Below are 142864 nucleotides of genomic sequence, written 5' to 3' on the forward strand. Positions count from 1 at the left end.
TGCATATGATAAAATGAAAGATGAATTCAGAGTGATCAGTCGGTTCATTTCTACAGCGCCTAGGTTTATGATCTACACAGATGACAAGTCAACAGTCCTTGGACTGGATGGCCTACCTCGAAGAAACGGAATTTTTGTGGGTGAGCCATTAACCTCAATCCCGGTGTCAGAGACCTTAATCTGTGCACAATAGATAAAAGGTGAAAAATGCAAAGAGTAAAACTATTTAATAAGCCAAACACACACACACACACACACACACTCACACACACACACACACACACACACACACACACACACACACACACAGGAGTGTCACATTGTTTAAACACTCTCTTAAAGATTTTTTTTAAAAACAGGGAGAAATTAAATAGTAACATTTACCGTGTTTTGGTTCACAGTCATTTTCACAGTTTTAAAACACGTTTTAGTGGCAGTTTGTCCACATTTCCCAATCTCTCCCTCTACTCTTGCACCAGTGTCTGCATCCTGTAAAAATAACACAGGGCAGGAGGTACGACACAGTTACACAAAAACAATTCCCATAAAGAAGAGAGATAGCAAGTTGTTCTGTTTGAGTAACGAACTGGTATCTGACACATTCTCGGCTGTTCTGTGATCCATCACGAATAGTTTTCTATTTTGAAAAGGTATTTTAATGGGAGTTCTAAGGAGACTGACCTGAGCAAAAACATAGGTGCAGTCTCCATGGAAGGTGTATTCTTTGCCATCAAAAGTGGTGAAATGAGCTCCGCCCACAACAGAGCAGATTCCAGGGCAATCCAAAGCTATGCAGCTCCAGCGTGCTCCTTGACACACACTGACAAACAATACAGATTGGATTCATTAAAAAGTAGCAACCACACGTTTGTATGACTGTGTGTGTGTGTGTGTGTGTGATTTTCTGTGTGTGTGTGTATGTGTGTGTGTGTGTGCGTGTGTGTGTGTGTGTATGTGTGTGTGTATGTGTGTGTGTGTGTGTGCGTGTGTGTGTGTGTGTGTGTGTGTGTGTGTGTGCGCGCGCGTGTGTGTGTGTGTGTGTGCGTGTGTGTGCGTGTGTGTGTGTGTGCGTGCGTGCGTGTGTGTGTGTGTATGTGTTTGTGTGTGTGATTTTCTGTGTGTGTGTGTATGTGTGTGTGTGTGTGCGTGTGTGTATGTGTGTGTGTGTGTGTGCGTGTGTGTGTGTGTGTGTGTGTGTGTGTGCGCGTGTGTGTGTGTGTGTGTGTGTATGTGTGTATGTGTGTTCGTGTGTGTGTGTATGTGTGTGCGTGTGTGTGCGTGTGTGTGTGTGTGTGCGTGTGTGTGTGTGAAGTCTGAGATGGTGCTTTAAGTGATACTTTTACAGATTGTGTTTTGTTAAAAACTGTCAGATGATTCTGAGGTCTTTACCATTTTTGGCAGTTAGCTGTAAAAGACTCTCCGGCCTGATAGGTTTTGTTATTGTGGACACATGGACACTCGTCCACTGGAATACATCCAGTCTGTTTGATGTCGTCAAACACAGTACCTATGAAGACAGAGACCATTAAGAGTATTTGAGTACATGATAATAAACAATCATTTTCATATAACTGTGTATAATGTGTTTGACTCATTTAAACTATCAGCAAAACCACCAAGCTTGTGACTTTAATCTAAAATTAAACTTGGTTGAGCACTTGAAAAGGTGCCCTTAGAAACAACAATAGAGGAAGTAATTATTTTAAGTAATGTTTAACAATGGAGGTAGTAATATTATAAAACAATGGAGGAAGCAGTTATTTAAGTAATATTAAACAATGGAGGAAGTGATTGCTAGATTATGTGGTGGAATTCTCCAGGATACATCCTGCTGGAAAAAACCCTTGCTTTTTTTCTTTTTCTTTTTTTTGTGTCATTTGCTAATAACATTTCCTCCTTATTTATAAGACAATGAGTGGTTACCATGGGGACAGAAGCAGCCATCAGTGCAATGCTCTTCACACACTTTTGGGTCTGGGTTGGAACACGTATCCTCACACGGCATCCCACACTCAGCATACTCCTTGTTCATTGGGCATTGCTTCTCTGTCCAACAAAAAACCACATAAAACAGCAAATACCTATTTAGTACAGTGCAAAAACAACCTTGTACTGTAAGCATGTTTTGAATGTTAATTTTGTTTGACAGTGGCAGGTTTAGAAAAGATTTACAAAAGAAGACTTTTAGAATGAGGGCTAGATAATAATACAGCCAAGTAACAAAGTCATCTCCCGCCCAAAGATACGTACTGCAGAAAGACTCCGACCTCCATGTCTGTGGGGTGCCATATGCATGCACACACTGGCGGGAGAACTCAGTCACCGTGTTACACAGACATGCCTCCTGGCTCCCCTTGCACTGACACTTGTCTCTCAGACACGCCTCCACAAACGGCTCCATGGGCAGCAGATCCTGACAGTTACTGAACGCTGACCTCGCAAACAGCGCCTCACACTCCCGAGTCTGTGAAAGGAGCAGACAGGGTTTGTAGATATGGCTGCACTGTAGAAGTAGTGTTAAGTAGTGGCTGTGGTGGGTTGCAGTGAGGTAGGCTAGGTATGGCCCCGTGGTGGTTCCTACCTGATTTTGACATTCTGTGTGAGTCTCCAGCTCCAAGCTCTCACAGTTCTCAGACAGCTTATGCTTGTAGGCGTACTCGGCAGGTTTAAGTCTCTCCCCTTAAGGGAACACATGCAAGTCAAAATCTGCACACAACTCATCAAGGTTGGTAATATTTCTGTGTCTACAGTCGTTCACAACCCACATAAAATATTCTCTCTTTCTCTTAGAGAGAGAGAGAGATAGAGAGACTGAGAGAGAGATTGTGATTGTTTACCATTTTCAATGAACTCATTGTAAACTGAGATGCCGTTGAAATCTCCACACAAACCGCACGTCTGGTTTTTGAACTTTGTGGGAAGCTCAATCTATGGACCACAGTTGTTACAGAAACATAAAATTTATCGGTTATTAATTATATTGACAACATAGTAAATATACTGAACGGTTTATCAATTAGAGATTATCCTTAGAAAGTTATCGGACATGCCCATGACGTGACTGCTAGTTTGTGGTACCATATTTTTCAACCATTTCAGCCATTCTTGTGACTTATTCTCATTTTATTATATAGTTATGTTCTAAGCCACAAACAGGGATGTCTTTCTGCTTGTGCGATGGAGGTCATGCGTAGTATTTCCACACAGATATTGGAGGTGTCTGAGGGTTTTTTTTTTCAATGCTCAGAACTGTTAAAAGCCTTATTATTCCATTAAAAGCCTTATTATGTACTGATCATGTCTTTGAGTCAGGTCTGATGGAAGTGCTGCTTATGGTACAATCATGGTTTTAATAGGAGGGCTCAAGTTGTCTTACCAAGAGAGCGTCATCCTGATTCCAGAAGATCACTGGCCCTGATCCCTGTTTGTCTGATATCTTGATATAAGAAAAACTGTCCACAATTCGAATTCCGTTTTGGCTGTAAGGCAGAGTCACTCTGTGTGCAAAGGACAGACATGAACCGGTTTAAATCCCATTTTTATTGCTAATATAAGATAATATATTCAGTGTATACCTGGTGTATTCAGTCTCTACCTGTTTCTGTTATATCCTCATATCTCTGGCTGTTTTTCAAATGAGGACTGACCATGACATTACAATTCATGTGTAGATGGGACAGACACAGTGAATTTTGACTTGTTAAAATGATTTGAGACACCTGATATGAAGCAATAAAGCCGACAGCACCAACACCCTTTATTTGCCACTTTTGAGGTGCTGCATGCTGCACATTCATCTTTAGCCAGGGTCTTAAGACCTACACAGGAGGAAAACCTAACCCTTTATCAGTTAGCAAATTCTAAATATCCCCTAAATACCTCAAACAAAAACTTCAATCACTTTATCTACATATCTGGACAAGCATGGCTATTATGGAGAAAAGTTCGTGAATATGTCCTTAGATCACTTCGGTACCACTGAAACTAAAGGCTGTTTATGTCTATTTTACAATGGGGCCACTGGTCACAACTTTTCGTCCAATCACAATTTTCTCTACAGCATCAGAACACTCACTTAGTGTTGTCCACTATAATGGAGCCATTGTGGAGTATGATGACGGTTCCCATCAAGCTCATGGTGACGGTGTCGATCTTAGGGACACCATCCACATAGCTCCTCTGCATGTGGACTACAAATTCTTCATGGCTGGAATCACAGAGCCGTGTAAGCACGTAGTTACAGGTGGATGGATGCTGGAAGTAATCTCCATCAAACGTCTTAAAGTGGAAGTTTCCCCATGTACTGCAGATCTGACCATTATGTGCTTGGGGTGGAGCTAGAGATGGAATGGGAACATTATTAAATGATTATAATATTATATGACATGCACAATGCATTGTTTACTGCTAATATTAGAGTGTAAGACTAAATCAGTGTTCATTTGTAAATGCCTTAGATGTTTACCTGCATCCAGTGATAGTTGGTTCTCATACAATGGTGACCAGAAAGTAACTGAGGGATGCAGAGAAAAGAGAAAGACATTTCAGATGTTGGCAAAAATAATATGGGATATCTCACTAAATTTAAGTTCAAAACAGAGAACTCTCAGAACTCTCAAGATTGTGTCTTAAATACCATATTATTCTTTTTCTTAATTACTTTATCAGAGGTCTAATCAATGTAATCAATCTGACATGTTGGGGGGCTAACATGTTGGGGGCAGCGGTGGCCTAAAGGATAGAGAAACGGGCTTGGGACCAAAAGGTCGCCGGTTCGATCCCCTGGACTGGAAAAATGTGGGTGGGGAACCAAGGTACCTAATCCCCAAGTGCTCCCTGTGGAGCTGTGTGGCTGCCTACTGCTCCAGGGGTGTGTGTGTGTGTGTGTGTGTGTGTGTGTGTGTGTGTGTGTGTGTGAGTTCACTACTTAGATGGGTTAAATTGCAGAGGCTGAATTTCCCACTGGGATTAATGAAGTATCTAAAGTTAAATTAAAAGTTCCCTTAATCAAATAACAATAAATTGTTACAATCTTGCTCCATTACCACTAAAGCATAAAAAATACAAACCTGTTTGTGATGATGGCAGTCCAATTAGAAATACAGCCAAAATTAGCATCCATAAAGGAGTCATCTCGTTGGTCTCCATGGTGACCAGGCTGATGTTGAATGTGGTGTAGACTCTTTCTCAGTGTTCTGTTCACACCTGGCTCTGGCTTTATATACAGTCAGTGGTCAGGGTGATAAAAGGGTGGAGTACGTTACTTAAGCAGGAAAGGGTTGCAGTTGATGGATGTTTGACTTTCTGTATAAAAAAAAAAAAAAAAAAAACCCACATGTATCATTTTTCATACTTAAAAATGTCTTCATACCTGTCGTTTTACTCCTTTACTCCTCCATCATAGCATCAATGCAATGACACTGGAAATGATGTGATACCCACAGATTTGCCCCTTACACATTTAACAATTTAGTGATGCCCCCCCCCCCCCCCTAAATATTTGTTATCTGTGGCATTTGATTCTATTCATTAGATCTCACACTGGGGGAGTTCTCACTTGTTGCCATGACTGCTATGCCAGTCAAAGACAGTACTGTGAGCAGACCATAATCTTGTGAAAGATGAAGAAAAACCCACTTGTACCGTTAACTATACCTCAACCCTATTACCATGTGATTTCAATTACAAAACAATACGTCAGTAATTTACCTGCTATTGTTCCTCCATTTAACTTTTATTTGTCATCAAAATTGTGATGATCTTCCCAAGAATTTTAGAAAAAAAATTCTAGATGTAAAAGATCCCTTCCTAAAAACGATTCAGAAGCTTTGAGTAACTGAACAGAGTCAGGGCCAAATTAAACAAAAATGGAAAAACAATATGGACAAGCCCCAAATCAAATAAAGTAATGAAAATATATTTGACTGTGTCTCTGTACGACTGTCTGACCCTATATGCCACGTTTCTTTGAAGAACACACAGTACAACAATGACAATTCATGTCATTTGTCAAGACAGTGCTCAATCATGAAAAATGATTGTATACTCAACTCAAAAGGAATACACAGATGAACACAGAACAAACAGTTTTAATTTTTTGTATTTGAAAATGTTCCAAAATGGAAAACAAACCAAACCAAACCAAAGCAAAGCTGAACAAAACAAAACTAAACTAACTAATTAACTAACTAAATGAGTAAATAAATAAATGATAAAATCATCTGGTAATTAGTTACTTAAATGTGGCATCACGAGTTTCATGTCTACGGTTTAGGCTGACCAGTTTTTTCCATGAATATTCCACAAATTGTTGAGCTACATGAAGAATTTCCTTGACAATTCAGAACCCACCTACCCCCCTAAGCCTAACCCCCCTTCCTTAAAAAAAAAACCAAAAAAAAACCTTGTCTTATCTATGTTTGTCTAAGAATTCCAGGGCGCAATACGAAGGAGTAAATTGACGCTCAGTCTTTTTAGCCATGTATGCTTATGAGGTATTAGGAATCTGACTGATGCACTGATTGTGAGTCGCTTTGACTAAAAGCGTCTGCTAAATGCTACATTGTAAATTGTAAATTGTACAATTTAATCCTCCTTCGTTTTCACCATGAAATGAAATAATAAAACTTCAACAAAAAAAACCCCACCAGGAAACAAAGAAACTGGAACCGAGACCAGTGAATGTGTATGAGAGTGTTGCTCCATGAAAACTGTGCAGAAAGCTGAAGAACACTGTATGTGAAGTGCTGAACAATTGGTGCAATCACAGTGTGTCAACAGTTGCGTTAAAATGTAAGCGAACATTTACAGAGACTAAATATCTTACAAACACATGAAGTGACTGGACATTCTTCAGGACCATTTTGGTAGTCACGCCAAATATTGAAATGTCAAGTGAACAACTGAAAAACTAAAATGGATTTCCTGCGTTTAGTGTTCTGATGATTTAAAATGACATAAAATTCAAATGAATTGATCCTGCTCAGACAGGGAGAGCTGTGAAATTTTACATAATGCTATGTCTATCCTGGCATAGAGGATAACAAAGAGCGTATGTAATGTTTATTTATTCAATCATGATTATTACTCAGTTATGTCCTGTTAAAACTGTCAGTTTCAAATACATCCTAGGCCAATCCAAATGCATATTTTCTATCTGATCACAATCAAAAATTTCATCTCCCTTTTTGTTCTTCTTGTTTCAAAAAAATTATGAGCTGTGAGATGGCATAGTTCTAAGGAAATTCAGCAGGTGTGACTCCATTCGGTGCTATATTTAGGAGGGGGTGGGGTATGTGTATCTGTGTGAGTATGTAAGGCACACAAAGCCATAAACCACAGATGTCCTCCACCTCCCTGCTATTGTTCCTCCATATAACTTTTATTTGTCATCAAAATTGTGATGATCTTCCCAAGAATTTTAGAAAAAAAATTCTAGATGTAAAAGATCCCTTCCTAAAAACGATTCAGAAGCTTTGAGTAACTGAGCAGAGTCAGGGCCAAATTAAACAAAAATGGAAAAACAATATGGACAAGCCCCAAATCAAATAAAGTAATGAAAATATATTTGACTGTGTCTCTGTACGCCTGTCTGACCCTATATCCCACGTTTCTTTGAAGAACACACAGTTCAACAATGACAATTCATGTCATTTGTCAAGACAGTGCTCAATCATGAAAAATGATTGTATACTCAACTCAAAAGGAATACACAGATGAACACAGAACAAACAGTTTTAATTTTTTGTATTTGAAAATGTTCCAAAATGGAAAACAAACCAAAGCAAACCAAAGCAAAGCTGAACAAAACAAAACTAAACTAACTAATTAACTAACTAAATGAGTTAATAAATAAATGATAAAATCATCTGGTAATTAGTTACTTAAATGTGGCATCACGAGTTTCATGTCTACGGTTTAGGCTGACCAGTTTTTTCCATGAATATTCCACAAATTGTTGAGCTACATGAAGAATTTCCTTGACAATTCAGAACCCACCTACCCCCCTAAGCCTAACCCCCCTTCCTTAAAAAAAAACAACAAAAAAACCCCTTGTCTTATCTATGTTTGTCTAAGAATTCCAGGGCGCAATACGAAGGAGTAAATTGACGCTCAGTCTTTTTAGCCATGTATGCTTATGAGGTATTAGGAATCTGACTGATGCACTGATTGTGAGTCGCTTTGACTAAAAGCGTCTGCTAAATGCTACATTGTAAATTGTAAATTGTACAATTTAATCCTCCTTCGTTTTCACCATGAAATGAAATAATAAAACTTCAACAAAAAAAACCCCACCAGGAAACAAAGAAACTGGAACCGAGACCAGTGTATGTGTATGAGAGTGTTGCCCCATGAAAACTGTGCAGAAAGCTGAAGAACACTGTATGTGAAGTGCTGAACAATTGGTGCAATCACAGTGTGTCAACGGTTGAGTTAAAATGTAAGCGAACATTTACAGAGACTAAATATCTTACAAACACATGAAGTGACTGGACATTCTTCAGGACCATTTTGGTAGTCACGCCACATATTGAAATGTCAAGTGAACAACTGAAAAACTAAAATGGATTTCCTGCGTTTAGTGTTCTGATGATTTAAAATGACATGAAATTCAAATGAATTGATCCTGCTCAGACAGGGAGAGCTGTGAAATTTTACATAATGCTATGTCTATCCTGGCATAGAGGATAACAAAGAGCGTATGTAATGTTTATTTATTCAATCATGATTATTACTCAGTTATGTCCTGTTAAAACTGTCAGTTTCAAATACATCCTAGGCCAATCCAAATGCATATTTTCTATCTGATCACAATCAAAAATTTCATCTCCCTTTTTGTTCTTCTTGTTTCAAACAAATTATGAGCTGTGAGATGGCATAGTTCTAAGGAAATTCAGCAGGTGTGACTCCATTCGGTGCTATATTTAGGAGGGGGTGGGGTATGTGTATCTGTGTGAGTATGTAAGGCACACAAAGCCATAAACCACAGATGTCCTCCACCTCCCTGCTATTGTTCCTCCATATAACTTTTATTTGTCACCAAAATTGTGATGATCTTCCCAAGAATTTTAGAAAAAAAATTCTAGATGTAAAAGATCCCTTCCTAAAAACGATTCAGAAGCTTTGAGTAACTGAACAGAGTCAGGGCCAAATTAAACAAAAATGGAAAAACAATATGGACAAGCCCCAAATCAAATAAAGTAATGTAAATATATTTGACTGTGTCTCTGTACGCCTGTCTGACCCTATATGCCACGTTTCTTTGAAGAACACACAGTACAACAATGACAATTCATGTCATTTGTCAAGACAGTGCTCAATCATGAAAAATGATTGTATACTCAACTCAAAAGGAATACACAGATGAACACAGAACAAACAGTTTTAATTTTTTGTATTTGAAAATGTTCCAAAATGGAAAACAAACCAAAGCAAACCAAAGCAAAGCTGAACAAAACAAAACTAAACTAACTAATTAACTAACTAAATGAGTAAATAAATAAATGATAAAATCATCTGGTAATTAGTTACTTAAATGTGGCATCACGAGTTTCATGTCTACGGTTTAGGCTGACCAGTTTTTTCCATGAATATTCCACAAATTGTTGAGCTACATGAAGAATTTCCTTGACAATTCAGAACCCACCTACCCCCCTAAGCCTAACCCCCCTTCCTTAAAAAAAACAAACAAAAAAAACCCCTTGTCTTATCTATGTTTGTCTAAGAATTCCAGGGCGCAATACGAAGGAGTAAATTGACACTCAGTCTTTTTAGCCATGTATGCTTATGAGGTATTAGGAATCTGACTGATGCAGTGATTGTGAGTCGCTTTGACTAAAAGCGTCTGCTAAATGCTACATTGTAAATTGTAAATTGTACAATTTAATCCTCCTTCGTTTTCACCATGAAATGAAATAATAAAACTTCAACAAAAAAAACCCCACCAGGAAACAAAGAAACTGGAACCGAGACCAGTGAATGTGTATGAGAGTGTTGCTCCATGAAAACTGTGCAGAAAGCTGAAGAACACTGTATGTGAAGTGCTGAACAATTGGTGCAGTCACAGTGTGTCAACGGTTGAGTTAAAATGTAAGCGAACATTTACAGAGACTAAATATCTTACAAACACATGAAGTGACTGGACATTCTTCAGGACCATTTTGGTAGTCACGCCACATATTGAAATGTCAAGTGAACAACTGAAAAACTAAAATGGATTTCCTGCGTTTAGTGTTCTGATGATTTAAAATGACATGAAATTCAAATGAATTGATCCTGCTCAGACAGGGAGAGCTGTGAAATTTTACATAATGCTATGTCTATCCTGGCATAGAGGATAACAAAGAGCGTATGTAATGTTTATTTATTCAATCATGATTATTACTCAGTTATGTCCTGTTAAAACTGTCAGTTTCAAATACATCCTAGGCCAATCCAAATGCATATTTTCTATCTGATCACAATCAAAAATTTCATCTCCCTTTTTGTTCTTCTTGTTTCAAACAAATTATGAGCTGTGAGATGGCATAGTTCTAAGGAAATTCAGCAGGTGTGACTCCATTCGGTGCTATATTTAGGAGGGGGTGGGGTATGTGTATCTGTGTGAGTATGTAAGGCACACAAAGCCATAAACCACAGATGTCCTCCACCTCCCTGTCACGCTACCGTTGCTCACTCCTTAGTGAACATCATCTGATTAGGCCGTGTTTCCTGGTCTGGGCCTGTGTGACACGAAATTACATCCAAAAAATTTCCAGATCCCCATGAAGCCTCCATGAAATCCACATAAGTACGTTTCTTTGGAGACTGGCAATACAGCACACAAAATTATGTCCATCTTGTTATAGAATTTATTTCCTGAAATTCCTTTTCATCAGTGTTGGACCAAATTACTATTTACTCAAACTGGGATGTAAGATTAACACTACTAAATAATTTAAATACAGTTTCTAACTAAAGTTAAACAGTCAACACCCTTAGTCAGTATAAGACTCATCCCTTCCACACAAGGAAAAATAAAGTGGTAGGAATAGAGTCCATAGAGTTTATAGGAATTGCAGTTGTTTTTATCCTCACATGTTTACCTCCTGTCCCCAAAATGAACTGAAACGTGCAAGCGTAACATTTTTTTGGCTGCTGGATTCCAATCCTATCCCCCGAGAATCCAGATTCATGCATTTCATGCACGAGGCTTGCTTAATTCTAGCCAAGATTGAGTTTACTTTGTCTTTTGTGTAGTATGCTACTTGAGACAAGACTGATACGAATGTTAAAGTAGGGTTGTTTTTTTTAAAATTTTGGCTACACCAACGACATTACTATAGCATATAACTAGTCCACACACTGATTGTAACTGCTGATTTTTAACTGCTACACTGCTGTGTGTTTGTTTTATAAGAACTTGACACGGACTCTCGGAAAATGTATCAACATTTGGGAAAGACTGTAATTGCACAGTTGAGGTTATATAGATCTATTTTACATGGAGTGTAACTTTCTTTTTATACTAAGTGTAACCACACATGTTAGCACAGCATTACATCTTTTACAGAATAATATCTTTTTGGCATTTGTTGTTACATTCTCTTTCAACATAATGATTACACAATGCCAGATCACAAATGCAGTCTGAATATTCTATTAAAGATATATAAATGTGTTCAGCTCCATCTCATATAAACTATAACTTAATGATCTGAGTTGTTCACATAAAGGTCACTGATGCAAATATGTTAAGTCTGAGACATGCTTTGTAGTTCTGGATTTCTATTCTTCCTAAGTCAAAGACATTTTTATAATCAAACATTAATCGGAAAGGTAAACTGCATATTGAATTTCTATCTGACCACAATCAAAAATTTCATCACCCTTAAAGTTTTCCCTTTTTGTTCTTCTTGTTTCAAAAAAAGTTGTGAGCTGTGAGATGGCATAGTTCTAAGGAAATTCAGCAGGTGTGAGTCCATTAGGCGCTACATTTAGGAGGGGGGTGGGGTATGTGTATCTGTGTGAGTATGTAAGGCACACAAAGCCATAAACCACAGATGTCCTCCACCTCCCTGTCACGCTACCGTTGCTCACTCCTTAGTGAACATCATCTGATTAGGCCGTGTTTCCTGGTCTGGGCCTGTGTGACACGAAATTACATCCAAAAAATTTCCAGATCCCCATGAAGCCTCCATGAAATCCACATAAGTACGTTTCTTTGGAGACTGGCAATACAGCACACAAAATTATGTCCATCTTGTTATAGAATTTATTTCCTGAAATTCCTTTTCATCAGTGTTGGACCAAATTACTATTTACTCAAACTGGGATGTAAGATTAACACTACTAAATAATTTAAATACAGTTTCTAACTAAAGTTAAACAGTCAACACCCTTAGTCAGTACAAGACTCATCCCTTCGACACAAGGAAAAATAAAGTGGTAGGAATAGAGTCCATAGAGTTTTTAGGAATTGCAGTTGTTTTTATCCTCACATGTTTACCTCCTGTCCCCAAAATGAACTGAAACGTGCAAGCGTAACATTTTTTTGGCTGCTGGATTCCAATCTTATCCCCCGAGAATCCAGATTCATGCATTTCATGCACGAGGCTTGCTTAATTCTAGCCAAGATTGAGTTTACTTTGTCTTTTGTGTAGTACGCTACTTGAGTCAAGACTGATACCAATGTTAAAGTAGGGTTTTTTTTTTTTAATTTTGGCTACACCAACGACATTACTATATCATATAACTAGTCCACACACTGATTGTAACTGCTGATTTTTTAACTGCTACACTGCTGTGTGTTTGTTTTATAAGAACTTGACACGGACTCTCGGAAAATGTATCAACATTTGGGAAAGACTGTAATTGCACAGTTGAGGTTATATAAATCTATTTTACATGGAGAGTAACTTTCTTTTTAAACTAAGTGTAACCACACATGTCAGCACAGCATTACATCCTTTACAGAATAATATCTTTTTGGCATTTGTTGTTACATTCTCTTTCAACATAATGATTACACAATGCCAGATCACAAATGCAGTCTGAATATTCTATTAAAGATATATAAATGTGTTCAGCTCCATCTCATATAAACTATAACTTAATGATCTGAGTTGTTCACATAAAGGTCACTGATGCAAATATGTTAAGTCTGAGACATGCTTTGTAGTTCTGGATTTCTATTCTTCCTAAGTCAAAGACATTTGCATAATCAAAATCAAAAATATTGAATTTACACAGTCATCCTGATCTGATTAAACTGACAGATAAGATTCTTGATTATCTCATGTCTCACAGTAAACAAACTCATTGAATGCCAGTTTTCATAATCAAATACCACACTATTAGCAACATTAAGATGAATTACATTTGGCCCTATTTTCACATTGTGTAGCTATACACAGGAATATTGTAATTCCTTGGATATTTGCTGCTACTTTCAATTTTCTTGAACTGCACAAATAGTATATTATTAGAACACACTGCAAATTCACAGATTCACTGTCCAAGTCAAAGTATAATAGTACTACTACTACTACTTCTACAATTACTATGACTACTAATAATAATCAAGTTCATATGGGGCCTGTCCAAAGCCAGAGAATGCTTGACAGATTAGAGGTTTAAATTTGTACATAAAAATCATTAGAATTTGTGATGCTATGTTTTGAAAAATGTGTTGTTTTCTCAAGCTTTAATTCTTTTAATTGAATACAGTGAAAGCGTAAAAACAAACAAACAAAACAAAACAAAACATTGAACCAATGAATTGCAGGGCAGTTTCACCTGCTGAGTCTTCGTGCCCAGGTCACCAGTCATAAAGACCAAGGATCTTTGGTCTTCAGTATCTTTTAGGATTGTTTCCATACCCTTTCCATACAGCACCCTACCAGTCAGCGTTGCTTCAGTGAAAGTGACTATTACTATGAAATAAACATTTGAACTTGGCGAATATTGTGAAATCAGTAGTTGGTGAGTAAACTGTAAGTTGCAAAATATTTGAAGTCCATCATGAATCCTTTTCTTGTTGGGATTCAATCTTTACCATTCAAGAGCAGTTCAGGGTGCAGAAAAGATTGATTTGAGATTTAAGACTTCCCTTCACTTGAATGGAAGCCTAACTCCTCCTCCTCAGACTCCTCATTTCAAGCAAAAAGCCTCAAGGGCACAGTTTTCCTGCAATCTAACCAATGAAACAAAAGGGACTGAATGAGCAATGCAACCCAATTGGCTGAACCACTTAAAACTGAGTCTATCAGGGATAAGACTATAGGCTTCTTCATGTTATTGTCAAATTCAGCCAGAAGGTGCAAGCAAACTCACGACAGACAAAACTCGGTTGAACTTTAAAACATAAATCGGTACCACTTTACAATAAGACTACCCTTATGAAGGATTCATAAATGGCTCACAATTAGGTTTTTAATTAGGTTGTAAACACTTTATGAATGATTAACATACAATTATAAACAAGTTATAACACAGTTTTTATACATCGATGTGGGCTCACTATTCGGCAAGATCAAGTTACTGCTGCACTCTTCATCTATCTATTCTGTTAAATCTCAGATCTTGCTAGTTGCTTAGCTTACTTTATGTTGTCCCTTTATTAGTCAGCATGTTAAACTGTTAGCTGCATCTCATTTTTATGACCATTTATTTATTAGTTACTAACATTTATAACTGCCAAAAGGGAACCTTATTGTAAAATGTAAAGCACATCACTATCTATAAATGAATTACCAACATCTGTAACTGTCAAAAGGGAGCCTTATTGTAGAGTGTAAAACATATCACCATCTATTGATGAATTATTAACATTTATAACTGGAAAAAGGGAGCCTTACTGTAAAGTGTAAACCACATCACCATCTACAAATGAATTAGTAACATTTATAACTGCCAAAAGGGAACCTTATTTTAAAGTGTAAAACACATCACCTATTACACTAACTCTAACCTATTTCCTCTAACAGTCTGTTTGAAATATTTCAGTCAGGCCTCAGGTGTTTTCACTCTACTGAAACTGTGCTTACTAGAGTAACTAATGATCTTTTATTAGCCATGGATGCTGGTGCTACTTCTGTTCTTATTCTGCTTGATCTGAGTGCAGCATTTGACATGGTCGATCACACTATATTGTTAAAGTGTCTAGAAAACCAAATTGGCATTCGTGGCCGGCTGCTCTCTTGGTTTAAATCTTATCTCTCTGAGAGAAAGCAGTGTGTCCACTATAATAATGTGACCTCTGAATACCACAAGCTTAACTAAGGTGTTCCTCAGGGATCAGTCCTTGGCCCTCTTCTATTCTCTATTTACATGCTCCCTTTGGGTGACATTATTCATAGTTACAACATTAACCTCCATTATTATGCTGATGATACTCAGATTTTCTTACCTATCCAGCATAATGACCACTCTGAATTGGCTAACCTTGAGGCGTGTCTTTGTGCTATTAAGGGTTGGATGTCTTCAAATTTCCTGATGCTCAACGCAGGCAAGACTGAAATGCTGGTCACTGGTCCCCCTACGCATAAGCATCTTTTTAGTGATCTTACCCTGAATTTTGACAACTGCATCATCTCTCAAAACTCTTCAGCTAAAAACCTTGGTGTGAATTTTGACCCTAGTCTCTCGCTTGTCACTCATATCAAGAACACAACCAAAACTGCCTTCATCACCTCCGTAACATTGCTAAAATTAGGCCCTTTCTAAGTAAGGCTGATGCAGAAACCATTGTTCACGCATTTGTCACGTCTTGCCTCGATCACTGCAATGTTCTTTACTCTGGCCTGCCTGCCTCTAATACCAATATTTTTCAGCTGGTCCAGACTGCTGCTAGAATTCTGACTAGAAGGAAGAAGTTTGATCACATTAGCCCTGTCCTGGCTTCCCTTCATTGGCTCCCAATTCATGCAATGGAGATTTTAAGGTCCTCTTATTAACATATAAAATTTTACACGGGCTTGTGCCTTCCTACCTGTCTGACTTCATTACACCCTATAACCCACCTCGCACCCTGCGCTCTCAAGATTCTGGATTATTAGTCATTCCAAGAGTTAAAAAGAAGTCCGCTGGCAGCCGAGCCTTTTCCTACTGCTCTCCCTTCCTCTGGAATGGTTTACCTAAAGAAGTTAGAGAGGCAAACTCTCACAACACCTTTAAAACAAAACTAAAGACTTATCTATATTCTCGAACTTTTGCATTATATAATTTTGATTTGACTTTGTTATAGACATGTAAAGCCCTTTGAGACTATAAATAGTGATATTGGGCTCTAAATAAATATTATTATTATTATTATTATTATTATTATTATTATTATTATTATTACTAATGAATTGCTGAGTTTTCTTTAGAGTGATGACATAGCACAAACCAGGAAGTAACATACTTAACATGTACATCACTCACGCAGACAATTACATTTATGGTACACAGATAACATTAAACTATCACAAGAATTAACAACACAACACAAAGACTACATGATGAACAATACACATACACTTCTACTAGCCACAATTGGAAAATAACTAAACAATAACAAACTGGGGTTAAACAACAGTCCATCTCCCTAAGGCCATCTCCCAGACATCCATCACAATGTACCACTTTAATGTGATAACATATGTCATATCAAAACCTGTGATAATAATGAGGATGGCTGCTGATAGCATGCTGAAAATCTTGAGGTAAACAATATTGCCAAAGCCCTAGCGTATGAATCTGGTAATTTGATATTATAATTTGATATACCAAATGAGACTTTTTGACTATTAAGATATGCTAATAGGAGTTAAATGCTAGTAACTTATTAACAAATATCTGATGGGGCTGACAGGTATAAATGCTGGCTGATGGAGAAGACAAAGTAAGCTAAGTAACCAATGAGATCGGAGGCTTAACAGTACAAATAAATGTGGGATCACTATTTTGCAAGCAACAGGTGACTTTTGCACTTTTTGTCTAACATTTTATTACAGCTTAGTAATAATTTATAAAGTTCTTACAACCTAATTAATAAACTAAGTATAAACCAGTCACAAACCCTTTGTAAGGGTAGTCTTATTGTAAAGTTATGTCTTATTGTAAAGGGTAGTCTTATTGTACCCATAAATCATTTGCATTAAGGTATTCGCCAACATATGCTCAGTTGGCTTGATTGTTCATGTCCCAAAACTTTCTCTTGAAAAGCTATTAAACTGATCCAAATAATAAAGACCATTATTACATGGACCCAAATAAAATAGACCACCATGCATACAGCTTTATACAACTTTCAGACTGGCTGAGAATAAATGTAGCTGCAGTCGTAAAATTTACAGCCATTTAAATTGGGCTTTAGCAAATAGGTAGCAACATCCTTCCTTTCCTCTTCCTTCTTCCACTCCAGGATTCACTCTGCCTCTTATAACACTCGCAAACTCTTCTCTACTTCCTCCTCCCTCTTCTCCCCTCCTCCTCCCTCATCCCTATCTTTGAGAAGAAGGTCAAAGACATCTGCAGCTTCTTCCCCCCATCCCTTCCCACCCTGGATCCTGAACCCTCCGTCCCGCCCACTACCTTTTCCTCCTTCTCCCCTCTATCTGACCCTGAAGTTCTTCTACTAATAAAATCCCACCGTCCAATTACCTGTCATCTTAATCCCATCCCCTCCTCTCTCTTTCAGGCCATCTCTGAGGGTATTCTGCCCTTCATTGCCTCCTCGATCATCAGTTCCGTGTCTACTGGTACAGTTCCCTCTGCCCTGAAGAGGCTATGGGTCAAGCCACTGCTTAAGAAGCCTGCTCTAAACCCAGCTGAAGTTAGAGGATTCACACTCCACACTGGGGTCCCACAAGGTTCCGTACTTGGTCCACTCCTTTTCTCTCTTTACACTAGATCACTCAGACAAATTATCTCTATCCACGGCCTTTCTTACCACTGCTACACTGATGACACACAGCTGTTCTTCTCCTTCTTCCCCTCCAACTCTCAGGTCCAGCCGCGCATTGCAGCCTACGTAGCTGACATCGCCTCCTGGATGTCAGCTAACCATCTCAAGCTCAACCTGGAGAAAATGGACCCTCTCTTTTTTCCTTCTAAGAGCTCCCCAACAATCAATGCTTTGATCACCATTGAGGGTTCTGTGGTGTCCTCCTCCAGAGCAGCCTAAAACCTTGGCATTACCCTTGACAACCGGATGAACTACTCTAGCCACATTGTGACAGTCACTTGATCCTGCGGATTCCTCCATCAGGAGGATCCGCCCCTTCCTCACGCAACAAGCTACCCAGCTCCTCGTCCAAGCACTTGTCATCTCCTGCATCGTCTACTACAACACCTTACGGGCTGGCTTACCGGCCTGCACCATCAGGCCGCTTCAGCTGGTTCAGAATGCTGCTTTACGCTTGGTATTCAACCTCCCAAAACTCTCTCATGTCACTCCGCTTCTTACTGCACTCCACTGGCTTCCGGTAGCAGCCCACATCCAGTTCAAGACACTGATGCTGGCCTACCAGGCTACAAGAGGCTCCTCCCCATCCTACCTTCAGTCTCTGGTAACTCCTTACATCTCAGCCAGAGCTCTCTGCTCTACTACCTCTGGTCAGCTGGTGGTCTCCTCACTTAGGAAACCAGGCAGCCGTTCTTCTCGACCACGCCTCCTCTCTGCCATTGCTCTGTGGCGGTGGAACGACCCTCCTCACTCAGTCAGGACTGTGGAATCTCTTGCAATCTTCCGCAGGAAACTGAAAACCCACCTTTTCAGAACCCACCTGTCCTCCACTCCCTTTCTATGTCACAAAAAAAATTGTACTAACCTTGTCCCTATGTCACAAGTCTTGTTTTTTATCGTTTACTGTCACAGATTTCCAGGAGCGTGATACTGAGGGTAATTAATCTACAGTCTTATTGTCATCTTTGCTTATGGGGCAATGTGATCTGATTGATGGACTTATTATAAGTCGCTTTGGTTAAAAGTGTCTGCTAAATGCCAAAATTGTAATTGTAAACTTCACTAACAGCAGCTAACGGTTTTCCTTGTGTAATCTGGCCTTCAGTGTCTGAGTAAAATCCTGCTCAGCCAGGTGTTAATCCATTTCAATATCCCAAAACTAAATATATTAGTTCGCCTGCACCCAATGGGTAGTTGGGGGAGGGGGGGGGGGGTAAAGTGCCTTGACCAAGGGCACTTCACCCATGAATGTTGTGTGAAGGGAAAGCTCACCCACTCCCCATACTTTTCCTGCCGGTCCCAGGAATTAAACTGGCAAGCCTCTGGTCGTAAGCCCACATCTCTAACCATTAGACCATGGCTGCCTTTTACATTGGACCAGTGCCTTAGCATAGTAAAATACACATCAGCCTACATACCAGGAAATTCTATTCAGTGTGCCCAAGAATTCTGTCCCATTAAGTTAAAACATTTTAAATATCTCTTTTAATAATAACTGACCCAATATGTTTCGTTACAGACAAAGCACCTTCCAAGTTTTGGTAGTATCACTCCAAAGGATATAATAAGCAGGATCATGGGATAGATTATAACTGATGAAAAGGCCACAAGGAGCTGTTTTGCAGAGTCTCTCTTGGTTTTTTTTATAGTCAAATGTTATGAATAAACAGCAGATATTCTTGAAACCACATTTCCATCATTTTATGATTTACATGAGAGGGAAAATCCTGATTGGGAAAACCCTGAAAGAAAAGCTAAATGTTCCTCTGGAGGTAACTTCAAGGTCACATTAGTATTCAGCCTAATATTCCCAGTGAACCCTTAAATAGAACTTGTCAATTCCATTGACACATACAGCAACATTAAAAAAATGATTTTTTGTCTGTAGATAGCATCAAAGGACTGTTGTCTTCTGTGAATATCTTTTTGGGATTTTTAAATGACTTATGTTTCAACTGTTTTTTATTTATCAAGTAGCTTTACCTTAGAATGGAATTATACAATTTGATCTTTCACTGACATCTACATTTGTCTTGGTGCCACTCCATTTAGTGAATGTAGAGACAATGTAAACATGTCACTAAAAAACAGAAGTCACACAGACATGTAACTGCAGTAAATAGATGTATCTTTTATACTAAACATCCACTTTTTGAATGAGGTCTGTGTTCTTAAAATATGGAGGTAATTGTCAGCAAAGGGAAAAAAACCCATGAAGATGAGCAATAATACACGGAGTCCTTTAAGATTATTTTCAGTTTTTCTTTCCACTGGGTCAGATGAAGTTTTAAAAACGTAAAAACACTATATTTATGCTCTTGCTGAAATAATGTTTAATTTGTTCTTTTAGTTCAATGATTTTCAAAGCAATTACATTTCACTGAAAAGTGACTATATGTAAACAGTAATCATATGGGTAGCATAAAGGCATGAAGAGGAAAAAATGTTAGATTATGAAAAACAGTTTGATCATAGAGTAACAGTCACCATCTGTCAACTAAGAAAAATACTTAATCACATTGTTTCCTGTATTACAATCTGATTACTAGATGCGTTTATTCTTAAAAATGTAAACAGCGCTCCAGACTTGATTCTGAACTAGTTGAGATACAGTTAGGGGAAAGGCTGAATAAGCGCTTGAGCAGAAACTGAGCGGGAAGCAATTTTTAGCCAACATGTTTGAAGTCTTCGCACTCTGTGACATGACAGTCACACTCTTCTATGTAGTCGTAGCTGTGATTAATCGTTGTCCCGTTAGCGCACGTCATCTCCACCTGCTTCTTACTGGTCCTGAGCTCACGACAGCAGGAGCATTTATGCATCACTCTATTAGCCTCCATGGAGTACCTTCAGAGGGACACAGTGGATTAGAGGAAGGAAATCCGTTTACAGTATCAGCTCCATCTTACTGAAATATCCTAGACTATGAGCAGAGAAACCTTCCTCATAAAGAGATGAACTGCATGCAGACCTTTGCTCTAAAGCCTTCTACAAACATGAAGGTCTTTGGACTCCTCAGAAATATCGTGTGGCTCTCTGGAAAGAGTGTTCTCTATAGGGTGTGGTAAGGTTAGTGTGTGGCTATGTCTATCAGTAATTAAATAGTTTTGACATCTTAAGTCTACAGCAGCAAAGATTCTTACATGGAGTAGGTGTCACAGTATCCTGTGCATGAGGCTATCTCCACTTCTCTTGTGGAGTTGCAGTCATTGACCCGTAGGTAGCTTGTTGTCTTGTCAGCAGCACAAGTTGAAACTTTGCATGCTTTACAACACCCATCTTTATCCGTTGTCACTATCCCCTGTTGAGGTGAGAGACAGATTTTGAATTTTGTGTTTTTATAATGACAACAATAAAGACAGCAGACAGCTCGAGATACTGCTGTTGTTTTTTTTTTGTTTGGTTTTTTTTTGGTTGTTAGAAACAACAAACAGTTATATTGTCTCGTGTCACAAATTCTTTGAGTTCCAATTTGAGCTTTGATATCCCAAAGAAGAACAGTTTCCAACCCACAGACAACACACACTGACTCCTGTGTTTTTGTCTCTCAGCAACAGGGCAACACCATTCACCATAGGTTGTTGCATGATAAATGCCTTAGCCAAACAATAGCAGTCCTTTTTTAATTCATGATAGACTGCCACACATCAAGATCTGTGTGTTTGGCACAAGATTTGGAGATGAAGAAAGTGTTCTTAGGGACTACTCACATTTTGGCAGTTTTCAAGGTCAATATCTGGACAGGAGGGAATGATCTCAGTCACAATAAAGGTATCGTCATCTTTAGTGCAGTTGTATTTTGTGCAGTTATCGTCTGGGGGCGACCAGGTCTGGTCAACCTAAAGATGTCATAGAAAACACAAAATCAAAAAAGAGTGATGAACTTATTCTATTTCTCATAAATAAGTGGTATGATGTAAAGAAATAGGACAGTTTCTTATGACACAGCTCACCTCAAGTATGTGTGTGACATTGTTTAATTTGAACACACAGCTTGTCTGCACACATTCTCCACAACACTCTCCAGATACTTCCATGTATGTGTAGCCCTGAACAAAAAACAGGATGTATGTGCTGATTCTGATGCAAAATTGACAAAAAGCACAAAACACATAACATATTCAAAATGTACAATACCTCGTTGCAAGTTTCGTGACAGGATTCTTGTTTGCAAGTAACTTTATGCAGTCCACTCTCTGTCTTCTCAGTCAGGCTACAAATGCACGTCTCACATAAGTCACCGGGAACAGTCCTTCCAGGCTACAGAGAGCAAGAGAATCAAACAAGGTCAACAAACCCCATTATGTATGAAAAACATCGGGTAATTTGACCTTTTCTACATCCGTTTTGAGACTAAAGTCAGTCAACCGTATAACTTTGAATTGACACAGTAATGTTCTCTCTCTGTACTGAGTAACAAGAAGTCATAAAAACTCACTTCATATTCGACACCATTGTGCACGCACACATGCTTTGGCGCTGACAGAGGAGAAAGTGATAAAATCATTAAACATCTGACAGGTACATAAGGTTAGACAAGCCAAGGCCAAAAGACACAGAACACAGTTTTACCAGAACATAAAATTTTGTGGGAACTGATTTTAAATGTATACTGTAAGGGAATAAATGGGTAAAGGTGGAATTTGGAAATGGAAGGTAAATCAGGGACTCACTGCAGTTATAGGTTTGACAGCAATCCCCCTCAAGTTTGTGTACAGAAAGTTGAAAGCCGGGTTGGCATGTGAAATCGCTGATATTTCTGCAGAGACTCTCATCACACACTTGAGAGATGGGAGACATGAAAAAGAGACAGTTGTATTAACTTTAGAAAATGATTTTTTTGTAAGTGCTCTTTTAATACCGTGTCTTTTTTTGTTTTATATTTGGATGAATGATTAATGATGACAGTGGTGATTAATGTATAAACTACTTCACAAGTCAACAGTCAGTAAGGTGGAAGAAGAAACGATCTATTCATCTTTAAAACATGTCACATGCTCAAAGGGTATTTGGATTGATATTTGAGATAGATGATTTGCCCTACAATATTATCTGGAATATAACCAACTGAGAGAGAAATCTGTCTCACATATCTTGCTCTATCTATAGAATGACATGTGCTATTGGTTCAGTTCTGGGATGGATCTTTAATTTTAATGCCCTTTATTCATTTATCCATTGCTGTGGTTATTCCTGCATTAATGAATTCATTCATGCATCCATCCATCCATCCATCCATCCATCCATTCATATATTGTTTTGTTATTTGTATGGATTCTGAATATCACACTGACTCACCACACTTGGGACAACAGTCCTCTGTCACAATCTTTTGTCCCTCTTCACAAGCTTGTATGGTAGGACAGGAGACTGGGGTACATACTTTAAACATAGAGCTATTTCTGCACTCGCACACATTACAGCCTTCCCTCCACGTTGTATTGGGCTGTCCAAAACAAACAAACAAACACACTCATATTTATGAGACACATTGGAGTTAATCAAAACACAAGGACAATCAATATGCACTGGTTTTAGTGTCTTACCTCTACACGTATGCCCATATCATTAGTGCAACCTAATGGGTGAAAATAATGGAAAAATGTTTTGAAAAATGATTATATATTTATTATTATTATTATTATTATTATTATTATTATTATTATTATTTGTAATAGTTGTAGTGTTAACGGTAGTATTGAGTAGACCTGATTAAACATTATGCTTTAATGTCATGGGGCACTTCATTGTTAATTTAAAAAGTGTTTCAAATCTTTGTAAGCTACTGATTCTTTACATAAAATAAGAACTCACAGGTTGATACACATTTCTGTGTGTAAGGGTCTTGGAGCATTGTTCCTTCAGGGCAAAAACATCCTTCGATCTTCTCTTCTTCGTCAATGGCCAAATTTTCATTGTATCTATTTAAAAAAGCCCAGTGCAACACCGTTTAGGATTAATCAAACAGTTTTAGTTTTAGTTTTAGTTTCAGTTTCAAACAGTGACACGCCATGAATACACGCTGAGCAAATAATTTTTCAGACATCACATTATTTTAAATTGAACCAATGTTCAAGTTGTACTTCATCCCACTGTAGCATTAATCTTTATAGATTTTGCCCATATTTGTTTACATTTTCCACTAAAAAGTGCCATTTAAAGGAAAATGAATTCTGGATTGGTTTTGATAGTTTTTCACACGTTTCTGTTACCTTTCATTGCAGGTCTGTTCCACTTTACGCCCACATTCCTTGTACACTTTGCCCTCTGGACATTTAACATCTGTTTAATAAAGGCAGATATTAAATAAGAGTCCAGTAACAACAACTGATGGCACTAAATGAAATTAATAGTGTAGTCAAGTAAATTGCTCAAAAGACAGTACATGCTTACCACAAAGCCCCTTTGTTGAATTTCTCCATTCAACACAAATGGACTCTGATGTACACAGTGCTGCATACGTCTCTAAACTAGAACAGCCTACTTCACCTTTGCATGTACGGGACACATCAAATTCACAGGATTCATATATAGCATCAGGTGATATTAACTCGTGGCACGGTTCAAAGACCCTGCAGTCAAGAAAGGACACAGTGAAGATAATTCAGTAAAGCTTACAAGTAAATTTAGGCTAATTTGATTAATCAGCCTAAGAGTATAACTAATGCAGAAAATGTATTATTGTAAGAAAGAATAATTTAAGTAGAGAAAAAATGAAGCAAGAATTAAGTATAACACATCAGAAAATAAACACATGAATTTGATTGTGTATCTGTGTATCTATGCTTCAGCTAAGGATCTGCTCCACACACAAACATTTTGTATGGGATAAAATGACCAAAACTTGGTGACTGACACTATACTAAAAGTGTCGAGAGACAAGTCTGTATGTAAGAGGGATGTGGACAATGGATTCATATTAGAAATTTGAGATTCCTTTTGACAGAAGTCAGTATAACTGTTGCTTATTTTCAGTATAACTGTTAAAGTGTGCACTTTCATCACTGAGTAATGAATGACATATGCATAGTTCTCTGCCTCACCTGCTCTTTATGATTTTGCATATTTCAACAGTGTCTGGATGGCAGGGAGTAGCAGTAATAGTGGTAGGGGGTGTTACTGTTGAGGTAGGTGTCAGACATTCTGGGTCATAAACTGTCCAGTTCTTTGCTGCATTGGGACAAGGACGGATTTCTCCACTGCGAAGTCTGCACTCCTTTTCTGTACTGTTGTCACAGACACCTGATGAAAAAAATTAAGAGCAAAGAAGCTTAAAAACAAAAACAGAAAAAAAAAACCCTAAAAAAAATAAGCTGACTTAATGGACGGGTGCAACGGGTGCATCTATATCCTTTGTTTTTACAATCATCTGATACCCAGGAAGTCACTGTTTGATGGACCACTAATGATCTCTTTTCTAGACTTACCACAGTGTCCCTCTGTATTCCCATGGAATAGAGAGTACGGCAAGACCACAGAAAACTGCATCTTTCTGAATGCCACCTCAGCTCCGATTTCTGGGATGTTCATGAAAGTCCAAATGCTGGAAGTTGTGATGGTGAAGTCATCATTTGAGATGGTAGGGGTCATCAACACACCATTTATGTATACCTATTAAAAACAAGTGAATGAACACAGTGGTATATAGTGGTTCAGTGTCTGAAAAATGTCAATTATCAACTATGGGAAAAAACAATAATGACTTTGCAATTCTTTGCACACGCATTTCATTGAGTGACACAAGAAAACATGAACAAACAAACCTGGGGCCCAGTGTGAGTATGGCTTACATGCAGAATTCTCATTGGCATGCAATTGAAAATGAAAACAAAACATGAAGATACTTACCCTATTTTTCTTCTCTTCATAAGATAGTTTGACTACGTGAGACTTATAATATACAGTCAAAAACTGTGGACAAGAAACTTGATCAGCACAATAGTAGTTCCTGATGTGAACACTGAAGTTGTACTTTGGAATGATTTCTTGAACCAACACGTAGGTACAGTCTCTCAGGAAAGTATAATAGAGTCCATCAAATGTCGCATAATGTGGGTCTCCATATCCATAGCACTTGCCTAAATTATTCAAAGAAAAAAGAAAAAAAAAATCATCATCGAAATATACCCCTATGAAAATTCAAAACAATCAGTATTCCAGCAGTATAAGTTCTGAAAGCAGTTTTGTATATTTTCAATGGGATGTTTCAACTTACATTGACACTCATACTTATAACAGCAATTTTTTTCATCGTATACTTCCACTGGTGGAAATCTGTTTGTACAAATGGGCTTCTCTGCTTGCGGACAAGGTATCTGGTGAATATAAACACAACCGGAATGATGAAATTGTTGCATAAATGAATGAAGTTCATTTACAAATCTGATTGTTGGTGAAATTTGTTTGAAGTGATAATGTTACCTTGTGGGTCGGATGGGGTTGACAGGGAGTAGTTGTGGTAGGAGATTCCGTGGTTGTAGTCGGAGTCTCTGTTGTTGTCGTAGTGGTGATGGTTGTTGTTGTTGGTGGTGGTGTAGTTGGGGTTTCGGTAGCTGTAGTAGTGGTAGTGGTTGTTGTGGTTGGTGTCTCTGTTGTTGTTGGGCTTACAGTGGATGTTGTTGATGTAGTGGTTGTAGTTGGAGTTTCTGTTGTCGTTGTAGTGGTGGTGGTTGTTGTTGTGGTTGGTGTCTCTGTTGTTGTTGGACTTACAGTTGATGTTGTAGGTGTGGTTGGAGTTTCTGTTGTTGTGGTAGTGGTTGTAGTGGTGGTGGTGGTTGTGATTGGGGTTGTGCTTCCTGTTGTTGTTGTTGTGGTTGGTGTAGTTGGGGTTTCTGTAGATGTAGTGGTGGTGGTAGTGGTTGTGGTTGTTGTTGTTGTTGTTGGTGGAGTAGTTGGGGTTTCGGTAGTTGTAGTGGTGGTAGTGGTTGTTGTGGTTGGTGTCTCTGTTGTTGTTGGGCTTACAGTGGATGTTGTTGATGTAGTGGTTGTGGTTGAAGTTTCTGTTGTTGTCATAGTGGTGTTGGTGGTTGTTGTTGTGGTTGGTGTCTCTGTTGTTGTTGGGCTTACAGTTGATGTTGTTGATGTAGTACTGGTTGTTGTTGTTGTTGTTGTTGTTGTAGTGCTGGTGGTTGTTGTTATTGGGGTTGTGCTTCCTGTTGATGTTGTTGTTGTTGGTGTAGTTGGGGTTTCTGTAGATGTAGTGGTGGTGGTTGTTGTTGTTGTGGTTGGTGTCTCTGTTGTTGTTGGTGTTTCTGTAGTTGTGGTGGTGGTTGTAGTTATTGTGGTTGGTGTCTCTGTTGTTGTTGGGCTTACAGTTGATGTTGTTGATGTAGTGGTTGTGGTTGGAGTTTCTGTTGTTGTCGTAGTGGTGGTGGTAGTTGTTGTGGTTGGTGTCTCTGTTGTTGTTGGGCTTACAGTTGATGTTGTTGGTGTGGTTGGAGTTTCTGTTGTCGTAGTGGTCGTAGTGGTGGTGGTGGTTGTGGTTGTGATTGGGGTTGTGCTTCCTGTTGTTGTTGTGGTTGGTGGTGGTGTTGTGGGAGTTTCTGTTGTTGTCGTAGTGGTGGTGGTAGTTGTTGTGGTTGGTGTCTCTGTTGTTGTTGGGCTTACAGTTGATGTTGTTGATGTAGTAGTGGTCGTTGTTGTTGTTGTAGTGCTGGTGGTTGTTGTGATTGGGGTTGTGCTTCCTGTTGTTGTGGTTGGTGGTGGTGTCTCTGTTGTTGTTGGGCTTACAGTTGATGTTGTTGATGTAGTGGTTGAGGTAGGAGATTCTGTGGTTGGGGTTGGGGTTCCTGTTGTTGTTGTCGTAGTGGTGATGGTTGTTGTTGTGGTTGGTGTCTCCGTAGTAGTTGTGGTAGGAGATTCTGTGGTTGTAGTGGTGGTGATGCACGTATTCTCACAGCATAGAACCTGTATTTCATAATTGAAACACTGTGGTACAATCGTTTGATCTTGATTCTTACAAACCAGACCAACGGACACATCGCACTCAACATTTTGACCTGTCTCGTTGTATGGTTCCTTATTGTCTTTCCTCCTGCATTGAATGTTTACAGGGTTCCCGCAAGGAATTTGCCCAGACTCCACTAGATCTGTAATACGCTCAAAATCTCCTCCATTAGTGGCATTAGGATAGGTGTTGCTAACCCACTCTGACCATGTACACTTGTACGTGCATGGATTCGGAGATATGGTTGTTGTGCTTCCTGTTGTTGTTGGTGTTGTAGTTGGTGTTTCAGTAGTTGTAGTAGTGGTAGTGGTTGTTGTGGTTGTGGTAGGAGATGTTGTGGTTGGGCTTACAGTGGATGTTGTTGATGTAGTGGTTGTGGTAGGAGATGTTGTGGTTGGGCTTACAGTGGATGTTGTTGATGTAGTGGTTGTGGTAGGAGATTCTGTGGTTGTGGTTGGGGTTTCTGTTGTTGTCGTCGTAGTGGTGATGGTTGTTGTTGTGGTTGGAGTCTCCGTAGTAGTTGTGGTAGGAGATTCTGTGGTTGTAGTGGTGGTGATACACGTATTCTCACAGCATAGAACCTGTATTTCATAATTGAAACACTGTGGTACAATCGTTTGATCTTGATTCTTACAAACCAGACCAACGGACACATCGCACTCAACATTTTGACCCGTCTCGTTGTATGGTTCCTTATTGTCTTTCCTCCTGCATTGAATGTTTACAGGGTTCCCGCAAGGAATTTGCCCAGACTCCACTAGATCTGTAATACGCTCAAAATCTCCTCCATTAGTGGCATTAGGATAGGTGTTGCTAACCCACTCTGACCATGTACACTTGTACGTGCATGGATTCGGAGATATGGTTGTTGTGCTTCCTGTTGTTGTTGGTGTTGTTGGTGTTGTTGTTGGGGTTTCAGTAGTTGTAGTAGTGGTAGTGGTTGTTGTGGTTGTGGTAGGAGATGTTGTGGTTGGGCTTACAGTGGATGTTGTTGATGTAGTGGTTGTGGTAGGAGATGTTGTGGTTGGGCTTACGGTGGATGTTGTTGATGTAGTGGTTGTGGTAGGAGATTCTGTGGTTGTGGTTGGGGTTTCTGTTGTTGTTGTCGTAGTGGTGATGGTTGTTGTTGTGGTTGGAGTCTCCGTAGTAGTTGTGGTAGGAGATTCTGTGGTTGTAGTGGTGGTGATGCACGTATTCTCACAGCATAGAACCTGTATTTCATAATTGAAACACTGTGGTACAATCGTTTGATCTTGATTCTTACAAACCAGACCAACGGACACATCGCACTCAACATTTTGACCTGTCTCGTTGTATGGTTCCTTATTGTCTTTCCTCCTGCATTGAATGTTTACAGGGTTCCCGCAAGGAATTTGCCCAGACTCCACTAGATCTGTAATACGCTCAAAATCTCCTCCAGTAGTGGCATTAGGATAGGTGTTGCTAACCCACTCTGACCATATACACTTGTACGTGCATGGATTCGGAGATATGGTTGTTGTGCTTCCTGTTGTTGTTGGTGTTGTAGTTGGGGTTTCAGTAGTTGTAGTAGTGGTAGTGGTTGTTGTGGTTGTGGTAGGAGATGTTGTGGTTGGGCTTACAGTGGATGTTGTTGATGTAGTGGTTGTGGTAGGAGATGTTGTGGTTGGGGTTGGGGTTTCTGTTGTTGTTGTCGTAGTGGTGATGGTTGTTGTTGTGGTTGGTGTCTCCGTAGTAGTTGTGGTAGGAGATTCTGTGGTTGTAGTGGTGGTGATGCACGTATTCTCACAGCATAGAACCTGTATTTCATAATTGAAACACTGTGGTACAATCGTTTGATCTTGATTCTTACAAACCAGACCAACGGACACATCGCACTCAACATTTTGACCTGTCTCGTTGTATGGTTCCTTATTGTCTTTCCTCCTGCATTGAATGTTTACAGGGTTCCCGCAAGGAATTTGCCCAGACTCCACTAGATCTGTAATACGCTCAAAATCTCCTCCATTAGTGGCATTAGGATAGGTGTTGCTAACCCACTCTGACCATATACACTTGTACGTGCATGGATTCGGAGATATGGTTGTTGTGCTTCCTGTTGTTGTTGGTGTTGTTGGTGTTGGGGTTTCAGTAGTTGTAGTAGTGGTAGTGGTTGTTGTGGTTGTGGTAGGAGATGTTGTGGTTGGGCTTACAGTGGATGTTGTTGATGTAGTAGTTGTGGTAGGAGATGTTGTGGTTGGGCTTACAGTGGATGTTGCTGATGTAGTGGTTGTGGTAGGAGATTCTGTGGTTGTGGTTGGGGTTTCTGTTGTTGTTGTCGTAGTGGTGATGGTTGTTGTTGTGATTGGTGTCTCTGTTGTTGTTGGGCTTACAGTCGATGTTGTAGGTGTAGTGGTTGTGGTTGGAGTTTCTGTTGTTGTTGTAGTGGTGGTGGTAGTTGTTGTGGTTGGTGTCTCTGTTGTTGTTGGGCTTACAGTTGATGTTGTAGGTGTGGTTGGAGTTTCTGTTGTCGTAGTGGTCGTAGTGGTGGTGGTGGTTGTGGTTGTTATTGGGGTTGTGCTTCCTGTTGTTGTTGTGGTTGGTGGTGGTGTTGTTGGAGTTTCTGTTGTTTTCGTAGTGGTGGTGGTAGTTGTTGTGGTTGGTGTCTCTGTTGTTGTTGGGCTTACAGTTGATGTTGTTGATGTAGTAGTGGTCGTTGTTGTTGTTGTAGTGCTGGTGGTTGTTGTGATTGGGGTTGTGCTTCCTGTTGTTGTGGTTGGCGCTGGCGTCTCTGTTGTTGTTGGGCTTACAGTTGATGTTGTTGATGTAGTGGTTGAGGTAGGAGATTCTGTGGTTGGGGTTGGGGTTTCTGTTGTTGTTGTCGTAGTGGTGATGGTTGTTGTTGTGGTTGGTGTCTCCGTAGTAGTTGTGGTAGGAGATTCTGTGGTTGTAGTGGTGGTGATGCACGTATTCTCACAGCATAGAACCTGTATTTCATAATTGAAACACTGTGGTACAATCGTTTGATCTTGATTGTTACAAACCAGACCAACGGACACATCGCACTCAACATTTTGACCCGTCTCGTTGTATGGTTCCTTATTGTCTTTCCTCCTGCATTGAATGTTTACAGGGTTCCCGCAAGGAATTTGCCCAGACTCCACTAGATCTGTAATACGCTCAAAATCTCCTCCATTAGTGGCATTAGGATAGGTGTTGCTAACCCACTCTGACCATGTACACTTGTACGTGCATGGATTCGGAGATATGGTTGTTGTGCTTCCTGTTGTTGTTGGTGTTGTTGGTGTTGTAGTTGGGGTTTCAGTAGTTGTAGTAGTAGTAGTGGTTGTTGTGGTTGTGGTAGGAGATGTTGTGGTTGGGCTTACAGTGGATGTTGTTGATGTAGTGGTTGTGGTAGGAGATGTTGTGGTTGGGCTTACAGTGGATGTTGTTGATGTAGTGGTTGTGGTAGGAGATTCTGTGGTTGGGGTTGGGGTTTCTGTTGTTGTTGTCGTAGTGGTGATGGTTGTTGTTGTGGTTGGAGTCTCCGTAGTAGTTGTGGTAGGAGATTCTGTGGTTGTAGTGGTGGTGATGCACGTATTCTCACAGCATAGAACCTGTATTTCATAATTGAAACACTGTGGTACAATCGTTTGATCTTGATTGTTACAAACCAGACCAACGGACACATCGCACTCAACATTTTGACCTGTCTCGCTGTATGGTTCCTTATTGTCTTTCCTCCTGCATTGAATGTTTACAGGGTTCCCGCAAGGAATTTGCCCAGACTCCACTAGATCTGTAATACGCTCAAAATCTCCTCCATTAGTGGCATTAGGATAGGTGTTGCTAACCCACTCTGACCATATACACTTGTACGTGCATGGATTCGGAGATATGGTTGTTGTGCTTCCTGTTGTTGTTGGTGTTGTTGGTGTTGGGGTTTCAGTAGTTGTAGTAGTGGTAGTGGTTGTTGTGGTTGGGGTTTCTGTTGTTGTTGTCGTAGTGGGGATGGTTGTTGTGGTTGGTGTCTCTGTTGTTGTCGGGCTAACAGTGGATGTTGTTGATGTAGTAGTTGTGGTAGGAGATTCTGTGGTTGTAGTAGTGGTGGTGGTTGTGGTTGTTGTAGTGGTTGTTGTCGTCGGCGTCGTTGTAGTTGTTGGGGTTGTTGTAGGTGGTGGTGTGGGACAGGCTGAAAGTATTTTATTGATGAGCATATGATTAATTTGTGGCTCTTTAACTCGATGTACACTGAGTTAAATCACTTTAACAGAGTAAATCACAAGGGTTGTTATATTCTGATGTTGTCTTTTTTTTTTTTTTTTTTTTTGAAGTTGGTCACTTGGCAGTGTTTAGCTAACTACAGCAATTAATGCATAAATCAATTTAACATAGGTTTAAATACTTTTTTACCTTTTTATGCTGCTTGTCCACATTGTAAAAGTGGACATATACATCCTGTTTTATAGTGGTAAATATTAACATGAGCTGTTTGATTTAAACCTTAAGTGTTACAAATAGATTCTAATTAAATGGACATGCTTGCAGTGTGAAAAATATCAGAATATGTATGAATTAAAAATTATACCTTGCATGTGGTAATATTTATGGTAATATTCTGATTTTATTAAAATCGGTAATATTCTGATTTTATTAAAATCAGAATAGGGTAATCCATATATTGAGTAATGCTGACCTTCAACACACGTTAAATTCCTCTCATCTAGATAAGGCTTTTCAGGAGGGCACACCGGAAAGCATCCTACAAAGATACAAATACGGGCAAATACACCCACAGAGAAGGATTAATGAGCAAAAAAAGTTGTGAGAAACCTTTGCCACAAGCAATTTTTTCCCCTGGATTTCATAACAAAATGCAGAAGCATTGTTTTATTCCATAATTCTTTGAAAGACGTTCCATGTAAACTACTAAACTTTCTGAGTAATAACCACACGTGGTTTGACCACTTAAATTCTCTTTCAGAAAATGTGAGCAGCCCAAAATAATTTCAGAATGAAGCAAAGAGATGTTTAGCATTTGCAGTGCTTACCTTCCACATGTGGGATCAGACTGTTGCATTGTCCGGTGGGGTTTGCACAGGTTTTTAAGCATTTAGGTCCACAGGCTTTGTAGTGCCATTCGCATTCACCGGGTGGATTATAGTAGTCACAGAACAGAGCTGTCCAAAAATAATTACAACAGTACTTTAACACACAAACATCACTTAACAAAAATGTACTACGGCCATGTAATGATGCTCTGTAGTAAGGCTGCTTCTCCGTAGGTGCCCAGTGCCCAAAAACAACTTGGCAACACCTTCCTTAAAGGGATTTTTAATGATCTCTTTTGACATCAGCAAATGAGTCGTCATTTGAGTAGTTCACTTAAAGTCCTTAATTTTCCAGTCTATGGCTATGCAATGACAGAAACTATGGAGCAAAATGAAAACTTCTGAAATTTCAGCCTGATCTTCAGAGTCAATCAGATCTTCTAGTCTTAGATCTTCAGAATAACTATAATGGGCTCATATTTGTTAATAACCTGTAAAGTACCAGCCAAAGTAATTTTATAAGCAAGAAAGTTGTGTGGAGCTTCCAGCTTAAGACTTACGGCAGATCTTAGGGGTTCTCCAAGAAATACAGACTCCCTTATCACTGCAGGCTGCAGCGTAGGCAGCTACAGCAGAGCAGAAACATTCACAGTCTCCACCCGTGTCACACGCACATGTGTCTCTAACACAGGCATCGTAATATGGTCCATGGTCCACCTGTTGGAGATAGAGATGATGTGGTGTACTCCATTTGACACACGGTCAACTTCATTTGACGCTGTGTAGGAATATACAGGTGCATGTACACCCTTTTTATACCCTTGTATGGGTAAAGCACCCATGCATGTAATGGATGAATGTTTAGCTCTAAATATAAGCAAAGGTGAAAGTCTAACAAGACAGGGAGGAGTTTACTGAGTCAGAGCATAAAGATGACACATGTGCTGATTGGCACACACCAATTTGTGGCAGGTGCTGAACACTGAGCTCTTGAGGATGCTGCACTGTCTGGTGGCCCAGGAATGCCTGTGAGGTCTAGAGCTGCAGGGGTCGCCCAGGCTGATGGCTTTGGGGCAACTGGCGGAGGTGCTCCAACTGTTCCCAAAATCCAGTGTGTCCACCACACACTCCCCACTTCGTGTGACAAAGTCATTTCTTGCATTCCCATCATAGTTGCCACACAGTCCACACAATTTGTTCTGAAATAAATCCAAGTTAAAAGGACAGCTGATCTAATAATACCTCAGTGAACATTGTTCAAAAGCTCTGAGTCCATTTATAATTATGAACAAACTTTTAAAAAATACTCCCCTTGACACATCTTTTTTTGTTAGCAGATTTTCCTCCTACCTTGAATGTGGATGCAAGTTTGACCCTCAGGCTTGTCTTCTTGTCCCACATGAGAATCAGCCCGTTTTCTGACTCAATCACCAGATATATGCCAAGAACATGGACCTTGTAGGGAATCTTTTCACTGTTTTCACGCTTGAATACTTTGATGTCTTCATCTGATAAAACGATCTCTTCTCCCTGAGTATCAAAAGAGAATACATCACAAGTTTATAAATACAACCCTTAATAAAGGAATGTGTATAACAACCAGACAATCAGTCAGTCAATAAATCTATCTATCTATCTATCTATCTATCTATCTATCTATCTATCTATCTATCTATCTATCTATCTATCTATCTATCTATCTATCTATCTATCTCTTTCTCTATCTATCTCTCTATCTATCTCTCTATCTCTCTATCTATCTCTCTATCTATCCAACAAACCGTATATTACTGCAGACCTGGACTGTGATTATTTGAGATGGTTCTGAGCTTGGAAGATAAGACAAAATGACAATGCCACAGCATAAATGATGAAAATCAGTGATTGCGTTAAACTAATTAATGAACTACAGCTTGGCTGAACAAATGTGAATCAAGTACCATATTATCTCATAGACAGTATATCCATTTAAGCAAATATGAATGTATTTAATCACTTGGTCTGGGACAACTATGATGTTTCTTTTTGTGAGTGACTAGACTGGAAAGGTATCCTCACCCCAAGGAACAGCTTAATGGCCTTGGAACAGGTAGTACCAGTCGTTCCGCAGGGAATGTTCTCCGTGATGATGCGGAAAGAGCCGTCCATGCTTCCATTGCAGAAATCCTAAGGGAATTTATTGGGTTTAATGTATTTACATATATCTGTATATTTAGATATCTCTATATCTTTTTGCTGAGCACTCACAGCAAGACCCACATATAAATGAGGAAATAGTTCCTGCAGGCGGTGCAGGAAAATTAAGTTCAAGGAAACCTATCAAGTTTCTGTTGCGTAGAAATTCTTAGACAAAGAAGCGTGATGTTTCATTTCATGCTTTAGCCTTTTTGCAAAATAGTAAACTCTCCTTGGCATGCAACAAATACAGGGATTTTAGTGATTTGTTACGAAGCAGGATGAGGATGTAGGATCAACAGTAAATATAAGATCATGATGTTTATCGAGTCATAAGTTTTTACACAATCTTTCATATTGTCTAACAGGCATTGAGGCAGCTTCTGTGTATGCAGATATTTTGGTGTGGTCTTTGTAGAAAAGACAATTTTAAATCAGACCAGCCCGGTTATATATTAAAAGTGCAGAAAGGAATTAAGGGTCAAAAACAATATGTAAATGTACCGTCTTTCATTGGCTTTGCCTAACACATTCCTGCACTGCATTGGCTAGGCAGTAAAAAACAATGACAATGGAATCAAATAACGACTCTGTGTTTGTTGGAAAACACCTCATACAGACATACCTGTGAGAGGGTGTATTCACAGTCTCCATTGAAAAAGTATCTCTGTCCATCAAAAGTGATATAATGGCCATCACCGTAAATGGTACATGTTTCTGGACACTCATAAGCTGTGCATTCCCATTTCCTGTTTCTGCAAGTACTAGCAGAATCAACAGAAAAAATTAAGCAATTTTAGTAAAACGTTTAGTAATAACATTAACTGTGCCCTGCTGTTCAATCAGCGAGGATGCAGAAAACCAGTCTACTTCATGCTCTCAGTTTAAATTGTGTAACAGATAGAGTACTCACCAGGTGTTGCAGTCCACTGTCGCAACGTGTCCATGGTTGTATAAGTTTCCGTTATGGACGCAGGGACAGAACTCCTCTTCCACACACCCTCCTTTCCCATTAGAGAGCAGGCCATCTGGACACGCACACCCAGAGACACACTCCAAATTGTCCTGCAGCACAAAGTCAAAAGCAAACATGTTTAATGAATGTTAGTTCTCAACAAGTTTTACAGAAGGTTTATCTGGAACACCTTTGTATTTATCCACAGTTGCTCCAAAAAAAACAAAATTCCATCCATCCGTCCATCTATCCATCCATCCATCCATCCATCCTTCCAACATCCCTCCTGGCCAACATTACATGTATGACTTACACAGTCAGTTATGTTCATGGTCTGGCAGCTCCTCTGGCACTCTATGCCTTTGCCTCCAGGTCCTGAGTTTGAGCAGTTGATATAAACCATGGGAGGACTGCAGACTACACACACACACACACACACACACACAAAATCGATCAGTGAGTGTTCCATACATCTTGGAAATATTTTATTCATAATGTGAGAGAATGTTACCATGATGATCTAGTTATGCAAATACAGGAGTTTACACCTTCTTTAAGAGCAAAGGCACGTGCAAACAAGTAAAAGAAACAACATATACAAAGTACAAACATCAGTGGAGTGACATTAAAAATGGTTTTTATACTGACTTTCAGGCTGTCCTCCACTGCAATGCAGATTTCCATTACGACATATGCTTGAGAGAGAGAGAAAGAGGTGAGGGAGAGAGAGAGAGAGAAGTTTAGAGTTGGACAGAAGAATAGTAACCTTTTGGGACACAACTAGCTCACAGTCTTGTAGAGTTTATTGGGAAAGCCATTTCAAGTGACTGCCATCAGTTAAAAATGTGTCAACAGAGAACCATTTATTCAGGTCTCATGTAAATCAATGCAATAATTTCTTTCAGCCAAAAGAAAGGTCAAAATAAGCAAAGCTAATCTCAAAGTGTATTAAGTTGCACCATCAAGGAGGACAACAACAACAACAAAACAAACACACACACATGGATTCATTTCATAGAGTGTTCTTACCATTTGGCTCCATCGGGTCTTGAGAGATGATTGTTTGCCTGCACGTAGTTGTTGTTGTAGTCATAGTAACAGGGACACTCTGGGGCAGTCACACATTTATCCTCATGGTTGAGATAAGTTCCTGGTTCACAGCCACAGCCATCCACAGGCAGGTGCTGCACCTGGCAGGTGTAGTCTTTCATACTTAGAGACTGACATGTCCGGTTACAGCTGATCATGTTGTAGGAATACACCATGTTATTGGGACACTTGCTAGATGCATCTGAAAACACACACACACACACACACACACACACAAACAAACAAAAAGAAAAAATGAAAACAAGAACTTGCTCATTAATGCTTTACTTGTCATAAGTTTAATGCTCTAATCTCCCCATTAACATTTTGTAAAGGTGTTATTAAATATCTGCACTTTTTGGTGATTTCAAAATTTGTGCTACTGAATTGCTTAATTTATCAGAACACTTAAGTGTTGAAAAATTGTTGCGACAGCAAACCAGTTCAGGAGTTTATTTACTGAATTTCTTTTCTGTGAAAAACGGAAATGTTATATATATATATATTCCATGTGTTTTAGCAGTGAGGTCTCTGTGTTGTGAATGGGATCTTACCACAGATGGAGTTTCTCCAGTTCTCAAGCAGCACACCTTTAGCAGCGCAGGCCTGGACGTAACTGGACAGAGCTGCACACAGGCACTTGTCACGGTTCTCACAGTTACAGGTGTCATACACACATCTCTGGGGAGCAGAAGAATATACAACATGAAAACAGCTATGCAGATTTTACACTGTTTAGACCTGCACAACTGTGTATAGGCTTTCCTGAGACAAATGTAAAAAGAAAATGAAAAGCCCCCAACACATCCTACACAGTGACATTTCTTCCACAGTTATCCACTCTACTGGACAATTCAAAATGAAAGTTTAGCACTGAAATAAGATAATTATATACAATACTGATTATGTCTGTTGTATTTTTTATGTACATAAATGTTAAGTATTACCTTTTCATATTCTGCTGGGCTGACTGCAGTGTGACATGGTGAAAAAGGCCCATTTTTCTTTGTTAGCACTGAACAAGATTCCTTGGCATATGCCCCTAGAAAACAAAATAAAAGCACACATTCTACCAGTCTGGAAAGGCGGGGGTGATATTTTTAGCCGCTGTTTGCTGGAGGAGGGGGGCATCAGAACAAGGGATTCACAGAGGCGGGGCTAACTCATCAGGAAAGCTAGCTCTGTCATTGGGCTCTGTTTGGACTGGCTGGGGAAAAGTGGTGGAAGAACGGTGGGTGACCAATTTAAGGGCGAACGTCAGTAATGCTGACCACCCTACCCCACACCACGCCACAGTGACCAAGCTGCACCGCTCCAGTAAAACACTGCTCCCTACTGGCTATGGTGTGCATTGGGCTGTATTTTGTGTATAGAGTACGCTGCATGGTATTTATTATATGGTGCGTGTTTATTGTTTGTTTTCATTTATTCGCACCTCTCTCCATCTCCACCTGCTCATGCTGCAGATGCATGAAGTTCTTATCTTATCTTTTCTTTTCTTATCTTATCTTATCACAAACAAGCATCGGATGTGACATCGGATTACCACAGCTAAATGTCCAGTGGCGTATCGTGAAAAGTAAGAGAGCACGTGAGTAGATCTGTAGCGTACCGTTCTCAATGTTCAAACTGCAGGGATCCAGCTGTGTTTGTACCACATTAGAACAGGTGTCTAAGGTTTTCCACGCGTTGGCAAAAGTCACAGCCGTGCCCTCGGTTATGCCCGACTCTGTTTTAAAGTCGTCCACTTCAGCATCGTTAAAGTTGCCACACAGACCTGGAATGGATTCGTGAGTTAGTTACACATCACTATCAGTACCCAGTAAATGGCAAAGTAGTAGAACAAACATAAACCAACCAACCAATCAACCAAACAAAAAACCCAAAAATATTTCAGCACAATCAGTACCCAGTAAATGGCAAAGTAGTAGAACAAACATAAACCAACCAACCAATCAACCAAACAAAAAACCCAAAAATATTTCAGCACAATCAGTGTATTATTACTGCATCATTCTGCACTCTCTCTGCATGTTCATAAAAGTAGAAACAGTATTCTAGCACCAGCACCCAGGGCCAGCACTATAGAGTGCAAGGGATACAGACACACCTGGGCCCAGTCTTAAGGGGGCCCCGAAAATAAAACTATATCGCATGAATCATGGCCTTATTTTGTTCTCAACACTTTCACCATTTGACATCGCTGACAGGGTAATGTGACTCATCTGCCTCTATTCATGCAGCTATAACTTTTAAAACAGTCTTTGGTGCCACCTGTTGGCAACCTTGCACAAATTTCAACATTAAATTCTTCTAGGTTTTTCTAGATTGTTTCTGACCCATATAGTCTGTGGTTCATGTATGTTTGCCATTAAAGTGACATAAAATCAAAAATATATTTTTGTTAATGACAACTTAATGAATTTCGGCTCTGGAGGCTCTCCATGTCACTGTAAGCTTTCAGTCCTAAATCAAGACAGACCTGTGACAGACAACGTTTGTCTAGGCATTATGGGTGTAACGCACCGCTCAGCTGGCCTTTGCTCTTGTGACTGGCCACTATGTACACCTGCATGATCGGATCCAGCTGGACCTCCAGACGGAGACTCGGGGTGTTGACTACTATGAAGAACGTGGAGGGTTTGAAGATGGTGACGTAATCTGTGAGGACAGTAAAATCAAGAGGAGTTTTGTGAGGAGCAGAACTAAAACACACAAAACCCTCTGCCATATAGGACTGTGCTCATAAGAGGCCAACAGACAAGAGGTGAGAAGTTAAACACTGACTTAAGACCAGACCAGCTGCGTTTAAACAGATCCACAGATGCTTGTCTACCAGTTGCATATGATACAATGAGAGATGAATTCTCAAAAATACAAGATTTTCATCATCTTGTGCCACGTTCATGTGGTGCTATTTTGGAACGTTGCTGGCCTTGACTAATGCTTAAAAGGAATAAATTGTGCCCTTCAGCATGCATGTCTTGTGGATCTACACTGCTCTCTTTGTGAATTAGATGCTTAAATCATAGTCTGGATGTGTTTTTACTGGAAAAGGATTTATTGATTGATCAGAGTGATCAGTCAGTTCGTTTCTACAGTGCCTAGGTTTATGATCTACACAGATGACAAGTCAACAGTCCTTCGCCTACCTCGAAGAAACGGAATTTTTATGGGTGAGCCATTAACCTCCACAATCCCGGTGTCAGAGACCTTAATCTGTGCACAACAGATAAAAGGTGAAAAATACAAAGATTAAAACTATTTAATAAGCCAACCCCCCCCCCCCCCACACACACACACACAGGAGTGTCACATTGTTTAAATACTCTTTGAAAGATTTTTTTTTAAAAACAGGGAGAAATTAAATAGTGACATTTACCGTGTTTTGGTTCACAGTCATTTTCACAGTTTTAAGACATGTTTTGGTGGCAGTTTGTCCACATTTCCCAATCTCTCCCTCTACTCTTGCACCAGTGTCTGCATCCTGTAAAAATAGGGCAGAAGGTATGACACCGTTACACAAAAACAATTCCCATAAAGAAGAGAGATAGCAGGTTGTTCTGTTTCTGACGCATTCTCTGCTGTTGTGAGATCCATTTTTGCACTGTCAAATCACGAATAGTTTTCCATTTTGAAAAATTATTTTAATGGGAGTTCTAAGGAGACTGACCTGAGCAAAGACATAGGTGCAGTCTCCATGGAAGGTGTATTCTTTGCCATCAAAAGTGGTGAAATGAGCTCCGCCCACAACAGAGCAGATTCCAGGGCAAACCAAAGCTGTGCAGCTCCAGCGTGCTCCTTGACACACACTGACAAACAATACAGATTGGATTCATTAAAAAGTAGCAACCACACGTTTGTATGACTGTGTGTGTGTGTGGGTGTGTATGTGTGTGTGTGTGTGTGTGTGTGTGTGTATGTGTGTGTATGTGTGTTCGTGTGTGTGCGTGTGTGTGTATATGTGTGTGTGTGTGTGTGTGTGTGCGTGTGTGAAGTCTGAGATGGTGCTTTAAGTGATACTTTTACAGATTGTGTTTTGTTAAAAACTGTCAGATGATTCTGAGGTCTTTACCATTTTTGGCAGTTAGCTGTAAAAGACTCTCCGGCCTGATAGGTTTTGTTATTGTGGACACATGGACACTCGTCCACTGGAATACATCCAGTCTGTTTGATGTCGTCAAACACAGTACCTATGAAGACAGGGACCATTAAGAGTATTTGAGTACATGATAATAAACAATCATTTTCATATAACTGTGTATAATGTGTTTGACTCATTTAAACTATCAGCAAAACCACCAAGCTTGTGACTTTAATCTAAAATTAAACTTGGTTGAGCACTTGAAAAGGTGCCCTTAGAAACAGCAATAGAGGAAGTAATTATTTTAAGTAATGTTTAACAAAGGAGGTAATAATATTATAAAACAATGGAGGAAGCAGTTATTTAAGTAATATTAAACAATGGAGGAAGTGATTGCTAGATTATGTGGTGGAATTCTCCAGGATACATCCTGCTGGAAAAACCCTTGCTTTTTCTCTTTTTCTTTTTTTTTGCGTCATTTGCTAATAACATTTCCTCCTTATTTATAAGACAATGAATGGTTACCATGGGGACAGAAACAGCCATCAGTGCAATGCTCTTCACACACTTTTGGGTCTGGGTTGGAACACGTATCCTCACACGGCATCCCACACTCAGCATACTCCTTGTTCATTGGGCATTGCTTCTCTGTCCCACAAAAAACCACATAAAACAGCAAATAACTATTTAGTACAGTGCAAAAACAACCTTGTACTGTTATGTTTTGAATGTTAATTTCGTTTGACAGTGGCAGGTTTAGAAAAGATTTACAAAAGAAGATATGGATCCATGGCAGACTTTTTGAATGAGGGCTTCAGATGATAATACAGCCAAGCAACAAAGTCATCTCCCGCCCAAAGATACGTACTGCAGAAAGACTCCGACCTCCATGTCTGTGGGGTGCCATATGCATGCACACACTGGCGGGAGAACTCAGTCACCGTGTTACACAGACATGCCTCCTGGCTCCCGTTGCACTGACACTTGTCTCTCAGACACGCCTCAACAAACAGCTCCACAGGCACCAGATCCTCACAATTACTGAACGCTGACCTCGCAAACAGCGCCTCACACTCCCGAGTCTGTGAAAGGAGCAGACAGGGTTTGTAGATATGGCTGCACTGTAGAAGTAGTGTTAAGTAGTGGCTGTGGAGGGTTGCAGTGAGGTAGGCTAGGTATGGCCCCGTGGTGGTTCCTACCTGATTTTGACATTCTGTGTGAGTCTCCAGCTCCAAGCTCTCACAGTTCTCAGACAGCTTATGCTTGTAGGCGTACTCGGCAGGTTTAAGTCTCTCCCCTTAAGGGAACACATGCAAGTCAAAATCTGCACACAACTCATCAAGGTTGGTAATATTTCTGTGTCTACAGTCGTTCACAACCCACATAAAATATTCTCTCTTTCTCTTAGAGAGAGAGAGAGAGATAGAGAGACTGAGAGAGAGATTGTGATTGTTTACCATTTTCAATGAACTCATTGTAAACTGAGATGCCGTTGAAGTCGCCACACAAACCGCACGTCTGGTTTTTGAACTTTGTGGGAAGCTCAATCTATGGACCACAGTTGTTACAGAAACATAAAATTTATCTGTTATTAATTATATTGACAACATAGTAAATATACTGAACGGTTTATCAATTAGAGATTATCCTTAGAAAGTTATCGGACATGCCCATGACGTGACTGCTAGTTTGTGGTACCATATTTTTAAGCATTTCAGCCGTTCTTGTGACTTGTGCTCATTTTATTATATAGTTATGTACTAAGTAACAAACAGGGATGTCTTTCTGCTTGTGCAATGGAGGTCATGCGTAGTATTTCCGCGCAGGTATTGGAGGTGTCTGAGGGTTTTTTTTTTCAATGCTCAGAACCGTTTTCCATTATAAGCCTTTTTATGTACTGATCATGTCTTTGAGTCAGGTCTGATGGAAGTGCTGCTTATGGTGTAATCATGGTTTTAATAGGAGGGCTCAAGTTGTCTTACCAAGAGAGCGTCATCCTGATTCCAGAAGATCACCGGCCCTGATCCCTGTTTGTCTGATATCTTGATGTAAGAAAAACTGTCCACAATTCGAATTCCGTTTTGGCTGTAAGGCAGAGTCACTCTGTGCGCAAAGGACAGACATGAACCGGTTTAAATCCCATTTTTATTGCTAATATAAGATGACATATTCAGTGTCTACCTGGTGTATTCAGTCTATACCTGTTTCTGTTATATCCTCATATCTCTGGCTGTTTTTCAAATGAGGACTGACCATGACATTACAATTCATGTGTAGATGGGACAGACACAGTGAATTTCGACTTGTTAAAATGATTTGAGACACCTGATATGAAGCAATAAAGCCGACAGCACCAACACCCTTTATTTGCCACTTCTGAGGTGCTGCATGCTGCACATTCATCTTTAGCCAGGGTCTTAAGACCCACACAGGAAGAAAACCCAACCCTTTATCAATCAGCAAATTCTAAATACCCCCTAAATACCTCAAACAAAAACTTCAATCACTTTATCTACATATCTGGACAAGCATGGCTATTATGGAGAAAAGTTCGTGAATATGTCCTTAGATCACTTCAATACCACTGAAACTAAAGGCTGTCTATGTTTTTTTATAATGGGGCCACTGGCCACAACTTTTCATCCAATCACAATTTTCTCTACAGCATCAGAACACTCACTTAGTGTTGTCCACTGTAATGGAGCCATTGTGGAGTATGATGATGGTTCCCATCAAGCTCATGGTGACGGTGTCGATCTTAGGGACACCATCCACATAGCTCCTCTGCATGTGGACTACAAATTCTTCATGGCTGGAATCACAGAGCCGTGTAAGCACGTAGTTACAGGTGGATGGATGCTGGAAGTAATCTCCATCAAACGTCTTAAAGTGGAAGTTTCCCCATGTACTGCAGATCTGACCATTATGTGCTTGGGGTGAAGCTAGAGATGCAATGTGTTAAATAACATTATTAAATGATTATAATATTATATGACATGCACAATGCATTGTTTACTGCTAATATTAGAGTGTAAGACTAAATCAGTGTTCATTTGTAAATGCCTTAGATGTTTACCTGCATCCAGTGATAGTTGATTCTCATACAATGGTGACCAGAAAGTAACTGAAGGATACAGAGAAAAGAGAAAGACATGTTGGCAAAAATAATATGGGATATCTCACTAAATTCAAGTTCAAACACAGAGAACTCTCGGAACTCTCAAGATTGTGTCTTAAGTACCATATTATTCTTTTTCTTAAATACTCTGCTGGATCTCAGCCACTCAATATAACATGTTCCCTTAATCAAATAAAATGTTACAGTCTAGCTCCATTACCACTAAAACACAAAAAATACAAACCTGTTTGTGATGATGGCAGTCCAATTAGAAATACGGCCAAATTCAGCATCCATAAAAGTGTCATGTCATTGGTCCCCATGGTGACCAGGCTGATGCTGAATGTGGGAGTCGTGTGTAGACTCTTTCTCAGTGTTCGGTTCACACCCTGCTCTGGCTTTATATACAGTCAGTGGTCAGGGAGATAAAGGGGTGGAGTACGTAGCTGAAGCAGGAAAGGGTTGCAGTTGATGGATGTTTGACTTTCTGTATGAAAAAAAAACAAAAAAAACCTACACGTATCATTTTTCATACTTAGAAATGTCTACATACCTGTCGTTTTTCTCCTCCATCATAGCATCAATGCAATGACACTGGAAATGATGTGATACCCACAGATTTGCCCATTACACATTTAACCATTTGGTGATGCCCCCCCCCCCCCAATATTTGTTATCTGTGGCATTTGAGTTCTCACTTGTTGCCATGATTGCTATGCCAGTCAAAGACAGTATTGTGAGCAGAGCATAATCTTGCGAAAGATTAAGGTAAACCCACTTGTAACGTTAACCATACCTAAACACCTCTAGCATGTAATTTCAATTACTAAACAATATACCAATAATTTACCTGCTATTTTTCTTCCACCTGACATGTATTTGTCATCAAAATAATGCCGATCTTCCAGAATAGAAAAAAAAATTCTAGATGTAAAAGATCCGCTCCTCAGAACTATTCAGCTTGGAGTAGCTGTCTGTCTGAACCTCTGTCCCATGTTTCTTTGAAGAACACACAGTACAACTATGACAATTCATGTCATTTGTCAAGACAGTGCTTAATCATGAAAAATGATTGTACACTCATCTCAAAAGGAATACACCGAATCTGAAAATGTTCCAAAATGGAAAACAAAACAAAACGGAGCTAAACAAAACAAAACAAAGCTAAACAAAACTAACTAACGAACTGACCAACTAACGAATGAACTGACTAACTAACTAAATGAGTAAATAAATAAATAAATAATAAAATCATCTGGTAATTAGTTACTTAAATCTGGCATCACGAATTTCATGTTTACAGTTTAGGCTGAGCAGTTTTTCCATGAATATTCCACAAATTGTTGAGCTACATGTTTAGATGCAAAAGTATGCTATAACAGCTGGACTCTATCTTAAATTCTGCAGAAACAGTTCATGGTTGTCAGATGCTGGGTAATACATTTGAGCACTGTGTTTGACCACTCAGTCACAGTGTGTAGAAACAATTAGCAATGTTTGTAAGTGACAATTTCCTCAAATAAGACTTACCAACACATTGTGTGAACATGAGAAATGACTTTGGGGTCACTGATTTGATCAATTGATCAAAACCCATAAGAAATTAGCCTGCTCTATATTTGAAGTCCACATAAGATATGATTCTTCTCGGAAACTTACCTGTGGGAACAAGGTGCAGAAAAGTGCATATATGTTGTCATATAATTTGACGAAAAGCATATTTGCTCATCATCTGTACTGTACTTAGTGCTTATTTGCTCTGACCATCATGTCCTGTTAAAACTGCTTCAAATTTCAGTTTCACCATGAACACCCTTTGTCAATACTAGTCTTCTCCAAATACAGTCAAAAATAAACTGTCAGGCTGATGGAATATGGTAATATGACTGATCACTAAGACTTATGAATGTTGTCATGGTAGCCCTCTCAACCTGTGATGGATTCCTGGATCCATCTGCGATGTTCTTCCATGTTCGGATCCATTCACGTTGCTTCTCCTCTTTGTGTGATTTTTCCCTACACAATGTACAGATTTATGTTCCACAATTTTCCAGAGATGACACTTCATTTTTGTCTGTTTCTTTAAGATAAACATTTCAGAACTAAATGTAAATTTAAACCATTTAAATTTAACCAAAAAGACTGATTTTGGACTATGGAAAGCTGTCTGCTACACTCTACAACCATAGAACACATAAGTGGATGCAAAAAAGTAAACATGTTTTTATCAAATTTGCAGAGGAACATTCTGATTCTTTCACACTTAATTTCTGCATTCTTTTCACCATAATCACAAGATTTTCTAAAGTAAAAACAAATCCATTCATCCATTCAGCACCCCAGAGTCCCCAGAGAGGGAAAGGATACCAATTATCCAAGGCCAGTGCAAGATTGTCATGGAACAGTATCATTTCATCTTGGATTCTGACTTAGTGGCATTCAGTCATTATCTCACAGATGGTAGCTTCACACCATTGGCTTGTCAGCCAAACACTGTACCAGATATGGTGAACTGTTTTGTTTTTTTTAAAACTCTTTTTAATTGATATAGAAAGTTCACTAGGTCGAATGTAAATGGAGGCCCCCCATAATGTACTGTGGTGCTGATGTCAGACGTTGGAACTCCAAAATTTTCAGTTGTGGTGACTTAATAATCTGGAATTCATATTACTTAATCCAAAAGTGATTTGAAATTAATCAAAAGTTTTAAGTTAACATAACTCAAAATTGGATTACGTGTTTTAACAACTCAAAAATTTTAAGGACATTTTAAGTTTACACAACTTAATAGAATTAAGTTATTTTGAACGTTTGGGTTAATTCAATTCAATTTCCTTTCTTGTCACGATGAAATGAAATAATTAAAAAGAAAAAAAAAAACTGGAACCAAGACCAGTGAATTTGTATGAGAGAGTGTTGCCCCATGAAAACTGTGCAGAAAGCTGAAGAACACTGTATGTGAAGTGCTGAACAATTGGTGCAATCACAGTGTGTCAGTGGTTGAGTTAAAATGTAAGTGAACATTTACAGAGAGACTAAATATCTTACAAACACATGAAATGACTGGAGGTTCTTCAAGACCATTTTGGTAGTCACGCCACATATTGAATTGGTTTAAAATGACATAAAATTCAAATTAATTGATCCTGCTCAGACAGGAAGAGTGGTAAAATTTTACATAATGCTATGTCTATCCTGTCATGAAGTTAGCAAAGAGTGTATGTAATGTTTATTTACTCAGTAATGATTATTGCTTAGTCATGTCCTGTTAAAATTGTTCATTTCAAATATATCCTAGGCCAATCCAAATGCATATTTTTGTTTGGGACCAATCGAAAAGTTCATCATCTTTAAAATTTTCCCTTTTTGTTCTTCCAGTTTCAAAAAATAGGTTGCAAGTTATAAGATGGTATATTTACAAGGAAGTTCAGCAGGTGTGACTCTATTCAGTGCTATTGGTAGGAAGGGGATGGAGTATGTGTATCTGTGTGTGTATGTAAGGCACACAAAGCCTTAAACAATCAAATATGTCCTGGAACTTCTACCTCCACCCCCCTGTCACGCTAGTGTGGCTCATTCCTTTGTGAACATCATCTGATTAGCCTGTGTGTTCTCATCTGGGCCTGTGTGATGTGTAATTACTTGTACAACTAAAAAGATTCTGAATTCCCCAAAAGCTTCTGTGTAATTCAACATAGGTAAGTTTCTTTGGAGACTGGAAACAGTGTACACAAAACCATGTCTGTCTTGTCATAAACTTTCGCAAGCATTTATTTCCTGGAATCCCTTTTGATCAGTGTGGTACTGAGTTACTGTTTACTCAAACTGGGATGTAAGATTAAAACTACTTGATAACTTTAAGACAGTTTCTAACTACAGTTAAACAGTCAACACCCTTAGTCAGTACAAGATTCATCCCTTCCATACAAGGAAAAATAAAGTGGTAGGCATAGAGTCCATAGAGTTTATAGGAATTGCAGTTGTTTTTATCCCCACATTTTACCTCCTGTCCCATAAAAACATGAAAACGTCTGACACATGTGAGCCTATTATTTTTTTGGCGCCTGGATTCTAATACTATCCCCTAGGAATTCTATTAATCTATTCTCGGGAGCTGTTCCGTCCGGAGCATACAGCTCCTGGTAGGGTCACCCAAAGCAGAGAGGTCTAAACATGATGGACCAGACAAAAAGTGATTTTTAAAGCCCCTATGAATAATCTCTAATAATATAGGCACTTCGCCCGGAACAGGGAAACCGGGACCCCTGCTGGAGCCAGGCCTGGGAAGGGAGTTTGTAGGTGAGCACCTGGTGGCCGGATCTGCCACAACATACGGCTGGGCTCAGCCCAAATGAGCCATGTGGGGCCGCCCTCTCAACTGCGAGAGGAGAAACAGGGGCTGGGGGCGATGCCGCACGGGTGGTGAGTTGGGGTGGAGGCCCCGGTGGACTGGACTTACGGTACAGAAACTGGCTTTCGGTAGGTGGAATGTCACCTCTCTGGGGGGGAAGGAGCTGGAACTTGTGCAGGAGGTCGAGTGATACCGACTAGATGTAGTCAGGTTGACTTCTATGCTCAGCCTTGGCTCTGGAACCAAATTCCTGAATGGGGGCTGGAATCCATCCCTCTCTGGAGGTGACTTGGGTGAGAAGCAGTGTGCAGGTTTTGGGTCACCCATTAGCTGCCGACTGAGCACCACTGTGTTAGAGTTTGTCCCGGGGGAATGAGAGGGTCACCTCACTGCCACTTGAGCTTGCAGGGGAAAATCTCTGACTGTTGTGACGGCGCACATGCAAACAAGCGGCAGAAAATGATGGTGATGATAATGATGATGATGATGATGATGCTGATGTGTTTTGTGTAGTATGCTACTAGAGACATGAGACATAACAACATAAAGTAGTTGTGTGTATTTTTATTTTGGCTACACCAACAATATTACTATATTATATAACTTGTCATATTCCACACACTGATTTTGACTACTGATTTTTAACTGCTACACTGCTGTGTGTTTGTTTTATAAGAACTTGACATGGACTCTCAGAAAATGTATCAACATTTGGGAAAGACTGTAATAGCACAGTTGAAGTTATATAAATCTATTTTACATGGAGTGTAACTTTCTTTTCATACTAAGTGTAACCACACATGTCAGCATAGCATTACATGTTTTACAGAATAATATCTCTTTGGCATTTGTTGTTACATTCTCTTTCAACATAATGATTACACACTGCCAGATCACAAATGCAGTCTGAATATTTTATTAAAGATATATAAATGTGTTCAGTTCCATCTCATATAAACTATAACTTAATGATCTGAGATGTTCACATAAAGGTCACTGACACACATATGTTAAGTCTGAGCTGACATGCTTCATGGTTCCAGGTCTCTATTCTTCCTCGAAGAGATTTGCATAATCAAACATTAATCGGGAAGGTAAGCAGCATATTGACTTTATGTAGTCATCCTGATCTGATTAAACTGACAGATAAGATTCTCAAATGTTTCATGTCTCACAGTAAACAAACTCATTGAATGCCAGTTTTGATCAGCAAATCCCACAACATTAGCAACATTAACAAGAATTAAATTTGGACTTATTTCTACACTGTGTAGCTATACATGTAGGAATATTGTAATTCCTTGGATTCCTTGCTGCTACTCTCAATTTACTTGAGATGCACAAATGGTATATTATTAAGAACACACTGCAAATATACAGATTCACTGTCCAAGTCAAAGTGTAATACTACTGCTACTACTACTACTATTTCCACCATTACTACTACTAATAATCAAGTCCATATAGTGCCTGTCCAAAGCCAGTGGATGCTTGCCAGATATGGATCTTTGGTCCTCAGTATCTTTTAGGACTGTTTCCACACCGGTCATAAAGTCAGATCAGCACAGTGAGACAAAAAACAGGATTCAGCTACTTTGTGAATAACATTTGAGATGAAATAGAACAAAATCTCTGTGGCAGTACTCTTCATGCTTTTAGACGCATGGTGAAATTTAAGGTCAGTTGTTTACACGGCCAGTTTGGACCTCTTGTGGTTTAGAGAAAACTGACACCAAACGACAAAATCAGCTGTAAAACAGTATTTTGAAACACTTCCTCTTTTCTGTTTTCCAGGGTATGAGTGCTCAGTAAATGTTTACTGTTTAGAATGTGCGATTAATTGGTAAGGTTAAATTTAAATGTGTCTTACACACTGGCCAAAGATGTCAAAAGAGCACTTTGTGTGTATGTGTGTGTGTGTGTGTGTGTGTGTGTATTATAATATATGATGTGTATGTGTGTATGTAGATATATCATAAATTGTAAAATGTAGTTTTTGAGGTTTTTCTTATATTCTCTTTTGAACACTTGAGTGCCATCCACCGTACTGCCTTATGTCAAGTATCTCAAGCCATTGTGACACATAAAGACAGCACTAACTTGGACTCAACCAAAAAGATTTCTTTTGAATTTGTTTTCAATTTAAATACACAGATGTTCTTACACATCATGTTGTATCAATGTTGGGCCAGCATTTGAAATGTTGGATTTTTTAAACAGTTAATCTTGGCAATACTGGCCCAATGTAAGGGGTCAGAGAAACCACTATAATATGTATAGATATTTTACGTTGATTGAAGTTTTAATGAAAACTTATTTATATGGTCCTACACTTCTTCAAGCCATACAGTCATATTTCACTCAGGGTTACCATGCACTTGAAAACGGTCCAGTACAATAAAATTAACCTGGAGACATAGGTGGCTTGCCAGCAGAGACCATGCATGCAGCACCCTACCAGTCAGCGTTGCTTCAGTGAAAGTGACTATTACTGTAAGTTCCGATGAATGTAGCCTTTAGTTTGACGCTCTACTGTCTCCCTTCGTCCATGTGCACATCCATTAATTTATCCACTAGACCACTTAGTATAGTTTAACTGTTTACTTCGACACAAAAATATTTTACAGACCGTTGTTCCGTTGCAAGGTTATCGAAAAAACCAATGGACAAGATTCGAAAGGGCATAAATTAAATGAAAAAAAGAAACCGTGAGAGTTCAAAAAACTGTGTGGCTCCACTCTGTCTTGCCTGACTCCCCCCCTCTCGCGAGAGTAACAAGCCGCAATTAAAGATACATGTGATTACCACAACGAAGGGATCAATTGCCTATTCCCCAAATATCACAAATGAAATCTTGTGCATTTGAATCAATCATTTGCCTGTTAAGTGCAAAAAATCAAACAATTAACTTATTGGACTACTGTAAATATAAAATATAAATAAATCTGCTTGTAAATAATGCCAATATTGTATGCCAATTAATCAAATATTCATATTTGTCCATAATCTGCATTTAAGCTCCTACATCACCGGCCCCTAATTGTTATCGATGTCCTTGAAACAATTACTGAAAAAAATTTAACTTAAAGGAGCCTATATGCCATGTTACTTAGTTAAAGTTCAAGTATTTAAAGAAATCTTCTCCATCTTCATCTCGTCCCAAACAAGGATTTGGCCTCTGAACAGCTTATCAATTATCCTCAGATTTCTTGAAGAAGACAGGTTCATCACTGGGCGACAAAGCTCATTCGTCTTGGTCTTAACTTTCACCCGACGAACAAGGCCTTTCTTGTCAGGAAGTCTCCACAATTCTTCCAAGTGGCCATGAATTTCTGGGTGACGTGTCATCCACAATCAGCACCACGTCATCAACATGGAAGTTTCTTTCAGGTGTGGGCCATCATTGACGCTCTTGGAGCTGGGTCAGGTATTCTTTGCACCAGCGTTTCCAGAAGACGTCTGCGAGGTGCTTGACTTGCCTCCATCTGCGGTTAGCGTACTGGTCATCCTTGTTGAATAATCCTGGTGGTAGATCGGGCTTGACCTTAAGCAACAACAGGTGGTTGGGCGTTAAGGCCTCTAAATCATTGAGGTCTGAAGATACCATCGTAATGGGTCTGCTGTTTATGACAGCCTCAGCTTCACAGAGCAAGGTATAGAGACCTTCTTCATCCAAAGGTTGTTCCTTCACTGTGATGTTCAGAATTTTCCTCACTGAGCGGATGAGCCGCTCCCAGCTTCCTCCATGGTGAGAACCTGCTGGAGGATGGAAGTGCCATTGGACACCTTTCTGTTGCAGGTATTTTGTGATCTTGTTGGTGTTCCATTCTTCGATTGATTTCTTCAACTCACTGTCAGCCGACCGGAAATTGGTTCCATTATCTGAGTACATCTCTTTGACTTGTCCTCTTCTAGCAATGAATCTTCTGATAGCGTTGAGGCACGCATCAGTGTCAAGTGAGGATGCAACTTCTAGATGTACGGCTCGTATGGCGAGACACGTAAAGATGACACCATATCTCTTTACTTGCCCTCTTCCTCTTTTCACCAAGAATGGGCCGAAGTAGTCGACGCCAACTCTTCTGAATGGAGGATCGTCAGGTAGGACCCTGCATTTTGGTAGATCTACCATGAGCTGCTTGCCAGCGGTTCATTGTAATTTTTTACAGGTGACGCACTTGGACAAGAATCTTCTAGTGGCTCCATTTGCTCCAGGGATCCAGAATCTTTGACGCACTTGAGCCAACATGTGATTCCTTCCGGCTTGAGGTGTGACGTCATGAATGTGACCCAGAACAAGCCTTGTGATGTGCGAAACTCTAGGCAAGATGGCCTGTTGCTTGGAATCATCTGGCATAGCTGTTCGGCTCAACCTTCCTCCAACTCTCATGACTCCATCTTGGAGTACTGGATTCAGTTTGTAGAGTGAACTACTTTTCTTAACTCTCTGATGTTCCTTTAGCATTACCAAGTCCTTTATGAATCTTTGCTTTTGACAGTACTTCACAATTTCTGTTTCTGCTTTGGTCAAATCCTCACAGGTTAGGTGTGTTCCTTTGAAAGTTTTCTTGAACTGACTCATTCCGCTTTCTTCATTCAATGTGTTTCGTTCCTTTCTCTTTGCTTTCAGTTCCTTAAGCAAGTCCTTCAATTTCAGAAACCAGGCAACTGCACGTTTTAGCTTTGTCCAAGATGAGTAGTGGGTCATCAACTTGTCCGTTGCATTTTTGGGCTCTTGCGCCTGAATGAAATGCACTTGAGTTACTCTTTTGACCTCCGGATCGTCGATGTCCAGCATTCCGGGATCTGGATTCTTGGGCCACTGGTCTTGTGCGCAAAGCAAGAAACCTGGTCCTGAAAGCCAACTTTCATATTTCAAGAATGCCTCAACAGTCTGTCCTCTTGAGACGTGATCAGCAGGATTCAGAGTGCTATGGACATATCTCCACTGTGAAGTCTGAGAGTGCTCCAGAATTGCTGAGATTCTATTAGCAACGAAAGTCTTGAATCTTGTGCTGTCACTGCTCAAATTGTGAAGTTCCAGTTCAAGCTCTTTCCTCAGAAGCCTGTCCATCTTGGTTGCAATTGTGGCTGCAGTCAGTTCCATTCTCGGTATGGTTGGGGACTTCAAGGGCGCGACCCTTGCCTTTGCCATCATCAGGGTGGATTGTGCTTCGCAAACTGCATTCGCAGCAGTAAGTAGCTTGCTGTTCCATAGGCATCTTCGCTTGCGTCAGCAAAGTGATGTAGCTGTGCGAAGACTGGAGCACCAAACTGCTTTGACTTGATGCATCTGTCAACTCCAAATTTCTCAAGTTGCTGCAGACCTGAGATCCAGCTTTTCCAGCTCCTAACAATACCGTCTGGCAGGTCTTCGTCCCAGCTATACTTCTGCCGGCACAATTCTTGAAGGATTCTTTTGGCAGGCAGTACTACTGGAGCAAGAAAGCCCAATGGGTCAAAGATGGAACTGACAATGGAAAGAAGGCCTCTCCTAGTGTGTGGTCGATCTTTGAGATTGATCTTGAACTTGAACTGATCTGATTCAGCACACCACTGGATTCCCAATGCTCTCTCCATCGGCAAGTTGTCTTCATCCAAGTCCAGATCTTGAAACCCTTGTGCTCTATCCTCTTCGGGGATTGAGTTGAGCAACTTCCGGCTGTTGCTTGACCATTTTGTTAGTCGAAATCCACCTTTCGCCAACATGCTCCTCAAGTCAGCACAAAGAGCAATTGCTGTGTCTTCATCAGTAGTTGACTTAAGACAGTCGTCTACATAAAAATTTCTTTTTACTGTTTTGGCAGCCTCTTGACCAAATTCTTCCTCGAAATCTGTTGCACATTTCTGAAGCGCAAAGGTTGCAACACTTGGCTATGATGTTGCCCCGAAGATATGGACTAACATCTTGTATTCAACGAGCTCCTGCTTGTAGTTCCCATCATCCCACCAGAGAAACCTGAGGAGATCTGTATCTTCATTGCTGACTCTGAACATGGCCTCCACGTCAGCCATAACTGCCACAGTTTCTTGCTGGAACCTCATGAGGACCCCCATTAGCGAGCTTGTTAGGTCCGGTCCTTGCAGGAGCTGCTGGTTCAAAGATGTTCCCTGGAAGCTTGCTCCGCAGTCAAAGACAACACGCAATTTTTACTTGACTGGATGTCTGACTCCATGGTGAGGCAGATACCAAGTTCGCCCCTCAGTTGGCTGGCATTCAGCACTGTTGAGCTTCACTGCATAGCCTTTCTTGAGGAGGTCATCCATGAATGTGGCATATTCCTTATAAAACTTAACATCTCTAGAGAATCTTTTCCGCAAATTCAGCGCACGTTGCTCGGCAACTGATCTGTTGTTTGGCATATACAATGACTTGTTCCTCACCGGAATACAAACACTGTAATGACCATCCACAAGTTTTGTTAATAAACTGGTGATCATTCTTGGACATTTCGATGTCCTCATTTTGTCCAGCATCAGGGAAGTCCTGCTTGAACTGCAATTGCCAAAGCTCTTTTGATTCGGCTACTGAAATTCGATTTGCGGTGACTTCTGTCATTTTGTTTGTCTCTATTATATTACTTCCACCTCTCAGTGGTCCGTTTATCGTCCAGCCTAATACTGTTCTCACGGCGTATGGTCTATTGTCCACGCTGCTGACCACTTGTAGTGGCTCCATCGCCTTGGGAACGTTTGCTCCTATGAGTAATCCAACCTCCACTTGGACAGTGGGAAGTTTCACCTCTTTTAGGTGAGGCCAATTGTTAACATCCTCTTGGCAGGGGATGTTATCTTTGGTTATAGGGATGGTTTTCTGCGAAAACACCTCTGGAAGTCTGATAAACCGGTTACCATCCAAGCTACTGATTTCAAGTCCAGTCACAATACAAGTGTTTACGACAGACTCATTTCCCATGGTTCGCAACAAGATGCTTGTATTGTGTCCATTCATACTAAGCTAGTTTATCAGTGACTCTGTGGAGAAAGTAGCTGAGCTACCTGGATCCAAGAATGCATATGTTGTCACTACCTTGGTTCCCTTTTGTGCTTTGACACACTGGAAGAACTGAAAGAGTACAATTTTCCTTACCGGCCCCTGTGACGCCAAAAGTTTCCATCATTTGTACAAGAGCACTTGATACGGATTGTTGTTCATGACTTTCTTTTGTTGTTTCTTCCCTGTCTTTAGTGTTCATGTGCAGGAGTGTGGGATGGAGTCGAGAGCATTCTTGACACTGAACTTTCTCTTTGCAGCTGCTACTCATGTGACCGTGTTTCAAACATGCAAAACACAGACCTTTGCTTCTCAAAAAGTCAATCTTTTCTTTGTGTGGCTTGCTCTTGAGTTTTCTGCAGACGGTGAGGCTGTGTTGCTCTCCTTTGCAGTAAACACAAAACATGGTTTGCTTCATTCGGTAAAGTATAATACAAAAGTTCACTTTTGTTAAGCTGTTAAGCAACCTTTTGGACCATAGCCTATTGAGTTATTCAGTTGAAATGACTGATTACTTCAATTGCCTGTACGACAGCGCTCCGCCTATCAATAAAAAACTATCATTCTGTTCTTTCTATGATAGCTATTCACTTTAGCCTATCTGGTCCTTGAAGACCTGTAGTGTACGAACTCATTCCAATGGAAAGGCAAATTAAACATCCATTCAATCACTACATTACACGCAACTAGCTAGCCACAGAAAGGTTCTGCTTGACCATCTAATGTTAGCAAGCTCTCCTCAGCAGTAATAATAGCATTGTTACTGCTGTAACTACATGAATAATGAACGAAAGACTCAGATCTGAAGACCCGTAGTTATGATTCATGAACGAATCAGTCATTCCTACACTGAGAATATGAAAGGGTCATGTGACAAGTAAACAAGAGACTCATACCTGAAGACTCGTAGTTGTGATTCGTGAACGAATCAGTCATTCCTACACTGAGAATAAGCAGTAGTCATGTGACAAGTAAACAAGAGACTCATACCTGAAGATTCGTAGTTGTGATTCGTGAACGAATCAGTCATTCCTACACTGAGAATAAGCAGCAGTCATGTGACAAGTGAACAGAAGACTCAGACCCAAAAGACCCATTCATGAATGAGTCTGAGGCTGTAGCTGTCACAATTCAGATGAACAAAACGAGTGGCGCGCATGTGCAGCCCAGGGTAAAATGAACGAATCACTAGATGAGATGACTCGTTATTCCCGAGTCATACAAAAGATAAGTTCAAAATGAACGAATCGTTCACGAACAACCGCTCACTCGTCAGAAGTTGCAAGCAAACTCATGAAAGACAAAACTTGGTTGAACATTAAAACATAATTCACTTGCATTAAGGTATTCATCGACATATTTCCCAAGGTTGTATGCTCAGTTGGTTCAGTTGTTCATGTTACAAAGCTTACTCTTGAAAAGCTGTTAAATTTACCTGAATAATAAAGACCAATATATTATAGACCCAAATAATAGAGACCACTATGCACACAGATGTGTACAACTTGCAGACTGCTTAGGAAAAATTGTAGCTGCAATCGTAAATTTTACAGCCATTTAAATTGGGCTTGAACAAATAGGTAGCAACTTCAATACCAGCAGCTAACGGTTTTGCTTGTGTAATCTGGCCTCCAGTGTTTGAGTTACTCCATAAAATCCTGCTCAGCCAGTTGTTAACCCATGTTAATATTGCAAAACCGCATATAAATCCCCAGCTGTTGGTAGTCCAATATCTTTTTGGTTTCATGATTTGATTTATATTGATTTGACTGTCACTCCCTCAAACAATCACCAAGGTAGGCAAACAGCTAATGAGGAGCTATGTGTGCAAGTGCATTAGACCAGTGCCTTAACATAGCAAAATACACATCAGCCTACATAGCCTACATATCAGGAATTTTTAATCAGGGTGCCCAAGAGTTCCGTCACATCAGGTTAAAACATTTTAAATATGTCCATGAACAATAACTTACCCAATAGGTTTCTTTACAGACAAAGCGCCTTGCAAGCAGTGGCGGATACAGAGAGTGGCTGATGGGTAGGCCTGGAGAAATCTGAGAGGGCCTAAGTTAAGCTCATCCCCACACGTTTCCACAGCTGTCATCGTTGTGGTGTCCCACGTAAAAATCAGATTAAAAACTAAAAAAGGAAACCGTATTGACCTGACCTTCCTCCAGACGTTTTTTTTTTTTTTTTTTTTTTTTTTTTAAAGAAAACGGGTCAGTGATAGCTGTTTAGCCACAGTTACACTGAACAATTGCCAAAGCAGCTGCTACGCAAAACTCAGACAGAACTACTGGCGCGAGTTAAGGTTTAAATAACGTAATGTAGCCCGATGTCAGTCAACAAATGTGAGCGAGGAAATTCTGAATATTATTGTTATTAATACAGAATTCTAATGATTCCCAAGGCAAAACAATTCACTTTCACAGTAGTTAGTGAAAATAAAAAAAAATGTAAACTTAAAAAAAATTGTATTATCAAAAAATATTTATTTTCATGAATCTGAATGGGTGGGCCAGCTGTCAATTTGAGCGGGCCTGGGCAAACTCCAGCCTACCCTTAGATCCGCCTCTACTTGCAAGTTCACTCCAAAGGATATAATAAGCAGGATCATGAGAGAGTTTATGACTGATGAAAAAGCCAAAAGAAAGCTGGAAACTTCATTCACGCTCTTTTGCAGTTCGTGGATGACCACAAATATGGTGGTGGTGTGGAGAGTTACTTCCCTCAGTCCAACTAACAAGTTTTATCCCTACAATTGGCCTGCCTCTCCCCGGTGCTGTGCTTTGTATTTTCAGTGTCCCCCATTTTTCTGTTATAATGCAACACTGTTTTCAGGAAATTGAGCTTTGTAACTTTTGAAAGACTATATTATCTCTCTTGGTTTTTTATGGTCAAATGTTGTTAATAAACAGTGGGGATTCTTGAAACCACATTTCAATCATTTTCTGACTTACTCAAGAGAGGAAATCCTGATTGGGAAAACCCTGAAAAAAGAGCTTATTGTTTCCCTGGGGGAAACTGCAAGGCTGCAAGAACTGGATCTGGAGATGGCAAAGGATCTGTCAGTGGTCAAGACTGGCCATTCGGCTACAGAACAGAGGCTGCCTCTGAAACAAACTCAGTTACAGATCTTGGAGGAGATGGCTCTAGAGCATGCTCAGAAGAAGATTCTATAAAAGACTAAGTGACCATCTCCAGAGCTGAAGTAGTCTTCAAACAGGCTTTGAGGCAGGAACAGGCTCAGGACTGGATTCAGGAACAGGCTTCAGGCCAAGAACTGCATTTAAAGCTGGTGCAGGCTGTAGACAGGCTTAGGAACAGGAAAGGCTACCACAGCAGGCTCAAGAATGCACAGTAAAATTCTCAGAGTTCATTTTCCGGTGTTAAGCAAAAGTGTTAAAAATAGAATTGAACTGACACTGCAAAAACATGATTTAACACTGAAAGGTCTCAATTGAAAAAGAGAGTTGGTGTCATTGACACGTGTTGGCGATTAAACTTGTACTACAGAGTTATGAAACCAGTGTAGCAAGTAGATAACACCTTCTAGTGTTAAGCAGAGTTTATTTTTAACACTTTATCTGAGTTGTATTATTAACACTTTAGGAAGTGTTAAATTAACACTGCAAAGATTGGGACAAACACCAGCATAATGTTAAAATGAACTCTCTCAGAGTAGATTTAACACTATAGAATTTGCTGTGTGGTCTCAGTGGTAGGTGCTGGGAAAGTGTCTATTTCTGAAACTTGAGCCTCTGAGAAAGCAGTTTCAACAGCTGGAGCCTAGAGATGAATCTGTAGATGAATCCAATAGCAAGAACCTCAACTGAGGCTGGAGGGACTGAGACAGAAGCAGAGACCTGTGGCCTCTCGCAGACAGGAGCAACAGACTCCACAACTGGGCATGACTTCAGCCTCTGGCATCACTTCAACTGGAACAGACACTGAGGCAGTTTGTGAGAAAACACGCCCTCTAAGGCTGGCTCCAAGGACTTAGTTGAAGCACCTCCACTGACGTTCAACACCACTGAAGGTAGCAGAACAGAGGAGACAATGGAGATGAAGAAGACTCAGACTGAGCAGCCTTGGCTTTCTGTAAGGAATGAGGAATCTAGTTGACCTCTTTGCAGAGACTTATGAAACTTTTCAGTAGTTGTAGTACGCTGGCAGTTTGTTTCCAGCTTCTCTAGATGTTTTCACATATTGATGGTGTATTGTTTTAACTGGGGTGTTCATGTGTTGAGCTGACAGTATTTGTTGTTGGGATGTTCAGTCTTGTCATACTTTTCACGTGTTTAATTTTTTGTACTCTAAAATAGTATATCATTTAAGTGAGGCTAGGTTCTATGATGCCATGTACTATTATCAATGTCAAACGTACCCCCAAAACCCTCATCACAGTGAAAGGCTAACTGTTGGATTTGTCAAATGATTTAGTTTTCAGTCAGAGAATTAGGATATTGATTGTAATCCAGTTTAAATCTCAATGGGTCTCACGCTTTGAAAAAACGAGTGACACCTAAAGCAATATTAAAAAACTGATTTTTGTCTGTAGATACCATCAAAGGACTGTTGTCTTCTGTGTATATCTTTTTGGGATTTTTTTAATGACTTGTGTTCCAACTGTTTTTTATTTATCAAGTAGGTTTACTGTACCTTAGAATGGAATTATACAATTTGATCTTTCACTGACATCTACATTTAGAGTGGAATTACACAGTTAGATCTTTCATTTAATCTACATTTGTCTTGGTGCCACTCCTGCTAATGCATATAGAAACCCTGTAAACACGTCACTATAAAACAGAAGTCACACAGATGAGCAACTGCTGTAAACAGATGTATCTTTCATATTAAAAATCCACTTTTTGAATGAGGTCTGTGTTCTTAAAATATGGAGGTAACTGTCAGCAAAGGGAAAAAACCCCATGAAGATGAGCAATAATACACAGAGTCCTCTAAGATTATTTTCAGTTTTTCTTTCCAGTGGGTCAGATAAAGTTTTAAAAACTTAAAAACACTATATTTATGCTCTTGCTGAAATAATTTTTTATTTTATTCTTTTAGTTCAATGATTTTCAAAGCAATTACATTTCACTGAAAAGTGACTATACGTAAACAGTAATCACATGGGTAGCATAAAGGCATGAATAGGAAAATTGTTAGATTATGAAAAAAAGTTTGATCATAGAGAAACAGTCACCATCTGTCAACTAAGAAAAATACTTAATCACATTGTTTCCTGCAATACAATCGGATTACTTGATGAATTTATTCTTAAAAATGTAAACAGCGCTCCAGACTTGATTCTGAACTAGTTGAGATACAGTTAGGGGAAAGGCTGAATAAGTGCTTGAGCAGAAACTGAGCAGGAAGCAATTTTCAGCCAACATGTTTGAAGTCTTCGCACTCTGTGACATGACAGTCACACTCTTCTATGTAGTCGTAGCTGTGATTAATCGTTGTCCCGTTAGCGCACGTCATCTCCACCTGCTTCTTACTGGTCCTGAGCTCACGACAGCAGGAGCATTTATGCATCACTCTATTAGCCTCCATGGAGTACCTTCAGAAGGACACAGTGGATTAGAGGAAGGAAATCCGTTTACAGTATCAGCTCCATCTTACTCAAATATCCTAGACTATGAGCAGAGAAACCTTCCTCATAAAGAGATGAACTGCATGCAGACCTTTGCTCTAAAGCCTTCTACAAACATGAAGTTCTTTGGACTCCTCAGAAATATCGTGTGGCTCTCTGGAAAGAGTGTTCTCTATAGGGTGTGGTAAGGTTAGTGTGTGGCTGTCTATCAGTAATTAAATAGTTTTGACATCTTAAGTCTACAGCAGCAAAGATTCTTACATGGAGTAGGTGTCACAGTATCCTGTACATGAGGCTATCTCCACTTCTCTTGTGGAGTTGCAGTCATTGACCCGTAGGTAGCTTGTTGTCTTGTCAGCAGCACAAGTTGAAACTTTGCATGCTTTACAACACCCATCTTTATCCGTTGTCACTATCCCCTGTTGAGGTGAGAGACAGATTTTGAATTTTGTGTTTTTATAATGACAACAATAAAGACAGCAGACAGCTCGAGATACTGCTGTTGTTTTTTTTTTGTTTTTTTTTTTTGGTTGTTAGAAACAACAAACAGTTATATTGTCTCGTGTCACAAATTCTTTGAGTTCCAATTTGAGCTTTGCTATTCCAAAGAGAAACAGTTTACAACCCACCGGCAACACACACTGAGGGTCAAATTTACTCCTGTGTTTTCGTCTCTCGGCAACAGGGCAACACCATTCACCATAGGTTGTTGCATGATAAATACCTTAGCCAAACAGTAGCAGAGTCCTTTTTTAATATGTGATAGGCTGCCACATATCAAGAGCTGTGTGTTTGGCGCAAGGTTTGGAGATGAAGAAAGTGTTCTTAGGGACTACTCACATGTTGGCAGCTTTCAGGGTCAAATTCTGGACAGGAGGGAATGATCTGAGTCACGATAAAGATATCATCAATGTGATCACACTTGTACTTTGTGCAGTTATCGTCTGGGGGCGACCAGGTCTGGTCAACCTAAAGATGTCATAGAAAACACAAAATCAAAAAAGAGTGATGAACTAATTCTATTTCTCATGAACAGGTGGTATAATGTAAAAGATATAGGACAGTTTCCTATGATAATATCACAGCTCACCTCAAGTATGTGTGTGACATTGTTTAATTCAAACACACAACTTGTCTGCACACATTCTCCACAACACTGTCCAGATACTTCCATGTATTTATAGCCCTGAGAAAAAGCCAAATAGGATTTATGTGCTGATTCTGATGCAAAATTGACAAAAAGCACAAAACACATAACATATTCAAAATGTACAATACCTTGTTGCAAGTTTTGTCACAGGTTTCTTGTTTGCAAGTAACTTTATGCAGTCCACTCTCTGTCTTCTCAGTCAGGCTACAGCTGCACGTCTCACATAAGTCACCGGGAACAGTCCTTCCAGGCTACAGAGAGCAAGAGAGTCAAACAAGGTCAACAAACCCCATTATGTATGAAAACATCATGTAATCTGACCTTTTCTACATTCATTTGGAGACTGAAGTCAGTCAACCATATAACTTAACTGTATGGTCGACTGATTTAACTGCACTGAGTAACAAGAAGTCGTAAAAACTCACTTCATATTCGGTGTCATTGTGCACGCACACAGGCTTTGGCACTGACAGAGGAGAAAATGATAAAATCATTAAACACGCGACAGGTATATAAAGGTGCACAGACCAGGACCAGAAAAGATAGAACACAGTTTTCCCAGACTAGGTTTCCAATTAATCTGTGCTATGGTCTATGAGGACCACAGTGTCTACAGTTATTTGTTCCAACCACAAACTCTCCCACTTACTTCCACTAAACACCTTGTGTCTAGGACTAAAGGGGTAATCAGATAGTAAACTGAAAAGGTATGGTTTGGACCAAAGACCTCTAGACAATGTCAGCCTTATGGACTGGAGTTTTACACATGTGTTGTAAGGCAATGAGGAGATGCTTGAGATCAGAAGTGGAAAGGGAAAGAGGAACTCACAGCATTTATATTTCAGGCAGCACTCTGTCTCAGAGTTGATCACAGTCAACTGAAAGCCCACATCACATTTTATTTCATCCGGACAGGAAGTTCGGATACACACTGACATAGAATCATTTCTGCATTCGCACTGATAACAGCCATCAATCCACGAATCACCCGGCTGCCAGAGAAAACACAGAATTAAATAAAGCACGTAAAGAAATCAACACTTGTAAAAGGGATAAATTGTCTATACTCTGCGGTGTCACAGATATCTTACCTCTTTCGGCACATCATAAGAGTCTTTACAGCCTAAAAAGTGAAAAATGGTTGGATAAATAAATGAATAAATGCTTGATTACACCTCAAGTTTGAATGCATTGCATTCTGATAACTATTATGGGAACTAGTTTAACCTGTACATTTGATTCATACCTAAGGATACCACAGCTAACCAGCAACAGGAAGGGAGACAACTCTCTCTGCAGTTCAAACTTGTTGCAGAACTGTGTTGTTGCTACTTTTACCACTTATAACTATTTGTGTGAACATGTTGCAGATTTTTTTTAATGCTGCTAATAACGTTTTATTTTTAATATTTGTTTGTTTTAGACCCCTTGTCTTCAAAAAATTTTGAATTTAAAAAAGTTAGGTTTCAGAATTACCATTTGAATTGAATAGGTTGCACTGAATATTTTCAACCACCCTCACATTTAAAAATGATCTCATTTATATTCCTGTACCTAGTTCATCTGTTTATTTCAGTCCTCTGCATCAACTATCAATAGTCCACTCTACCTGCTATAAACACATACTTGGCTAATCTCATTTGTAAATTGAATAGAGTCAGCATTGGCTATTAGCTACTTGCCCCTAGCAAGACTAAGTAGTATGAACTGACAGAGTTAAGAGGCAAAATGACTGACAACCAGCAATTGTAATGGGAATGCAGCCAATTATAATGATTTAACTTTAGTATTTTTTTAAAACCGCGTTTCAAGTCTACCTATAGTTCATATCACAACAACAAAAAAAGAACTCACATGTTGTAACACATTTGTCTGAGGAGGAGTCCTGGAGCACAGTTCCCTCCGGACAGAAACATCCCTCTGCCGTCCCATTGCTTGATGCATACTTCTCATTGTATCTGTATTACCCAAAGCAGCACAGTACATCACAGCTGAGTGTGCAATTTTTCATCTATCATGACTACGATGTCTATCCAGAGGTTTGATCTGCTGTATTATAGGTCAATCTGTTGTTCCAATAACATGATGTGTTTTGCCCTCTGTCATTTAAATGCTTTTACATAAAACAGCAAGAGGTAAATGAGAAAAAGGGGTACGTTAATGGACAATGAATCCTGGACTGGCTTTAGATTATTACTGATTTTTCTGTTACCGTTTATTGCAGGTTGGTTCCACTTTGGGCCCACATGGCTTGTACACTTTGCCCTCTGAACATGTGAAGGCTGTTCAATAAAGAAAGACTGAAAATGAGTGACTAGACAATGTGCCAGTAAACAGATGCAATCATATGACTAAATAATGATATTTATTTGAACAGACTGTTTAAGGTTTCATAGGGTCAAGTGTTATGGTCTTTCAGACGAAACTTACGACACTGCCCGTTTGTTGACTTTCTCCAGTCTATACATAGTGGACACGCTTTTGCATACATCTCCAGCACAGCGCAGGCATCACATGTATGGGTTTCATCATGTAAGCAATTCTTAATGTAATCCTCTGGTGAGACAATTTCGTGGCACTCTGCAAATACCCTTCAAGCATAAATAAAGCAAGGGAAAGCTTTGTATTAGACATGAATGCAGTCTAAATGGTTAAATACGCTCCACAGTAACAATAAAAGAAAAGCAAACATGTGTTTTCTCCTCAGGGAAGTGACACTCAGTTTAAATTATCTGAAAATAAACACACAAATGAATATGTCAGAACATAAAATAAACATACAAATGCATTCCACTACTATTTGAGGATCAGCAATACAAGCCTATAGAGAGCAACAAAACTAAGAGCTAGTTGGTAGGTGAAAACCCCTCCAGGTCTCTCAGGCTACTATGGCATTGGCAGTAAATAATACTAACAAATCATTTGCCTTACTCATTAAGTATGGTTTTGCAGATTGGATCCTTTGGCACACAAGGAGGTGGAGTGGGTAGAGGTTTACAGTCTGTACCATTTACTGTCCAGGACCCCATTTTGGAACAGGATCGATCAATTTCACCACTCGGCAGTTTACAGTCATTGTCTCGATCGTTGTCACACACACCTTTGCAATAAAAAAGGAGCAAATTGTCAGCGAACACACATCATGCACAGATATAATCAATAAGCCAAAGTGCTGTGGGTGGATGTCGTGAGACAGCAATGGACAAATACATTCTGCTCATGTGTCAGGAAAGTATTAAGCTCAGTTGGGCATCATTTAAATGGGGTAGTTTGAATCATAAAATTACTAATCTAAGATACCTTCACAAGGAACGTAACTATACATAACTATACACTGAATGTTATTTACGATAGCATCACAACAAAATTTAAAAAAATTTAATATTAGTCTCAATGAATGTAAATACTGTACAAGAGGCCTTATGGGAATTAATTTCAAGATAACACTAGAATGAAATGAGACAGAGTTATTATCAGTGTTACTATGGTGATTATTGTAGCGTTTGTTATTATATAGTTATGTGCTACATAGCAAATCAATGTTTGATGATCTCTTAGCAGGACTTACCACATTGTCCCTCTGTGCTGCCATTGAACAGAGAGAATGGCAGGGTCACAGAAAACTGCGTCTTTCTGAATGCCACCTCAGCTCTGATTGCTAAGATGTTTATAAACACCCAGAACCCTGATGTGGTGATGGTAAATTCACCATTGTCAAATGTATGCTCCACCTTCTTACCGTTTACATATACCTTTCAAACACAAATAAGATATTCAGGTTATGAGTTGCTTCACACGATTCCAGTTGAATTCCAGTTGAAGTCTCTGTGGCTTACTGATGAAATCTATTAGGGAATCCCCAATATGAGGAACTAGCAGCAGTTTCCAAGATAAATGCAGGATACATTCAGTGTAAAAATGCTTAAAAGCATTTCATTGATTACCACAATAAAGAAACATAAGTTAGTTATTGATTATATTTAAGTGGAAAATATTCTTACAACTGCAATAGACCAAATGAAGCTACTTACCAAATTTACTTCTGAATTGTTTGAACTCGTTAGCACCACTTCATATGACTTATAATATACAATCAAAGACAGAGGACAACTTCCATTACCACCACACATGGTGTTTGAGAGATGGACAGCAAAGTTGTACTTTGAAATAATCTCTTTAACCAGCACATAAGTACAATCTCTTTTGAAATTATAAGTCCGTCCATCAAATGTGATATAATGTTCATCTCCATATCCAGAGCATTTGCCTACAAAAAAAAAAAAGTAAGACATTTTTAAGCTGTTTATTACATCAAAACTACATGACAATGCACAATGTTTATCATGTCAAAGGCAGAGTTTCTCTATGTAGTTGCGTACATGTGGAAGGACATGACTCAACTTACACTGACACACATAGTTATAACAGCAACGTCTTTCATCATATACTTCCACTGGGAACAGGTTGTTTGTACACTTGGGCTTCACTGTTTGCGGACACTGTAATTGTAAGATATGAAAACAAATGAAACAAACAAAATAATGCATAAATAAATGAGGTTCAAGCGCATGAATCTGATTATTGGAGACATTTGATCAACCTGATGTGGTTACCTGTTTGGATGTATTGTATTGACAGGGCATTTCTGTTGTTGGTGAAATAGTGCTTTCTGTGGACGTTGAACTTGACGTGATTGTTGTAGTTGTAGTAGTTGTTGTTGCAGGACTTTCTGTAGTTGTTGTGGTTGTTGTTGTGCTGACTGTTGGTGTTGCTGTTGAGGTTCCTGTTGTGGTTGTGACTGGGGTCTCTGTTGTTGTAGTGCTGGTTGTGGTTGATGTGGGGGTTGGTGGGCTAACTGTGGGAGCTGTGGAACTTCCAGATGTTGTGGGACTTCCTGTGGTTGATGTGGTGGTCTCTGTAGTTGTTGGGCTTTCTGTTGGTGTGGTTGTAGTGGTAGTGGTGGGAGTTTCTGTGGTTGTGATTGGAGTTTCTGTCGTTGTTGTAGTGGTAGTAGTTGATGTTGTAGTTGGTGTTCCTGTTGTTGTTGTGCTTACAGTTGTTGTAGTTGTTGTGATAGGAGATTCTGTAGGTGTTGTTGGTGTTGTGGTGGTAGGAGTTTCTGTAGTTGTTGTGGTTGTTGTTGTGCTGACTGTTGAGGTTCCTGTTGTGGTTGTGACTGGGGTCTCTGTTGTTGTAGTGCTGGTTGTGGTTGATGTGGGGGTTGGGGGGCTAACTGTGGGAGCTGTGGAACTTCCAGATGTTGTGGGACTTCCTGTGGTTGATGTGGTGATCTCTGTAGTTGTTGGGCTTTCTGTTGGTGTGGTTGTAGTGGTAGTGGTGGGAGTTTCTGTGGTTGTGACTGGAGTTTCTGTTGTTGTAGTGGTAGTAGTTGATGTTGTGGTTGATGTTTCTGTTGTTGTTGGGCTTACAGTTGTTGTAGTTGTTGTGATAGGAGATTCTGTAGGTGTTGTTGGTGTTGTGGTGGTAGGAGTTTCTGTAGTTGTTGTGGTTGTTGTTGTGCTGACTGTTGAGGTTCCAGTTGTGGTTGTGACTGGGGTCTCTGTTGTTGTAGTGCTGGTTGTGGTTGATGTGGGGGTTGGTGGGCTAACTGTGGGAGTTGTGGAACTTCCAGATGTTGTGGGACTTCCTGTGGTTGATGTGGTGGTCTCTGTAGTTGTTGGGCTTTCTGCTGTTGTTGTTGTAGTGGTAGTAGTTGATGTTGTGGTTGGTGTTTCTGTTGTTGTTGGGCTTACAGTTGTTGTAGTTGTTGTGATAGGAGATTCTGTAGGTGTTGTTGGTGTTGTGGTGGTAGGAGTTTCTGTAGTTGTTGTGGTTGTTGTTGTGCTGACTGTTGAGGTTCCTGTTGTGGTTGTGACTGGGGTCTCTGTTGTTGTAGTGCTGGTTGTGGTTGATGTGGGGGTTGGGGGGCTAACTGTGGGAGCTGTGGAACTTCCAGATGTTGTGGGACTTCCTGTGGTTGATGTGGTGGTCTCTGTAGTTGTTGGGCTTTCTGTTGTTGTGGTCGTAGTGGTAGTGGTGGGAGTTTCTGTGGTTGTGACTGGAGTTTCTGTTGTTGTAGTGGTAGTAGTTGACGTTGTGGTTGGTGTTTCTGTTGTTGTTGGGCTTACAGGTGTTGTGATAGGAGATTCTGTAGGTGTTGTTGGTGTTGTGGTGGTAGGAGTTTCTGTAGTTGTTGTGGTTGTTGTTGTGCTGACTGCTGGTGTTGCTGTTGAGGTTCCTGTTGTGGTTGTGACTGGGGTCTCTGTTGTTGTAGTGCTGGTTGTGGTTGATGTGGGGGTTGGTGGGCTAACTGTGGGAGTTGTGGAACTTCCAGATGTTGTGGGACTTCCTGTGGTTGATGTGGTGGTCTCTGTAGTTGTTGGGCTTTCTGTTGGTGTGGTTGTAGTGGTAGTGGTGGGAGTTTCTGTGGTTGTGATTGGAGTTTCTGTCGTTGTTGTAGTGGTAGTAGTTGATGTTGTAGTTGGTGTTCCTGTTGTTGTTGTGCTTACAGTTGTTGTAGTTGTTGTGATAGGAGATTCTGTAGGTGTTGTTGGTGTTGTGGTGGTAGGAGTTTCTGTAGTTGTTGTGGTTGTTGTTGTGCTGACTGTTGAGGTTCCTGTTGTGGTTGTGACTGGGGTCTCTGTTGTTGTAGTGCTGGTTGTGGTTGATGTGGGGGTTGGGGGGCTAACTGTGGGAGCTGTGGAACTTCCAGATGTTGTGGGACTTCCTGTGGTTGATGTGGTGGTCTCTGTAGTTGTTGGGCTTTCTGTTGGTGTGGTTGTAGTGGTAGTGGTGGGAGTTTCTGTGGTTGTGATTGGAGTTTCTGTCGTTGTTGTAGTGGTAGTAGTTGATGTTGTAGTTGGTGTTCCTGTTGTTGTTGGGCTTACAGTTGTTGTAGTTGTTGTGATAGGAGATTCTGTAGGTGTTGTTGGTGTTGTGGTGGTAGGAGTTTCTGTAGTTGTTGTGGTTGTTGTTGTGCTGACTGTTGAGGTTCCTGTTGTGGTTGTGACTGGGGTCTCTGTTGTTGTAGTGCTGGTTGTGGTTGATGTGGGGGTTGGTGGGCTAACTGTGGGAGCTGTGGAACTTCCAGATGTTGTGGGACTTCCTGTGGTTGATGTGGTGGTCTCTGTAGTTGTTGGGCTTTCTGTTGGTGTGGTTGTAGTGGTAGTGGTGGGAGTTTCTGTGGTTGTGATTGGAGTTTCTGTCGTTGTTGTAGTGGTAGTAGTTGATGTTGTAGTTAGTGTTCCTGTTGTTGTTGTGCTTACAGTTGTTGTAGTTGTTGTGATAGGAGATTCTGTAGGTGTTGTTGGTGTTGTGGTGGTAGGAGTTTCTGTAGTTGTTGTGGTTGTTGTTGTGCTGACTGTTGAGGTTCCTGTTGTGGTTGTGACTGGGGTCTCTGTTGTTGTAGTGCTGGTTGTGGTTGATGTGGGGGTTGGTGGGCTAACTGTGGGAGCTGTGGAACTTCCAGATGTTGTGGGACTTCCTGTGGTTGATGTGGTGGTCTCTGTAGTTGTTGGGCTTTCTGTTGGTGTGGTTGTAGTGGTAGTGGTGGGAGTTTCTGTGGTTGTGATTGGAGTTTCTGTCGTTGTTGTAGTGGTAGTAGTTGATGTTGTAGTTGGTGTTCCTGTTGTTGTTGGGCTTACAGTTGTTGTAGTTGTTGTGATAGGAGATTCTGTAGGTGTTGTTGGTGTTGTGGTGGTAGGAGTTTCTGTAGTTGTTGTGGTTGTTGTTGTGCTGACTGTTGAGGTTCCTGTTGTGGTTGTGACTGGGGTCTCTGTTGTTGTAGTGCTGGTTGTGGTTGATGTGGGGGTTGGTGGGCTAACTGTGGGAGCTGTGGAACTTCCAGATGTTGTGGGACTTCCTGTGGTTGATGTGGTGGTCTCTGTAGTTGTTGGGCTTTCTGTTGGTGTGGTTGTAGTGGTAGTGGTGGGAGTTTCTGTGGTTGTGATTGGAGTTTCTGTCGTTGTTGTAGTGGTAGTAGTTAATGTTGTGGTTTGTGTCTGTGTTGTTGTTGGGCTTACAGTTGTTGTAGTTGTTATGATAGGAGATTCTGTAGGTGTTGTTGGTGTTGTGGTGGTAGGAGTTTCTGTAGTTGTTGTGGTTGTTGTTGTGCTGACTGTTGAGGTTCCAGTTGTGGTTGTGACTGGGGTCTCTGTTGTTGTAGTGCTGGTTGTGGTTGATGTGGGGGTTGGGGGGCTAACTGTGGGAGTTGTGGAACTTCCAGATGTTGTGGGACTTCCTGTGGTTGATGTGGTGGTCTCTGTAGTTGTTGGGCTTTCTGTTGGTGTGGTTGTAGTGGTAGTGGTGGGAGTTTCTGTGGTTGTGATTGGAGTTTCTGTCGTTGTTGTAGTGGTAGTAGTTGATGTTGTGGTTTGTGTCTGTGTTGTTGTTGGGCTTACAGTTGTTGTAGTTGTTATGATAGGAGATTCTGTAGGTGTTGTTGGTGTTGTGGTGGTAGGGGTTTCTGTAGTTGTTGTGGTTGTTGTTGTGCTGACTGTTGAGGTTCCAGTTGTGGTTGTGACTGGGGTCTCTGTTGTTGTAGTGCTGGTTGTGGTTGATGTGGGGGTTGGTGGGCTAACTGTGGGAGTTGTGGAACTTCCAGATGTTGTGGGACTTCCTGTGGTTGATGTGGTGGTCTCTGTAGTTGTTGGGCTTTCTGTTGTTGTGGTTGTAGTGGTAGTGGTGGGAGTTTCTGTGGTTGTGATTGGAGTTTCTGTCGTTGTTGTAGTGGTAGTAGTTGATGTTGTAGTTGGTGTTCCTGTTGTTGTTGTGCTTACAGTTGTTGTAGTTGTTGTGATAGGAGATTCTGTAGGTGTTGTTGGTGTTGTGGTGGTAGGAGTTTCTGTAGTTGTTGTGGTTGTTGTTGTGCTGACTGTTGAGGTTCCAGTTGTGGTTGTGACTGGGGTCTCTGTTGTTGTAGTGCTGGTTGTGGTTGATGTGGGGGTTGGTGGGCTAACTGTGGGAGTTGTGGAACTTCCAGATGTTGTGGGACTTCCTGTGGTTGATGTGGTGGTCTCTGTAGTTGTTGGGCTTTCTGTTGGTGTGGTTGTAGTGGTAGTGGTGGGAGTTTCTGTGGTTGTGATTGGAGTTTCTGTTGTTGTAGTGGTAGTAGTTGATGTTGTGGTTGGTGTTTCTGTTGTTGTTGGGCTTACAGTTGTTGTAGTTGTTGTGATAGGAGATTCTGTAGGTGTTGTTGGTGTTGTGGTGGTAGGAGTTTCTGTAGTTGTTGTGGTTGTTGTTGTGCTGACTGTTGAGGTTCCTGTTGTGGTTGTGACTGGGGTCTCTGTTGTTGTAGTGCTGGTTGTGGTTGATGTGGGGGTCGGTGGGCTAACTGTGGGAGTTGTGGAACTTCCAGATGTTGTGGGACTTCCTGTGGTTGACGTGGTGGTCTGTGTAGCTGTTGGGCTTTCTGTTGTTGTGGTCGTAGTGGTAGTGGTGGGAGTTTCTGTGGTTGTGATTGGAGTTTCTACTGTTGTAGTGGTGGTAGTTGATGTTGTGCTTGGTGTCTGTGTTGTTGTTGGCCTTACAGTTGTTGTTGCTGATGTAGTGGTTGTGGTAGAGGTTTCTGTTGTTGTGCTTGGGATTTCTGTAGTTGTTGTGGTAGTGGTGGTTGTTGCTGTGCTTGGAGTTGTGGTGGGGGAAGTAGTGGTGCATGTATTCTCACAGCACTGAACCCGTATTTCATAATTGGAACACTGTGGTACAGGAGATTGATCTTGATTCCTACATACCAGACCGACAGACACATCGCATTGAACTGTTTGACCCGCCTGTTCGTATGGTATTTCTGTAGCCTTCATCCTACATTGAATGTTTGTAGGTTTCCTGCAAGGAATTTCCCCAGACTGTGCCAGATCTGAAATAGATTCAAAATCTCCTCCATTAGTTTGATTAGGATAGCTGTTGCTAATCCAGTCGGACCATGTGCACTTGGGAGAGCATGGAGTTGGAGAAATAGTCGTTGTGCTTCCCGTTGTTGTTGTTGTTGTGGTTTCTGTAGTTGAAGTGGTGGTGGTGGTGGTAGGTGTTGTAGTCGGGGTCTCTGTTGTTGTTGGGCTTGCAGTTGTTGTGGTAGGGGTTTCAGTGGTCGAACTTCCAGATGTTGTGGGACTTCCTGTGGTTGACGTGGTGGTTTCTGTAGTTGCTGGGCTTTCTGTTGTTGTGGTCGTAGTGGTAGTGGTGGGAGTTTCTGTGGTTGTGATTGGAGTTTCTGTGGTTGTAGTGGTGGTAGTTGATGTTGTGCTTGGTGTCTGTGCTGTTGTTGGGCTTACAGTTGTTGTTGCTGATGTAGTGGTTGTGGTAGAGGTTTCTGTTGTTGTGCTTGGGATTTCTGTAGTTGTTGTGGTAGTGGTGGTTGTTTCTGTGCTTGGAGTTGTGGTGGGGGAAGTAGTGGTGCATGTATTCTCACAGCACTGAACCCGTATTTCATAATTGGAACACTGTGGTACAGGAGTTTGATCTTGATTCCTACATACCAGACCGACAGACACATCGCATTGAACTGTTTGACCCGCCTGTTCGTATGGTATTTCTGTAGCCTTCATCCTACATTGAATGTTTGTAGGTTTCCTGCAAGGAATTTCCCCAGACTGTGCCAGATCTGAAATAGATTCAAAATCTCCTCCATTAGTTTGATTAGGATAGCTGTTGCTAATCCAGTCGGACCATGTGCACTTGGGAGAGCATGGAGTTGGAGAAATAGTCGTTGTGCTTCCCGTTGTTGTTGTTGTTGTGGTTTCTGTAGTTGAAGTGGTGGTGGTGGTGGTGGTAGGTGTTGTAGTCGGGGTCTCTGTTGTTGTTGGGCTTGCAGTTGTTGTGGTAGGGGTTTCAGTGGTCGAACTTCCAGATGTTGTGGGACTTCCTGTGGTTGACGTGGTGGTCTGCGTAGTTGTTGGGCTTTCTGTTGTTGTGGTCGTAGTGGTAGTGGTGGGAGTTTCTGTGGTTGTGATTGGAGTTTCTGTGGTTGTAGTGGTGGTAGTTGATGTTGTGCTTGGTGTCTGTGTTGTTGTTGGGCTTACAGTTGTTGTTGCTGATGTAGTGGTTGTGGTAGAGGTTTCTGTTGTTGTGCTTGGGATTTCTGTAGTTGTTGTTGTAGTGGTGGTTGTTTCTGTGCTTGGAGTTGTGGTGGGGGAAGTAGTGGTGCATGTATTCTCACAGCACTGAACCCGTATTTCATAATTGGAACACTGTGGTACAGGAGTTTGATCTTGATTCCTACATACCAGACCGACAGACACATCGCATTGAACTGTTTGACCCGCCTGTTCGTATGGTATTTCTGTAGCCTTCATCCTACATTGAATGTTTGTAGGTTTCCTGCAAGGAATTTCCCCAGACTGTGCCAGATCTGAAATAGATTCAAAATCTCCTCCATTAGTTTGATTAGGATAGCTGTTGCTAATCCAGTCGGACCATGTGCACTTGGGAGAGCATGGAGTTGGAGAAATAGTCGTTGTGCTTCCCGTTGTTGTTGTTGTTGTGGTTTCTGTAGTTGAAGTGGTGGTGGTGGTGGTGGTAGGTGTTGTAGTCGGGGTCTCTGTTGTTGTTGGGCTTGCAGTTGTTGTGGTAGGGGTTTCAGTGGTCGAACTTCCAGATGTTGTGGGACTTCCTGTGGTTGACGTGGTGGTCTGCGTAGTTGTTGGGCTTTCTGTTGTTGTGGTCGTAGTGGTAGTGGTGGGAGTTTCTGTGGTTGTGATTGGAGTTTCTGTGGTTGTAGTGGTGGTAGTTGATGTTGCGCTTGGTGTCTGTGTTGTTGTTGGGCTTACAGTTGTTGTTGCTGATGTAGTGGTTGTGGTAGAGGTTTCTGTTGTTGTGCTTGGGATTTCTGTAGTTGTTGTTGTAGTGGTGGTTGTTTCTGTGCTTGGAGTTGTGGTGGGGGAAGTAGTGGTGCATGTATTCTCACAGCACTGAACCCGTATTTCATAATTGGAACACTGTGGTACAGGAGTTTGATCTTGATTCCTACATACCAGACCGACAGACACATCGCATTGAACTGTTTGACCCGCCTGTTCGTATGGTATTTCTGTAGCCTTCATCCTACATTGAATGTTTGTAGGTTTCCTGCAAGGAATTTCCCCAGACTGTGCCAGATCTGAAATAGATTCAAAATCTCCTCCATTAGTTTGATTAGGATAGCTGTTGCTAATCCAGTCGGACCATGTGCACTTGGGAGAGCATGGAGTTGGAGAAATAGTCGTTGTGCTTCCCGTTGTTGTTGTTGTTGTGGTTTCTGTAGTTGAAGTGGTGGTGGTGGTGGTGGTAGGTGTTGTAGTCGGGGTCTCTGTTGTTGTTGGGCTTGCAGTTGTTGTGGTAGGGGTTTCAGTGGTCGAACTTCCAGATGTTGTGGGACTTCCTGTGGTTGACGTGGTGGTCTGCGTAGTTGTTGGGCTTTCTGTTGTTGTGGTCGTAGTGGTAGTGGTGGGAGTTTCTGTGGTTGTGATTGGAGTTTCTACTGTTGTAGTGGTGGTAGTTGATGTTGTGCTTGGTGTCTGTGTTGTTGTTGGGCTTACAGTTGTTGTTGCTGATGTAGTGGTTGTGGTAGAGGTTTCTGTTGTTGTGCTTGGGATTTCTGTAGTTGTTGTTGTAGTGGTGGTTGTTTCTGTGCTTGGAGTTGTGGTGGGGGAAGTAGTGGTGCATGTATTCTCACAGCACTGAACCCGTATTTCATAATTGGAACACTGTGGTACAGGAGTTTGATCTTGATTCCTACATACCAGACCGACAGACACATCGCATTGAACTGTTTGACCCGCCTGTTCGTATGGTATTTCTGTAGCCTTCATCCTACATTGAATGTTTGTAGGTTTCCTGCAAGGAATTTCCCCAGACTGTGCCAGATCTGAAATAGATTCAAAATCTCCTCCATTAGTTTGATTAGGATAGCTGTTGCTAATCCAGTCGGACCATGTGCACTTGGGAGAGCATGGAGTTGGAGAAATAGTCGTTGTGCTTCCCGTTGTTGTTGTTGTTGTGGTTTCTGTAGTTGAAGTGGTGGTGGTGGTGGTGGTAGGTGTTGTAGTCGGGGTCTCTGTTGTTGTTGGGCTTGCAGTTGTTGTGGTAGGGGTTTCAGTGGTCGAACTTCCAGATGTTGTGGGACTTCCTGTGGTTGACGTGGTGGTCTGCGTAGCTGTTGGGCTTTCTGTTGTTGTGGTCGTAGTGGTAGTGGTGGGAGTTTCTGTGGTTGTGATTGGAGTTTCTGTGGTTGTAGTGGTGGTAGTTGATGTTGTGCTTGGTGTCTGTGTTGTTGTTGGGCTCACAGTTGTTTTTGCTGATGTAGTGGTTGTGGTAGAGGTTTCTGTTGTTGTGCTTGGGATTTCTGTAGTTGTTGTTGTAGTGGTGGTTGTTTCTGTGCTTGGAGTTGTGGTGGGGGAAGTAGTGGTGCATGTATTCTCACAGCACTGAACCCGTATTTCATAATTGGAACACTGTGGTACAGGAGTTTGATCTTGATTCCTACATACCAGACCGACAGACACATCGCATTGAACTGTTTGACCCGCCTGTTCGTATGGTATTTCTGTAGCCTTCATCCTACATTGAATGTTTGTAGGTTTCCTGCAAGGAATTTCCCCAGACTGTGCCAGATCTGAAATAGATTCAAAATCTCCTCCATTAGTTTGATTAGGATAGCTGTTGCTAATCCAGTCGGACCATGTGCACTTGGGAGAGCATGGAGTTGGAGAAATAGTCGTTGTGCTTCCCGTTGTTGTTGTTGTTGTGGTTTCTGTAGTTGAAGTGGTGGTGGTGGTGGTGGTAGGTGTTGTAGTCGGGGTCTCTGTTGTTGTTGGGCTTGCAGTTGTTGTGGTAGGGGTTTCAGTGGTCGAACTTCCAGATGTTGTGGGACTTCCTGTGGTTGACGTGGTGGTCTGCGTAGTTGTTGGGCTTTCTGTTGTTGTGGTCGTAGTGGTAGTGGTGGGAGTTTCTGTGGTTGTGATTGGAGTTTCTGTGGTTGTAGTGGTGGTAGTTGATGTTGTGCTTGGTGTCTGTGTTGTTGTTGGGCTTACAGTTGTTGTTGCTGATGTAGTGGTTGTGGTAGAGGTTTCTGTTGTTGTGCTTGGGATTTCTGTAGTTGTTGTTGTAGTGGTGGTTGTTGCTGTGCTTGGAGTTGTGGTGGGGGAAGTAGTGGTGCATGTATTCTCACAGCACTGAACCCGTATTTCATAATTGGAACACTGTGGTACAGGAGTTTGATCTTGATTCCTACATACCAGACCGACAGACACATCGCATTGAACTGTTTGACCCGCCTGTTCGTATGGTATTTCTGTAGCCTTCATCCTACATTGAATGTTTGTAGGTTTCCTGCAAGGAATTTCCCCAGACTGTGCCAGATCTGAAATAGATTCAAAATCTCCTCCATTAGTTTGATTAGGATAGCTGTTGCTAATCCAGTCGGACCATGTGCACTTGGGAGAGCATGGAGTTGGAGAAATAGTCGTTGTGCTTCCCGTTGTTGTTGTTGTTGTGGTTTCTGTAGTTGAAGTGGTGGTGGTGGTGGTGGTAGGTGTTGTAGTCGGGGTCTCTGTTGTTGTTGGGCTTGCAGTTGTTGTGGTAGGGGTTTCAGTGGTCGAACTTCCAGATGTTGTGGGACTTCCTGTGGTTGACGTGGTGGTCTGCGTAGTTGTTGGGCTTTCTGTTGTTGTGGTCGTAGTGGTAGTGGTGGGAGTTTCTGTGGTTGTGATTGGAGTTTCTGTGGTTGTAGTGGTGGTAGTTGATGTTGTGCTTGGTGTCTGTGTTGTTGTTGGGCTCACAGTTGTTTTTGCTGATGTAGTGGTTGTGGTAGAGGTTTCTGTTGTTGTGCTTGGGATTTCTGTAGTTGTTGTTGTAGTGGTGGTTGTTTCTGTGCTTGGAGTTGTGGTGGGGGAAGTAGTGGTGCATGTATTCTCACAGCACTGAACCCGTATTTCATAATTGTAACACTGTGGTACAGGAGATTGATCTTGATTCCTACATACCAGACCGACAGACACATCGCATTGAACTGTTTGACCCGCCTGTTCGTATGGTATTTCTGTAGCCTTCATCCTACATTGAATGTTTGTAGGTTTCCTGCAAGGAATTTCCCCAGACTGTGCCAGATCTGAAATAGATTCAAAATCTCCTCCATTAGTTTGATTAGGATAGCTGTTGCTAATCCAGTCGGACCATGTGCACTTGGGAGAGCATGGAGTTGGAGAAATAGTCGTTGTGCTTCCCGTTGTTGTTGTTGTTGTGGTTTCTGTAGTTGAAGTGGTGGTGGTGGTGGTGGTAGGTGTTGTAGTCGGGGTCTCTGTTGTTGTTGGGCTTGCAGTTGTTGTGGTAGGGGTTTCAGTGGTCGAACTTCCAGATGTTGTGGGACTTCCTGTGGTTGACGTGGTGGTCTGCGTAGTTGTTGGGCTTTCTGTTGTTGTGGTCGTAGTGGTAGTGGTGGGAGTTTCTGTGGTTGTGATTGGAGTTTCTACTGTTGTAGTGGTGGTTGGGGTTTCCGTAGTTGTCGGGGTCTCTGTAGTTGTTGTTGTAGTGGTGCTTGTTGTTGTGGGGGAAGCAGTGGTAGTAGTAATAGTAGTGGTGGTAGTTGTTGTTGTTGTGAGGCAGTCTGTTAAAATATTTGCACTTCTTAGTATATGAATATGTACTCATAAATGTTTTTCCCATTGTGTTGTGTTTAAATCACATGTGAATAATTTGGAAAAATTATTCACAATTATTTATTTGTTTCATTCTAGGAGCTGTACATGACACCTACATCCATCTTTGCATTGTTGAGCTTTAGTGTAGATCACCCTCAGATGTTAGAATTAGTTGGATATAATTGAAAAAGAGACCCGGTAATGTTTTGTGACAGAATTTAAATCTCTCTCTATTTATTGTCCAATACATCGAAATGTACTCACATAGATTAATGTTCTATTTTTATTTTATTTTATTTTATTTTCAAATTAATATAGGTAGGTCTGGGTAGCAAAAAGTCCAATGTCTGCCTGAATTCAAATTGAATGACTCGTAAAATAATCCATGCTGACCTGAAACACATTTGAAGGTCCTCTCATCGAGAAGAGGCTTTTCAGGGGGACACACTGGAAAGCATCCTACAAAAACGCACACACAGATAATACCACATTTGGTCTAACCACTCTGGTACTGTTTCTGAAACTGCGAGCAAAGCAGTATAATTTCAGAGAGAGAAAAAAATACGTTAGTATTTACAGTGCTTACCTTCCACATGGGGGATAAGACTGTTGCATTCTCCAGTGGGGTTTGCACAGGTTTTCAAGCATTTAGGGCCACAGGCTTTGTAATGCCATTCACACTCACCAGGTGGATTATAGTAGTCACAGAAAAGAGCTGCACAAAAATAATTACAATAATAATTTAATGCACAAACACAACATAATTGTCACAGCCTGCACCTCGTTTTGGACTTTTGTTTTGAAATGTCTTGTGCCCACTGTTCCGTGTGTGTCTCCGCCCCCTCTTGATTCTGTTTATTCTATTTATTAACCTTGGTTTACCATTAATTTGTACCAATCATGTTTCACCAGTTTAGTTCTCCTTTTGTATTTCAGCCCTTATGTTTGATTTGTCCTTTGTCTATCGTTGTTTGTGTTTATTTGAAGACACTGTTTGGCTGCACTGTTTATATCCAGTTTTGGTTCCTGTTTGCACCTGTTTATTTGTCTACATTTTGGAAGTAAAGTCCTCCTTTTTGTTACCACGATCACCGTGTCTTGCATTTGGGTCCAGCTCCATTGCACGCCTGACAATAATAGAGATTATTCTATGAATATTATACTATCCCTAGTGTTAGGTATTATGATATGTATGTCATGTTACAAAATTATGCTGTAATATACCAAAACAATATGCTGTAGTATTACCCTTTTCTTAACCAACCTCTTAAATAAAAAATAAAAAAAAGTAAAAAGTAATGGTAAGTCAGCTTGTCTAAATGCCATACTCTGTAGCTACCCAGCACCAAAAAAAACCCCCAAAAACAACTGAACACCTCCCTTAAAGAGACTGTAGTTATTCCTTTTCATTTTAATAGATTACTAAACATTTTTAATGGGCCAGGCTTTGGTGATCCAATAACAAAATCGATGAGGCAAAATTGAATGTCTGAAATTTCGACCTGATCTGCTTTAGAGTAGCTGTAATGGGCTAATATTTGCTAATAATTTGTAATGTATTATACAAACTAATTTTAGAGGCAAGAAAGTTATGCTTAACTTACGGCAGATCTTAGGGGTTCTCCAAGAAATACAGACTCCCTTATCACTGCAGGCTGCAGCGTAGGCAGCTACAGCAGAGCAGAAACATTCACAGTCTCCACCCGTGTCACACGCACATGTGTCTCTAACACAGGCATCGTAATATGGACCATGGTCCACCTGTTGGAGATAGAGATGATGTGGTGAACTCCATTTGACACATGGTCAACTTCATTTGAATCTATAGGAGTAGCCTATACAGTTATATGCACACCCTTTATATACCCCTATACATGTAAAGCACCCATGAATGTAAAGGATGAATGTTCAATCTATTAAAAAGAAGTCAGAGTCTAACAAGACGGGGAGGAGTTTTCCTGAGTCAGAGCATAAAGATGACACATGTGCTGATTGGCACAAACCAGTTTGTGGCAGGTGCTGAACACTGAGCTCTTGAGGATGCTGCACTGTCTGGTGGCCCAGGAATGCCTGTGAGGTCTAGAGCTGCAGGGGTCGCCAAGGCCGACGGCTTTGGGGCAACTGGAGGAGGCGCTCCAGCTGTTCCCAAAATCCAGGACATTAACCACGGCCTCTCCACGTCGGGTCACAAAGTCATTTTGTGCACTTCCATCATAGTTGCCACACAGTCCACAGACCTTTTGCTACAATGGAGAGAACACCATTTGAAAAGATTTAATGAGACCTCGTTGTGTCCTGATTTAACCCAGGCAAAGAGGTTTTATGGATTGCATTCCTTTGTCATAAGCTTTAAGTAATCATTTGGGGTGCATTTGCTCTTTTTTTTTGCAGTTTTTCTTCCTACCTTGAATGTGGATGCAAGTTTGATCCTCAGACTTGTCTTCTTGTCCCAAATGACAATCAACCCGTTTTCTGACTCAATCACCAGATATATACCAAGAACGTGGACCTTGTAGGGAATCTCTGTTCCATTTTGGCGCTGGAAAACCTTGATGGCTTCCTCTGACAGAATAAACTCATTTATCTGGGGGTCAAAAGCCAGTGTCACAAGGTTATAAACAGAGCTCATTACTAATGAACGAACACAAGAACCAGTAAGTCATTCAGTTGGTCAGTCAGTCTATCTATCTATCTATCTATCTATCTATCTATCTATCTATCTATCTATCTATCTATCTATCTATCTATCTATCTATCTATCTATCTATCTGTTTGTCTGTCTGTCTGTCTATCTATCTATCTAACATTCAAAATCCAGTAACATTTTTGCATATCTCTAATAGTTTGTACTTCATCAATCAGTGCCACAGTTGAGTCAGAATAATTTTAATCTAAGACTATTTCTGGGTCACTGGTGCTTAGGTTTTTTCGTCCATGGCTTCTCTTTGCATTTTGGCAGTATCTGTGATCTTATTCTAGAAGCCTTGCTAACAAAGTTTAATTATACCAGTTTATGTGAGATGGTGCACAACTGGACATTGATTATTTGAGTTGGTTCTGGACTTGGAAGATAAGATAAAAAAGACCATGCAAGATTTCCTCATAAGTGATCAATCAGTAATTGCATAGACTGAGCTAATGATGTTAACTATGGCTTGATTGGTTAAATTTTAATCAAGTACCATATCACACCGTAAGCAGTGACATTTCAGATATTTCAGGGGTTTTTTTTTTTTGTGAGTGACTAGACTGGAAAAGTATCCTCACCCCCAGGAACAGCTTAATAGCCTTGGAACAGGTTGTACCAGTTGTTCCGCAGGGAATATTCTCCGTGATGATGCGGAAAGAGCCTCCCAAGCTTCCAGTACAGAAATCCTGGAGGCAAGAGTTAGATTTAATGTATTTACCCCTGTTCGTTCAGCACAAGCTGACAGGTACTTACAAAAATAGCAAATGGTTAATAGTGAATAGGCAGCATATGTACAGGAAACTGGTTAAAGGTTGTTGTTTTTTTGGGGTTTTTTTTTTTTTTACATTGTTGTAAGAAAATTTGTAGACAAGAATTTGAAAGTGATTTTAGGTGATGATTCTAGATGTAGAGCAAGATACTGAAAATAGCAGTGATAGTCTTGTAATAGTCAGTCATGGGTTTGAGTACTTTCATACTGTTTCATATTGTCTAACATGTCTTTAAGGTAGGTTCTGTGCATGCATCTGTTTTAGCCTGGTCTCTCTGTAGAAAAGTCATTTTTAATTTGTAAGTCCTCAAATTTAAATTAATTTCAAACAAGTAAATGGGACAAAACTGATATGCAAATCGAATATACTGTCTTATCATTTTGCCTGATACATTTCTGCACTGCATTGGCTAAGTGGTAAAAAACAAACAATGACAATGGAGTCAAATAACGACTCTGTGTTTGTTGGAAAACACCTCATACAGACATACCTGTGAGAGGGTGTATTCACATTCTCCATTGAAAAAGTATCTCTGTCCATCAAAAGTGATATAATGGCCATCACCATAAATGGTACATGTTCCTGGACACTCAGAATTGGTGCATTCCCATTTCCCTTTTCTGCAAGTACTAGCATAAATAATCAACAGAAAATATTTAACAAGTTTAGTGCACTGACTGTGTCAGTGATTGTAAAATTACCCTGTCGAGGACACATTAAATCAGCCAGTCTGAAATATAAGGAGGAATTTAACTGGGATGAAGAAGCAAACTAGTCTATATTGGACCATCGATATAAAAACTGATTTAGTTTTTGTGATCGATCTTAATGGCATGGGTATAGTGCTCACCATTTGTTGCAGTCTACTCCAATGTCTTGTCCAGACTGGTAGGATTCTCCGTTATGGATACAGGGGCAGTCGTCCTCTTTCACACACCCTCCTTTCCCGTCGGACAGCAGGCCGTCTGGACACACACACCCAGACACACATCCAGAGCTCACCTGCAGCAGCAGACAAATCAAACCAAATATGTTTAGGATAGAATGAATATTTGCCCCATCTCAGGTATATGTAAGTAACTGATCAGTACAATAATCCATCATCGATCCCATTCCAGGTCACATCACTGTGTCTCTTACGCAGGTCATTGTATCTGTGGTGCCACAGCTTTTCTGGCATTCTGCTCCTTTGGCTCCAGGTGCTGAGTCTGAGCAGTTGAAGTAAACCATAGGCTTCTTGCAGGCTACACACACAAACACGCACACGCACACGCACACCAAACGTACACGAGCAACATGAGCAAACTGTTGTGTCTGTTTAATGATGTAATTGTTAAGCATCATTTTTCCTCTGTCAGTGAAAGGCAATCAAATTCATGGAGTTGCGATGATATGAAATAATCAGGTGGGGCTTACTTTGCATCCTCTTAAGTCCAGTGCAGTGTAAGCTTCCGTGCCTACATGTACTGTTAACAGATAGAGACAAATATTGTGAGGGTGTCAATAACATGGGAAGCTGTGTAGGTCACCGAATGATGACATGTCAACATGTGAAATGTCCTGACAGTGAGTCATTTATTCATTGAAACTGTGCCTCATGTAAGTCTCACAAATTTATTTCCAAAGATACTCAAAGTAGTCAGCCCCCAACTCCTCCCAAACACACACACACACAGATACAGACGCACACACAGACACATGCGCACACACACACACACACACACTCACAAACACATACACACACCACAATATATTGTGACCTCACCAGGTGGCACCATCCATGCTGACAACATGCTCTGGCTTCACAATTTCGTTGTTATAGTAACAGGGGCAGGCTGAGGCAGGCACACACTCGTTAACATCGTTCAGGTAGGTTCCCTGGGCACAGCCACAGCCGTCCAAGGGCAGGTGCTGGACTTCACAGGTGTGGTCTCTCTCACCTATGGATTTGCAGGTTCGGCCACAGCTGGTCATGTTGTATGAATACTCCATGCTGTTTGGACACTCCTCTGAGAATTTGCCTAAACAACAAGGACAAGCATTCTACATGAGAACTCACTCAATTAATTAAATCCATAAAATTATTCTTCTCTTAATGAATAAGATCACTTTTCCCTTTTAAAGCAGCTGCATGTTCAAACACGGCTACAATCTCAGCTCCATTGCAGTTTGTTCTCGGTGGGGACTCCTTTTTAGACCCTTTCTATGGCATATTTTACTCTGACATTATTGTAAGAACAATTATTTGACCAACTTGGTCTGTACAAAAAGTGCTCATTCGCTCCATTTGTTACTGGTCCTTTCATCTGCCCATCAGTATATTACAGATTAATCCACTAACTCATTGTTTTGTTCATTGGGACAAATTCATTGAAACTGTTAGTCCTGTTAAGCATAATTGTTTGATCTTTGTCGTTCACCAGAGAACATTTCCCCCCCAGTATTATTTTCCAAAAACCATTTTCAAATCACCATTTTCCAATTTAAAAAGGCTTACACCTTTCCTTTAACTCAGACAGCGGTAGTTTTAGAGTGTAAAGACATTTCATTTTAACAGTATGAATCACTGGTGCGGTCTCTGTGTTGTGAATGGGATCTTACCACAGGTGGAGTTTCTCCAGTTCTGAAGCAGCACACCTGTAGAGGCACAGGCCTGGACGTAACTGGACAGAGCTGCGCACAGGCACTCCTCACTGTTCTCACAGTTACAGGTGTCATACACACATCTCTAACAAAAGTAGAAAAAACAATATATATATATATATATATATAGATATGTATGTATTGTGTGTGTGTGTGTGTGTGAGTATATACACATGTATATATACAGTACCAGGCAAAGGTTTGGACACAGCTTCTAATTCAGTGGTTTTTCTTTCTGTTTATTATTTTTATTTTCTACATTGTAGAACAATTATGAAGGTATCAAAACTATGAAATAACATAAATGATGTAGTAAGCAAAAAAAAAAAAAAGTGTAAAAGTACAATGTAGAAAATAATAAAAATAAAGAGAAACCCTTCAATAAATACATGTGTCCAAACTTTTGACTGGTACTGTATATATATATATATGCAGCAACTGAGAAAGTCTGCATCCAGTATGCTTCATAGTTCACTATTCTGATGTGATTTACTTGAAAATCAGTGTCCTTTAGTATTTAATATGTAATCACATTTAAAGTATGCTTTTTTTATATGCAGTTGTTGACAGGTTTTATTAAATATATAATAAGCATTACTTCTTTGTAGCCGTCGGGGTTAATTTCTGTGTGACACGGTGTGAAAACTCCATTTTTTTGTGTTAGCAGTGAACACCAGTCCTTTGCATATTTCTCTGAAAAAGAAAACAAAACAACAACAGCAACAACACACACACACACACACACACACACACACAAAAAAGATTCAATTTCATTCAGTGCTGTTTCATCTGTAACAGTGTCTGTGTGACTGAACTGTATGTGGAGAAAATGACTGGCTGGAGTCACATATATTTGTCCTGTTTTCCCCAGTTTCCCAAAGATAACATGCAGTCATGACCCTGCCCCTTTTGGCCTATAAAAAACCACGATGTTTGACTCCAGACGTAGGTCTAAAGATGTAGTTATATTTATGTCATGCTTCCGGCGAATAACTGTTGATGGTATGAAAGTATTTATAAGGAGTGTGACTAAATTAATGAATGATTCGGTCAAAGAGTTACAAGAACATTCAGTACAGTAGCAATATACAGTACAATAACAGTTAACAATTATGACAGTGCATATGAGTATAAACATAAAGGCAGCTGAATGTCAACCGGTGTATACTGAAGTGGACAGAGACATAGGATATGTCAAGGTGAGAGTGGTTTTACCTTTATCCACATTCATGCTGCAGGAATCTGCTTGGCTCTGTGCCACATCCGGGCAGGAAGCCATGGTTTTCCACGTGTTGGCGAATGTCACAGCTGTTCCCTCCGTCAAACCCAACTCCGTCTTGAAGTCATCTGATTGGACGTCGTTAAAGTTGCCGCACAGACCTGCGATGGATTTATGAATTACACATCACTGTCAGTAACCAGCACTTCATGGGAAAAATTGTGGAAGTAACTATTTCAGGATCACAACAGTGTCAGTGGGAGGTTATTGTTGAACTGCTTTATACGTGAGGTATGGCACCCGTGGCATGGAGTTCTGAATGCCAACTTGGGTTCAGGTTCTTGTGCGGTGCCACTCACTGTGTGCATACTGGCATTTGTTTACATGTCTCTGTGTACCGTCACACTGGGGAGGGAGGATCATATGAGGCACATACCACTCAGTTGGCCTTTGCTCTCATAGTTGGCCACTATGTACACCTGCATAATGGGGACCAGCTGGATTTCCAGACGGAGACTCTGGGTGTTGACAATGATGAAGAAGGTGGAGGGTCTGAAGATGGTGATGTAATCTGTGAAGGGAGCAAAAATAGAGAGGAGTTTAGTGAGGAGGAGAACAACGAGCGAAACAACAGGTCTGAGTTAGCACATAATTACTACTGGTCATGTCAAGATCCTGTAAATAATAACCACATGGCTCATAAGCACCGTAAAAGTTACTGTAACTATCAGTTGACTCATTTTCTTTGTGTAAATGATTACATTGGATTTATTAAAAAAGAATGGACAGCACTTAGTTTAGAAAGTTAAGATGTATTGTTAAGGTTTGGTAACAGTTTGTAATTACTTGAAAGAAATATTTTTCCACTTGCTACTTGGTGAGTTAGCCTGTGACTGTTACATTATGTGTCAGAACAGATAATATGCAGTGAGTTGAAACTTCTAATCCATGTATTTGCAGAGCAAATTGCAATATAGAGAAAGTATAATAGCAAAGGTTAATGACAAAACTACACAAGGTAATTGGTCATTGATCATTGCTGATGCATTTTATCATGTGATTATATACGAAGGACGCTACCCCAAAATAAAAATGGTACTTAGGTTGAATTTATGTGGTCTTGCTGCTGGGAAGGATTAATCTACCTGTCTTTGTTTGGTCTCTTTGCTATTATGCCATCTAGTGGTTAATACCGGTACTGCTACCTTCACCAAGCGGCGGAGAAATTACAGTGAAACTGCAGTACCAAAGCTGGGTTACAAAAATCAAATTCTCCTGCTCTGAAGAGGCACACAGAATCCTCAGGATACTTCTCTAACCTCATACAGTGCTGCCATGTAATTTCCGCGTTTTCCACAAAATTGGCTTTTTTTTTTCTGACGACATCACAAAAGAGACATTCATCATCAGTATTCATTATGCTTAGATGACTCATTCCCACGCATAGAAAAAAAACAAACATGACATATACCTGAAAAAATGCGCATTCCATGAATAATATGTATGTGATTATTCTTTGTATTATTGGTAGCTCAGTGGCATAGGCTACCTTAATTTCAATGAGCCGCATATCCCTGACACTACACAACAGCAGAGCACATTTTATATTGTTCCCACCGATGGCACTGCTTTATACCAAACAAATCATTCGCCAGCTGATTAACCAGGTAACTTCTACTTACGAGCTGTTTGTGTCCTTTTACCCTGTTATTATTTCAGTTACAGCTTTCTTGCACATCACACTATACGACAGATAAATTAACCAGGTAAGCACTGGGAAATTCATGGTTTATTTCACTCACTTACAAACTGTTGCCATACTTTCATCACACTTTGCGATGTTGCTTTTTAACGATTTCGTCCTGAATTGTACAGATCTGCTGTGTTCATTCTTAATTTACACAATCCAAAATGTAAGTAAATTCCGATTGGAACACATTGTCCAAACAGAGCATTTGTTGAGTCATCCGACGGGTTAAACTGTTAAATTACTATAGCTATATTTAAGCGTGCTGAGCCGACATTAAATCGTCTTTATAACGGATGAATCACCTCGTAAAACTGGAATCTTTGTAGAAAATCCATTCAGCTCCACTTCCCCAGAGGATTTAATGACAAACTTTTTGTAAGACAAACAAAGACAGAAAAAAACAATTTGCAAAATAGCTTCATCATTTCAGTCTGATTTAGCAACGAAACGTGACAGTTTAAGCTGTTACATTTAGTGAGCAATTCAACAGTGGCCCTCTTTATCTATTTATCGATTAATTAATTCATTCATTTATTCATTTAAATATGAATTAAATAAATAGTGACATTACCATGTTTGTTGATAGGGCAATCTTCACAGCGGTCAGACATGTTTGTGTGGCAACTTTACCACATTTTACAATACTGCCATCAATTTTTAGAGCACTCCTGTTGGTCTGCAGAAACCAGAGCCATCTTTTTAATTTTGTGATTTGGTGTTGTGATGATACAACCAAGCATTAATGGTAAGACAGAAGAGTATAGCATATTTTACAACAAAAGAAAGAAGCAATTCTATATGAAAAGGTATTCAAAAGGGTCTTTTTGTTGTGAAAAGACAGACCTTAGCAAGAACGTAGGTGCAGTCTCCATGGAAGGTGTATTCTTTGCCATCGAAGGTGGAGATATGGGCTCCGCCCACAACAGAGCAGATGCCAGGACATTTCAAGTCTTCACATGTCCATTGTCCCGAGGAGCAGGTACTGCATAAAAAAAAGGTAGACTGACTCATCTCCACTATGTTTGCATGGGTGAGCATTTGAATTTAGAAAACATCAGACATCCTGGAATAGCTGTGTTGTCAATATTTACACAGACTCAAACACACAGACGCACACACAGACGCGCACACGCACACACACACACACACACACACACACACACACACAGTATTTATCTATGGAAAATAAGACGGTGCTTTATATGATATAGGTGTCAATGGCCAGAATAACTACTCTTAGTTTATACACAAAACAACCTCATATCTTTCAAGGAATCCATTTCAGCCTAAGGTAATATTGACACTACTGTTACCTCAGGCTTACTCGCTGCATGTTAACAAGCCCATTATCTTGTAAAGCAGCTTTGTGACAAACTCTGTTGTATAAAGTGCTATAGAGTGCCCTCATGTCCGTAATACCCTCTAGCGCTCCCTTTTAGCTAGGCTGTAATAGTGAGTCTTGCTGGAGTCCCTGCCTGCACTCGACACACGATGTACATTGTCCTTTAACCATTATGTGGCAATGAACATATCGAACAATGTCTCTCTCTCTCTCTTTCTCTCTCTCTCTCTCTCTCTCTCTCTCTCTCTCTCTCTTTCTCTCTCTATTGAGCCACACATATTACTCCTCAGCTACCAGTGATCCTGACTCCTCCTGCCCTCCGGACCGATCCATCCTGGTGTTCTCATCTTTCATCCCTCTGTCAGCCCCCTGTCAGCATCGCCATCCCCTTTGTTTGTCATCTGATTGTATTTACTTGAAATTGTAATTGCCCGCTGGGTTGGTACCTATTGCACACCTGTCTGGACAAGAAGAGGTCTCCTTTTTCTGTGGTCCTTCTCAAGATTTCTATTTTTTCCGTTACTCCTGTCACACCTGGGTTTTTGGGTAGTTTTTTCTTGCCCATCATGAGGATTAACTCAGGGGGTGGCATCCTGTTTTGTTTGTTGTGGGCATGTAAAGCCCTTTGAGACTGTAAACAGTCATATTGGGCTCTAAATAAACTTGAAACTATATAACCACATCTGTCTAAACCTGAAGTGAAATCGGTAGGTTGAATGAAATTTTCTGATGATTACTCTCTTTACCATCTCTGACAGGTCGTTGCGTAGGACTCTCCTGACTGATACGGTTTTCCCTTGTGGACACATGGACACTGTTTCACTGGAACACAGCCCGTCTGTGTGATGTCATCAAACACAGTGCCTGGAGACAGAGGACACCATACAAAGGATATAGTTTGATTTACGTGATAATGTGAAATGAACGTGATACACTGTTTTATATAACATGTCAGGTTCACATGATATATCCAGGACCTTAAGTTCTGGCCAAAAAAAAAAATAAATTGATGTAGCTCATGAATGACTACTGAGAGAGGACACTCAATGTAGAATCATTTAACAGTTAGTGGGAGTCAATATTGTAGTCATTTAACAGTGAGTGGGAGTCAATATTGTAAAGGAGGTTGTCACTGGACCCTATTCATCTATGTTTCCCAGTTTCTGTGTGCGGTTTGTTAAACGCTGATAGTGTTTTCTGTGAGACAGACGGTGAGTTGTTACCATTGGGACAGAAACAGCCGTCAGTGCAGTGCTCATCACACAGTTCCCTCTCGTCTGGGTTAGTGCACGTATCCACACATGGGCTCCCGCACTCTTTATACTCCATGTTGAGCGGGCATGCCTTCTCTGCCACCACCCCAAAAACAAACACCACAAATTCAGCAAATATCTTCTTAGTGCAGTAAAAAACATTAGAGTAACAACATGTTTGAACCATAAACCGTCATTATGATTTGAAGGGGTGCTGTCGTGACTTAGATCATTGATGTGATGACACAGACCTGGTCTAGAGTGAAATATTTGATCTTTTGCCAATGAATACAAAATTTGACCTGGATCCTCATCCCTTAGCACAACGTCAAACGTCATGTAGGAAGGAAGTAAACCCTATGAGGTTGTTCCTTATCATAATCAGAGTAAGTGGCCTGTTTACACCTCAGACTTCAGAGCTCAATTCTGTTACATTAGGCAGTTCAAATCATGTTTATCACTCCTGATAACTGCTATGAACAGAAGAAAGAGAGCGAGAGAGAGAGAGAGAGAGAGAGTGAGTGAGACTGTTGTTCAAGTCCCCATCCAAACTGGATGAACATTTAGGCTTTTTGTTCTTTCTCGACATGGCTACTTTTAACCCCGCTGTCCTGTATGACCCTCGGACCCAGTCACACCACTGGCCCCTCAAAGAGACGAGAAATAGAGATAGAATTCCACACACACACCTTGAACAGTGAGCAGTGAATTTGTTCCCTGCATTTAACCCATCCTTACACACCAGTGAGCACACGCTGCGCACCGCACGCGGGAGCAGTGGGCAGCATTCCCTGTGCCCATGGGGGTGTTGTGGTGCCAAGGGCGCACAGCCGTGGATGTCGGTCCCGGGAATCGGACTGGCGACCCTTCGGTCACAAGCCCGGTTCTCTAACCTCTAGTCCGGGGCTGCCCTAGAGGACATAGTAGCTCATTGCAAGAGCATAGACAAACAACTCTGCTGCTCCCTGTCGTGGTCATATTGAAACAAATAAGAATGGCATCGCAGAGTTTAGACGTCAGCTGAATTCGCAGATATCTGATTTGTATCAAAATTTAAATCCCAGAATGGATCGGACAACATCAAAATCCACATGGCTTTTTGCTCTTTCACAGTACCCTTTCCAATATGTCAGACATACTGGAATGACCTGGAACTGGATAGCCTCTCTTAGCGGTCTGAAAACATAGCCATCGATTTTCAAAATGTTTTACAAAGTTCTGGTTAAGGTCGTAAACTTATTCAACCAGCCCCCTTGCTCACAGTTCAATGCAAGTCCACATCTTTCCCCCAGCCTCTCTCTAAGTTCTGTGTGTTTAATGCATCTCCCGCCCAAAGATACGTACTGCAGAAAGACTCCGACCTCCATGTCTGTGGGGTGCCATATGCATGCACACACTGGCGGGAGAACTCAGTCACCGTGTTACACAGACATGCCTCCTGGCTCCCCTTGCACTGACACTTGTCTCTCAGACACGCCTCCACAAACGGCTCCATGGGCAGCAGATCCTGACAGTTACTGAACGCTGACCTCGCAAACAGCGCCTCACACTCCCGAGTCTGTGAAAGGAGCAGACAGGGTTCTTACAAACCAGGCTTTGCTGAGGTAGGAAGTTAAACTGGTTAGGTATCAGTGTTGGATGGAGATTAAGCCTATCTTGTCCTTGTTCATACCTGATTTTGACACTGTTCACGAGAATTCAGCTCAATTTCCGTACAGGTCTCAGTTGGGCTGTCCTCCTTCCATAAATAGCTGTAATCAGCAGGACTGAGTCGCTCACCTTAAATGTATTTAAAAGGAATTTACAGTTGCTTTTTTACATTCTACAAACACACACTCACATACACATGAATTATTGTTTGCATAAGTCATGTTTATTAGACATGTATTTGATTTGAAACATTTCACATTTACCATTTTGAATGAATTCGTTGTAAACCGGGAGGCCGTTAAAATCTCCACACAAACCACACGTCTGGTTTCTGTACTTTGTGGGAAGTTCAATCTGCAGAGGACATTGGTAACAAATAAGTTACATCTGGCAATGTTCTGTTACTGAAAACAATCAATAACATTAAGAGAAAATTTCAGGAATAAAGATCAGGGTTGACAGTAAATTACATATAGATTTCTAGCTTAGTGATCCATTCTAACGGTAATTGCCTGATCAGAGTGCAAGAGAAGCCACAAGAATGAAAATGACACCTCTCCCCAAAATAAATAAATAAATAAATAAATAAGCAAATTAGATGAAATTCCATTTTGTTCATACTTCAACTCTTTGTATTTGCATTATATTTTGTAAGTCCTGAAATTTACTTTAAATAGTTTTCATTTTAGCAGCAAAATGCTATGCCTGTTTACCATTAGCCTTTAGAAAAGGCCATTATCATCATCATCACTGATAATATTATTTTTGCCTGCAGGTTTGGATATTCTCTGTGACTAGTAGTATATAAAGGATAGGTCATCAATGGATGAGCACCGCATAGCTATCAGATGTGACCAGCAGATGCCTTCAAACTTGTATAACTGCATATTATACAGTAAAGTATTTCAGATACTCTGATAGACCTGACCTAAAGTTGCCTTATATTGTATTGTTTGGCTATCAACTAATCCAAAAGCAAGAATGTCTTGCCTCTTTGTGGTATTTATTTTCTGATTCAATTTAAGATAAGGGTTATCTTTGGGTTTCTAAAAACGTGATAGATGTATTTAAGAATTCTTAAAATGCTCAGAGCCGTTTTCTGCTAAAAGCCTTATGATGCACTGATCACATCTTTGAGTCAGGTCTCATGTGAACAATGCTGTTGGTATAGCCATGGTTTTAATGGGAGGACTCAGGTTGTCATTACCAAGAGAGCGTCATCCTGATTCCAAAAGACCACTGGCCCTGATCCCTGTTTGTCTGATATCTTGATGTAGGAATAGGTTTTCTCAATGCGAAGTGCATCTTTGTAGAAAGGCAGAGGCACTCTGTGTGGGAGGGAAAGGTATGAGCAGGTGCACATGTACAATGAACTAATGTGTCCTTTTGGTTTATACATGCGACTTAGTAACAGTGTTATGTTTTCAACTTTGTAACAAAAAAAACAAAAACCCAAAAAAACAAAAATGGAAACTGAATCTGAAAACTGGAGATCTGAATATTTTTCCTCTACAAAAGGCTTTTGCTTTGATACTTGTGAAATGAAAATAATCAGCACCTCCAAAAGTACTTTTGTACATTTTTGTTTGTCTATCTATCTATCTATCTATCTATCTATCTATCTATCTATCTATCTATCTATCTATCCATTTATCTATCCATCTATCTATCTAAACAAATAAGATTTATGACTCACACTAGTACTGGGCCTAAATAGCTGAGAGTTAGTATCTTCAAAACATCCTCAGCACATTTGACAAAAAACCCTTTTCTGACACGTCAGTGCAAGAATCATGGAGAATGACGTGGACTAGAACATTTGCTGAACCAAATTCCAATCTAATGCCCGTTCACACAATTCACAATGTATTACACTGTGAATAATAGACCTATATCCAATAGACCTATATCTCCCATCTCAGTCTTATCATCAGTGCTCTGTCACTCACACTGTACCATCCACCGTGATGGACGCATTGGAGAGCCTGATCACGGTTCCATCCAGCCTCATGGCGATGTTGCTGATGGTAGCAACACCATTCACAAGCATCCTCCTCATCTGGATGAGAAAGTCTCCGTTTGCGGGGTCACAGGGTCGGGTCAGCACGTAGTTACAGCTGAACGGAAGCTGGAAGAAATCTCCATCGAATGTCTTGAAGTGGAAGTTTCCCCATGTGCTGCAGATCTGACTGTTATGTGCTTGGGGTGTAACTGTGGATGAAATGTGGATATATATATATATACACACATATTATAATTGTTGAATTGTTATAACTTTTCCAGCAGACACAGGTCAGACAGATAGATATTATGCAGATATATTTTTGTGGTGTCAGTCGATGATTGGTCATTCATGACTGCTGATTTTTGAAGAAGACTGATGATTTCATTTTGGTCAAATGAAGGGGTTTTTTTTATGAAGACAATTAAATTAAAATTTAATTTAAATCTCCATGATCACACACACACACTGTGAGCAGTGAATTCAAGGAGTCGAACTAACAACTTTTCGGACACAAGCCTGCTTCTCTAACCCTTAGGCCCTTGGCTACCCAGCTTTTGGTGGTACATTGGTTCAAAGTCCCTCTGGGTATAGTGTCATACAATTAAACAACTGTAATTGTTCAATACAGCTTGTCTCAATGTAATTTTGCTCTGACTCCTTGTAATAAAGTTCCTGGTCCAAAAACTCCATTATTGTAAATATGTTAAGGAGACACCCCAAAGTGTTTCTTTCTAAATTATTATTTGCTGCTGAGACTACAATATAGCCAAATAAAATCACAATGATGTTCTCATGGATTATCATAGATTACATGTAAACAGTGAGGAATATTGCTGTTTAAAGTGTAAAAAGAAATTATTTTGTGTTTTGTCGGGATTATAGAATGACAGAGCCAGAGCTGTTACCTGCAGAAAATGACAGTGATTTCAGGAGGACTGGATTCATCATAATGACTAGAGGGAAAAGACAACATGGAGAAAAACAAATTTAAAATTGCAGAAATGATCATGTTCACAACGAGTGAAAACTCCTTTTGTTCTTTTCTTTTTTGAAAAACAAAATCCAATTATTTTCTGACTGTACTTCGCTTAACAAATTTGTGATAAATAAACAAAGCACACCCACCCAATATGGCATGTTCCCTTGCGAAAACATGATAACGTATACATATGCATAATTTTACTGACACATATGAAAATGCAAACCTGTTTGTGATGATGGCAGTCCAATTAGAAATACAGCCCATCTCAGCATCCATACGGGTGTCATCTCGTTGGTCCCCATGGTGACCAGGCTGATGTTGAATGTGGGAGTCCTGTGTAGACTCTCTCTCAGTGTGCTGTTCACACCCTGCTCCTGCTTTTTATATGGGGACTTAGGTTTGCTTGAATATTCAATATGGTGAAGGGGTGGAGTACTTAGAGGGAGCTCCAAAAAGAGTACACACACCTGTGTCTTGGTAGCATTTCCCATTCACAAGATATAAAACATTCTCTAAATAAGATCCACATTTCCCTACAAGATCCACATTTCTCAGAAATTCTGATCTAATAATGATATATACATCTATCAAATTTAAATAATCATGTAATAATTGCATGCAGAAACATTATACCTGTAGCTCACTTTGAGTGTTCAATTCAATTCAGTTCAATTCAATTCAATTCAATTCAATTCAATTCAATTCAGTTCAAGTTTATTTGTACAGAACTTTTTGCAATTAAAATGGTCTCAGACCAGCTTTACAGAGATCAGTGCCTAAACCCCAAGTGAGCAAGCCCAAGGCAACAATGGCAAGGAAAAATTCCCTAAAATGAAGTGGACAAGAGGAACAAACTTTGGCAAGAACCAAGACTCAGCCGGGGGGAGCCCATCCTCCTCTGGCCAGGCTGAGCATTAAGAACTGATAAAAATTAAATGAGCTGTGTGATCAAACTGGAAACGTCATATGGGAAAATGAACAGACCTTAATCACCTTAATCAAATCATCAAAAGCACAAAGATTTCCTAAATATTTTATATACAGTACTTGAAACAATATATTGTTTCCTCAAAACAACTCATACACGAACATTTAGATCATTCTGTGAAATTTTACACACAAAATGAAACATTTCTAGACAAACGACATATAAATATATCAGTCAAACCATTGTAAACATATCACACTCAAAGCATGTTCGGTAAATGAATAAATAAATACATTTTTGCTAGTATTCTTCATCTTCCTCCTTCCTTCCTCTTCATCAAACATTCATAATCGGAGAATACAACATATTTTTGTGATGTGGTGGTCAGCAGCATGATCATCTGCATGTTCGGTGATGTCAAAGACAGTTCTTCAGACAATGAACATATAGGCTGCTATATTTGGGCACCTAAGGCAGGAATTTCCGCTTATGTAAAGCACAGGACAGATTTAATTGCCCTTGATTTTGCTTCACATCATTTACACACTGATGTTTGCAGTGAAATGTGATCTACTGTAATGTACTGTGGATACTGGCTGGTCTGTAAATTACACAGCCAGGAACTTTCATTCAATTAAGTGAATGAAAAGTCTGGAACGGAAATTAAATTACCATTTTATTCCTTCTACAGTTAATGTGTCAGACTCATCCGATTTGTCACTCCTTCGTGCTCAGTTGTCTTAACTTTCATTTCTGCTCTTCTCCGCGCTTTCCTCTGACTATTTCAGTTTTACTCAGGTCCAAAATTCTCCAAAAGCCATGAGCCACAGTTGTCTCTTCCTCCAAACTAAACATCCTAGTACTACGTGTAAACCTAAGATGCTATTTGGATTAACTCATTGATTAAATATTGATTCTGGAGAAATGTCACTTGAATCTAGCGTTGTGGGTCATGTATTTACAAGTTGTGGACTAAAGAGTTTCCACGAAGAATGTTCTGCGTAAAGTTGATGTAAGCATTAAGTCGTTTGCTGAAATAGCCCAACAGTGTTGTAGCATTTGTTAAAGTAATTACAGTGTGTCTGTAGTTTTGCTGAACAGATGTAGGTTCACAGTGCATAAAGTATTGAGAACAACGAACCACCTGAGCCTCACTTACACTTAGAATGTACACACTTATATACTTATACACACTTATAACGGAGGTCTTTTTGAATGTTGTTCTGTATATAAAATATATATAAACATTTGAGTGTCACTCTGTATTTAAAACTAAATAAATGATAGAAAAATTGAGCTTACTTGATTTTGGTGCTTCTAAATTAACCGGCATAAATATCTTTAATACTGAGATGAATTAAACTCTTCCTAATCTGCAGCTGATTTTTTTTTGATGAAATTTGTTATTTATGTTACAATACTCTACTTCAGACATGGGGGGGTTTAGAACGGTGGTGCACATATACACATATATTACATATACACATTTTGTCTTGTCTTGCAGTTTAACAAGCAGCCTGCTCTTCTCTGCACTATGTATAGTGACTGTTTACTTAGTCCTCATATCCTGTTTCAACTGAAGGATATATTAATAATTTCAAAGGGCAGTTTCACAATCCACAAAGTTAGTTGATGCTAGACCTCTCCACCTTGAGATGACAAGTCAGTGATGCAAGCGTGTACTCTTGTGTTTGGAGGATGACAGATGCAAATTAAACAAAGAGCGGACATTGTAAATCTTCATTTGAAATCTCTCATGAAATTCAGTCATTCACATGCTTTTGTAATTTACTATGAGATATTGAGACCAGATACAGCACAGTCAGGAAAATAGACTCTGTGATACAAACGGTTTTACACCCCAGAATAACACATATGCTCTCATTTGAGAAAATATATTTTAATCCAGTCCCTGGAAGCAGCCTTCGTATCTCAGGTCTATTTAAACATCTACGTTTCTGAATCACCTGACTAAAAGTGTTCAAAGATTTTCACAATGTTTCACACATAATTTTATACTATAATTTTACGCATAATTCACATAACAATCCACCTTTTCTTCTAAATTACAGACATATTATTCAGAACCTTAAGGCCGTTCTGCAGAACTTTTCACCGAATAAAGGGGGAAACCAAACATCAGCTGAGAAACTACACAGCTCTCATATAAAATAAATGAGTGAAAATATACACACATTCCTGCATGTCAACATAACATTTCCATAGGATGCATTTATATTGCCTGTTTTTTGGTGTGTTTGAAAATGGTAGCTTCTTTACGACAGATCTGTACTTTCGCACATCAGAGTCCCTGTTCCTGAGGATGTCTGATGATGACATTTGTGTTGTCTTGTAATGTACGTTAGTAACTCAAACCGAAATTCTATTTTACAGTTCTTAGGAAAACATAGAGCACAATTGTTAAAATTCATATGATTGAAGATGGAGTGTTGTATATGACCCTTTGGAAGCAGATCCCATATATGTGAACTGGTGACAAAATCTAAGAGTCTGTGCAAAGTAGGATATGGGTGATGCCAGAGAGGGACTGAAACATGGCCTGAATGGTGTTAGAACACTAGGAAATGATTCAATAAAGTTTCATTGTTATTTATCAGCGTGGTAAAGAGATATGACTTCCCTTATTCTGCATGTTTCCCACAGACATTCATACCTATTGTGTAAGGATCCGGATATTGATCCTCACAAGTTTCTCAGGAAAGTTCATATAGTTCAGCTGGACACAAGTAGGCCCTGCGATGGACTGACGTCCTGCCTTTCACCCAGTGAGTGCTGGGATAGGCTTCAGCACCACCCGCAACCCTACTTAGGATGAGTGGCCTAGAGACTGAATGAATGAATGAATGAATGAATGAATGAATGAATGAATGAATGGCCGATCATTACAACCGGCAGCCAGATAGTTTGATACTGGGGCTTTCTTTCAACAAACATGCTAAAGTGTGACCCAGTGAATGAATGGGTCCTGTTATTGTGTCATACAACTGGTTCAGGACAAGACTGGAAGCATTGTGAGCATAAAGAAAAATGAGGGGGGGGCAGGAAATGATGTCATCATATATAGCACCTGTGTTACACTGTGTGAACTTTTCAGAAAAGGCTTTGTTGATATTTTCATGGAATTTCTGACCTCAAGGACTCAAGCATATTCACATTCAGCCTCTGGCCTAATGGTTAGAGAAGCGGGCTTGTGACCGAAAGGTCACTGGTTTGATTTCCAGGACTGGCAGGAAAACATCCATGGCTGAAGTGCCCTTGTGCAAGGCACTTAACTCCCACCTATCCCCTGTGTGCAGGTGTGCGGTCCACTGCTCCTGGGCCTAGTGGTTATGTGTGCTCCCAGACGACACATCATTAATCATGAGCAGTGACACCTCTGATGCAAAGGGTGGAAACAGTGTACACATTATATGACTGTCCTGTCACGGAATTCACAAACGGTGTATTCTTTCCCGTCAGTACTGTGTGTATTGACTGTTGATTCACACTGTCTTCATTATTCATACCCTGTCCTGTTAAACCTACAAGATAAACAACAGTTTCAAAATGTGCTTTCACAGTCAACACCCTTAGTCAATGCTTGATTTTGCAAACTAAAGACAAGGCAAATTATGAATTAAATTAAATTTCCACATGCATTTTTTACACTGAAACAACAGCTTGGTGCACAAAAACCCGTAACCTGCATAATCTACAACACACCTTTGACAAAAAACACATTGTTCTTCTCCGAAGGTGCACCATTCATTTCTGTGATATCTAGAAGCCAATCCAAAGTAGCAGACTTTGATCATCCCTGTTCATTATGCAACCTGGGTTGTGAAATCGTTCAATTTGCAAACAGGTCTTTGTTAAAAAGTTGCAGGTGAGTACCCTTGTGCTCAAAGGACAATGCAAGCAAAAGTGGGTCAGCTAAAAATCAGGACCAAGTTTGGTTAATCATGATCAACCAATCAACTGACACAAACACAGAGAGGTGAGACTTTCACAATAATAACACACCAACAGATCAAAAAATGAGACTGAATATCTGTGTTTAGAATTGTAGCTTGTCTCACTTCTGATCTGGATCAAAACCTTTTTATGTTTGAATATTAATTGTCATGGGGAATGTGATTACTGTTTACTTACGTCTCTATATCTGCAACCATCTCTTTCCTGTTCAATCTGAGAGATTCTCAAATTACAGTTTGATAATTCCGCCTCAGTGATTGAATGTGAGTTTCATTTACAGATATTTATGGGGAATAACAACTTGTTCATGTTGTATTGCTCTCAAAGTAACTGCACTGTAAGAACAAAATAATTATTTTATAGGTATTTGGTTTATATAAATAAATTTACCTATATACAAATATGTCATTGCTCACTGGCTCAGACAACTCATTGACTGTTTATCAAGAACTCATGGAGATCCCTACACAGATACCCCTTTGTTCACCCAGAGCTTCGCCGGGTCTCTCCTTCCTTCAAGTCTTTTTGAGCATGGTCCATGTCCTGGTTTTGTTCTTTTGTCTTACCTGTGTGAAACCTGATTCTTGTGAACTAAGCCCCTACCCATTGTTATGACTTGATCCTGGGTTTTGTCTTCAATAAACACTCTACTCTTCACAGACTCCCCGCCTCTCGCTGTCACACTGAGTTTAATCATCTATCTGTGCAAATTTGGCTGTTTGTTCATGGTTTCCCTTTGATGTTATGCGTCTGCAGCGAACCTACTGTCAGCTTTGTGTAATGATACTTTGTCCTCCTAGTTCACTCCTGAAACCTTTCAACTGGGCTGACAGTTGTGTAAAAAGTAGTAGACAAGATGTGCATCGTGTTTTTGTTATTTCAACAGAAATATAACCAGATCAAACCATAAGGAAAAACGAACCATTTTGTTTTCTCATATACTTTCATCTGAAAACAGCTCTATAAACAAGTTATTTGATATACCACCATGTATAAATTTTAAAGATGCTAATGGATTAATATTGACACATAGTGGCATTTTGAAACTATTACTGCTATGAAGCCATCCTGTCTACGGCCTAAAGCGGTGTTTCAAAATGTGTGAGTGTGTGTGCGTTAGTGTATGCATACTTATATAAATTTACAATTTACACCCACCATTTAAGTGCTTTTAAGTTGCATTTATTTACTATTAGACAGAAGAAATTCAATTTTAAATTTTGAAATACATTTACAAACTCAACCAAAAAGGATAGACAATTAAAACAGTACTGAAATAGAAACTACTCTCTGCAGAAGAGTAAAAATTACAGTCAACTGCAATATAAATTAGTATCAGTCTCAGTGTCTGGGTTGTTGTCTCAGTACCATAGCTCATTGCCTGAGTTGCGGGGATGTTACTGGTTGCCGATAGAGATTACACTCCTGCTAGTCTGAGGCTACGTCTCCTGCGGGAGCTGAGTGAGGTGGCTTTGTGGCAGGAGGTCACACTGCAGCTGCACTCCTCCACGTGGGTATAAGTGTAAGGCACCACATCCCCGTTCAGACAACGCAGGTTCACCGTTCGGTTGGTGGAGTGAGACTCCTGACAGCAGCTACAGGACGAGTCTCCCAGCTCAGAGTACCTGCGCGGAGTCATGGAGGAAGAGATGGAAAGAGAGAGAGAGAGTGAGAGGTGAGAGAGAGGAGAGAGTGAAAGAGAGTGAAAGAGAGTGACAGAGAGAGAAAAAGAGAGAGAGAGACAGAGAGAATTGTTAATTGACAGTTGTAGTGTTAAAAGACTTTGATGGATATCATTGGCTTTTGTGTGTGTTTGTGTGTGTGTGTGTGTGTGTGTGTGTGTGTGTATTTAACTCCATATTTTTTTCATAATTAAAACAAATCTAAAATATATAAATGACAAATCAATAAAGCAAAGAACATAGACAATAATATAAATTACTTATTAAAGTGAAATTTGTGTATACAAAGAGCCAAGCCATGTGTGTGTGTGTGTGTGTGTGTGTGTAAGTGTGCGTGCGCGTGCATGTGTATGTGTATGTGTGTTTGTACTCACTTGCTGTAGCTATTGCAGTCTCCCTGACAATACGTCAGAGCTATCTTCTCTTCTGATTGGCACTTGTTGTGTATGATGTAGTCCACAACAGCCTCCACTTTGCAGCCAGTCTCCTTCTCCACACCTACACACACACACACACACACACACACACACACACACAAAGACACACTTGTTCAAGTCTCACCCTCTCACATACTGGTGTATCAAACAAGCTTTTCTCTGTTGTAATGTTCTTGTTCCAAACAGGTTGTAAGCAACTGCTCCTGTGATTTCAGTGAAAATATTCCTCAGAAAGCCGGCAAATTAATTGAATTAAAATGCTAGTCATAGGGGTTTAAGAAGCAAATGTTTAAACTGGTTTAACTTACAAATGACAATCAACACAAAATCGTGTGTTTGTGTGAATAGGATTGAGCTAATACTAGTGGATTACAGAGAGCTTAATCTCTACATCTCATTCACTTTTTTTATACATTTTTACATATTGTTCACTGTGACCTTAGAGGGAGAAACCTCCCTAAAAAGTGCTTTTAGAGTTAAGCAAGAGCACAGAAACTGTCTTTTAGAACCGCAAGTCCAAAGTAGTCAACAGAGTCACGGCAATACTCACAAACTTTGCAGCATCCGTCTGCAGCAAGTTGGACTGTACCCTGAGAAACAAAGCACCATGCAAGATTTTAGAAATCTGAGAAAACAAATGTGTATATCTGTAGGGACATTTTTGTGTCTGAGTCGGTTCTTTAAAATGTTTTTTTTTTTTTTTTTTATGTAAAAAGCTGCTCAGAAATTGTTTTCAGTGGCTGTTAGACATCGTAGTGTTGTAGCATGGGAAACACTCACAGGTTGACATCTGCTCTGGTCAAAAGGCGGGCAGCGGATCTGGTAATTTGTGGTTATGAATGAACCTGCGATGTGTGTACAGGTGTAACGCTCACAGGTGTCTCCAGGAGGAGACCACACAGCTCCATGCTAAAAGAAAGACATCGCGTTATATAATTAACTACTTTGATTACACAATTGTGTATATATGTGAGTCTGTATCTGTAATCTGTAATCTGCATCATAATTGATGAACAGCATAATCATCAAAAGATCTTTTGATCTTTTGATCTATCTGTGCACTCACCTGTAAGAACATTTTTGTGCCATTTTTGTTCATGATGCAATGAGTCTGTACACACTTTCCACAGCACTTATCTGAGTCTGACCTCACATACTCAAAACCCTGAGAGAGAGAGAAAGAGAGAGAGAGAAAGAGAGAGAGACAGAAAACAAGAGAGACAGAGACAGTTATGGTGAACAGCACGAAGATAAAGATAAACAGGAAACAAATGAATATATGACATTGTGTATTTTTTCAGTCTATTCCAGTTCTATTCCAGTTCTATTCCAGTTTCCCCATAAATAAATCGTTGCAACCGCGATGTAAAGATTTTTTTTTTTTCATAGCATTTTGGGACTAGATGACAGATGACACAGTAGCATTGCAACACTCACAGGTTCACACTGCACATCACAGGTCACAGAGTTACACTCGATCTGATAGTGCTGAGTTTCAGGATCCACATTCCAACTGCAGGAGCATTCCTGGCACTCCGATAGAGGCACAGTCTGTCCAGGCTGGAGGCACACGGTCGGATTAGAGGATTGAGAACACAGGTTGAAACTTCCTATTTTGCGACATACTTTGGTCGGTATTTTAAAATTCTAAGGTGATAATAATGGACGAGACTTACCTGATATTCCACGCCTTCATGGACACAGACTTTCTTGGGCTCTGAGAGTGTTGTATTAAAACACACACACACATACACAGACAGAAAGAGAGAGAGAGAGAGATAGCGAAAGAGACAGAGACAGAGAGAGAAAGAGAGAGATAAGAGGTCAAGGGAGAATTAAATGTAGCAAATATTGAACAATTTCTGGAAAAGAAGCCAAAATCAGGATAAAAAAACCAGAACAAAGAAAGAGTATTAGCTCAACACAATAAAAGCATGATAGATTACCACAGGTGAACTGAGGACAACACTCTCCCTCAGGTACAGTGAGAACAGGCTGGTAACCTGCTTGACATGAGCTGTCAACCACTGGACAAGAACTGCTGTCACAGCCTATAAGCACAAGGGGGACATACAGGTAACTAATGAGAGATGAGAATGGAGTAGAGACACAGAGATACCTCAGTGCTTGTGCATTGTACAGTGATCTAAATAACCATCTGAAGCTTGTCATTATACACTGAAAATTCCAACAGTAAAACTTGTTAACATTCTGAGGACATTCTAAATCACCCAACATTCTGTCACTCAGGAGCACTCAATCACTCAGTGTATGAATGCAGACCATTCAAAGGTAAAAAACATTATTGTACAGAAATTCACAAAATGCCATTATACTCTGCACCATCTAAACTTTACGTCAGTTATCACCAACTCTTAATTTCAATAGAAGTTGATAAAGTAATTTGATTACAAATGGGAGAAACGAATTATGACAGTTCCAATTCCAATTGCAATTCCAGTTCCAATTCCAATTCCAGTTCCAATTCAAATTCACATTCAAATTCAAATTCAAATTCAAATTCAAATTCAAATTCAAATTCAAATTCAGATTCAGATTCAAAATAAATCAGGACTGAGGAAAGCTCTTACGGCAGGAGAGTGTGGTGCAACAGGGATCTTCAGGATTGGTTTCATTGATGGTGACAAAGCCAGGACTGTTACAGATGGGTGGGACTGCTGTGGAACACTCTTTAGCCTTACACATTACTGTCTTAGTGGATTCCATGCAAATGCACTCCTGGCAGTTATGTGTAAACCTCTCCCCAAACTACGATTCAAACAAACAGATCAGACAAAACGAGTCAAAGTCCTGCTAAGTACTGTTTTATGAGCATCACTCTAATTAATACAAACATACATTAATATTCATTTAAGAAACATCACAAACATGAGTGACTGAACCACAGTGGTTGTAGCTTGTTCTATCATTCTGCAGGCTGGAGTATGAATAATCTAATTGTAGTACAGAGTCAATGCTGACACCATTTAGTTCTGAAAGGACACTACTGTACCTCTCGTGGAACACCAGCTGGGTCCAAGCATCCTGCAAAGCAAGAGACACAGTGAGAGAGAGAGAGAGAGAGAGAGAAAGAGAGAGAGAGAGAGAGAGAGAGAGAGAGAGAGAGAGAGAGACATTGTTCGATATGTTCATTGCCACATAATGGTTAAAGGACAATGTACATCGCATGTTGAGTGCAGGCAGGGACTCCAGCAAGACTCACTATTACAGCATAGCTAAAAGGGAGTGCTAGAGGGTATTACGGACATGAGGGCACTCTTTAGCACTTTATACAACAGAGTTTGTCACAAAGCTGCTTTACAAGATAATGGGCTTGTTAACATACCGTGAGAGAGAGCAAGAATAAACAATGTATAGTGAGAGAATCAAAAATCTTTGGGTTGGTTCTTAAGGCTAAATGTACTCACATCAAAAATTTCACCTAAAAAAAAATTACCTTTTTAAGTCCTGTTACTCCTTTAAAAATAAGTTATCAGTCATATCTTTAAGAGTCACACAGCTACACAGAGATAAATCCTTTGCAATGAGCTCTCTCTCTCTCTCTCTCTGGACACTTAGACACATACCGCATTTGTCAACACACAGGCCTGATTCCTTGCTGAAGAGTTTCTTGCCCTCAGGACAGAAACAGCCCTCTATAACCTTGTCCACAGGAATATGGTGGGGGCTGTTAAAAGAGAAACTCTGTGAGCCAGTCATTCTATCTATTCTATCCATCTGACACACTTTTCTTTTCTATCACACCATTATACAACGTGTCTTTACTTAGACTAGCAGCAAATCAGTGAAAAAAAATCATGTGAAAAAAAAACATATATTATTTAACAATGCAAGCCTGCTCATAGCAATTGAATATAAAACTTGGTAAACAGTTTAGATTATTCACACACATGTAAACAACCCAAAATCATAGTTTTTTTTCCCCGTCCACTGGGAACCATAAGAGTTTTAGAATGAGCCTGTGTCTTGTGCGGCGTGGTGTTAAAACAGGAGGAGGAATTGTACCTGTCCATACAAGTGGGCGGCTCCACAGGGCCACAGGGTGAGTAGACTTTATCCACTGGGCAGTCGCTGGCTGTGGAGATGTTATAGAAGTGAGGCTCTCAGAAACATGTTCAGATGCTGACACAAACTGCAGTGCACAAGCAGTTAGGTCCGTACTCTACATCCGAGTAAGATTTGTCTTGTCATGCCCTGTGACATTTCTGATGGTCATCCGATCGAATTAATTATGCCTTTATTTGACATTTTATCTCTCAGTGTGGTTACACATGCAGCATTACTGGATATGTATGAGTGTTGACATGGTTAGTGTCTGTGATCTTACTGCAGATGGTGGTGTGGTTTCTCCAGTGGATGCAAACACCAAATTGGGCACAAGCCATAGCATATGTCTGGAGACTGGTGCATTCTGCTGCAGGGTTTGTCATGTGACAGCTGTCAAACAAACATCCCTCATAGTAGCGGTGTGGAGACACGTACTGGTGGCACTCCTCAAATACACTGCAGAAATAAAAACAAAAGACATGAGCATCACATGTTTGGGGTTCTTTGGCTAAGTGAATTAGTATCCCATCTTTAACATCTTTAATCTTTAACGTAAAATATGACAGCAAAGAAACCCTTGCTCTGTGTTTTTGTGTTGTTTTTGGTTTTGTTTTCTTTTGTTTTTTGTATGAGTGACTGACAGTGAGTATGTGTGTGTGTGTGTGTGTGTGTGGCAACAGCTAGGGTCCTTCACCTGCTCCTCAGTAGATGACAGACTGAGTTGGTGGTGCAGGGTTGCTCTATTAGCACAGGTTTTGGCAAGTTGAATGGCAGGCTTAGCGGCACTGGACAGTCAGGATTATACACATTCGTGGCTTGCCAGTAGTCAGCCATCACAGAGCAACTCTCAACCAGCCGTCCGTCAGGTAGCATGCAGTCATCTGCTTGGTTATTGTTGCATGTACCTGAAAGAACATCAGCCACCTCCATTGAAAAGCCTTTAGAGGACTTCACTTTGTATCTACGGCAACAACGCACTGTCTTCATTATTTCAGGTAAGCGTATACAAAAGTTTCAGCACGAGTATGGTAGAACTAATATGGTTTAAACGTTGAAGAGGCAGTTTGCTTCATGTTAACAGAAGAGTTAAATGTCAAGCTAAATATGTTCTTTTTCTGAGAGCTGCAAAGAAATCAAAATGTCCTGATGATAATCTGCAGATAATCTGTATAACTCCTCTGTAACTTCTTACCAGCAAATTGTTGTTCTCTGAGGTAAATTTATAAAACTACTTTATTTTGAGGAGGTAAAGTATGGCATAAGTAGCACAGCTGGTACACTTTTTAAGAAGTAGACATTACCATTTTTTCTTTCTGGTAGACCCTGATATAACCAAGGTCATATCCATAAATTTACAATGTACAATTTACAATTTAGCATTTGGCAGACGCTTTTAGCCAAAGCGACTTACAATCAGTGCATCAGTCGGATTCCTAATACCTCATAAGCAGACATTGCAATAAGACTGAGTGTCAATTTACTCCTTCGTATTGCGTCCCTCCTTAGTTCCAACAGAGCAATATTGTGAGAATTCACAGAGCCAATGCCCTTACCACACTGTCCCTGTGTATTGTTTCCAAAATACTGGTATGGGAGGTCAATTTGAAATTCAGTCGCTCCATATGTCACCGCAACTCCAATCTTCGCTATCTCCAGAACCAAGTACACGCCAGTGTTCAGAACCGTCACGCCATTATTATCAAAAGGCAGTGTCTGAGGCGTACCACCCAAAAAACACTGAGCAAAGCAACAGAAAAAAGAAAATAAAAACAAGGTATGTTAATGACCGTGTCTGACATTTAAAGTTGTTAAAAATAGGCACTTTGTTGCATATTACATAGAGGATGTAATCTGTGTTTTAATTGGTCTACTGATTATGGAACAGCAGCTCATATTTCACTGTGGCTTAAGTTCAAAAACACGACACGAACACAACTTGAGAAAATCTCACCTGTAGCTCAGCACCTCCCTGAATGCTCTTAAGAGCAAAGGCTTGCGAGTTGTAATCAACGATGATGGAGCGAGCACAGGACGAAGACTGGGTGCCATCGCAATTGGAATTATCGGCATAGATCTTTAAGTTGTATTGTGGTGTGATCTCCTCCATCAGAACATAAGTGCAGTTTCCTTGGAAGCTGTAAGTAAGCCCATCATTTGTAATATAGTGAGAACTTCCCCAGCCCTCACAGCTACCTACAAAAAGAGAAAGTGTTGTCAGCAACAAGGCTTTTTCATGCCAAAGCATGTTTAAATTATAGATGGGCCACTTTGGTTAAGACCTGTGCAGTGAGACAGAAATAGTGCTAGAAATCAAACAGACATGAAGCTGCTGTTAGTTTTAAGATACAAGCTTAGACACGATCCTCCTTAACAGGCCTTCCTTCATCAAAAAGCAAGCCAATTATAAATATATTTTCATCATATTACTTCAAATGAAATACACATTTTTATACATGTAACACTTACTATCAGCATGTAAGGGACTGATTACAGTAGCAAAAGCATAAGGGCTGTGTCACTAACTCACAGTCGCAAGCATAGTACGGGCAGCAGGACATTTCATCAGTCAGCAGGACTGGTTGCTTCCCATTAGCACATTTGATTGGCTCCAGTGACGGACACTCATATGAAATAATCTCAACAACATTGTTCTCGATGCATCTGGCCAGCGTGCAGTTACACAGCCAGAAGGTTTCGTTTTGCTGTGGTAGGAGAGAAAAAACAGAGGGTGCACTGAAGTCTCGAACTACTGTCTGCAAGTCACACGGGTCTCACTGTCATATTGTTGGATTGATACAAGGTGTGATAAAATATAAAGTATTTATGTATAGCACAGAAGAAGAAGAAGGAGACACCAAGGCATCCTGATACTTTAGGCTTCCAGGATGTCCAGAACGTCTTTCTGGAATGTTTAATATGTATGTTGCCTTGTGGCTATATTTTTAGGGAACTTCTGTCTAGTGGCTAACATAAAAGCTGAAGTCAGTCAAAGTACCCTAAGAATGTACAGTATGAATGACCAAGAGATCAGATCTACACTATTTTACTACACAACAGAATGAAAAATAGCCTGTCCAAGGAGCAAAGATACATAAACAGTGTTGTTCTAAGCCCAGAAGGAGTCCACAGAATAGAAACTTATCATCCCAAATAATCTATTGTGAATCTAAAATCTGTAAGCATTTGTAAATTCATTCGAACTAGAGCCCGACCGATAAAGGAATTTTCACCGATTTCGATATTTGATGATTTAAAAATTTGATAATGATATATCAACCGATATTTGGGGGGGGGGGGGGGGGGGGGGGGGAGGGGGGGGGGTTCCAGAAACACATAACATAAAAAAAGTTTTTCCCTAACATTTGTTACATGTAGTTATTTAAGAGTCCTCACCAAGATAACATGACATATTATAGTATAAAAAAACTTGTTTTATTGTGATAAATAGTGCTTTGAACAAAAGTACAGCAAAATATATTAAAGTTTTGATAAATAATGAAGCAAACCGATACAGTGACCTAGAATAAATGCTGCTCTTGAATGCATCTAATACTACATGACTGTAGTCAGTAGGTGAATTGTTATTTTTTAACAAGGGGGATGGCCCAGTGGCCAACGGAGGGATGGCCCAGTGGTCACTGACGCTACTCTATTGGGTATACAGGGGGGTGTTAACTCAACAAGGAGGATGGATTTTGGACATTTTTCTAACAAGGGGGATGGCATCCTCCCTCATCCTCCTACCAGTCACCTGCTGACTGTAGTCATTGTCATATCGAGGACTTGTGACTTTGGGATTTCGAGCTTCACGTTTGAAAGAGAAGCTAGATAACTTTGTTTGGCTATAAAGCCATGTTAGATACTTGTTCAGCTCACGTTTATTTACGTGTTCCTTCAGGCTTAATAATTTTCAATGCACCAACTATAACTACAGACATGCAAGTCACAGATATATACCACTGCTAAATGCTAAATGCTACAGTTTAAACACTCATTAACGTAGCAGTCTTCCACTGATAATCATGGCATTTGCTAGCTTTGTCGGTAACCTAATTTAGCAATGGACAGCATTAAAAGCTGCTGTAAGCAATGTTGCCAGAGACTTTTTTAGAAGTGACGAGGGAGAAATGACAGGACCATTGTTTGTTTACTCGCTAGAACTGCCACACTGTTTCATGAATAAACCTACAATCAAGTTTGTCAACAACTTGGCCTACACCACTTGACTACCGTAACGTTAAACGTAATTTTGATGTTTGAGTGACTGTACCGGCTTTCATGTTACAGCAGCAAACCAGGCATGGCTGACATGAATGTCAACATGGTTGAAGGATCCATCTTCTGTCTCTTTTTTTACTGCCATTAATCGGCCGTTATAAACGCTGATACTGATTTGTCTACAATCAACTCATATCAGCCGATAATATCGGCACGCCGATTTATTGGTCGGGCTCTAACGCTAACCTAATGCTGCTGACTACTTTCTCCTGTTTAGTACACACATGGATTAGGTAAGGTCCATTAGAAAATACTCACTTTTTTCTGCCATTCTGGGCATTCTGGGACAACGGGTGGGGGTGGAGGGGGAGATGAAGGTGTGGACAATGAAGATGTAGACGATGAAGATGTGGAAGATGAAGATGTGGTAGGCGTAGGAGTAGATGAGCAAGGAAATGTGCTATTCTGAGTCTCACAAACATCTGAGCAGATCATAGTCAGGCAAATACCGGAGCCAATATGTATTCCATCGAATATGGTCTCTCCTGTGGGCATGAGAAATAAAGAACGACGTTGAGGAGAGAAAATTACATGGATTGTGCTTAAGCACCGAAAAAGTAAATGCACAGAAAGAGGTCAAAATACTGTACTAATCCTGTATTGGTAACATGTCCTTGAAGCATTGGATACAAATTTTAAAACATTTCTGAATTGCAAATGCTGTCATTGCACAAACATGTCGAATTAAAAATGAACATTACCAAAAAACAGAAAAGAATTAATTACAATATACAGTCCGAAAAAATATGCAGGATGTAAACAAGCATAAGATACGTTATGTCATATTCTAATCTAATAATACTACACTGTTTGTTTCTTTGCTTGTTTGATTAGTTTTTTTTGGATAAACACTGCTCAGGATAAAGGCATCAGTATGTTTGTTGCTTCAAACATATTTATGAGTGCAACATTATCTTACATCCATTAAGTATACAGAATGGTAAAAACAATGGAAATTAAATAATGTAAATTGAGCAGCTGCTTACCTGGTGAATAATGCTGTCCATTGACTGTGCAGAAACACAAAGTGGTACTGGGACTTGTAGCTGTGGTAATGAAACCTGTAGTTGTTCCGCTGGAAGAGTACAAAACTGTTGTTGTAAATGGAATGCTTGTTCCATTCGACGACAAGATGGATGTGACTGCAGTTGATGACTCCGGGGCAGGAGAAACTGAAGTGGACTTTTCTTTTGTTGATGATATAGATGAAAATGTAGAACTAATAGTAGTTGTTGGTGTTGCTGTTGATACGGTGGTTGTCCCTGCAGTATGGCCGGTGGCTGTAGGACTGCTTTCAGTTGTTGTATATGACGCGGCTGTTGTTGATGGGGTAGGCGTCGACCGTGTTGTTGTTGTTGGTGAAGATGAGGGTGTAGAAGGACCAGGCGATGCCGTTGATGGACCTGTTGTCGCTGTATGTTCTGATGTTGTGAGCACCTCTTCTGTAAAGGGTGATGTCACTGTCGATTCGGTGCTTGTCTGTACAGTGGAATATTGGCTTGCTGTGCTGATTTCAGCTGTTGGAGTTGGAGTGGACCTTGTTGTTGTTGTTGCTGTTATGGCTGAGGATGTAGTACTGCCAGCTGTTGATGTTGATCCCCCTGGGGTAGTAGAATGTTCTGTCACTGTACTAGTCTTCTCCGTAATTGTTGGTGTTGCTGTTGATACGGTGGTTGTCCCTGCGGTATGGCCGGTGGTTGTAGGACTGCTTTCAGTTGTTGTATATGACGCGGCTGTTGTTGATGGGGTAGGCGTCGACCGTGTTGTTGTTGTTGGTGCAGATGAGGATGTAGAAGGACCAGGCGATGCCGTTGATGGACCTGTTGTCGCTGTATGTTCTGATGTTGTGAGCACCTCTTCTGTAAAGGGTGATGTCACTGTTGATTCGGTGCTTGTCTGTACAGTGGAATATTGGCTTGCTGTGCTGATTTCAGCTGTTGGAGTTGGAGTGGACCTTGTTGTTGTTGTTGCTGTTATGGCTGAGGATGTAGTACTGCCAGCTGTTGATGTTGATCCCCCTGGGGTAGTAGAATGTTCTGTCACTGTACTAGTCTTCTCCGTAATTGTTGGTGTTGCTGTTGATACGGTGGTTGTCCCCGCGGTATGGCCGGTGGTTGTAGGACTGCTTTCAGTTGTTGTATATGACGCGGCTGTTGTTGATGGGGTAGGCGTCGACCGTGTTGTTGCTGTAGGTGCAGATGAGGATGTAGAAGGACCAGGCGATGCCGTTGATGGACCTGTTGTCGCTGTATGTTCTGATGTTGTGAGCGTCTGTTCTGTAAAGGGTGATGGAGTTGCTGCTGTACTTGTAACAATTATCTGTGGCTGACTTGTAAACCGGGTTGTTGAAGGTGTACTTCCTGTTACTATTGAAAAAGTGGAAGAAGCAGTTCCAAGTGTTGTCGTGAAATATTGTGTTGAACTGATTTCAGATGGTGTTGATATTCCTGTTGTTGACGGGGTAGGCGTCGACCGTGTTGTTGTTGTTGGTGCAGATGAGGATGTAGAAGGACCAGGCGATGCCGTTGATGGACCTGTTGTCGCTGTATGTTCTGATGTTGTGAGCACCTCTTCTGTAAAGGGTGATGTCACTGTCGATTCGGTGCTTGTCTGTACAGTGGAATATTGGCTTGCTGTGCTGATTTCAGCTGTTGGAGTTGGAGTGGACCTTGTTGTTGTTGTTGCTGTTATGGCTGAGGATGTAGTACTGCCAGCTGTTGATGTTGATCCCCCTGGGGTAGTAGAATGTTCTGTCACTGTACTAGTCTTCTCCGTAATTGTTGGTGTTGCTGTTGATACGGTGGTTGTCCCTGCGGTATGGCCGGTGGTTGTAGGACTGCTTTCAGTTGTTGTATATGACGCGGCTGTTGTTGATGGGGTAGGCGTCGACCGTGTTGTTGTTGTTGGTGCAGATGAGGATGTAGAAGGACCAGGCGATGCCGTTGATGGACCTGTTGTCGCTGTATGTTCTGATGTTGTGAGCGTCTGTTCTGTAAAGGGTGATGTCACTGTCGATTCGGTGCTTGTCTGTACAGTGGAATATTGGCTTGCTGTGCTGATTTCAGCTGTTGGAGTTGGAGTGGACCTTGTTGTTGTTGCTGTTATGGCTGAGGATGTAGTACTGCCAGCTGTTGATGTTGATCCCCCTGGGGTAGTAGAATGTTCTGTCACTGTACTAGTCTTCTCCGTAATTGTTGGTGTTGCTGTTGATACGGTGGTTGTCCCTGCGGTATGGCCGGTGGTTGTAGGACTGCTTTCAGTTGTTGTATATGACGCGGCTGTTGTTGATGGGGTAGGCGTCGACCGTGTTGTTGTTGTTGGTGCAGATGAGGATGTAGAAGGACCAGGCGATGCCGTTGATGGACCTGTTGTCGCTGTATGTTCTGATGTTGTGAGCACCTCTTCTGTAAAGGGTGATGTCACTGTCGATTCGGTGCTTGTCTGTACAGTGGAATATTGGCTTGCTGTGCTGATTTCAGCTGTTGGAGTTGGAGTGGACCTTGTTGTTGTTGTTGCTGTTATGGCTGAGGATGTAGTACTGCCAGCTGTTGATGTTGATCCCCCTGGGGTAGTAGAATGTTCTGTCACTGTACTAGTCTTCTCCGTAATTGTTGGTGTTGCTGTTGATACGGTGGTTGTCCCTGCGGTATGGCCGGTGGTTGTAGGACTGCTTTCAGTTGTTGTATATGACGCGGCTGTTGTTGATGGGGTAGGCGTCGACCGTGTTGTTGTTGTTGGTGCAGATGAGGATGTAGAAGGACCAGGCGATGCCGTTGATGGACCTGTTGTCGCTGTATGTTCTGATGTTGTGAGCACCTCTTCTGTAAAGGGTGATGTCACTGTCGATTCGGTGCTTGTCTGTACAGTGGAATATTGGCTTGCTGTGCTGATTTCAGCTGTTGGAGTTGGAGTGGACCTTGTTGTTGTTGTTGCTGTTATGGCTGAGGATGTAGTACTGCCAGCTGTTGATGTTGATCCCCCTGGGGTAGTAGAATGTTCTGTCACTGTACTAGTCTTCTCCGTAATTGTTGGTGTTGCTGTTGATACGGTGGTTGTCCCTGCGGTATGGCCGGTGGTTGTAGGACTGCTTTCAGTTGTTGTATATGACGCGGCTGTTGTTGATGGGGTAGGCGTCGACCGTGTTGTTGTTGTTGGTGCAGATGAGGATGTAGAAGGACCAGGCGATGCCGTTGATGGACCTGTTGTCGCTGTATGTTCTGATGTTGTGAGCACCTCTTCTGTAAAGGGTGATGTCACTGTCGATTCGGTGCTTGTCTGTACAGTGGAATATTGGCTTGCTGTGCTGATTTCAGCTGTTGGAGTTGGAGTGGACCTTGTTGTTGTTGTTGCTGTTATGGCTGAGGATGTAGTACTGCCAGCTGTTGATGTTGATCCCCCTGGGGTAGTAGAATGTTCTGTCACTGTACTAGTCTTCTCCGTAATTGTTGGTGTTGCTGTTGATACGGTGGTTGTCCCTGCGGTATGGCCGGTGGTTGTAGGACTGCTTTCAGTTGTTGTATATGACGCGGCTGTTGTTGATGGGGTAGGCGTCGACCGTGTTGTTGTTGTTGGTGCAGATGAGGATGTAGAAGGACCAGGCGATGCCGTTGATGGACCTGTTGTCGCTGTATGTTCTGATGTTGTGAGCACCTCTTCTGTAAAGGGTGATGTCACTGTCGATTCGGTGCTTGTCTGTACAGTGGAATATTGGCTTGCTGTGCTGATTTCAGCTGTTGGAGTTGGAGTGGACCTTGTTGTTGTTGTTGCTGTTATGGCTGAGGATGTAGTACTGCCAGCTGTTGATGTTGATCCCCCTGGGGTAGTAGAATGTTCTGTCACTGTACTAGTCATCTCCGTAATTGTTGGTGTTGCTGTTGATACGGTGGTTGTCCCTGCGGTATGGCCGGTGGTTGTAGGACTGCTTTCAGTTGTTGTATATGACGCGGCTGTTGTTGATGGGGTAGGCGTCGACCGTGTTGTTGTTGTTGGTGCAGATGAGGATGTAGAAGGACCAGGCGATGCCGTTGATGGACCTGTTGTCGCTGTATGTTCTGATGTTGTGAGCACCTCTTCTGTAAAGGGTGATGTCACTGTCGATTCGGTGCTTGTCTGTACAGTGGAATATTGGCTTGCTGTGCTGATTTCAGCTGTTGGAGTTGGAGTGGACTTTGTTGTTGTTGTTGCTGTTATGGCTGAGGATGTAGTACTGCCAGCTGTTGATGTTGATCCCCCTGGGGTAGTAGAATGTTCTGTCACTGTACTAGTCTTCTCCGTAATTGTTGGTGTTGCTGTTGATACGGTGGTTGTCCCTGCGGTATGGCCGGTGGTTGTAGGACTGCTTTCAGTTGTTGTATATGACGCAGCTGTTGTTGATGGGGTAGGCGTCGACCGTGTTGTTGTTGTTGGTGCAGATGAGGATGTAGAAGGACCAGGCGATGCCGTTGATGGACCTGTTGTCGCTGTATGTTCTGATGTTGTGAGCACCTCTTCTGTAAAGGGTGATGTCACTGTCGATTCGGTGCTTGTCTGTACAGTGGAATATTGGCTTGCTGTGCTGATTTCAGCTGTTGGAGTTGGAGTGGACCTTGTTGTTGTTGTTGCTGTTATGGCTGAGGATGTAGTACTGCCAGCTGTTGATGTTGATCCCCCTGGGGTAGTAGAATGTTCTGTCACTGTACTAGTCTTCTCCGTAATTGTTGGTGTTGCTGTTGATACGGTGGTTGTCCCTGCGGTATGGCCGGTGGTTGTAGGACTGCTTTCAGTTGTTGTATATGACGCGGCTGTTGTTGATGGGGTAGGCGTCGACCGTGTTGTTGTTGTTGGTGCAGATGAGGATGTAGAAGGACCAGGCGATGCCGTTGATGGACCTGTTGTCGCTGTATGTTCTGATGTTGTGAGCACCTCTTCTGTAAAGGGTGATGTCACTGTCGATTCGGTGCTTGTCTGTACAGTGGAATATTGGCTTGCTGTGCTGATTTCAGCTGTTGGAGTTGGAGTGGACCTTGTTGTTGTTGTTGCTGTTATGGCAGAGGATGTAGTACTGCCAGCTGTTGATGTTGATCCCCCTGGGGTAGTAGAATGTTCTGTCACTGTACTAGTCTTCTCTGTAATTGTTGGTGTTGCTGTTGATACGGTGGTTGTCCCTGCGGTATGGCCGGTGGTTGTAGGACTGCTTTCAGTTGTTGTATATGACGCGGCTGTTGTTGATGGGGTAGGCGTCGACCGTGTTGTTGTTGTTGGTGCAGATGAGGATGTAGAAGGACCAGGCGATGCCGTTGATGGACCTGTTGTCGCTGTATGTTCTGATGTTGTGAGCACCTCTTCTGTAAAGGGTGATGTCACTGTCGATTCGGTGCTTGTCTGTACAGTGGAATATTGGCTTGCTGTGCTGATTTCAGCTGTTGGAGTTGGAGTGGACCTTGTTGTTGTTGTTGCTGTTATGGCAGAGGATGTAGTACTGCCAGCTGTTGATGTTGATCCCCCTGGGGTAGTAGAATGTTCTGTCACTGTACTAGTCTTCTCCGTAATTGTTGGTGTTGCTGTTGATACGGTGGTTGTCCCTGCGGTATGGCCGGTGGTTGTAGGACTGCTTTCAGTTGTTGTATATGACGCGGCTGTTGTTGATGGGGTAGGCGTCGACCGTGTTGTTGTTGTTGGTGCAGATGAGGATGTAGAAGGACCAGGCGATGCCGTTGATGGACCTGTTGTCGCTGTATGTTCTGATGTTGTGAGCGTCTGTTCTGTAAAGGGTGATGGAGTTGCTGCTGTACTTGTAACAATTATCTGTGGCTGACTTGTAAACCGGGTTGTTGAACGTGTACTTCCTGTTACTATTGAAAAAGTGGAAGAAGCAGTTCCAAGTGTTGTCGTGAAATATTGTGTTGAACTGATTTCCGATGGTGTTGATATTCCTGTTGTTGACGGGGTAGGCGTCGACCGTGTTGTTGTTGTTGGTGCAGATGAGGAAGTAGAAGGACCAGGCGATGCCGTTGATGGACCTGTTGTCGCTGTATGTTCTGATGTTGTGAGCACCTCTTCTGTAAAGGGTGATGTCACTGTCGATTCGGTGCTTGTCTGTACAGTGGAATATTGGCTTGCTGTGCTGATTTCAGCTGTTGGAGTTGGAGTGGACCTTGTTGTTGTTGTTGCTGTTATGGCTGAGGATGTAGTACTGCCAGCTGTTGATGTTGATCCCCCTGGGGTAGTAGAATGTTCTGTCACTGTACTAGTCTTCTCTGTAATTGTTGGTGTTGCTGTTGATACGGTGGTTGTCCCTGCGGTATGGCCGGTGGTTGTAGGACTGCTTTCAGTTGTTGTATATGACGCGGCTGTTGTTGATGGGGTAGGCGTCGACCGTGTTGTTGTTGTTGGTGCAGATGAGGATGTAGAAGGACCAGGCGATGCCGTTGATGGACCTGTTGTCGCTGTATGTTCTGATGTTGTGAGCACCTCTTCTGTAAAGGGTGATGTCACTGTCGATTCGGTGCTTGTCTGTACAGTGGAATATTGGCTTGCTGTGCTGATTTCAGCTGTTGGAGTTGGAGTGGACCTTGTTGTTGTTGTTGCTGTTATGGCTGAGGATGTAGTACTGCCAGCTGTTGATGTTGATCCCCCTGGGGTAGTAGAATGTTCTGTCACTGTACTAGTCTTCTCAGTAATTGTTGGTGTTGCTGTTGATACGGTGGTTGTCCCTGCGGTATGGCCGGTGGTTGTAGGACTGCTTTCAGTTGTTGTATATGATGCGGCTGTTGTTGATGGGGTAGGCGTCGACCGTGTTGTTGTTGTTGGTGCAGATGAGGATGTAGAAGGACCAGGCGATGCCGTTGATGGACCTGTTGTCGCTGTATGTTCTGATGTTGTGAGCACCTCTTCTGTAAAGGGTGATGTCACTGTCGATTCGGTGCTTGTCTGTACAGTGGAATATTGGCTTGCTGTGCTGATTTCAGCTGTTGGAGTTGGAGTGGACCTTGTTGTTGTTGTTGCTGTTATGGCTGAGGATGTAGTACTGCCAGCTGTTGATGTTGATCCCCCTGGGGTAGTAGAATGTTCTGTCACTGTACTAGTCTTCTCCGTAATTGTTGGTGTTGCTGTTGATACGGTGGTTGTCCCTGCGGTATGGCCGGTGGTTGTAGGACTGCTTTCAGTTGTTGTATATGACGCGGCTGTTGTTGATGGGGTAGGCGTCGACCGTGTTGTTGTTGTTGGTGCAGATGAGGATGTAGAAGGACCAGGCGATGCCGTTGATGGACCTGTTGTCGCTGTATGTTCTGATGTTGTGAGCACCTCTTCTGTAAAGGGTGATGTCACTGTCGATTCGGTGCTTGTCTGTACAGTGGAATATTGGCTTGCTGTGCTGATTTCAGCTGTTGGAGTTGGAGTGGACCTTGTTGTTGTTGTTGCTGTTATGGCTGAGGATGTAGTACTGCCAGCTGTTGATGTTGATCCCCCTGGGGTAGTAGAATGTTCTGTCACTGTACTAGTCTTCTCCGTAATTGTTGGTGTTGCTGTTGATACGGTGGTTGTCCCTGCGGTATGGCCGGTGGTTGTAGGACTGCTTTCAGTTGTTGTATATGACGCGGCTGTTGTTGATGGGGTAGGCGTCGACCGTGTTGTTGTTGTTGGTGCAGATGAGGATGTAGAAGGACCAGGCGATGCCGTTGATGGACCTGTTGTCGCTGTATGTTCTGATGTTGTGAGCACCTCTTCTGTAAAGGGTGATGTCACTGTCGATTCGGTGCTTGTCTGTACAGTGGAATATTGGCTTGCTGTGCTGATTTCAGCTGTTGGAGTTGGAGTGGACTTTGTTGTTGTTGTTGCTGTTATGGCTGAGGATGTAGTACTGCCAGCTGTTGATGTTGATCCCCCTGGGGTAGTAGAATGTTCTGTCACTGTACTAGTCTTCTCTGTAATTGTTGGTGTTGCTGTTGATACGGTGGTTGTCCCTGCGGTATGGCCGGTGGTTGTAGGACTGCTTTCAGTTGTTGTATATGACGCGGCTGTTGTTGATGGGGTAGGCGTCGACCGTGTTGTTGTTGTTGGTGCAGATGAGGATGTAGAAGGACCAGGCGATGCCGTTGATGGACCTGTTGTCGCTGTATGTTCTGATGTTGTGAGCACCTCTTCTGTAAAGGGTGATGTCACTGTCGATTCGGTGCTTGTCTGTACAGTGGAATATTGGCTTGCTGTGCTGATTTCAGCTGTTGGAGTTGGAGTGGACCTTGTTGTTGTTGTTGCTGTTATGGCTGAGGATGTAGTACTGCCAGCTGTTGATGTTGATCCCCCTGGGGTAGTAGAATGTTCTGTCACTGTACTAGTCTTCTCCGTAATTGTTGGTGTTGCTGTTGATACGGTGGTTGTCCCTGCGGTATGGCCGGTGGTTGTAGGACTGCTTTCAGTTGTTGTATATGACGCGGCTGTTGTTGATGGGGTAGGCGTCGACCGTGTTGTTGTTGTTGGTGCAGATGAGGATGTAGAAGGACCAGGCGATGCCGTTGATGGACCTGTTGTCGCTGTATGTTCTGATGTTGTGAGCACCTCTTCTGTAAAGGGTGATGTCACTGTCGATTCGGTGCTTGTCTGTACAGTGGAATATTGGCTTGCTGTGCTGATTTCAGCTGTTGGAGTTGGAGTGGACCTTGTTGTTGTTGTTGCTGTTATGGCTGAGGATGTAGTACTGCCAGCTGTTGATGTTGATCCCCCTGGGGTAGTAGAATGTTCTGTCACTGTACTAGTCTTCTCCGTAATTGTTGGTGTTGCTGTTGATACGGTGGTTGTCCCTGCGGTATGGCCGGTGGTTGTAGGACTGCTTTCAGTTGTTGTATATGACGCGGCTGTTGTTGATGGGGTAGGCGTCGACCGTGTTGTTGTTGTTGGTGCAGATGAGGATGTAGAAGGACCAGGCGATGCCGTTGATGGACCTGTTGTCGCTGTATGTTCTGATGTTGTGAGCACCTCTTCTGTAAAGGGTGATGTCACTGTCGATTCGGTGCTTGTCTGTACAGTGGAATATTGGCTTGCTGTGCTGATTTCAGCTGTTGGAGTTGGAGTGGACTTTGTTGTTGTTGTTGCTGTTATGGCTGAGGATGTAGTACTGCCAGCTGTTGATGTTGATCCCCCTGGGGTAGTAGAATGTTCTGTCACTGTACTAGTCTTCTCTGTAATTGTTGGTGTTGCTGTTGATACGGTGGTTGTCCCTGCGGTATGGCCGGTGGTTGTAGGACTGCTTTCAGTTGTTGTATATGACGCGGCTGTTGTTGATGGGGTAGGCGTCGACCGTGTTGTTGTTGTTGGTGCAGATGAGGATGTAGAAGGACCAGGCGATGCCGTTGATGGACCTGTCGTCGCTGTATGTTCTGATGTTGTGAGCGTCTGTTCTGTAAAGGGTGATGTCACTGTCGATTCGGTGCTTGTCTGTACAGTGGAATATTGGCTTGCTGTGCTGATTTCAGCTGTTGGAGTTGGAGTGGACCTTGTTGTTGTTGCTGTTATGGCTGAGGATGTAGTACTGCCAGCTGTTGATGTTGATCCCCCTGGGGTAGTAGAATGTTCTGTCACTGTACTAGTCTTCTCCGTAATTGTTGGTGTTGCTGTTGATACGGTGGTTGTCCCTGCGGTATGGCCGGTGGTTGTAGGACTGCTTTCAGTTGTTGTATATGACGCGGCTGTTGTTGATGGGGTAGGCGTCGACCGTGTTGTTGTTGTTGGTGCAGATGAGGATGTAGAAGGACCAGGCGATGCCGTTGATGGACCTGTTGTCGCTGTATGTTCTGATGTTGTGAGCACCTCTTCTGTAAAGGGTGATGTCACTGTCGATTCGGTGCTTGTCTGTACAGTGGAATATTGGCTTGCTGTGCTGATTTCAGCTGTTGGAGTTGGAGTGGACCTTGTTGTTGTTGTTGCTGTTATGGCTGAGGATGTAGTACTGCCAGCTGTTGATGTTGATCCCCCTGGGGTAGTAGAATGTTCTGTCACTGTACTAGTCTTCTCCGTAATTGTTGGTGTTGCTGTTGATACGGTGGTTGTCCCTGCGGTATGGCCGGTGGTTGTAGGACTGCTTTCAGTTGTTGTATATGACGCGGCTGTTGTTGATGGGGTAGGCGTCGACCGTGTTGTTGCTGTTGGTGCAGATGAGGATGTAGAAGGACCAGGCGATGCCGTTGATGGACCTGTTGTCGCTGTATGTTCTGATGTTGTGAGCACCTCTTCTGTAAAGGGTGATGTCACTGTCGATTCGGTGCTTGTCTGTACAGTGGAATATTGGCTTGCTGTGCTGATTTCAGCTGTTGGAGTTGGAGTGGACCTTGTTGTTGTTGTTGCTGTTATGGCTGAGGATGTAGTACTGCCAGCTGTTGATGTTGATCCCCCTGGGGTAGTAGAATGTTCTGTCACTGTACTAGTCTTCTCCGTAATTGTTGGTGTTGCTGTTGATACGGTGGTTGTCCCTGCGGTATGGCCGGTGGTTGTAGGACTGCTTTCAGTTGTTGTATATGACACGGCTGTTGTTGATGGGGTAGGCGTCGACCGTGTTGTTGTTGTTGGTGCAGATGAGGATGTAGAAGGACCAGGCGATGCCGTTGATGGACCTGTTGTCGCTGTATGTTCTGATGTTGTGAGCACCTCTTCTGTAAAGGGTGATGTCACTGTCGATTCGGTGCTTGTCTGTACAGTGGAATATTGGCTTGCTGTGCTGATTTCAGCTGTTGGAGTTGGAGTGGACCTTGTTGTTGTTGCTGTTATGGCTGAGGATGTAGTACTGCCAGCTGTTGATGTTGATCCCCCTGGGGTAGTAGAATGTTCTGTCACTGTACTAGTCTTCTCCGTAATTGTTGGTGTTGCTGTTGATACGGTGGTTGTCCCTGCGGTATGGCCGGTGGTTGTAGGACTGCTTTCAGTTGTTGTATATGACGCGGCTGTTGTTGATGGGGTAGGCGTCGACCGTGTTGTTGTTGTTGGTGCAGATGAGGATGTAGAAGGACCAGGCGATGCCGTTGATGGACCTGTTGTCGCTGTATGTTCTGATGTTGTGAGCACCTCTTCTGTAAAGGGTGATGTCACTGTCGATTCGGTGCTTGTCTGTACAGTGGAATATTGGCTTGCTGTGCTGATTTCAGCTGTTGGAGTTGGAGTGGACCTTGTTGTTGTTGTTGCTGTTATGGCTGAGGATGTAGTACTGCCAGCTGTTGATGTTGATCCCCCTGGGGTAGTAGAATGTTCTGTCACTGTACTAGTCTTCTCCGTAATTGTTGGTGTTGCTGTTGATACGGTGGTTGTCCCCGCGGTATGGCCGGTGGTTGTAGGACTGCTTTCAGTTGTTGTATATGACGCGGCTGTTGTTGATGGGGTAGGCGTCGACCGTGTTGTTGCTGTTGGTGCAGATGAGGATGTAGAAGGACCAGGCGATGCCGTTGATGGACCTGTTGTCGCTGTATGTTCTGATGTTGTGAGCGTCTGTTCTGTAAAGGGTGATGGAGTTGCTGCTGTACTTGTAACAATTATCTGTGGCTGACTTGTAAACCGGGTTGTTGAAGGTGTACTTCCTGTTACTATTGAAAAAGTGGAAGAAGCAGTTCCAAGTGTTGTCGTGAAATATTGTGTTGAACTGATTTCAGATGGTGTTGATATTCCTGTTGTTGACGGGGTAGGCGTCGACCGTGTTGTTGTTGTTGGTGCAGATGAGGAAGTAGAAGGACCAGGTGATGCCGTTGATGGACCTGTTGTCGCTGTATGTTCTGATGTTGTGAGCACCTCTTCTGTAAAGGGTGATGTCACTGTCGATTCGGTGCTTGTCTGTACAGTGGAATATTGGCTTGCTGTGCTGATTTCAGCTGTTGGAGTTGGAGTGGACCTTGTTGTTGTTGTTGCTGTTATGGCTGAGGATGTAGTACTGCCAGCTGTTGATGTTGATCCCCCTGGGGTAGTAGAATGTTCTGTCACTGTACTAGTCTTCTCCGTAATTGTTGGTGTTGCTGTTGATACGGTGGTTGTCCCTGCGGTATGGCCGGTGGTTGTAGGACTGCTTTCAGTTGTTGTATATGACGCGGCTGTTGTTGATGGGGTAGGCGTCGACCGTGTTGTTGCTGTTGGTGCAGATGAGGATGTAGAAGGACCAGGCGATGCCGTTGATGGACCTGTTGTCGCTGTATGTTCTGATGTTGTGAGCACCTCTTCGGTAAAGGGTGATGTCACTGTCGATTCGGTGCTTGTCTGTACAGTGGAATATTGGCTTGCTGTGCTGATTTCAGCTGTTGGAGTTGGAGTGGACCTTGTTGTTGTTGTTGCTGTAATGGCTGAGGATGTAGTACTGCCAGCTGTTGATGTTGATTCCCCTGGGGTAGTAGAATGTTCTGTCACTGTACTAGTCTTCTCCGTAATTGTTGGTGTTGCTGTTGATACGGTGGTTGTCCCTGCGGTATGGCCGGTGGTTGTAGGACTGCTTTCAGTTGTTGTATATGACGCGGCTGTTGTTGATGGGGTAGGCGTCGACCGTGTTGTTGTTGTTGGTGCAGATGAGGATGTAGAAGGACCAGGCGATGCCGTTGATGGACCTGTTGTCGCTGTATGTTCTGATGTTGTGAGCACCTCTTCTGTAAAGGGTGATGTCACTGTCGATTCGGTGCTTGTCTGTACAGTGGAATATTGGCTTGCTGTGCTGATTTCAGCTGTTGGAGTTGGAGTGGACCTTGTTGTTGTTGTTGCTGTTATGGCTGAGGATGTAGTACTGCCAGCTGTTGATGTTGATCCCCCTGGGGTAGTAGAATGTTCTGTCACTGTACTAGTCTTCTCCGTAATTGTTGGTGTTGCTGTTGATACGGTGGTTGTCCCTGCGGTATGGCCGGTGGTTGTAGGACTGCTTTCAGTTGTTGTATATGACGCGGCTGTTGTTGATGGGGTAGGCGTCGACCGTGTTGTTGCTGTTGGTGCAGATGAGGATGTAGAAGGACCAGGCGATGCCGTTGATGGACCTGTTGTCGCTGTATGTTCTGATGTTGTGAGCACCTCTTCTGTAAAGGGTGATGTCACTGTCGATTCGGTGCTTGTCTGTACAGTGGAATATTGGCTTCCTGTGCTGATTTCAGCTGTTGGAGTTGGAGTGGACCTTGTTGTTGTTGTTGCTGTTATGGCTGAGGATGTAGTACTGCCAGCTGTTGATGTTGATCCCCCTGGGGTAGTAGAATGTTCTGTCACTGTACTAGTCTTCTCCGTAATTGTTGGTGTTGCTGTTGATACGGTGGTTGTCCCTGCGGTATGGCCGGTGGTTGTAGGACTGCTTTCAGTTGTTGTATATGACGCGGCTGTTGTTGATGGGGTAGGCGTCGACCGTGTTGTTGTTGTTGGTGCAGATGAGGATGTAGAAGGACCAGGCGATGCCGTTGATGGACCTGTTGTCGCTGTATGTTCTGATGTTGTGAGCACCTCTTCTGTAAAGGGTGATGTCACTGTCGATTCGGTGCTTGTCTGTACAGTGGAATATTGGCTTGCTGTGCTGATTTCAGCTGTTGGAGTTGGAGTGGACCTTGTTGTTGTTGCTGTTATGGCTGAGGATGTAGTACTGCCAGCTGTTGATGTTGATCCCCCTGGGGTAGTAGAATGTTCTGTCACTGTACTAGTCTTCTCCGTAATTGTTGGTGTTGCTGTTGATACGGTGGTTGTCCCTGCGGTATGGCCGGTGGTTGTAGGACTGCTTTCAGTTGTTGTATATGACGCGGCTGTTGTTGATGGGGTAGGCGTCGACCGTGTTGTTGTTGTTGGTGCAGATGAGGATGTAGAAGGACCAGGCGATGCCGTTGATGGACCTGTTGTCGCTGTATGTTCTGATGTTGTGAGCACCTCTTCTGTAAAGGGTGATGTCACTGTCGATTCGGTGCTTGTCTGTACAGTGGAATATTGGTTTGCTGTGCTGATTTCAGCTGTTGGAGTTGGAGTGGACCTTGTTGTTGTTGTTGCTGTTATGGCTGAGGATGTAGTACTGCCAGCTGTTGATGTTGATCCCCCTGGGGTAGTAGAATGTTCTGTCACTGTACTAGTCTTCTCCGTAATTGTTGGTGTTGCTGTTGATACGGTGGTTGTCCCTGCGGTATGGCCGGTGGTTGTAGGACTGCTTTCAGTTGTTGTATATGACGCGGCTGTTGTTGATGGGGTAGGCGTCGACCGTGTTGTTGCTGTTGGTGCAGATGAGGATGTAGAAGGACCAGGCGATGCCGTTGATGGACCTGTTGTCGCTGTATGTTCTGATGTTGTGAGCACCTCTTCTGTAAAGGGTGATGTCACTGTCGATTCGGTGCTTGTCTGTACAGTGGAATATTGGCTTGCTGTGCTGATTTCAGCTGTTGGAGTTGGAGTGGACCTTGTTGTTGTTGTTGCTGTTATGGCTGAGGATGTAGTACTGCCAGCTGTTGATGTTGATCCCCCTGGGGTAGTAGAATGTTCTGTCACTGTACTAGTCTTCTCCGTAATTGTTGGTGTTGCTGTTGATACGGTGGTTGTCCCTGCGGTATGGCCGGTGGTTGTAGGACTGCTTTCAGTTGTTGTATATGACACGGCTGTTGTTGATGGGGTAGGCGTCGACCGTGTTGTTGTTGTTGGTGCAGATGAGGATGTAGAAGGACCAGGCGATGCCGTTGATGGACCTGTTGTCGCTGTATGTTCTGATGTTGTGAGCACCTCTTCTGTAAAGGGTGATGTCACTGTCGATTCGGTGCTTGTCTGTACAGTGGAATATTGGCTTGCTGTGCTGATTTCAGCTGTTGGAGTTGGAGTGGACCTTGTTGTTGTTGCTGTTATGGCTGAGGATGTAGTACTGCCAGCTGTTGATGTTGATCCCCCTGGGGTAGTAGAATGTTCTGTCACTGTACTAGTCTTCTCCGTAATTGTTGGTGTTGCTGTTGATACGGTGGTTGTCCCTGCGGTATGGCCGGTGGTTGTAGGACTGCTTTCAGTTGTTGTATATGACGCGGCTGTTGTTGATGGGGTAGGCGTCGACCGTGTTGTTGTTGTTGGTGCAGATGAGGATGTAGAAGGACCAGGCGATGCCGTTGATGGACCTGTTGTCGCTGTATGTTCTGATGTTGTGAGCACCTCTTCTGTAAAGGGTGATGTCACTGTCGATTCGGTGCTTGTCTGTACAGTGGAATATTGGCTTGCTGTGCTGATTTCAGCTGTTGGAGTTGGAGTGGACCTTGTTGTTGTTGTTGCTGTTATGGCTGAGGATGTAGTACTGCCAGCTGTTGATGTTGATCCCCCTGGGGTAGTAGAATGTTCTGTCACTGTACTAGTCTTCTCCGTAATTGTTGGTGTTGCTGTTGATACGGTGGTTGTCCCCGCGGTATGGCCGGTGGTTGTAGGACTGCTTTCAGTTGTTGTATATGACGCGGCTGTTGTTGATGGGGTAGGCGTCGACCGTGTTGTTGCTGTTGGTGCAGATGAGGATGTAGAAGGACCAGGCGATGCCGTTGATGGACCTGTTGTCGCTGTATGTTCTGATGTTGTGAGCGTCTGTTCTGTAAAGGGTGATGGAGTTGCTGCTGTACTTGTAACAATTATCTGTGGCTGACTTGTAAACCGGGTTGTTGAAGGTGTACTTCCTGTTACTATTATTGAAAAAGTGGAAGAAGCAGTTCCAAGTGTTGTCGTGAAATATTGTGTTGAACTGATTTCAGATGGTGTTGATATTCCTGTTGTTGACGGGGTAGGCGTCGACCGTGTTGTTGTTGTTGGTGCAGATGAGGAAGTAGAAGGACCAGGCGATGCCGTTGATGGACCTGTTGTCGCTGTATGTTCTGATGTTGTGAGCACCTCTTCTGTAAAGGGTGATGTCACTGTCGATTCGGTGCTTGTCTGTACAGTGGAATATTGGCTTGCTGTGCTGATTTCAGCTGTTGGAGTTGGAGTGGACCTTGTTGTTGTTGTTGCTGTTATGGCTGAGGATGTAGTACTGCCAGCTGTTGATGTTGATCCCCCTGGGGTAGTAGAATGTTCTGTCACTGTACTAGTCTTCTCCGTAATTGTTGGTGTTGCTGTTGATACGGTGGTTGTCCCTGCGGTATGGCCGGTGGTTGTAGGACTGCTTTCAGTTGTTGTATATGACGCGGCTGTTGTTGATGGGGTAGGCGTCGACCGTGTTGTTGCTGTTGGTGCAGATGAGGATGTAGAAGGACCAGGCGATGCCGTTGATGGACCTGTTGTCGCTGTATGTTCTGATGTTGTGAGCACCTCTTCGGTAAAGGGTGATGTCACTGTCGATTCGGTGCTTGTCTGTACAGTGGAATATTGGCTTGCTGTGCTGATTTCAGCTGTTGGAGTTGGAGTGGACCTTGTTGTTGTTGTTGCTGTTATGGCTGAGGATGTAGTACTGCCAGCTGTTGATGTTGATCCCCCTGGGGTAGTAGAATGTTCTGTCACTGTACTAGTCTTCTCCGTAATTGTTGGTGTTGCTGTTGATACGGTGGTTGTCCCTGCGGTATGGCCGGTGGTTGTAGGACTGCTTTCAGTTGTTGTATATGACGCGGCTGTTGTTGATGGGGTAGGCGTCGACCGTGTTGTTGTTGTTGGTGCAGATGAGGATGTAGAAGGACCAGGCGATGCCGTTGATGGACCTGTTGTCGCTGTATGTTCTGATGTTGTGAGCACCTCTTCTGTAAAGGGTGATGTCACTGTCGATTCGGTGCTTGTCTGTACAGTGGAATATTGGCTTGCTGTGCTGATTTCAGCTGTTGGAGTTGGAGTGGACCTTGTTGTTGTTGTTGCTGTTATGGCTGAGGATGTAGTACTGCCAGCTGTTGATGTTGATCCCCCTGGGGTAGTAGAATGTTCTGTCACTGTACTAGTCTTCTCCGTAATTGTTGGTGTTGCTGTTGATACGGTGGTTGTCCCTGCGGTATGGCCGGTGGTTGTAGGACTGCTTTCAGTTGTTGTATATGACGCGGCTGTTGTTGATGGGGTAGGCGTCGACCGTGTTGTTGCTGTTGGTGCAGATGAGGATGTAGAAGGACCAGGCGATGCCGTTGATGGACCTGTTGTCGCTGTATGTTCTGATGTTGTGAGCACCTCTTCTGTAAAGGGTGATGTCACTGTCGATTCGGTGCTTGTCTGTACAGTGGAATATTGGCTTCCTGTGCTGATTTCAGCTGTTGGAGTTGGAGTGGACCTTGTTGTTGTTGTTGCTGTTATGGCTGAGGATGTAGTACTGCCAGCTGTTGATGTTGATCCCCCTGGGGTAGTAGAATGTTCTGTCACTGTACTAGTCTTCTCCGTAATTGTTGGTGTTGCTGTTGATACGGTGGTTGTCCCTGCGGTATGGCCGGTGGTTGTAGGACTGCTTTCAGTTGTTGTATATGACGCGGCTGTTGTTGATGGGGTAGGCGTCGACCGTGTTGTTGTTGTTGGTGCAGATGAGGATGTAGAAGGACCAGGCGATGCCGTTGATGGACCTGTTGTCGCTGTATGTTCTGATGTTGTGAGCACCTCTTCTGTAAAGGGTGATGTCACTGTCGATTCGGTGCTTGTCTGTACAGTGGAATATTGGCTTGCTGTGCTGATTTCAGCTGTTGGAGTTGGAGTGGACCTTGTTGTTGTTGTTGCTGTTATGGCTGAGGATGTAGTACTGCCAGCTGTTGATGTTGATCCCCCTGGGGTAGTAGAATGTTCTGTCACTGTACTAGTCTTCTCCGTAATTGTTGGTGTTGCTGTTGATACGGTGGTTGTCCCTGCGGTATGGCCGGTGGTTGTAGGACTGCTTTCAGTTGTTGTATATGACGCGGCTGTTGTTGATGGGGTAGGCGTCGACCGTGTTGTTGTTGTTGGTGCAGATGAGGATGTAGAAGGACCAGGCGATGCCGTTGATGGACCTGTTGTCGCTGTATGTTCTGATGTTGTGAGCACCTCTTCGGTAAAGGGTGATGTCACTGTCGATTCGGTGCTTGTCTGTACAGTGGAATATTGGCTTGCTGTGCTGATTTCAGCTGTTGGAGTTGGAGTGGACCTTGTTGTTGTTGTTGCTGTTATGGCTGAGGATGTAGTACTGCCAGCTGTTGATGTTGATCCCCCTGGGGTAGTAGAATGTTCTGTCACTGTACTAGTCTTCTCCGTAATTGTTGGTGTTGCTGTTGATACGGTGGTTGTCCCTGCGGTATGGCCGGTGGTTGTAGGACTGCTTTCAGTTGTTGTATATGACGCGGCTGTTGTTGATGGGGTAGGCGTCGACCGTGTTGTTGTTGTTGGTGCAGATGAGGATGTAGAAGGACCAGGCGATGCCGTTGATGGACCTGTTGTCGCTGTATGTTCTGATGTTGTGAGCACCTCTTCTGTAAAGGGTGATGTCACTGTCGATTCGGTGCTTGTCTGTACAGTGGAATATTGGCTTGCTGTGCTGATTTCAGCTGTTGGAGTTGGAGTGGACCTTGTTGTTGTTGTTGCTGTTATGGCTGAGGATGTAGTACTGCCAGCTGTTGATGTTGATCCCCCTGGGGTAGTAGAATGTTCTGTCACTGTACTAGTCTTCTCCGTAATTGTTGGTGTTGCTGTTGATACGGTGGTTGTCCCTGCGGTATGGCCGGTGGTTGTAGGACTGCTTTCAGTTGTTGTATATGACGCGGCTGTTGTTGATGGGGTAGGCGTCGACCGTGTTGTTGTTGTTGGTGCAGATGAGGATGTAGAAGGACCAGGCGATGCCGTTGATGGACCTGTTGTCGCTGTATGTTCTGATGTTGTGAGCACCTCTTCTGTAAAGGGTGATGTCACTGTCGATTCGGTGCTTGTCTGTACAGTGGAATATTGGCTTGCTGTGCTGATTTCAGCTGTTGGAGTTGGAGTGGACCTTGTTGTTGTTGTTGCTGTTATGGCTGAGGATGTAGTACTGCCAGCTGTTGATGTTGATCCCCCTGGGGTAGTAGAATGTTCTGTCACTGTACTAGTCTTCTCCGTAATTGTTGGTGTTGCTGTTGATACGGTGGTTGTCCCCGCGGTATGGCCGGTGGTTGTAGGACTGCTTTCAGTTGTTGTATATGACGCGGCTGTTGTTGATGGGGTAGGCGTCGACCGTGTTGTTGTTGTTGGTGCAGATGAGGATGTAGAAGGACCAGGCGATGCCGTTGATGGACCTGTTGTCGCTGTATGTTCTGATGTTGTGAGCACCTCTTCGGTAAAGGGTGATGTCACTGTCGATTCGGTGCTTGTCTGTACAGTGGAATATTGGCTTGCTGTGCTGATTTCAGCTGTTGGAGTTGGAGTGGACCTTGTTGTTGTTGTTGCTGTTATGGCTGAGGATGTAGTACTGCCAGCTGTTGATGTTGATCCCCCTGGGGTAGTAGAATGTTCTGTCACTGTACTAGTCTTCTCCGTAATTGTTGGTGTTGCTGTTGATACGGTGGTTGTCCCTGCGGTATGGCCGGTGGTTGTAGGACTGCTTTCAGTTGTTGTATATGACGCGGCTGTTGTTGATGGGGTAGGCGTCGACCGTGTTGTTGTTGTTGGTGCAGATGAGGATGTAGAAGGACCAGGCGATGCCGTTGATGGACCTGTTGTCGCTGTATGTTCTGATGTTGTGAGCACCTCTTCTGTAAAGGGTGATGTCACTGTCGATTCGGTGCTTGTCTGTACAGTGGAATATTGGCTTGCTGTGCTGATTTCAGCTGTTGGAGTTGGAGTGGACCTTGTTGTTGTTGTTGCTGTTATGGCTGAGGATGTAGTACTGCCAGCTGTTGATGTTGATCCCCCTGGGGTAGTAGAATGTTCTGTCACTGTACTAGTCTTCTCCGTAATTGTTGGTGTTGCTGTTGATACGGTGGTTGTCCCTGCGGTATGGCCGGTGGTTGTAGGACTGCTTTCAGTTGTTGTATATGACGCGGCTGTTGTTGATGGGGTAGGCGTCGACCGTGTTGTTGTTGTTGGTGCAGATGAGGATGTAGAAGGACCAGGCGATGCCGTTGATGGACCTGTTGTCGCTGTATGTTCTGATGTTGTGAGCACCTCTTCTGTAAAGGGTGATGTCACTGTCGATTCGGTGCTTGTCTGTACAGTGGAATATTGGCTTGCTGTGCTGATTTCAGCTGTTGGAGTTGGAGTGGACCTTGTTGTTGTTGTTGCTGTTATGGCTGAGGATGTAGTACTGCCAGCTGTTGATGTTGATCCCCCTGGGGTAGTAGAATGTTCTGTCACTGTACTAGTCTTCTCCGTAATTGCTGGTGTTGCTGTTGATACGGTGGTTGTCCCTGCGGTATGGCCGGTGGTTGTAGGACTGCTTTCAGTTGTTGTATATGACGCGGCTGTTGTTGATGGGGTAGGCGTCGACCGTGTTGTTGTTGTTGGTGCAGATGAGGATGTAGAAGGACCAGGCGATGCCGTTGATGGACCTGTTGTCGCTGTATGTTCTGATGTTGTGAGCACCTCTTCTGTAAAGGGTGATGTCACTGTCGATTTGGTGGTTGTCTCTACAGTCGAATATTCGCTTCCTGTACTGATTTCAACTGTTGTTCCTGGAGTTGGAGTGGACCTTGTTGTTGTTGTTGCTGTTATGGCTGAGGATGTAGTACTGCCAGCTGTTGATGTTGATCCCCCTGGGGTAGTAGAATGTTCTGTCACTGTACTAGTCTTCTCCGTAATTGTTGGTGTTGCTGTTGATACGGTGGTTGTCCCTGCGGTATGGCCGGTGGTTGTAGGACTGCTTTCAGTTGTTGTATATGACGCGGCTGTTGTTGATGGGGTAGGCGTCGACCGTGTTGTTGTTGTTGGTGCAGATGAGGATGTAGAAGGACCAGGCGATGCCGTTGATGGACCTCTTGTCGTTGTATGTTTTGATGTGTTGAGCACCTCTTCTGTAAAGGGTGATGTCACTGTCGATTCGGTGGTTGTCTGCACAGTGGAATATTTGCTTGCTGTGCTGATTTCAGCTGTTGGAGTTGGAGTGGACCTTGTTGTTGTTGCTGTTATGGCTGAGGATGTAGTACTGCCAGCTGTTGATGTTGATTCCCCTGGGGTAGTAGAATGTTCTGTCACTGTACTAGTCTTCTCCGTAATTGTTGGTGTTGCTGTTGATGCGGTGGTTGTCCCTGCAGTATGGCCCGTGGCTGTAGGACTGCTTTCAGTAGTTCTATATGACATGGCTGTTGTTGATGGGGTAGGCGTCGACCGTGTTGTCGTTGTTGGTGCAGATGAGGATGTAGAAGGACCAGGCGATGCCGTTGATGGACCTGTTGTCGCTGTATGTTCTGATGTTGTGAGCGTCTGTTCTGTAAAGGGTGATGTCACTGTCGATTCGGTGCTTGTCTGTACAGTGGAATATTGGCTTGCTGTGCTGATTTCAGCTGTTGGAGTTGGAGTGGACCTTGTTGTTGTTGTTGCTGTAATGGCTGAGGATGTAGTACTGCCAGCTGTTGATGTTGATTCCCCTGGGGTAGTAGAATGTTCTGTCACTGTACTAGTCTTCTCCGTAATTGTTGGTGTTGCTGTTGATACGGTAGTTGTCCCTGCAGTATGGCCGGTGGTTGTAGGACTGCTTTCAGTTGTTGTATATGACGCGGCTGTTGTTGATGGGGTAGGCGTCGACTGTGTTGTTGTTGTTGGTGCAGATGAGGATGTAGAAGGACCAGAGGATGCCGTTGATGGACCTGTTGTCGCTGTATGTTCTGATGTTGTGAGCGTCTGTTCTGTAAAGGGTGATGTAACTGTCGATTTGGTGGTTGTCTCTACAGTCGAATATTCGCTTCCTGTACTGATTTCAACTGTTGTTCCTGGAGTTGGAGTGGACCTTGTTGTTGTTGTTGCTGTTATGGCTGAGGATGTAGTACTGCCAGCTGTTGATACACCTGGGGTAGTAGAATGTTCTGTCACTGTACTAGTCTTCTCCGTAATTGTTGGCGTTGCTGTTGATACGGTAGTTGTCCCTGCAGTATGGCTTGTTGTCGTAGGACTGCTTTCAGTTGTTATGGATGGCCCCGCTGTTGTTGATGGGGTTGGAGTGGACCTTGTTGTTGTTGCTGTTATGGCTGAGGATGATGTTCTGCCAGCTGTTGCTGTTGATGGCCCTCGTGTTGTAGAATAGCCTGTCTGTGTTGTTTCTTGAGTTGTTATGGAGGATGTTGTAGAGCTGCTGGGTGTTGTTCGTGATTGATGTGTTGTAGAAATTTCAGTCACTGGTGTCGTTGTTCTTGTAGAAATTGTTGATATTGATGGAGTTGCTGCTGTACTTGAAACAATTATCTGTGGCTGACTTGTAAACCGGGTTGTTGAAGGTGTACTTGCTGTTACTATTGAGAAAGTGGAAGAAGCAGTTCCAAGTGTCGTCGTGAAATATTGTGTTGAACTGATTTCCGATGGTGTTGATATTCCACCTGTTGTTGATGGGGTAGGCGTCGACCGTGTTGTCGTTGTTGGTGCAGATGAGGATGTAGAAGGACCAGGCGATGCCGTTGATGGACCTGTTGTCGCTGTATGTTCTGATGTTGTGAGCGTCTGTTCTGTAAAGGGTGATGTCACTGTCGATTCGGTGCTTGTCTGTACAGTGGAATATTGGCTTGCTGTGCTGATTTCAGCTGTTGGAGTTGGAGTGGACCTTGTTGTTGTTGTTGCTGTTATGGCTGAGGATGTAGTACTGCCAGCTGTTGATACCCCTTGTGTAGTAGAATGTTCTGTCACTGTACTAGTCTTCTCCGTAATTGTTGGTGTTGCTGTTGATACGGTGGTTGTCCCTGCAGTATGGCCGGTGGTTGTAGGACTGCTTTCAGTTGTTGTATATGACTCGGTTGTTGTTGATGGGGTAGGCGTCGACTGTTTTGTTGATGATGGTATAGATGCAAACATAGACGTAACAGGTGATGCTGTTGATATCATTGTTGTTGTATGTTCTGATGTTGTGAGTGTCCGTTCTGTAAAGGGTGACGTCACGGTATATTTGGTGGTTGTCTCTGCAGTGGGTAGTTTCGTTGTTCCTTCCAGTGTTGTTGCAATTTCTGTCGTTGACCTTACTTCTGATGTGGTTTCTTGTGTCACAATGGGTGTAGTTGTAGTTAAGAGTGAGGAAACCAGTGATGTGGATGTGTGTATAGATGTAGTTTCATATGTCACAGGGTTTTCTGATGTACTGTAAGATATGGTTTGTGTTCCAGTTGTTTGTGTTTCTGGCGATACTGTCGTTGGCGGAGATGTTGGGCACCCTTTTTAAAAGACCGCAGAACATTTTGTGTGACTCTTTTTGCCATTGTATGAAAAACACAAAATAATGTGAAGCTGCTTCCACAGTCAAATCCCATAACTTACCAGGAATCGTTGTGCATTCCAATTCTCCAGTTTGATTGCAGATGCTGAGAGACAGATGTTTTTAACATTCATGATATATTTGTTAATAAATGACAAAAACAATGTGAATAAGATGGATGTTAAGATGTATGGATAATGGTGATTTCAACGTGAAGCACCCTACCATTTTTGGCACAACTCGTCGGTCGGAATTTCATCTCCGGGCTCATACCAGGTGCCATTATGGTAGCATCCTTCGCACTTTTCCACACAAATGTTGTTCCTCTCATCAAATATAGGTTTGTCCTCCGGACATACTGGGTAACAACCTGTGGAACAGATCCCTCTTACTTTCAATTCCATTCTATCTATCTATCTATCTATCTATCTATCTATCTATCTATCTATCTATCTATCTATAAATTTGCAATACATAAATAAATAAATATATATATATATATATATATATATATATATATATATATATATATATATATATATATATATATGTATTGCAAATTTTCACATATTTGGCTTACAAGCATCGCCATGGGAGTATAATGTATACAAAGGCCTGAGCATATTTGTTGGGAGTGTCATGGAGAGTACCCACTACAACTATCCCTTGGTTATGGGGTCTTTTGAGTGTGATTTTCTAATACAACCGGTAATGAATAGCACTTTGTCTATACTTCTAGTTTACATGAGCAAGATGATGGTATATTAATTTTTAATAGTACATAAAACATTTATTAGAATATGCATCAAATATACAGAGTAATCAAGAACTCTTCAATACAATCTAAAAACATGTGCTAGTTAAAATATACTTTTAGTTGTGTTGAAAAAGTCAGTAGTGCAATTCATGTGCACTCTACACCTTCAAAAGTTTTAAAATATTCATAAGGTTCAAAGGGCATTGTTGTTAATTGTGATGTAATTGTATTATGCTGAAATACCATTTTTTAAGCTGGACCGATGCGTTGTTAGATTGAAAGACCATTTGTTGTTACAAAACATTTTTAAAAAAATGAAAGAAAGTGATGAAAAAAACCAAAAACATACCTTCCAGGTTGGGAATAGGGCTTGTGCAAACACCCTCAGGATAATAGCATGTTTTGTAGCAGGGTGTATGACATGGACTGTAGTGCCAGATGCATTCAAACTGTTCATTATAGTAATCACAATAGACCGCTGCAGAGAGAAAACAAAGAATAGACTTAAAAAAAAATATCCCGTTTGTACCCCCCCCCCCTCCCCCCGACATGATCAGGAGCAGTGAACTGCTGGTGTAACATAAAACTGACAGTGTGTACCTGCCCAGAAATTAAAACTGTTTATTTTTGTTAAATTTCAAATATATAAGTGTTATGTTCATTTCTTGCGAAATATGTCCAAAATGAACAATTAAAATAAATAAATAAATTATATATATATATACACGCACGCACACGCACACGCACACGCACACGCACACACACACACCTGATAATGATAGTTAGCATGACATTAATCTTTCATGGGGGTGGGGGGGGGGGGTAAGCATTAAGAGTCTTGGACTAAAATTATAAATGCTTTTACAAGCTGAAAAACTGGAGAAAATCTGAGAGCACTCACGGCAGATTTCAGGGGTTCTCCAGGCAACGCACACACCAGCATCATTACAAGCTTGGGCATAGGCTGCCACAGCTGTACAGAAACACTCACAGTCTCCACCACTATCACAAGCACATGAATCTGTCACACAGTTGTCATAGTAAGGCGCTGGGTCAACCTGTGTGCACACAAATAATAAAAAAAAACAATTCTTTCTTTCTCTATTCTTTTGGAAGATAAGACACTCCAAGTTATCACTTTTTAGGCATTTACTGGAACTCTGAAAGGCTGTGAACTGCTTATGTAGCTGAACTGATCTTGTCGAGGGCAGCATCAGGTAAACCTCTCTCTGTGCACCTCAAGAAATGTGTTGGTAGTCACACTATCCATTTTTAAACTCTAGCTCACATAGTTCACTAGGGTTTCTGATTCCAAACCTCATGGCTGACAGTTTGAGGCTAGTGTCGACGATTCCTGTTGCACTCAGCTGTTGGTTGAGTGAATTACGCATGTTCGCAAAAGCTTTAGCTACCATTGTTGTACCAGTGCTGTAGCAGAGTCAGATTACATGATGCTGTCACAAACTAACCGGTCTCTTTCATACATACAGCACGTGGAAATCCAAAACAGCCACTCTGTGTATCTGTTAGTGGAGCTTTTAGTCATCTGCTAAATTGCACTTTGTCATTTTAAAAAATGTACTGCTCGTGAATTATTCATTTTACCCTTGATGAATTTTAATATAAATATACCACAAAAACTACTATTGCCATTAAAGCAAAGAATAATATAAAAAGAGCAACAACAACGACAACTGTAATAATACATATATAATAAAATCTGACAAGTGTGTCAAATACATTATATTATTTTGATACTCTGTCACAAAAAAATACAATAAGCTCTGTACAGTACCATACTGTGACAGTCCTGGAAAGTCTTTCCTGTGATGATACTGCATTGCATCTTAGCCCAGGTCAGGCGATTTGGGTTCTGACTACATGGATCAACCACCATCCTCATGTTGGGACAGCCACTGCTGTCTTTCCAGCTGTTGGCAAACTCCAGGACGTCGGTGACCAGCAGATGGGCTGGAGTGGTAAAGTCATCTTTGCCGTTCCCATTGAAATTGCCGCATAGTCCGCAGACCTCACCCTGCGCAGACGGTCAGTCATGCATACACAGTCACCAGCGAAAGACCATTTTTCAAAGTCACGTACATGTGAACAATCATAATTATAAATAACAGAACACAGGGCTATTCATTTACATCTATAGTTACATTTTACATTTTATTCATTTAACAGACACTTTTATTCAAAATGACCTCCAAGACAGACAGAATACAAACCAAGCGTGTAACCATTAAGAAATTGTCTGTGGCATAAGTGCCACCACTAAATTCAGTATTAGACCAGACACAAATGTAAGAAAAGCTAAAAGAAAGTAAGATAGTGAACTACAGACAGATACAAGTGGGTCTATAGCTCCATAATATAAGCTATCGTGCACCTTTCAGCCTAAAGCATCACAAAATTAAGTGGTAAAGAGAACATAATGGTAACAGTGCAACTCTAGAGATGTAGAGGATGAAAACTGTTTACTCTGAACAATTATGAACAAATACTTGATCTGAGTGAACACACCAAAATCCAACTCAATGATGAACGGAATGCAGAAATGATTTACAATGAGCTGAATGGACACATATACGTTTTACCGTTCTTCCTCTCACAGTCCATATAGTTATCTTGTGTCAGGGAAAGGTTGATGAACTTTTTTTCGTGTGTGTGTGTGTGTGTGTGTGTGTGTGTGTGTTCCCTGTTTGTGAAGACCCTGTCCATGTCAGGATGTGTGGAAGATGAGAGCAGCTCTATTTGCACTCACCATGTACTGTGGCTGGAGGATGATGTGAACAGCGGTTTTGCGGTCCCACAGAACAGTCAGACCAATGTCAGCCTCGATGCTCATGTACAGTCCCACAGTCCGCACTCTGTATGGGATGAGAGCACCTTGCTCAAGATTCTCTTGTTCCACTCGTCCATCTGCCAAACGAAGCTCCGTTCTCTGCTCAGGTTGTGTCTATTGCATATGGACATGCAAGTGGAGATATGTGTTTGTCACATGTGCGCACATGTATGAGAGAGAGAGAGAGAGAGAGTGAGAGAGAGAGTGAGAGAGAGAGAGAGAGAGAGAGAGAGAGAGTGAGAGAGTTTAGCAAAACATCTCATTAATACAGTACTGATATAAATGTCTCAAAGTCATACATGCTCACAAAAAGATGTCTGTTGTCTTTTTATTAATATAATCAAATAAAGAATGCTTAAAAATGAAACCTCAAAATGCCAATTTGTCAATATACAAATCTTAGCAATGTCATATATTATATGAAAGCATGGGAACAACCACACAGTAGAACAGGAGTGAACCTGTGCTCCACATTGGCTTATTAACATAAAGTGAACCAATAGCTGAACCAATAGCCAGAGGACGTGTATGACATGACAGCAAATACAGCCCTCACCCCTAAAATAATCCTGACGTATTTGGAACATGTTGCTCCTGTCATTCCACATGGTACGTTCTCAGTAATCACCCGGAAAGAACCTGTCTTGTTTCCACACGTGTCCTGCAACAGGAAAAAAAAAAACAACAAACGAGTTGTTTTATTTTCATTTAAAAAAAAGAAAAAAGAAAAAAAGGAGGAAACAACATGGGAGCCTCTGCCAGAGCTGGAACTGTGCACCATTAAATATATGTATGCGTGTAGATTTATCACTGAAATATCAGCATGTATAAGGCCAGAGCTGAATTATTCTCTTCACACAGCGAGTCTGTTCAGGGGTGGGAAATGAGAGATACTGCGTCTGTTAGTTCTGTGTTAAAAACGGGCAGGGAAAATCATTACAGATTGCTCACACCCGGGACATGACCTCTTTCAACCCTTCCCCTCCAGGAGGCGCTGCAGAACCCTGTGTACCAAGACTACCAGACACAGGAGCAGTTTCCTCTCCCATGCCATCACCCTCATGAACAACTGACCAGCAGTATCTTCTGCTATGCATCACTACTCCTGTTCTACAGACTGCTATTACACCCTGGACACATCTACAATTACCTACAATTACCTACAATTACCTGCAATTACCTACAATTACCGTACTGTACAATAATCATACCTCCATTTCCCATTCCCATACATGATGCACATGACTTCTGTTTTGTCTTGTTTTGTTTTGTCTTCTTTTGTTTTGTCTTGCTTTGTGTTGTTTTGTTTGCACTACATACATACATATCCATATTACTGTTGTTCATGTGCATAGTGTTACTTAATGCACATTACTGTTGTTTGCACTGCCACACATATGTTACGCACATCACTGTGGTTCTTTGCACTTCCACGCATACTTGCATATGTATATATGTAAATGTATATTGCTGTCTCTTATAGTCTGTGTATTGCTTGTATATTGTGTACTCTGGTCTGTACATAACAGGTACATTGTCTGTATACTGCCTGTAGTACTAGAGAGACACCAACAGCCAGAACCAAATTCCTTGTGTGTGTTAACAATACTTGGCCACTAAAGCCTGATTCCAGTTGTTAAAACTTGTCAATCAGCAGCTTATCAGCGTTTCGAGAATCAGATCGGAAGTCTGTCCCATTCCATTTTTTTGGTCACAAAGTTGCTAAGCATTGTACTGACAGTCCCTGCTTTGACGGGAGGTGGAAAAAAAGGACCCACTAGCTCCACAGTCAGACATTCCCAAAGGTTTAGATAATATTAAAACTGTAGTGTCTTTGTGTGGAATTACCTGGGCCGCCACATAGTTACAACTCCCACTGAAGCCAAATCTCTGATCATCGAAAGTGTTGTAATGTCCACTGCCATAGATGGTGCAGGTCCCTGGACAGACGTTCCCTGTACACTCCCACTTTCCCATTTTACAATTGCTGAATAAGAATACACGCACACACACAAACACACACACAAACACACACACACACACACACACGCACGCACGCACACACACAAACACACACACACACAAACACACACAAACACACACACACAAACACACACGCACACACAAACACACACACACACACACGCACACACACACACACGCACGCACGCACGCACACACACACACACAAACACACACACACACACACACACACACATTATTTTCTTTGATTTCTTCCATCATGAGTGTTCTCTTTTGCATCGATGTATCATTAATGCTACTTTACATATCATTCATGATATGAATTATACATGATTTAGGCGTTTAAAAGGGCCTTGATTCCTAATACATCCATCATATGCAAACAGAACCGCTCTGCAGTGTGATACATAATCTTATGGGCCAATTGGCAGAATGGTATCGTGTCATACACGACACATTTGACCTTTAACTTAATGACATATTCTTTTTGTGTTGCACTTTTATTCCTTACACCTGATCAATCATTTTAAAGCATATGTCTGAGAGAGGGAAGGATAAGTCTGACAGAGACGCAGAGTCACAGTAGGACAGTGGAATACTGGGATATTATGAATGTACCATGTGTTGCATTTGATGGATATGCGAGAGCCTGCAGCATAGAAATGCCCGTTGTGTTGGCACGGGCATTCATAATCTTTAACACAGTTGCCACGGCCGTCATCCAACAGACCGGATGGGCACATACATCCAGACTCACACTCCATGGCAACCTGAGACAGAGGAGGGGGGGGTGTGAGAAGAGCAAGCAAGAGATGGAGAGCAGGAGTTGGAGGGAGTGGTAGACACAAGGAGAGGTGCTGATTAGTTCTTTGTAGTAATAAAGGCTAAAGGCCTCTAATACACTGTTCTCTGTGTGTGTGTGTGTGTGTGTGTGTGTGTGTGTGTGTGTGTGTGTGTGTGTGTGTAATGTACACAGAGAGAGAGAGAGAAGTTACTGCGTTCACCCTTAGTTCACTATTAACAGGCATTGTTATGAGAATAAGCTGCCTTGGCAATATTGTACAGTCACACCAACAAAGCATGCTAATTTAGTATTGAGAAGGATAGAGAGATAGACAACACAAGGATAAATAAAAGAACAGGACAGTTAGAGACACTCTACTCACACAATCCTGCTCCAGAGACAGACAACTCCTGGCACAGGCTACTCCATACTCATCAGGGTTCGCAGTGCTGCAGTTAAAGTAGACTTTGGGATCAGGACAGGCTGTAGAAAACACACATACGCGCACACACATACGCGCACACACACACACACACACACACACACACAGATACACACACAGATACACACATGTTCAAGTCTTATCCTTTCACATACTGATGTATCCAGTATCTCAGTAGTGCTTTGAACATCATCACACTTACTGTACATACCCCCTAAGGCAGACTTCACTTACCACTTACAACTAACTTACCTAACATATGACTTACCTAAGGGAATACGGGTAAACCGTGATTGACAGCTGAGTTTCCCATTAGAACACACGCTGAGGAAGAAGACAGTAACGTCAGCAGCAGCAGACAGAGACATCATTACACACGGGTGAATCACATATGTACTGTCTTTTAATTATTTATTTATTTATTTATTTATTTATTTATTTTTTGGGGGGGGGGTGTCCTTCAACAAAAATATTATGTTTTCTTCTCCAGGATTATTTTTCCTTTTTTTCTGTTTTCTGCCTGTTTCACCTACCAGTGCTGGTCTTTGATGTAAATGGATTTGCCAGGTTTGATGTATTCCCCGTCGTGGTAACAGGAGCATTGTTCCACTGGCACACACATGCCATGTTCGTCCTGGTACTGGCCCTCAGGGCACGAGCAGCCATCCACGGGCACAAAGTCTGTACTGCAGACCTGACGTTCGGAGCTGAGGGACTGGCACGTGCTCTGGCATTGCTGTAGCTTGTAAGAGAAGACCTGAGAGACTGGACACTGCTCGGTGTACTTCTCTGATATGTTAAAACACAACAGACAGAGACAAGATACAACAGAATATGAATCTCTGTTCTACCTGTGCAGAATGTCTATGAATGACACACACACAAAAAAAAAGCACACGCTGATTGGTTTTGGTCGTTGGACTGGGGTGGAACTTTGAAAAGCTTGACTGTGCACTCAACCCAGTTAACAGAGGGTCAAGCAGAGGGGCACTGATTGGTATCAGAGTCTGAGTCATGTAAATTCCTGCAGTAATCGGGACTTAAACAGACCCACACATATGCACACCCGCGCACACGGACGCACGCACAGAATTTAAACAGGCCACAAACATCTTACCGCAAACCAGGCTTCTCCAGCCTTGGAGGAAGATGCCTTTAGATGCACAAGCTCTGACGTAAGAGGAGAAAACGGCACAGAGACAGTCTTCACTCCTGTCACAGTTACAGCTGGCGTATTTACACCTCTGAAAGAAAAAGAAACAAAACAAAACAAACAACACTGAATCAACAGTGAGCGTAAAACACCAAGCCTTCATATTTATTAAAAACGATTCGTAAATTTGTCGTGTCTCATCATGACAGGGATTCGGTGTCCGGTGAAAAATTTCAGGCCTATCAACTCAAGGTTTTGCACCAAAATACCATGAAACTTATACAATTAAGATAATTGGCATGAATAAGAAACTGCCTATAGAATAGCTGAATGATGATACGTTGATGCATTACCTTGTAATAGTTATCTGGGCTGACGGTGGAGTGGCATTTTGAAAAAGGACTTTCTTTACTCTTCAGGTTGGAACACCAGTGTTCAGCGTAGTTCTCTGAAAGAGCAGGACACCCAGGGCTTATTGTGGTGACAAAGCAGCTTTTGTTATTCAAACAACATCTGGTAATTTGAGTATTGAAAAATGTATTTAATTCACTCCCCCCCTGTTATTTGCATGATGGACACAATGTAACAAAAAGCATGAATCATTCATTCATGCATCTTTTATTACATCATGGCACTTCATAATACTATGATAGTGTAAGTCACTACTACTATCTGAAACCATCGCTCACACTTCAAAACAAACAGACAAGCAAAAAGAGTAACTGATCCCAGTGCAGTATCACTGTGGGCTTCAGTGAACCATGGTAGTGCTTGCAGTTTGAGGCTTTAATTTCCGCGTGTTCACTAAACTTTGTGTGTTTTTTTTTGTTCCGTGCTTTTGAATTGACTTAATTTCATTGCACTGTGTACATACCAGTTGTGACTGTGTACCTTAAAGCATGGGAAACGTACTCCACACACACAAGAAATACAACAGAGCAAAATGTCACAAATCATACCATGTTTACCTAAGCCCTGCCTGTGTAAGCACTCTGTCATAGGCTGCAAGTTTCAGACACAGTGAATATT

The 142864-nt window shown here is 41.6% G+C and overlaps 9 protein-coding genes across 9 annotated transcripts in view; all 9 read right to left on the reverse strand.

Moving 5' to 3' along the window:
* LOC115826624 (mucin-2-like) overlaps window positions 1-5567 on the reverse strand; it is a gene marked incomplete at its 3' end in the record, with an annotated part of 18731 nt that extends 13164 nt beyond the window's left edge. The window contains exons 1-11 of the mRNA XM_030790501.1: window positions 5558-5567; window positions 4076-4337; window positions 3377-3497; window positions 2838-2928; window positions 2582-2679; window positions 2251-2464; window positions 1924-2046; window positions 1390-1507; window positions 682-820; window positions 385-489; window positions 117-180 (exon numbers count right to left, since the gene is read on the reverse strand). Of these exons, the coding sequence (XP_030646361.1) occupies window positions 117-180; window positions 385-489; window positions 682-820; window positions 1390-1507; window positions 1924-2046; window positions 2251-2464; window positions 2582-2679; window positions 2838-2928; window positions 3377-3497; window positions 4076-4337; window positions 5558-5567 (1345 nt within the window). The remainder of the gene's footprint in view (window positions 1-116; window positions 181-384; window positions 490-681; window positions 821-1389; window positions 1508-1923; window positions 2047-2250; window positions 2465-2581; window positions 2680-2837; window positions 2929-3376; window positions 3498-4075; window positions 4338-5557) is intronic.
* Window positions 5568-20595: 15028 nt separating this feature from the next.
* On the reverse strand, window positions 20596-45013 carry LOC115826627 (mucin-2-like). Its single transcript, XM_030790506.1, is given in 35 exon segments — window positions 20596-20776; window positions 21073-21230; window positions 21640-21768; window positions 25050-25171; window positions 25357-25540; window positions 25778-26007; window positions 26145-26228; window positions 26260-27913; window positions 29495-31075; window positions 31274-31423; window positions 32537-32595; window positions 32885-33013; window positions 33445-33601; window positions 33844-34083; window positions 34235-34414; window positions 34943-35050; window positions 35685-35823; window positions 35973-36124; window positions 36328-36424; window positions 37044-37305; window positions 37658-37784; window positions 38051-38145; window positions 38716-38880; window positions 39630-39764; window positions 40256-40322; window positions 40486-40590; window positions 40777-40915; window positions 41179-41296; window positions 41713-41835; window positions 42056-42269; window positions 42387-42484; window positions 42645-42735; window positions 43170-43290; window positions 43868-44129; window positions 45004-45013. Coding segments are annotated over 35 exon segments (7866 nt in total).
* A 7793-nt stretch (window positions 45014-52806) lies between these two features.
* LOC115826628 (uncharacterized) lies at window positions 52807-53811 on the reverse strand. Its single transcript, XM_030790507.1, has one exon. It carries the CDS (start codon window positions 53809-53811, stop codon window positions 52807-52809), a length of 1005 nt encoding a protein of 334 aa, XP_030646367.1.
* Window positions 53812-61038: 7227 nt separating this feature from the next.
* LOC115826629 (mucin-2-like) lies at window positions 61039-72894 on the reverse strand. The gene is made up of 13 exons (XM_030790508.1): window positions 72811-72894; window positions 72324-72458; window positions 71180-71354; window positions 70604-70780; window positions 70226-70402; window positions 69873-70074; window positions 69505-69821; window positions 68739-69006; window positions 67662-67841; window positions 67163-67541; window positions 62093-62221; window positions 61514-61671; window positions 61039-61219 (listed from the first exon to the last, which is right to left on the reverse strand). The coding sequence occupies exons 1-13, from the start codon at window positions 72892-72894 to the stop codon at window positions 61039-61041; spliced, it is 2562 nt and encodes an 853-aa protein (XP_030646368.1).
* Window positions 72895-73052: 158 nt separating this feature from the next.
* Window positions 73053-94024, reverse strand: LOC115826631 (mucin-5AC-like). Its single transcript, XM_030790511.1, has 35 exons — window positions 93961-94024; window positions 93279-93540; window positions 92537-92657; window positions 91593-91683; window positions 91352-91458; window positions 91024-91237; window positions 89650-89775; window positions 89173-89290; window positions 87928-88066; window positions 87656-87760; window positions 87387-87453; window positions 85771-85905; window positions 85331-85495; window positions 84714-84808; window positions 84074-84200; window positions 83238-83493; window positions 82889-82938; window positions 82613-82716; window positions 82323-82474; window positions 81963-82101; window positions 81281-81388; window positions 80418-80597; window positions 80017-80256; window positions 79618-79774; window positions 78600-78728; window positions 78403-78472; window positions 77725-77979; window positions 77550-77673; window positions 76803-76940; window positions 76056-76193; window positions 75309-75446; window positions 74236-74569; window positions 73861-74142; window positions 73558-73616; window positions 73053-73205 (listed from the first exon to the last, which is right to left on the reverse strand). Exons 1-35 carry the CDS (start codon window positions 94022-94024, stop codon window positions 73053-73055), a joined length of 5142 nt encoding a protein of 1713 aa, XP_030646371.1.
* Window positions 94025-100636: 6612 nt separating this feature from the next.
* On the reverse strand, window positions 100637-109142 carry LOC115826632 (intestinal mucin-like protein). The gene is made up of 18 exons (XM_030790512.1): window positions 109119-109142; window positions 107930-108108; window positions 107358-107595; window positions 106960-107143; window positions 106101-106311; window positions 105687-105862; window positions 105365-105434; window positions 104926-105026; window positions 104352-104383; window positions 103930-104107; window positions 103285-103389; window positions 103015-103055; window positions 102776-102898; window positions 102405-102503; window positions 102119-102247; window positions 101889-101928; window positions 101276-101399; window positions 100637-100844 (listed from the first exon to the last, which is right to left on the reverse strand). Exons 1-18 carry the CDS (start codon window positions 109140-109142, stop codon window positions 100637-100639), a joined length of 2262 nt encoding a protein of 753 aa, XP_030646372.1.
* Window positions 109143-109913: 771 nt separating this feature from the next.
* Window positions 109914-121411, reverse strand: LOC115826635 (cell wall protein DAN4-like; the record flags this gene model as incomplete). Its single annotated transcript, XM_030790514.1, has 5 exons — window positions 109914-110084; window positions 110936-111022; window positions 111809-111892; window positions 119567-119608; window positions 121364-121411. Coding segments are annotated over 5 exons (432 nt in total), but the record flags the coding sequence as incomplete, so codon positions are not given.
* Window positions 121412-123886: 2475 nt separating this feature from the next.
* On the reverse strand, window positions 123887-127999 carry LOC115826636 (integumentary mucin C.1-like; the record flags this gene model as incomplete). Its single annotated transcript, XM_030790515.1, has 4 exons — window positions 123887-123952; window positions 125120-125200; window positions 127637-127714; window positions 127934-127999. Coding segments are annotated over 4 exons (291 nt in total), but the record flags the coding sequence as incomplete, so codon positions are not given.
* Window positions 128000-132800: 4801 nt separating this feature from the next.
* LOC115826637 (mucin-2-like) overlaps window positions 132801-142864 on the reverse strand; it is a 20963-nt gene continuing 10899 nt past the window's right edge. Inside the window, exons 14-27 of the mRNA XM_030790517.1 lie at window positions 142189-142283; window positions 141800-141926; window positions 141216-141471; window positions 140951-141006; window positions 140623-140723; window positions 140075-140226; window positions 139322-139460; window positions 138030-138134; window positions 137393-137572; window positions 136421-136660; window positions 135527-135683; window positions 134975-135103; window positions 134094-134226; window positions 132801-133005 (exon numbers count right to left, since the gene is read on the reverse strand). Coding sequence (XP_030646377.1) covers window positions 132801-133005; window positions 134094-134226; window positions 134975-135103; window positions 135527-135683; window positions 136421-136660; window positions 137393-137572; window positions 138030-138134; window positions 139322-139460; window positions 140075-140226; window positions 140623-140723; window positions 140951-141006; window positions 141216-141471; window positions 141800-141926; window positions 142189-142283 — 2075 coding nt within the window. The remainder of the gene's footprint in view (window positions 133006-134093; window positions 134227-134974; window positions 135104-135526; window positions 135684-136420; window positions 136661-137392; window positions 137573-138029; window positions 138135-139321; window positions 139461-140074; window positions 140227-140622; window positions 140724-140950; window positions 141007-141215; window positions 141472-141799; window positions 141927-142188; window positions 142284-142864) is intronic.

This window comes from Chanos chanos, chromosome 13 (assembly GCF_902362185.1).
Source record: "Chanos chanos chromosome 13, fChaCha1.1, whole genome shotgun sequence".
Lineage (NCBI taxonomy): Eukaryota > Metazoa > Chordata > Actinopteri > Gonorynchiformes > Chanidae > Chanos > Chanos chanos.

Excerpts from the sequence above, each read along its gene's own strand:
- LOC115826628 (XM_030790507.1), bottom strand. The coding sequence starts at position 53,811 with ATGGCAAAGGCAAGGGTCGCGCCCTTGAAGTCCCCAACCATACCGAGA.
- LOC115826629 (XM_030790508.1), bottom strand. The coding sequence starts at position 72,894 with ATGTGTCTGTCGGTCTGGTATGTAGGAATCAAGATCAAACTCCTGTAC. Across the intron at positions 70,075-70,225 it reads GAAGTTCCACAGCTCCCACA|AATCTCCTATCACAACAACT; the intron begins GTTAGCCCACCA and ends CAACACCTACAG. Across the intron at positions 67,842-68,738 it reads ACCACAGGAAGTCCCACAAC|TACAACAACTGTAAGCCCAA; the intron begins ATCTGGAAGTTC and ends TATCACAACAAC.
- LOC115826631 (XM_030790511.1), bottom strand. The coding sequence starts at position 94,024 with ATGGAGTTTTTGGACCAGGAACTTTATTACAAGGAGTCAGAGCAAAAT. Across the intron at positions 91,238-91,351 it reads GTGAACAGTGTCAAAATCAG|ACTCGGGAGTGTGAGGCGCT; the intron begins GTATGAACAAGG and ends CTCCTTTCACAG. Across the intron at positions 73,206-73,557 it reads TGAAATACGGGTTCAGTGCT|CCCAACAACAACAGAGACCC; the intron begins GTGAGAATACAT and ends AACAACTGCAAG.
- LOC115826632 (XM_030790512.1), bottom strand. The coding sequence starts at position 109,142 with ATGAGGGAGGATGCCATCCCCCTT. Across the intron at positions 105,863-106,100 it reads TGTCATCTACTGAGGAGCAG|TGTATTTGAGGAGTGCCACC; the intron begins GTGAAGGACCCT and ends TTATTTCTGCAG. Across the intron at positions 101,929-102,118 it reads ACCAGAGCAGATGTCAACCT|GGTACAGTCCAACTTGCTGC; the intron begins GTGAGTGTTTCC and ends TTTGTTTCTCAG.